The 144,179-nt window shown below is 35.3% G+C and overlaps 8 protein-coding genes and 1 pseudogene across 12 annotated transcripts; 4 read left to right on the top strand and 5 right to left on the bottom strand.

Annotated features, from left to right (window-relative positions):
- The first annotated feature begins 2,569 nt into the window (after positions 1–2,569).
- On the top strand, positions 2,570–4,026 carry LOC140772037 (uncharacterized; annotated as a pseudogene).
- A 7,054-nt stretch (positions 4,027–11,080) lies between these two features.
- Positions 11,081–19,085, bottom strand: LOC140772253 (PHD finger protein EHD3-like). The gene is made up of 6 exons (XM_073114229.1): positions 18,686–19,085; positions 15,227–15,472; positions 14,844–15,149; positions 12,825–12,914; positions 12,491–12,535; positions 11,081–12,400 (listed from the first exon to the last, which is right to left on the bottom strand). Exons 1-6 carry the CDS (start codon positions 18,800–18,802, stop codon positions 11,426–11,428), a joined length of 1,779 nt encoding a protein of 592 aa, XP_072970330.1. The 5' UTR covers positions 18,803–19,085; the 3' UTR covers positions 11,081–11,425.
- Positions 19,086–30,335: 11,250 nt separating this feature from the next.
- On the bottom strand, positions 30,336–32,125 carry LOC140772500 (large ribosomal subunit protein eL38z/eL38y). Its single transcript, XM_073114597.1, has 3 exons — positions 31,992–32,125; positions 31,130–31,313; positions 30,336–30,569 (listed from the first exon to the last, which is right to left on the bottom strand). Exons 1-3 carry the CDS (start codon positions 31,992–31,994, stop codon positions 30,547–30,549), a joined length of 210 nt encoding a protein of 69 aa, XP_072970698.1. The 5' UTR covers positions 31,995–32,125; the 3' UTR covers positions 30,336–30,546.
- A 3,100-nt stretch (positions 32,126–35,225) lies between these two features.
- Positions 35,226–43,624, top strand: LOC140772499 (BTB/POZ domain-containing protein At4g08455). Of its 2 annotated transcripts, XR_012106301.1 has the most exons (3): positions 35,226–35,588; positions 42,651–43,166; positions 43,296–43,624. XR_012106301.1 is itself a non-coding variant. In XM_073114596.1 (2 exons), the coding sequence occupies exons 1-2, from the start codon at positions 35,325–35,327 to the stop codon at positions 43,113–43,115; spliced, it is 729 nt and encodes a 242-aa protein (XP_072970697.1). In that variant the 5' UTR covers positions 35,226–35,324; the 3' UTR covers positions 43,116–43,623. The 2 variants fall into 2 exon arrangements, 1 of the variants encoding a protein (XP_072970697.1); XM_073114596.1 differs by having other exon boundaries at positions 42,651–43,623.
- An 8,749-nt stretch (positions 43,625–52,373) lies between these two features.
- Positions 52,374–62,916, top strand: LOC140772517 (RNA polymerase II transcriptional coactivator KIWI-like). Of its 3 annotated transcripts, none has more exons than XM_073114626.1 (4): positions 52,374–52,725; positions 52,820–52,925; positions 62,344–62,366; positions 62,635–62,916. In XM_073114626.1, the coding sequence occupies exons 1-4, from the start codon at positions 52,582–52,584 to the stop codon at positions 62,692–62,694; spliced, it is 333 nt and encodes a 110-aa protein (XP_072970727.1). In that variant the 5' UTR covers positions 52,374–52,581; the 3' UTR covers positions 62,695–62,916. The 3 variants fall into 3 exon arrangements, with proteins under 3 accessions (XP_072970727.1, XP_072970728.1, XP_072970729.1); XM_073114627.1 differs by having other exon boundaries at positions 62,641–62,916; XM_073114628.1 differs by lacking the exon at positions 62,344–62,366.
- Positions 62,917–65,739: 2,823 nt separating this feature from the next.
- Positions 65,740–70,040, bottom strand: LOC140772364 (protein kinase STUNTED-like). Its single transcript, XM_073114398.1, has 10 exons — positions 69,498–70,040; positions 69,233–69,354; positions 69,035–69,141; positions 67,856–68,950; positions 67,527–67,775; positions 67,280–67,446; positions 67,126–67,205; positions 66,895–67,042; positions 66,539–66,688; positions 65,740–66,179 (listed from the first exon to the last, which is right to left on the bottom strand). The coding sequence occupies exons 1-10, from the start codon at positions 69,831–69,833 to the stop codon at positions 65,913–65,915; spliced, it is 2,721 nt and encodes a 906-aa protein (XP_072970499.1). The 5' UTR covers positions 69,834–70,040; the 3' UTR covers positions 65,740–65,912.
- An 18,074-nt stretch (positions 70,041–88,114) lies between these two features.
- Positions 88,115–100,374, top strand: LOC140772494 (probable magnesium transporter NIPA4). Its single transcript, XM_073114589.1, has 9 exons — positions 88,115–88,601; positions 92,625–92,681; positions 92,788–92,878; positions 92,982–93,142; positions 93,273–93,400; positions 93,502–93,639; positions 98,655–98,747; positions 99,728–99,833; positions 99,901–100,374. Exons 1-9 carry the CDS (start codon positions 88,427–88,429, stop codon positions 100,005–100,007), a joined length of 1,056 nt encoding a protein of 351 aa, XP_072970690.1. The 5' UTR covers positions 88,115–88,426; the 3' UTR covers positions 100,008–100,374.
- Positions 100,375–102,842: 2,468 nt separating this feature from the next.
- Positions 102,843–106,207, bottom strand: LOC140771920 (uncharacterized). Its single transcript, XM_073113753.1, has one exon. It carries the CDS (start codon positions 106,149–106,151, stop codon positions 104,055–104,057), a length of 2,097 nt encoding a protein of 698 aa, XP_072969854.1. The 5' UTR covers positions 106,152–106,207; the 3' UTR covers positions 102,843–104,054.
- Positions 106,208–121,925: 15,718 nt separating this feature from the next.
- On the bottom strand, positions 121,926–128,795 carry LOC140772660 (ras-related protein RABC1). 2 transcript variants are annotated; one of them, XM_073114833.1, is made up of 7 exons: positions 128,658–128,795; positions 128,394–128,552; positions 127,978–128,046; positions 125,736–125,801; positions 123,431–123,552; positions 123,155–123,283; positions 121,926–122,315 (listed from the first exon to the last, which is right to left on the bottom strand). In XM_073114833.1, exons 2-7 carry the CDS (start codon positions 128,530–128,532, stop codon positions 122,208–122,210), a joined length of 633 nt encoding a protein of 210 aa, XP_072970934.1. In that variant the 5' UTR covers positions 128,533–128,552; positions 128,658–128,795; the 3' UTR covers positions 121,926–122,207. The 2 variants fall into 2 exon arrangements, with proteins under 2 accessions (XP_072970934.1, XP_072970933.1); XM_073114832.1 differs by having other exon boundaries at positions 128,649–128,795.
- Positions 128,796–144,179: the final 15,384 nt, after the last annotated feature.

Below are 144,179 nucleotides of genomic sequence, written 5' to 3' on the forward strand. Positions count from 1 at the left end.
ATTTTTTAAAACTAATAGAAAATTCTTTATTCCGTCTTGTGCTTTCAAGTTAAATTTGAACCAAAGTTATTTTGAATTTTTTTTTTAGGATTAAATCTATGATTAAAAAAAATTTCTTTTACAAAATGACCAAAATACCGTTGAGTTGGGTTAGATAGGATTGGATTATATTATGTTAGGTTTTGTTGAGTTGAGTATAGGTTAAATAAGTATAACTTAGCTAAGGGGATTTTTATAATCTTTCTAGTATAGTTAACTTAATCTAAAGGTTTTATTAAGTTTAACTAACTGATCTAATAATAGAATGTTTCATATATTTATTGGCTACCAATCTCCTTGAAGCAATCAGTACTTGTCGGATTATCTTTAAAAAGACCAATCTTTACCATCCCGGATTCGTCACAAACTCGTAGATGTCGCTAAATCATAGAGCTCAATTTATAAATAGTAAAATATAGGGTGTAAATAGTAATTTCATTACAAGGCAGGGTGTCATATACAAAAAAAATTTATATTTATATCAATAAAATTTGTATATTTTTTTCTAGAAGATAAATGTCAATTAAGTAGTTACATAAGAAAGCACCATAAAAAAAAAATCCTCGAAAACCCTAAACCCAAGTCCTAACTTTCTATTTTGGGTATCTAGACTTTGTGCATATAAATTTTCCTTTTAGATAACTATTACATTATTATTTCTAAATTAATTGCTAATAGAACTCATGGGGTTTGGTACCCATAACATATAGATAATTAAAAAATAAGAATCAATACCATGTCTTTTGGTCTTCTTTGGATACATTTTTTGCTACACTTAAAAGAGGGACTCTCTCTATCTCAAAATTCGCACACATAGTCTAAACAAATAGCGGCAAAATAAAATCTCATGTAGATTAACAAACCTTAGATTAAGTTTGTCTATTATTCATCATTCTTAAATAGTTGGCCGGCTTGGATTCTAATCGGCAACCTATACTTTTTATCAGTAAGTGCGATTATTCATCAACAACTTCTAGCTTAATAATTTGTAAGTTATGTACATCTATTTGATATTTGATGTCTATTTTAAACCTCTACTTCCTACTGAATTAGTTCTTATCATGCAATTAGCATGTGATGCATAAAAAAGTCTTTAAATTACATATTTTTTTACTACACCCATATGAATACACCCATGTTTAGAGCCCATGTTTGTCCTTTTCTTATCTTATCGAAAGAAATATTTTGTTTTCTGTTCGTGTAATTGATTTTAGATTTTCCTTTTTCTTCAATAAAAGAAGAGGAATCTTGCATAGTTGTATCTAGTTCGTTCCTCTTTTTTAGACGAAGGTCGCAAGTCTGACCCTCTGACCTTCATCCATTATTCTAAAGATATCTACTAATCTAGTCATCTAATTTGAGCAAAATTGGATTCTTAGAAAACATTTTTCGAAGGCTACACCATTTACGTCAATTCAACAACTAGATCCCCTAAAAAATCTCTCGAAAGTTCTATATAAATTCCTATCTGAAACTGATTGCGAGTCGGATTAAATCTTTCTGAAGGAAGATAGTATCATATTTATGAAATTTCTTAGGATGAGAAGAGTGTTGTTGCAGATGTCTTGGAAGATGATTCTGGGGTGACTAGCTATCCAAGATACTTGGATGCTAGTTTGTTTTCTTTTTTTTCTTCTTTTTTTGAGTGGTCGTATACGTGTACAAATGTTTGTATAAGTAGATGCATATATTTTGTTTCAAAATGAAATTAGAGTTCTTTTGTTGGTTTTGATCTTTAGTATGAATACACCCATATTCATTGTTTAGAAGCATCCAAGTTCGTTAAAAATATAATTTGCACTAATTTAAATGTTTAGTTCTGTATTCATTTTGGACACTCTTAGTTTAGTATCATGTTTATGTTCAGTGGCATTTTAAACTTAAAATTTAAATGCCTTAGTTGTGCTCATTCTAAATCATAAATAGAACCATATACTTTTTTATATATATTTTATCAAAGAGATTCTTCTTCCTAAATTTTGTAGACTTTTCTAAGATCATAACTTAAATCTGATGGATAGAAGTTGGATTGAAGAGGCACGGTTGCTCCTTATTTATAACAGTTTCTTTTTTTTAATCATTTTGTCTGCAATTATGATCTATTCTCTCATATTTTGATTACATTTAATGTGAAAATGTAGGGAAAGTACAACAAATCTTATGTCCATGTATAAAATGCACTAATCATTTTTGGCATAATCAAGAAAAAGTTCTTGATCATTTACTTTCTTACAGATTTTTAAGTGGTTACACAAGTTAGATTTTTCATAGAGAAATTAGTACTTTATTTAGGGATGTTATATTAGAAAGCCATAACGACATCCATAGAATGTTACATAATACATTTAGATTTTCAAATCTAGATAACAAGGAAGAAGACAGAGAGAAAAATCAAGAAGAGTCTAATGCAGAAGTGCACGAATTTTATAAACTAGTAGAAGATGCCCACAAAAGAATTGTATCCGAGATTACAAGACATTTCGCAAACTTTCTTTTATTGTTATCTATTTCACTTGAAGTGCCTCAAGAGATGGAGTAACATTTCATTTACACAATTATTTAAGTTGTTGAAGAAGATATTACCAGAAGGTGAAGTATTGCCTAATACTTTCTATGAGACTAGAAAATTATTTAAAATTCAGGCTTGGGATATGACAAAAGTCATGCATGTCCAAATGATTGTATGTTGTATTACAAAGAGAGTACCAATGCAACACCATGCTAATATTGTGGTATCTCAATATGGAAAGAAGTTGAAATATGTGAAGAAGATAGATATAAATGCCTAATAAAAAGTTCCTACCAAAGTTTTAGACAGCATCGCTTATAAGATTGGCATTAAGAAGGCTACACAAATGGAGTAATGCGATATTCAGTTGATTCCCTAGCATAGAAACATTTGATTTTCAACATCCTGAATTTTCTTCAAACCTCACAAATGTAAGGCTCGGATTAGCAAGTGATGGGTTTAACCCCTTTAGAACAATGAGTATTACTCATACTACATGGCCAATAATTCTTTTTCCATGTAACCTTCGGCCATTGTTGTGCATGGAAAAACCATACTTTATGTTGTCTTTGCTTATTCCTGGCACTAGTGTACCAGAAAATGATATTGATATGAGTCTGTAACTATTGATTGATGAACATAATGACTTGTGGACAAATGACATTTACACTTTTGATGCCTCGAGAAGTCAAAATTTTGTCATGCATGCAGCAATTATATAAACTATTAGTGATTTTCCCAGCGATGCAAATTTATTATGGTGGAGAACTAAAGGAAAATTAGCATGTCCTTGTAGTAGTGATACTCTTTCTCAAATTGAAGCATGGTCGAAAATTTTTCTACATGGGCCATCGTCGATTACTAGAACATAATCATAGATTTCGATGTCAAAAATGTATCATCTAATGGAACTCAAGAAATTAGAGATGCACCTAGTCGATTATCAGGTTTCGAGATATTAGGTCATCTACAAGGCGTCATTAATACCTTTGGGGAGCAAAAAAAAAAACTATTTAGGGGTTTGAAAAGGGCAAGAGAAATAAATGATGTTACCATATAATTGAAAGAAAAGAAGTATATTGTTCTCATTGACTTATTAGGAAAAACTTCTATTACATAACAATTTAGATGTAATACATATTGAGAAGAATATTTGTGAAAGTTTGTTGTCAACGTTATTAAATATTGAAGGAAGATCAAAGGATTATGTGAACGCTCATCTTGATTTACAAGCTTTGGGCATTAGAGAGTCACTTCACCCTAAGCAAGTTGGTGTTAGAACTTGTCTACCCTCTACTTGTTTCACATTATAATCAAAAGAGAAAGACACCTTTTGTAAGTTATTAAAGACAATCAAAGTTCCTAATGGATATGCAGGTAATATTGAAAGATGTGTGCATCTAAAAGACAAAAATATATCAGGGTTCAAAGTATATTATTCCAATGTGATTGGGTTGATGTACAAGAGAACAAGATAGGAGAATTAGAAAAGATGATTTGGGTTTCACTTTAGTGAACTTCAAGTGACTAATTTTCATTGGACAAGAGTTGTCTAATGAGCCATTCATATTAGCCTTGCAAGTAGGACTAAGTCTTTTATGTATAAGATCCCATTGACAAAGATTGATATGTAGTTATACAAACAAAACCAAGAGACTTATTTGATATGTAAGAGGAAGTGTTGGTAGATGATATTAATTTATTTTTGCATGAAAGAAATGCTTGAGAGAATGACTAAAAATTCAGAGGATATTAATTGCATATCTCGTAGACTTAATTTTTTTTATCATTTTCTAATTTAGTCATCATCATTTATTGCATATTATTCCTATAAAATTCATGTTTTTCTATTGTTCTTTTATACTACTAAAATTACCTATTATGTATATTAAAAAAATTTAAAATTTCAATTAACTCAAAAATAATATTGGACTCATTTTAAAGGTCTCAATGAGACCTTTCGTACTATTTTTGTTAAAAACAAATTAGTAAAATTAATTATATATTAAGTTTAATTAACTAAATTATTTAGTAAAGAATACAGATGAAATTAAAATTATTGGATTAAACATGTAAAGGGCAAATTTGGTATTTTAAAAAATCAAAAAGTAAATAGTGCCGGGCTCCAAATTTTTTGTTGGGGCTCCAAATTTAGAGTTAGCTATGGAGCCCCAGATCTCAAATTTAGAGATTTGGAGTCCGGTTGGAGATGCTGGAAGATAAAATATGTTTAACCATAAATTATAATTTCACAAAAGGTTTACATTTATGTTTTATAAATTTAATAATAATAGTTTGGTGCTATTTGTATCGTATATTTAATTTTCTTAAAGAATAAATATTTTTCACTTTTCCATGTCAAATAAAAATAATACTAGCACCCATATTTTAAATCCTTTTTTATCTATCATTAATTTTCCTTTGAAAATAAATACATTTTAGTTGTAGGCTTATGAACTTCAAAGCTTGCAATAACATACTTTTATTTTTTTAAATGAAATTTGTAATATCGAGGACTTTATGGAAAAAGAAATAGTGCAACTTATAAACAGGCTTACAAAGCTGAAAGGGAAATAAAACAATAGATATTTTTCCTTATAATAGGGTTGAGAGCTTGTAGGCCAAATCCGCAATGGCCTTACAAACCCACAACCTTAGTATAAAAAACAATAACATTATCTTATAGTAGGGTTGCGGATCAACGACCTTAGTAAGAGAAACAAAAAATAGTAAACAATATTTGTAAGCTCACTTGTAGACTTACAACTATGCAAGCCCGTCAGTCCAATGACACTTCTAGGCTTAAAGACCTACAAAGACACAATGAGCATGGTCGATAATATGAAGCACACAAACTCGCAATAATAGAGGTGCTTGCAAGCTTACAAGCGCATAAGCCCGCAACTACCAAAGACAAAGTCCTTACAAAAAAAATGACACATTTTTTATATTTTTAAACTTTGCATAATTGATTCATTTAATAATAATATTTTTATTCTAATATCATCAAAATCAAAAGGCATTTTGATCCATTAATTTTTTATATGTCATTTATTTCTCTTTAAAACTAATATATTTTTCATTTTTTCATATTATACTAATTCACAATCATATACTATATTCTTTTTAGCATAGATCTAAGTTATCTAAACCACTAAAAAATGATGCCAGCTGCCCCCATTCAGTACTTAGACTCAAGTCATACAGGGCCAAGTTTTAGGTTAAATTATCTAACATTTAGAATGAGTTAAACAACAGTATTAGAGTGGAACATTCTATTAAATTACTTCTCAGATAACTCTAACAACAATGTACATTTTGCTCATTTCACAAATAGTTATGTCCGATTTGCTAATATTAAAAAATGTGGAGTTCAAATCACATATTCTTCTAAAATTTAGGTATTATATGCAAATTTATTTCGAGAATAAATTAGAATTGTGAATGGCTTCCCATGATTTAAGACACATTTGGCGAGTTTTTTTACCAAACTAGCCTTATTCTAAATAATTTTTACCAATATAGATTTGCCCTCAAATTTATTACCAAAATAGGTTTATTATACCGTAGCCCTGGAAAAAAAAAGTCAAAACTCATAAGCGGTTTTAATATAAAAGTATAGTTTTAACTTAGGCAATTGAAACACTAACTTAAACCGATTTTACAAATAAAAGGCTAAACATTTCAACGTTTTATCATAATATAAAAATGTTGAACTAGTTAGCGATTAAGTGAAAATGTAAAACGCTTATGAGTTTAGCATTTTAGGTATTGCTACAGTGTAGAAATTCCCATTTAGTAATCCATTTTGATAAATAAAAATTAAAATAAGGCCAGTTTGGTCAATCACTCCATATTTGGCTACCATGCATGGGATCTCATCAAGAGGAATCTAGTGGAATAAACGAGTAGCTCGTGCTTGGTTCGACTAAAGCTTAGGCTCAGCTTGATTTGAATTTCAAGCCAAGCCTGAACTAAAGCCGGCTCGCTCAAGCTCGTTTATTCTCCTTCCCAGCCAATACTCACCCGTCACCCTCACCCATCCAACCTCCTCCTCTCCGTCGGCCTCAATTGGCAATATGTTGCCACCTCCTCCTCTCCGTCAACCTCAATCAGCAAACCACCGCTACCTCTTCTTCGTCGACCTCAATCGGCAAACCGCTGCCACCTCCTCCTCTTCAGTGTCAGCTTCCTCATCTTCCTCCTCTCCATCGGCCTCCTCCTCCATCAATCGTCTCCTTCAGCCTCTTTCGGCAACCTCCTCTATCGGCGTTGGACTTGGCGTGAACCTCCTCTTCTTCCTCCTCTTCCATTGACCATCTCCTTTGGCCTCCTCCACTGGTAAGCCGTCACTTCCTCTTCGTCGACTTCCTCCTCTATCGTTCTCCTACTTCTCCTTCGGCAAGCCGCCATCCACGCCGCCACCGCCTCCTCATCCTTTAATCAAGCTAGAGCTTTGCTCGGGCTCAGCTCGGGATTGGTTAGGCTCGGTTGAGTTGAGCTAAGCCGAGCTTAAATAACATAATAGGGCTCGAAATTAATTTCGAGCAAAGCCTGAGCTAGAGCTAGCTCATTCAAGCTGGGCTCGTTTACACCCCTAGAATCAACCATCGATTCTTGAGCAAGCAAATGGCAAGTGTAATAACAACACTGCTAAATATCCATGAATATAATAGTATTATATTAAGTGATCCATCTTGGATCTTGACTTCTAACCTTGATTACCACCAAAAAAAAGGCAATATTTTTATTTTTATTTTGCATACATACTCTTCAAAAAATCTCATATTTGCTTGTATGTCCCACTAAATTTAATATTTACATATATATATATACCCTTTTAAACACATGATTTTTGCATGTATGCACTTCAAAATTTTAATTTTTTGCATGGATATTCCTTGGAGTTAATTGACCATTAAAATTTGAACAATTTAGACATAAATAGTAGACAAACCTTCTTTTAATTTTTGAAAGATTTGTAGATATCAGATCTATTGAATCCATAAATGAATGAGTAAAATGGCTAAAATTTTGAGTCAATGAGACTATACTAATTTGTTAGGTTTTCAGTGTTGGCAATTATGTACGAAATATTCTAAGTGTTTTTATATATGTACATAAGCATTTATACAAGTTTTGAAAATACTTGGATTGAAAATTTTCAAGATCATAGGAGAAAAGTTTCTGCGTTTGTACTGCGTTCGCATCACTTTCGAACATGGCGTTCGAACGTGCACTTAGGAGTTTACATTACAGAGAAAGCATCCAGGCCATTCGAATGCGTGCACAGGCGTTTACATATACAAAAACTGTATTCAGGCCGTTTGAACGCGTGTACAAGCGTTCGCAAATATAAAGAATATTTTTTTGTCATTCAAACGCAGTCAAGGGCCGTTCTAACACACCTTGCATACGTTCACGGCACGTTCACATATATAGAAGAGCGTATTTGCGCATTCGAACTCATCCAGTGAAAATCAAGTCATCGCATTTAAACGCACTTGGGTCTGTTTAAACACACCTGAGAATAAGTCAGCCCGTTCGAACGCGCTCGGTTCCCATTCGAACGCACCTACATAATATGCAAATTTTGAACTTACGTGAGTTCTGATATGATTTGGATTTGGTCTTATCTTGGTTACATATATAAGGATTGTGATGCTCTAACTCTATTGTGGTTGGTGAATGCTTTTGAAATAGAGTTCTTGGGCTACATCATTCTTCTACCAACAAGGTCCGTTTCTTCTATATTACACCAAGCATTTGTCTTAAGGGTCATCTAGACGAAGAATCAATCTTGTGGACTATTGAGATTGGAGATCAATCATGGGAAGCGGTGAATCATGGGTGCTAGCGAGCAAGACTGAGAAAAACAAAGTCGTGGGGATCAACAGGTTGTTTTATAAGTCAGTCTTGTAATTGCTATAATTGTATTGATCCGAGTTTGGATCCTTTTTTTTCGTTTGAGTTTTTCCACGTAAAAAATTTTAGTATTCATCTTTGCTTTAGTTTTTTATATTTATTCCGTATATGTTTAAGCAAATAGGTGATATCAATGCCTAAATTTAGATATATACGGTGTCTAGGTTTTTTCATAATTTATGAAGCTTGGGAAGTTAATCATAGAGTGAGAGAGATGCTAATACTTTGGGAATATATTAGTAAGAAGAAACAAAAAAAAAAAAAACTAGATCAAGAGGAAATACTCCATATTTCAATGTCCAAAATATGTAAGACAGACTTGAAAAAGTTAGCCAAGTAGAATTTACTTGAATATAAGCATGTGTATGGTTATGTATGTACAAGTCGAGTTAACTTTACTTAGTTCTGTAGTTTAATTCTAAGTGGTTGTGACATGCTTGTTTGTTTAATTCGGTGGCAACTCTGGAAGGAGAGGAGCAATCGAATCTTTAAGCAAATGTGATCTTATCATCTCTGGTTTCAAACAATATATAATCTCTATTATAGGTTTTAGCTGAGAGATTTATTATCCTCCTAAATGTAATGCGGTACCAAAAGATAAGCTCTGATACCAATGATAAGGCTACGGAATGATTCCTTCAAGATCTAAATTTATTGTAAGAAGCAGTCCGCGCAACCGAGGGAAAATATTCACCAAATATTCTTTCGTAGTCAAAAAATTACGAAACCAAGTGGAATCGATCCGTAACTTCCTTATCTACATTTTTTGTATTTATGCCCTTCATAGATTCGAACTTCAATAGGGATGAAATTAGATTTAGTGCGAATGATGGTAGTGGTGATGGGCGAAGTAGATGTCAGGGTTATGGATGATAATGGAGATGAGGGTGGATGGTGGATATTGTTAAGGGATAAAGACAAAGGGGAAGAAGTGGTCAAGACCACAAAGAAAAGGGAGGACTCAACCGATGGAGATTAGAAGTTAGGAGAGACCTTGCCAACGGTAGAGATTGTAGGTTAGTGAAGAGGGAGGAGAGAGATTAGGGTAGAGAGAATAAAGAGAAGATAGGAGGCAAGAAATCAATAATCTAATAGCATAATGATTTTGGCTATCATTCACACATTTATAGAGGCTAGCCAACAAGCCAAAATACAATTATTAACCCTAATTCTAAAAGATTCACACCGATCGCGTTCAAACATACAAAAGACATTATCTATATGTGTGAACGCGATACAGGCGTTCGAACGTACCCGACTGCATTCGAACGCGCATTTCACGTTCTCTGTATTTGTGAACCTGATGCAGGTGTTCACAAAGACATTCGAACGCGTCCCCAACCGCGTTCGAATACGACCTACCAAAAATTTATTTTAATAAAAATAAATAACTAATGCAATAAGAAAAGACCCTAACTAAATGTATCAGTATCTTATTCCAGCTTTACTAGACTTTGTCATTTGTAATAATTTTTTAATCTGATGTGATGGAGATACCCATTATTCTCATTAAAATAAAATCAAGAAAAGAAAAATAAAGTCAAACTCCGGACTGCCTGATAGGCATGTGAATTCAAGTCAACTACAATGCCATGATTGCTGTTTTGCTCCACCGGCTTTTTCTCACACTTAATCTTTTTTTTCCTCTTTCTGACACTGCATTAGTTAAGTAAGCTAGTTTATGAAATCTTTCAAGAATATAAATAGAATGAGAAGATTCCCTTCATAAATTTATATTATTGAGAGATGATATGAGAGGTGTCATGAACCCTTTTTTTTTTCAATTTTATTGCAGGGCATGATTCTTGTCTGGTCATAAATGCTCATGTAGAATATTGCTCATAAAACTATTCTCTCAAGAAAAAATTATTGCTCATAAAATTACATTAGTTTATAGTTGTCAAGGAACACTTTCAAACATTACTGTAGTACTAAAACATAGGATAATCACTAAAACTAATCAGAAGAGTTGACTAAAATCAAGAGTTTGACAACTCTTCCACCCCTTCTGAACTTGTGAACACATAGGATTGTCTTGACTGGGGTTCAAATTTTTTCAGTCCCAGGTGTGAATTTCAGCAATGAGGGTTTTGGTTCAATCTAAAATTGTCAAGAGTCAAGACAACATCCCATTAGAAAAATCATCATGGTTGAAGTTGAAGCATTCTGATCTATAATAATATCAGGACCAAAGCATATGTTCAAAGACATTATATATATTGTTGGTTCATTACCTTAGACCAACTAGTTATCTGAGTGAAAAAAACCCTGCAATCTCATAACATATCCAGTATTACTTCATCAGTGAAATCCTGCCTTCCCAACAAAAGAAGCAAGAAAAATGTTAGTTCCTCATCAATTCATGTCATGACTGCAGGCATAATTGTAACCAGGAGATATGCGATCATCAATAGTTGTCAGCAGCAGATACCTGACTATCATCAGTTTTAGGTAATTATATCGAACAGCGTCCCAATTAGGATTTTCACTGAATGAACCAAACGAGAAAAGAAAACCAAAAACTTTGCAACCAGTATTAGGTACAGATGCAGGAATACCATCAATAGAAAAGGATAAAAGTGAATGAGCAGGAAGGATAGTCTTTCTTCCCATAAATGTCAAACAAGTTACACAGAATGGTTTATCAGCATAAGCAACACACGAGTGTACAACACCAACAATACTACAGTTCTGATGTCGGTGGTGGAATGAAATATAAAATAAAAAATTCTTCCATATTGTATTCTGATCTTATCTAGCTGCATTTCCTGCCTTTTGCAACTAATCTTCCCTTACCAGCATTGAAATGCAACAATCTTAATAGTGAGAAAAAGCTAGTTTACAAACAGGAGATGGAAGACCTCAAACATCTCCGCAAAGATGAATAGTAATTTGGACACTACAAAGTGACGATATTGGTAGTGATGATTGTGCTTGCATTGAAGAATAATATCACAAGGTCATAGACATAGCGATGTAATCTACATTCTTTGTTTGCTCACAGCTAATATGCTCTTTGGATTTTAGCTTCTTGGAAATGGCATTAGTCTCATTAGCATCTCTGGCATCCTCCTTCCTGTGTTGTTGTAAGATCCACTCCTCATACTTCCTCATCCCTTCCTTTGCCCTTGCCACATTGCAAGGAACACAGTACCACTGGCCCTTGGGTACAGAAGTGCGAGGTGGTTTCATGCAGTAGCAGTGGTAGGCCTCATCACAACCATCACACAGGACGATTTTGTCATCATCTCTATCAGAGAGACAATCTCGGCAGAGGCAAGATGGGCAGTACCAACATGGTTTATTTTGTTGTGCTGCACTTGCAATCTGGCTACTTTTCAGGCATCTTATGTGGTAGAACTTGTAAGGGCAATGAATGTGACCACATATTAAGAATCTCTTGTCTTCATCTTCACATGTTCTGCATAGCTTGCACAATTGTGGCATAGTAGTTGTTGACAGCTCCAGTGGTTCCTCAGTTTCCATACTAGAAACTGAGCTCTCCCTGTTGTCATTAGCTAATGCAGTCTTGTCGCAACTCTCAATTTCTAGTGTCTCAGAAACTTCAAGCCTACCACAAACTTCACAATTCTGGTGCAAGTTATCTTCTTGATTATGGGTTAAGGCAGCTTCATGTGATTCCATCTTTGTAGCGCTGCAGGCAGCACAGTACCAGCTTTGGGTCGGAATCACTTTGACAGCAGGCTGTATGCATGAGACATGGTACATTGCTTCGCATCCATCACAGATAAGGCTCCCCGCACCATTTGCTTCAGTGCCACACTGCTTGCAAGTGCAAATCTTGTACAAGCACGAGGCCTCTGTTTGATCCGGTTTGATGGGATGGTCAGAATAGCATGAGGTAAACTGTATGGTAGTGTATGACTCCATGGAATTCTTTCGTTTAAGACTAACCAGACAGGTCTCCTGCAAGAGTGTGAATCTATAAAATTTAAGTCTCAAAATTAGGTAAAATAGATTATCTGAAGCAACATAGTTAGAATAAATGTCACTTGCCTCAGGCTTATGTTCATCAGCAACAACTTCAGAAACTCCTCCAACCTGTACAGATTTTCGGATCAGCCAATATCACCAGCATGTTATTACAAGCAGAAATTCATATCAACAGAAAGAAGACCATCAACAATTTTGAGTAAAACTATTAACAGAAATAAAACCATCAACAAATTTTCAGACGGTAAAATTTTCAGAATTCACTAATTCAAAAACTTAAAAGATTTAGATGTCATTAACTATCTCCATTAATCAAAACTCTATTTTCCGTCATCAATAACTCAAAAGAAACAACCTGATGAGTGACATCCAAAATTGGAACTCCATAAACACTTACCTGCTTCTGGAATGAATTCCTTGACAAGTATGCAAGGCCACTTGCTAAATGTACCATATCTTGACCAACATTTTGAAATGTCTCCCATACCTGTAAAGGGTATAAGACTAAGATGTCTATGCTAACGCATATTCATGCATACTGTACAACAAAGTGCAAATAAACAGATTGTCACATAGTGAACATTTAAGATGATTGAGAGCCCTGTGGTCCAACTAAACTAGAAATATCAGAAAAAGATGTGATACAAGAGAAGTGTTTGTTACTGCAACCCCAATGAAACGAAAAAAGAATGATCATTTTCACGAGATCAGAGCTTTGAGCCAGCAATCACCTCAGTCTAGGTTACTTTTGTTAAATGTACAAATCCAAAATATAATAAGGTTCCGATAGTTGTAAGGACATTAAAACTAAATATAGATAAACAACAGAAACACAAGACAAATACAAGCTAGATGGTCATAAGAGCGTAAAAATAGTCTTTTTCTAACATTCCATATATGGAATAAGATTATAATGAAGTCGCATGGGTTTTGCTAGATTAAACAGGATCATGTATTTGCTAGATTAAAAGGGATCATATATTTGCAATTTCCTGGATTCAGTCAGCAGAAAATGGATGTAAAAGATGTTACTTCCAAACCTCTGGATTGACTCACTCATGGAGTTAGATAAAGTTTTTTCTTCAAGGAATTCTCAAACTATCCCCAATTCAACCAGGAATTTGAAATAATGGAAGGTTAAGCTGATCTATAATATTCATTTGCTCATTAGATACTTGCTAGATAATTGTTCTGGTACGTGGTTATCTCATTGAGAGGTAATACTTCACATCTCATTCAGCAAAGAACTCATCTCTACAAAAAGGAGGTTGCAATCCTGAAAATCTCTCTTATTGTCTCATTATTATGAGATTTTTCTGGAAGGCACCACAAGTTGCTCTACATAGACCTAACACTTCAACTGCTCATACAGTGGAAAACAGTGCTACAGCTTTGTGTGCTACCATACTTGTGGCTGGAGGAGTCCGTTCCATTTTAACCCTGTTGAGCATACTTATCCAGTGGACTTGGTCTCACCAGACATGTTTTTGCTTGGTGCATGCTGCCTGGGAAGTCTAGTTTGATGCCTGCATGAGGATCTACATTGTAACTCCATTTTAAATAGCACAATATTTAGTTCTATCAAGATCGATTTGTAACTGCATGCGCCATAAAGCTTTTTCTATCACTCATGGACTTGACCTCCTTGCCCCAAAGGCTAATTTTTCCTGTTCCTTGTCACTCCAAGAGACTAGTGAACTCTTTGATGAAAACAGCCCTGGCGCTTGCATCATCATTGAAGAAAGTATAAGATTTCTAAGGTGTGATCACATACCATCTGCTTCATTCATAAACATTATATTCTATGACAATACATTAACATAAATAGGTTAAATTGTAGAGCTTTTCTATCTTACCTTTGTCTCATGGAGTTTTGTTGATAAAATGAATATTTCATCATCATAATAAAATTGGCCTATGGCCTTGCCCTCTAAAAGAAAATAGAAAAAAAAAATCCACTGGTAGAGGTGCAGAGCTAATAATGATAGTAAATAAGTAAGCATTTGCAACTTATGTACTTTGAAATGAAAATAATAGGGGCATATCTCACAAACATCCTGCTAGCTATAAAGTGAAACAAAAATATGGCCTTTGGGTTGACTACTGGAGATGCCTGCAGCCTGCTCTTGTCATGCAGGCTCCCCACGATTCTTACCAAAGTCATTTCGAATAGATAATAAAGATTAGCTTGCATATGCCATAATAGTCAGGACTAATCATCAGTTGATCAGCACTCTGGCAATCTTAGATTTCCACTATATGGACATGTCAGCAACAAGAATTGAACCACCACAAATGGGACATTCTAGATACATCAGTGTGTATGAGTAGATACTGAATACAACAGTTAGCAAACATTGAAACACAAAGTTATAGAGATTAAAGAAATGAAAAGATGAGGTCAACCTAAAATTACCTGTTGGATATCTTGATCAAATAATTGAGGTGACTGCCCATAATCCCCATTTTCCATCTTTGAGTTTATTAGGCTAAAATCAAAATATTGGTTCATCTGGTTGACTCGAAAGTTTCTGCACAGCAAATGACATAGCAAAGCAAATTTCTCTGAACATAGAATATCACGGAAAATGTTCTTGCACTTTAATGTATTGGCATTTATATCTACTTGACAGCCAGCTCTTGATGCATCTGAGAGAGGAGTTATGGAACTATCTAGCCTTTCAGAATGCATTTTCTCTTCACAGCAGGCCCCATAGTTAACCTGATAAAAGACAAAGATGAGTAAGAATTTAATTATTTGGAGAGAGTTGCACACAAAACAAGATAACTTCCTCATACCTGTGGTTTTTCACTGTCCAGAGGGAGATCTACCTTCTTGGGCTTTATGTTGCATCCAGAAGAACCATATGTCAGCACATCACAAATGCAGCTTTTAATACCACCACCTTCACTTATATCTGGCAACTGCAGGATGTTTTCCAAGACATATCTCCAGTGATTCCAATGACTATTTGTTCTACCATGCCTATATTGCTCATAGGTGTTCTTCTGTAACACTTCATCATGAAGTTCTGCTGTACTCTCCTGGGGAAGAACTGACCACAGGATTATTGAGGAATAAAAGGGCCAAACACAATAATGGTAGGTAATACAATCAACACCAAGTAGAAATACAAACTAACATACCTAAGTACCTAACTACTAGATAAATAGGATTGTCGTGCAAACGGCCACTAGCACACCCACTAACATGCTTCTAATATGTATTTCAAAGGCTACATAAGAAGTTTTCTCCCAAATAATGTTGTGAATGACCTATTTTCCTACTGATATAGCAATAGTCAAAGAGAAATATGATTAAATGCTTAAATGACCTATTTTATCAAATAATTTCTAATTACATTGGGATCTTAGCATTGTAAAAATCAACTCATATGAAGTTAATCTAACATGTTCTTACACTAATTTTGACCCAATTTGAATGAATTTGACATTAATTTTGAATTTTTTTTTCCCTAAAATTTGGGGCAAAATATGGGGGAAATTAGATTTTCCCTTTGATTTCTACATTTTAAATAGTAGTTCTCATAGATCTGACATCAAAATGCTAGACTAATGTAAAAAGACCTCTTGCAAATGATAAATTTAGAAAATTTAGCTAGATCTATTATCTATACAACATAAATTAGTTTTTAAAGTGTAAAACAAAAGAAATACTTAGAAAAATGAAAGAGAATTTTACTTTTTGATGGGATTAGAAGAAAATAAATCTTAAATCCCTCCTATGATTAACAGTGAAGACTGAAACACAATTGATAATTACTTCAATTAATTTCTCTGACTACCTTGCATAACATATTAAGTAATAAAAATTACAAATTAAGAATTTAAGACAGAAAATTTAAAAAAAACAGTTTGGCCTTTCCAACCCGATAAGGCAGGCTAGCAGGTTGAACCGCTAGGCCTGCCTTTTGGCGCTCAGGCAGCCCACCAAGGCAATAGGCTGCCTTGTAGCGGCACCATTGGCCTTGGCGAGGCGACCAGTGCACTATGTCAGTGTGGCCGCTTTTCAAATTATTGCTCATGGTTTTTTCATTTGTCATCCTGAAACAATCAAGTATGTGCTTAGCATACTTCTTCTATGACAAGTATAGCTTTCCTGCTTTATAATCCCTCAAAGTGGAGAGAAAACCCAATCCCAAATCAATGAAAATCTCACTCTAATACAAAAGATAACATTGAAATAGGAAGAACAAGCTAGCCTAGAACAAGATGATCCCCTCACAATATTTAGGCAAAAGATAATGAGATTTGCTAGAGAAGATACCGAATGAAGATATTAATTCAATCCAAAAGCCCCTCCTTGAAATTCATGTGACAGCCCTTCACTGCTGTATCTCCTCTTTCGTAATGTTCTTTATCCCTAGAAAAGGTTAGAAGGTATAAATACCTTTTCCAACTAAGTCCTTAAATCAGAGAAGGTCCGTCAGGGCATTCGAACATCTGTGGCAAATCTCTAGCTCGACTAGTGTAATTTGAATGTCGTTCGCATGTCGGAACGTGAAATGTTTCACTACTTCATGGTTCAGATTGACTTTGTGGACAGCCCCTAAAGAAGATAGCTATTCTTGAAGCAAACAACCCAATATCTTTCCTTGACACTTCCATGGTAGCTTCAGAATAATTTACTAGATATTTACTGCTGCTAGTTCCTTCTTTAGGCAGCAAAGCTTTGTCAGATTTCTTGCCTGAATATCAATATTGTTCAGCTCATCCAAATGACCTATTGGTACTTTCTGCTCTCTATAAAGATAAAGAAAGAACCCTTTGGCACATAAAATTCCACCTATCAACCAACCTAAGAAAAGCTTTTCTTTTATTATGAAGTTGTCTTGTAGAAAATTAGAAAGTTTATGCCTGATATCAGTGTAAGATGAAAAGACTACTTCTACACAGAGAAAGAATGCATTATTGCTAGCAGAATCAAGATAATATTATACTATTTCAAAAATAATGGCTCCAATAAAACACAGCACAGAAGGACCAAGTACAAAGGAACTCTAGAATCTAGATTCCTTTGATAGCCCAGACGTGCTACGACATTCTGCTAATAGGGTTATTCTCTAGCTAAGCATCGCTAATTTCTGTCTATGTGAAACTTGATCTGTCTTTCTACCAATAGTTCGAAATTGAGAACATTGCAAGCATTGGACCTCATAACCTTCAAGAACTCCAAATTTGGACAAGTAGAAACTAGCTGTCAGCCCTTAGAGAGAGTTTTATTTGATCTTAGTCAAATATATAAAAAGCCAAAACAGATTTAATAGAACTTCTGTATTTCAGCATTTGATCACTATTTACTTGAGAAAAGTGATGAACGTTAGCCTGCTTTGGTATTGCATATCACATCCATGTGACTAAAGCTCAACAATCTGTATGAACTAAGGCTAAAGCATGTCCTTAACGTTCAAAGATATTACAAGAGTCAAGAAGTCTGATGTAACTGCTTGGAGGCAAAAGATATCAATGCAGTAACCAACTAACGACGGAACTAAAGCAATTTCATGCAGCTCTAGATCGCCACAATCTATTATGGTTATTCTTGTGAAATTTGAGAACACAATAACCACCGAATGAACCAAACATACTAAACTTCTCACAGTTCCACATCATCATAATTCATCATCCTGGATTCATCATGCACCTTTTGAAAGCTAATATAACTTATGGAAAAGATATTTGTTTCTCTTTCACAAAAGCAAAAAGATGCTAGCAGTTTCATCAGAAGGAATTCTCTAACAATTAACACGACTATGCACCATTATTTATAAAAGAGAAATCATCAGAACCCTAAGAAGAAACACACAGAAAACAAAAACAAAAACAAAAAACCATTCCACCTTACAGTTTGAGCTTCAACCTAGCATGAATTGCCCGATACAGAGCTCAGTGGTTATGATCTCTGGAACATAGTAGCACCCGTAGGACCATTTGGCATGGCCACTTAAACTCTTAGATCATTTACTAAAACTAGTTTACTATTTGCTTACCCCTTCGTTCAGATATCCTGAATCTTCTCATAATCTTGCAACAAAAACGAACCTTGGCAAGTTCAAAAAATTCTGGGATTTCAATAATAACAAATTCCAAGAAATTATAACTAGAGCAAACTCAAAGTGGCCATAGCACTAGTATATACCACTCCATCAGCAATTCTTGCCGAACTTATCAGAGAGTGGGAAAATTTTCTATCTGTCAGCAGAAACAAGTGAAACAAAGAGAATTTTATAGCCTTACCCCTCCATCATCGATGCTCGTCTTGGCGCGCTTCCTCCTCCTATAAGTTATAAGCCTCTCCTGCGAGAAATCTTTCCGCTTTAATGTCCCATTACACTTCCCGTACTCCGGAGACATCTCCCCGAACCCTAGGTTTCCTCTTCTTCACTACCTAGGGTTCCAAGCAAGGCCCTGCCCCCAGATCCGGAGATGAACACCGAAGAAACAGTCAAAAGATAACAAGAAAGAGAAACAAAAATTTGGGTAAACCAAATTAGAGGGCCCGGAGAAGGAAGCAAGTAGAAAGATCGGACCGTGGGACGAGGAAAAGATCAAGAAGGATAATAACAAAAAGGGGTGAGAAAATTAGATCTTTCGAAAGAAGGAAGAAAACCTAGGTTTTGAGGGCCTAGAGAGATGGGAAGAAGGCGAGCGGCTTAATTTAGATTTGAATCGAAGAGGGGAAACTAGCGGGGCATTTTTGGTCAACTTTGCAATTAACACCCTATATTTTATGATTTGGCGGTTCACACCTTTTCTTTTTGGTACTTATAAATTGCCCCCTATATTAAAAATATTTGCAACACAGGCCTAAGTTAGGTTAGTGAATAGTATCATCGTTATTGCTTGAAAGATGAAACTCCTAAATTATCTTTCTCCTCCCTTGTTTATTAGAAGCCTGCTTCTCTCATCCTAAAATTGAAAACTATATTTTAGTTATTTAAATTGAAATAGATTAGGTAAAATAATGTGTCAATTTCTCTTTTGTTGCATCTTTTTAGTGTCAATTCCTCGTGTACCATTTATTTGCTATTTTTATTAATTATTTGTTAATGTATCTTGTTGTGTTGACAAAAGGTTATTTTGCATTTATACCCTTAAATAAATTTGTATTTACTTATTGCCCCTGTAAAGTTGATATTTGTATGAATACTATTATGAACCAGATATGAAATGATCCATCCATTGGATGATCCTGAGATTTTGAGAAGTAATAATCTCGGAAGTCTCAAAATTATTGGCTTTAAAATGAAGTCAATCGGAGATCTAGATTAAAAATTATGATTAAAATAATAGAGCAAGGTCAGATAAGATAGAATAATAATTAACCAACTTTACAACGGGAGTCGGAGGGTGATGGAAGGTCAAAGGTGATGGTGGACGGCTGTAAGATAGGGTGGCTGGTGGTGAAGGAAGGTGGCTAGGGTTTAGAAGGTTGAATGCTTCTACAAAAACAATAAGAAATATTTGGCTAAACTCAGATTCGTTCTCTGATTCTTATCAATACATGTACACTCCTATCTATAGAAGTAAAAATCTCTAGCGTATCAAATCCACATATAAATTATTTAATTTATTTAAAATTTAAAATAATAAAATAAAGCTAAGTAACTAACTTGTTAACCTCTGTGATCAATCGTAACAAATACCCTCACAAGATATGTTATTTGCATACATACTTACCTTGTTATTTTTGAAATTAAGTCTTAGTAATTTAATTGGAAAGACAAAATTATCCTTAACTAAGATAAATTTTATGAAAAATAGAATAAATATATTTTTTAATTTTTATGCTAAATTGTTTAAATTTTAACTATTAATTTACTCCAAAATATATCTATGGAAAAAAAAATTAAGGGCTTGACTTTTTTTTGTTACATTTTCTTTTTACTCTGCTGCGGCTTTTATCTCTTATTCTTTCTCTTTTTATTCTATACAAATCTCTATAATTATTATTTAATTAATAAATAAGATATAATTAAATATATTGATGAGATAATTAGAATTAGTTAAATAACTAAAAACTCTATAATTAATCTTTCAAAAAAAAGAGAATTGCTTAATTTAAATTATGTGGTTTCCTCTAAAACAAAATTAAATATATGTGCAAATAAGTTACTGTAAATTAGCAAGATATTAGTAAGATATTAGTATTATAAATACATCTAAAAGTTTGAATATGATAGTATCTATCTCTCTTCTCATTCTCCTCCTATTTTTACCGTATTTTGTAGTAAATTTATACATTAACTATGAATTTTATAGAAAAACTGTGAATTACATTTATGTAGTTAATCTACGAAATTTGTAGTGAACTAAAGCGCATGCAAAGAGAACCATGCACCTTTGAGATAGATAACCAACACAAAGGAGAAGAGAGGAAATAAGCTTCTCTCGCAGAAATTTATGAATAACACCCTATCCTTTTCGGATATATCGTTGTGTGTACCTAAAATATAAAAGCTTTTTTACAAGGACTAATTAAGAAAATATTTTTTATATAAAATTCTTGTATTACGCTTATTATTATTTTTTTAAGAGAAATGGTAACTTAACGATGTCCCAATTAGACTAATGCAGTTGGGATTTGAACCCAGAAATACTTGTAGTATTTATCCAATGCTAATTTACTCAATTTTTCTTACATTTATATTTTAGTGTCACAAGTATTACAAAACGAAATAATATAAATGGTGAAATTTAACTTTGTCGTTAGCTTAAACTAAAATACTAATGATTTCGCGTAGATTAAAACTACAAGATTGTATTCACTTGTAGAATAGGCCCTTTTCTAGTATTAATTTTCTAAGTTTTAATACCAAAAGAAGATAACTAATACTAGTATAAGTTATTTTAATATTTAATTCAATACTAGTATAAGGAGTAATAATTATAATTAATATGACATAAGAATAATAAACTTATATTAGAAATTTGTAATGTTTTAAACGAAAAGATAAAAATACCCTTAGTATATTTCCCCTCTTTTATGCGGCAAATATAGGTGGCATTTGGATTGACAATAAAAAATTTCTTAAACTAGTTAAAACTAGTATAGTAACTAAATATTAGACTAAGGTAAAATGGGTTTTAAGTAAATTACATAAACCCATTCTATTTTTTTCCTCTTCCTTTTTTTGGTAAAGTAAAGGATGTATTGAAACTTAGACAAGAAGCCCAAAAAGTAATCCAATGCTTTCTGCCTATACCTGGTGCCAAAGGCTTCCTTCCACAAAATTGAAATGAACTCAGGATGGTCTGAGCCACTCCACAAAAATTTAGAAAAGTTTTTTCTAGAATAATTTGCAATAAAGTTCGTAGATAATTTGCTTCCTTGTATACATAGGTGATAGTAATTTGGTTGAAAAGCTTGAAGTAGCTCTTAATGAATTTCATTGCTTTTGAGCATATAAAACAGAGATTGAGAATTAATTTTTTTATATTCAGCATGTGTATGCCTAGCTGCCTAGCCTTTAGCAAGGCTTCTCTCACCGCCCACACTTCTACATACATTATACTATTGTAGTTGATTGCATCTCCTCACAAGCAAAATATATGAGTCAGAGTCCCTAAAAATCCAACCTCCTCTTTCCTTATTGGTTGATGGATCAAAATATCCATCACAATTTAGTTTTATCCAATTATCAGATGGTTGTTTCCATCCAATAAGTTTGGGAGGAGCCGGATTTTGAGGGATGCTTGTTTCTATAGTGTTCTTTAAGTATTTCATGGTAATTATGATTATGTTTCTCCAAGTAATATAAGCAGAATTTGTACATTTGTTAAATTTATAACTATTTCTATGTTTTTAGATTTGCCATAAGGAATTTGCAATAATAGCTAAAACTTTTTTTTTTATCAATAGTATAGTTGTTACCTTCCTTAAGCCACTTCCTTGAATTCAATCATTGTCGAACAAAAATTGAAATCCAAAAACCGACATGTTTAAGTTTCAGATTTGCTTAGGGAAAACATAGATAAGAAAAATATGTTAAAATCGAGTTTATGTCACGATTGCATATGTCACACATAAATGATATTTGCATTCTGTGGCTTAGAAGTATGTCTTTGGTTGGTAGCTAATTTTAAAATAATTTCCAAAGAAAGGAATAAATTCTCAGGGCAATTGGTAATTACCATAATTTGTCCCAATTTATTCTAGGGTAGCGGTTACCCTCGATAGGCTTGGCCGGAAATTTATAAGCCGATTTCACAGAAGCTTGGCTTTTAGGGTTCTCCAGCCAGCACTAGGAATCCTTTTGCGAAACGATGGGAGCATAATTTTCATAATGACAAACCTCAAAATTGGGCCAAACCAAAGATCAAGTCTATCCAAATTCTAAATACCCTTATGTATTAATCTAGCTACTCTTTTGTTGCCAAAGCTTATATTCATGTTAAGATAAGTTGACTTTAAAGAGAGGCATAGAAAAAAAAAACCCAAGGGTCATGCATGATAGTTGTAGTGCTGCCATCACTAATATTTTTAATGTATCTACTTCAACGCTCTTTGCTAGCGTGAATGATGTAATTATACATGGAGGAGGCACTCTTCCTTTTATTCCTTTTAGCCCAAATTTTTAAACTACCACATTTATACTTCATAAGTAGAACCCAAAGTCTATCCTCACTACCCAAAAGTTTAGTAATCTTAGGATTTATAAAAGCAAGACGGGCTCTTCTAAGATCTCTAACACTAAGATCTCCCCTCTCTTTTAGACATGGTAACAATACTCCAATCAATTAAATGCAGGCCTTTTTCCTCACCCTACTCCTAGAGGAATCTTTTAGCACTCTTGGTGATAGAATCAATAGTGTCAAGAATGGTAACAAAGTTACTAATCGTAAATGTGGGCATAACATTAATGGTAGAATTAATAAGAGTGATTATACATGTCCATGAAAGGATTTTTCTTCTCCAAGAGCTAAGCTTACTGTTTACTTTATCAATAATCCCCTAGCAGTCCTTCATGAGAATTTTAAAAGGGGACATCGGACATTTCAACACCTAAGTATCTAAAAGAAAAGTTATTGTGGCTAATATTCAAAAAATCTTTGATGTCCCTATTGATTTGAGGTTCACTTCAGCTAGGGAGGTAAAAATCAGATTTGTCAAGATTAATTTTTTTATTGGTAATTTTCTCGTAAATATTAAAAACATTTTTGATGGCCACACAACTAGTAGAAGTAGCTTTTGTGATGATAAGTAAATCATCAGTATACATAAAATGACAGACACTAATCGAAAAACCCACAAGGGATCCTTTATGCATAGAATCATTCAATAAAATTGACAAAATTTACAAAGTAATAATAAATAAATATGGAGATAAAGGGTTACCTTGTCTAATGCTATAGTGATTAGAAATCCATTTACTATAAGTATCATTAATAAAAAAAAGAGTATCTCCGGATTAATGCAAGCTTTAATCCAATCAATCCATTTAGTAGGAAAATTCATTTTCTTAAGAGTTTGTAAAATGGCATGCCAATCTAGGTGGTCATAAACCTTCTACATATCAAACTTATCTATCATATGTAGTTGAGAAGATTTATCCTAATCGATAGAGTGAATGCTCTTACTGGCAAGAAGGATATTGTCACTTATATTTAAGGGTGAAAACGGTTTGGACACTAATCGGAGAGTGCTCAAACCACATCGGGATCTATATTTTTATTCCAGATATGGATACGGATATGGATATTGGACGGATAGCAAAATGCAAAATCATATCCTAACTAAATAGATACGGATATTTTTTGGATATGTATCGGATATTAAACGGATACGAATACGAATACAAACTAGATAAAAAATTCGAATTATAATCGGATACGAATACAAAATGAATTTATTACTAGTATCTATACATAAAATAAAGGTCACCATGTTTATGCAAAAATATAAGATCACCATGTTCATGCTTAGATATAACAAAAAATGAATAACACTAAAGTTCATCACAAAAGAAGATAACACTACAAAAGAGGATAACATTATAATTCACTACAATATAAGACTACAAATTCTAAAAATATAACAAACTAGCATCTAGTACAAAAACATAAGAGCATTTTGTTCATGCTTATATATAACACTACAATTCACTAGAAAAATAGGATAACGCTATAATTCACTATAACGTAAAATCACTAATTCTAAAAACATAACAAACTAACACTTAGTGCAAAAGCATAATATCACCCTATTCATGCTTAGATTTAACACTATAATTCACTATAAAAAGAGAATAACACTACAATCCACTAGAACATAAGACCATCAATTCTACTACAATTTCACAACATTTCATGACATACATGCTTAGATATAACAAAAAGAGGATAACAAAAATATGATCAACTTGTTCACACAGTAATAATAACCATACTACACCAAGACTAAAAAAATAATCTAAGTATAATAAAAAAGATCAATATTCCAAAGTGACAACCAATTCCACTACAATTTCATAACATTTCATATTTTTCTAATCTTCAATCAAGTCAATCGAGTAGTGATACACTTTAAAGAGGATCTGCAAAAAATAAATGAATGACATTAATTTAATTGTTGAACTAAAAATCAATAAATTGAAACATATCAAGTAATACCATTAATTGTTCATACAATTTCAAATGCAATTCAGATTCAGTTTAAACATAAAAAATTGCATTACCTTTAATCTAGTGAACATGCCATTGATTATATGTCAGAAACTAAAACGTGCCCGAATACGTTAGATTCTTCAACATCCTTAACAATTGATGCTACTTCTCCTAATAAGAAAAAAAATTGTGAAATTAGTATTCAATACTAATTTATAAAATTTAAGGAAATGAAACAACCATTATCTTATCTTGTAGATCTTATTTAATCTTGAGTGCATACTAGAGCTTCCATGGCTTTAGGATCCAACCTACTATGATAAGCATCTACTATTTGACCACCTGTACTAAATGCAGATTCAGAGGTAACTGTGGCAACTAGAATTGCCAACACATCACGAGCAATTCGTCATAATACAGGATACTTTGCACCTTCTGTTTTCCACTAAGATAGTGTATCAAATTTAGTATTATTATGTTACCATAGAAGTGAGTCTTCCTCAATATATAGATCCAAATTGGTCTTAGGAGATTGATGTTGAGATTTTTCAATTAAAAATTGCTCAAATCTTCTATTCCTATCCTCGTCAAACTCATCAAAAACAGCCCCATTACTTTGGAAAACTTCACTCGTGCTTATATTCACATCACAATCAAAAGGACGTGAAAATTTAGATGCATATCCATTATGTAACTTCTTTATGATTTCACGAACTTCCTTAAGTCCCTTAACACCATCGAGAGAATAAATTTGAGAAAAGTAAAATTCCATAATACCATTTTATACCGATGATCTAAAAATGAAGCCACGGTTGATATAAAATTATATTGCTACTAATATTTGTCAAATTTCTCTTGCATTAATGTTGCCATAGAAAGAACAAATTCATCCAAACATCTGCACCATTATCTAATTTGCAATTAAATATCATAGAATTCTTTGAAAAATAAGTTAGCAGTTGGATATAAAGTTCCTGAAAGCAATTCTGTTATTGTATGAAAGATTTTCAAATATTTTCATAACATTCTAGCATTATTCCATTGCTCATTTGTTGCATATGCAGCAAATTTAATTGAATCAGCACATTGAAGCCTCTTAAATGCATTCATATAATATATAGCATCTATAAGCATCAAATAAGTAGAATTTTATCTTGTAGATACATCAATAGAAAGAGCTTTATTTTTAGCTAAATTACATTCCCTTGCTCTCTTTTGAAAATCCTCCCACTGTGAGGGTAAATTTCTGAGAATTAAGATGATATGACGAATATTTTCTACTGTATTCTTTATTTTTTTTAAACCATCTTGCACAACTAAATTAATAATATGCATGGCACACCTGACATGAAAAAATATGCCACTACAAACAAGAGATTATTAATCACTGAGTCGACTAACCACGTCTCTAACACAAACATCATTAGCATAATCACTATCTAAAGTTAAGGAAAATAGCTTCTCATCAATATTCCATTCAATCATATTCTTTAGAAATGCTTGGCACAGATTTAACTATATATGTCTCCCTTCTAAATGTATAAAATTTATAATTCTTTTTTGAATTCTCTAATCATCATCAATGATATGCACTGTAACACACAAATAACCCTTATTCTGTCTAGAAGTCTAGAGATCCGTAGTAGCAATCATACGACATGAAAGTGAACCAAACATATCATATACGTTCCTTTTTTGCTCAACATATAACTCCAATATTTCTTTTCTAATAGTAATACGTGACTTTGTTGGAAAAGCAGGTTGTAGAGATTTTATAAATTCAAGAAAATACTTATATTCTACAATAGAGAAAGGGTATTCATGCATAACTATTGCTCTTAGAAGTTTTCCTCACTTAATTCCTCTTCATATTGGTATGACTCTAAAACTCCATTTTCTCCAACTCTTGCAAGATTAAGTAACAATTGCCCTGTTTCTTTACCATGCTTATTTTTGTAATGGTTCCTCAAGTGTGTCATTCCCATAAAACTTTCCTCATTAAATTGCTTTTGACAAAATCTGTATAGTGCATTACACTTGCTCACTGTTTGCTCATTAATTACTTCTATCACTTCAGCTTTATCAAAGTTATTCCAGATATCTGATGTTAATTTTTTTTCTCTTTGTTCTATCATCTTGAGTAACACTATTATTGGTGTCATCTTAAATGAAGCACTTATAGATGCCATTACAATTTTCACTACTATATTAAAAAATTACAGATGCCACTAAAAAAATTCTCAACTACATTATCTTAGAAATAAATTTCACAAAACATATTCCAACTATTGTAGAAAATCATAATGTAATGTCCAAGTATAGTATAAATACAAATAGAACAGAGATTAGATAATATAATATATATAAAGATGATACAAATAGAACAGAGTTAGATCTAATACTTCACCTAAATTTAATACATGATGCAAATAGAGGACAATAAAATTAAAACTCCTCTGAAAAAATTAGAACTAAGTCCAACCTATGTATAGATCAAATTACAACTAGTCCTAAAAATTAAAAATAGACATCAAAGAAATAATATGTATATATAAGATATAAATGAAAAACAAATAAAAATGCTTGCCTATGATGAGGAAGAGAGATGAGGATGACATTGGATGGTCGGAGTCGTTGGAGTTACCGAAGTTGATAGTCCAAGGAGCACCACTAGTGTCGGTGGAGAGCGCAATTGGTTTTGGAAGGCATTCCTACTGAAGGGATTGGATCTAAATCACCCGACGACGTGTGATGGCCTAGGCGATAGAGATCGAGGCAGAGGTACCCGATGACGATGGTGGTGATCGGAGGGTTCGATTCGCTCCAAGATTAGCCGTGAGATGTTGAAGGAGAACCCCAACTTCGTCAGATTAGCTGCGAGGCGACGCCATGATGGTCGTGGAGTACCCCAACTTCGTCGGAGAAACTGAGGCGGGGCCGCGGGAGTTGATGTTGAGAGTGAGGGAGAGATGGGGATGGGTTTGAGATGTTGAGAGTGCGGCAGCTTGATGTGATGAAGAGATGAGGGTTAAGTTAGTGGGTTGGGTGAGGGTTTTATGTTAATGGGTCGGGTTAGTTTTTAAGGGTAGAATGTTTGTTAGTATTATATAGCATACGGGTAGGGGTGAAAATGGATCTAATACGGATCGGATAGTGCTCAACTCATATCCGGATCCGTATTTTTAGTTCAGATATGGATTCGGATATGGATATTGGACGGATAGCAAAATTTAAAACCATATCCTTACTAAACGGATACGGATAATTTTCGGATAAAGGATCGGATCTTAAACGGATATTGATTGAATTTAAAATAATTATAATATTTTATTTAAATATAATTAACATAAAATTATTAAGAGTTTTACAACAAATAATTATTTTGTATGTCAAATATATAAAATTAGAGAAATTAATCTCTATAAATAATATATAAAGTATTATTAATAATAATATTAATATTTACTGTTTAAATAAGCAAACTAAAAACTATAAATCATTTTAAAAAATATGCGGGTAAACGGATATCCGATATCCGTATCCGAATTTGAATCCGAAAAATAGATCCGACCCGTATCCGAATCTATATCCGAAATTTTTTCAAAAATTCTATCCGTATCCAAATCCGAATCGGATAGAAATTTTTTTATCCGAATCCGATCCGAGTCGGGTCGGATAGCGGGTCGAGTCGGAGTTAATCCGACCCGTTTTCACCCCTACATACGGGTATTCAGATATCCGATATCCAAATCCGTATTCGAACACATATGAGATACCCGCATCTGTATCCGGATCCGGATATTTTAATAAACTGCTATTCGTATTTGAATCCGGACTGAGTAAAATATTTAGACCCGTATCCGATCTGACTCGGGTCGGATCGGATAAAATCCGATCCATTTTCACCCCTATTCTTATCGTATATCTTCAAAAAAGTTACGTCTTCATCTTCAAAAAGAAAAAAGACATTTTAGTTATTTATATGTGTTTTTTAACTTCAATAACAATATATTAAAAATTTCTATAAACATTTTGTTAAAAACTAACACAATAAAAATTATGAAAGATTCCAATGCATGTACTGGTAAGTATGATTTTAAAAGTTTAAAAAAGAAGCATGATTTTTAAGGCATTATTGACAATTATAATATTTTGAAAGTTTTCAGTAGTGTTCTTATTTGCATATAGTAGAAAATAAGGCCAGAGAAGGGCAAGGTAGTCTTTTTGTTAGTATATAATCTTACTCATAAAAAATGTCCGGAAGTTTGCTAGAAAATAGAAAGCTTTTTCTTATATAATTATCAAATTTAAAATTACCATTACATCCTTTCAAAAATGTCACAAAATTGACTCTCTCTCTCTCTTTTTTCTTTTTTCTTTCCGGCAACGAACATATCTCTATATGTTTATTACCACATAAGAAGGCCAAAAGTGCTTTCAAGTATCCAGCGAGATACTCAAAAGTATCACTATACAATAGACTAGTAACGTCATTTGGCTGAGTTTAAACCAAACCTTAGAAAATGACTAAATTCTATTTTAGTTAGCCAACCCTTCTATGTTGGCCTCCCTCCCGGTAATAGTGAGAAAAATATCCAAAAAAGTGTATAGCCATTGACACGAATAGTCCTTTGGATTGGAGGAGTCAGATTCCAATGCTTTCTTAGCTTGAATAAGAGCAGCCTTTACGGCTTTAACAAATTGACTCTTTCAGAATTGTACTCTTTAATAAAACATAAATTGTTAAACACATATTAATAATTAATATACATTTCTTTTTTGAAACTTAGAGCTTAAAATACTTATCAATTATTTTTATTTTGTATGAAAAGACATTATTTTTCCTTACACTATGATATTCGGATAGTTTTTTGAACCATTTAAAATAATTTAAACCATTGTAGGATTAATCTTGCAGTACATCCTGCATACCACAATATGCACGGCCATAAAAAGCCTGGTGAAAAATGATTACTTGGCACTAACATTTTGAGTTACATTTTACAAGAGATGATTACCAAATGTCTGGTGATAGTCACATAAATCAGAACAAACATATGCTAAAGTTCTAGTTCCCATATTCCATCTTTCAAATCTGCAATGGCAATGACACAGACCACCATTTATAGCTGCTTAGGTTCAAAATTACCCACTTTAAATCACCTACCAGTCACCATCTTAAAAGAGCACTGAAAATTACAGTGCTTGCAACTGATCCATTACAAGCAGAAGTAATTGAACTCACTCAACATGACATCCACAAAGAAAAGACACAAACACAGGTTAAGAACATGTCAAATTTCATCGAGAGTTTCAACTAACGCAGAAAATAAATCATGAACAAAATCCTTCCAAAATTCCAAATAGAACTAAGTGACCCATGAGTTAAATATCAAAACATAGTAGGCATACAAAAGCTTGAGTAAATACTTAAGCAACATCTTGGACACCCACTCAAAAAACATCTTATGACACTATTTCCGACTTCACCTTCAAACATCTTGGACGCTCAAACCTGCAAAATGAAATCAACTTAAAGTTACTAATTGTCGATTACTATTTGACAAACAGTCGTGCAGATTCATGATAGTTACAGAACTATTTGCTAGCATTATAGATCAAATTCTAAGTAAATGAGTCATTAAAAGGAACTAGCATATAATGTGTCTTATTAAAATGCAATACAACAGAGGAATATCTCTCTGCATGCCCCTATAAACTGCTTCATTTAAAGCTATTAAATGATGACCAACTCCATTTCTACAATTATAGAAACAAAACCAAATTGTATTGGTCATTTAGGAACCAACTAGAGAGTAAAGATAAAGCATTAGTGGCAGTTAATTAATTAACTAACAACTAATTATTTTAGCTCGGTCATTTGTTAATCAAACTTTTACCTTCAGGTATCAATCAGAAAAATGCAAGTGCAACACTTCAAAAATCATGAAATTAGTAATCCTAAGTCATAACATTTCCATTAGTTTGGAAACATGCACTTCTTTGTTTATTATTTGTATCTATTAAAATTTTGCACCTCAAATCCATCGTAAGAATGGTTATCGAACTACTAACCTGGAGGCAGAGACTGTTTCAACTTATCAGCTTTCTCAGAGTCAAACACACATAGTGTGTACAAGTACTTTGAACATCGGACCTTGAATTTGACAACATCCTTGCTCCTCTTGATCTTCACAGACCGTGCATCTTTCCTTCTCGCCGTGAGAAGGAAATCCTTAATCTCGTGAATCTGCTTAGGCTGCGCATGACATATCACATGGTTAAACTATTTATACACCTAGAGAACTATGCTATTATACTATAAGAAAAGGACCAAAAAGAAATAAACATATGAAATTATTCATTGTTTACTGATCCTCTTGTTCAACACCTTATTCAAGAGAAATTCCCCACAATTATAATGACATGAAACAGTTAACCGGATTATTACAGAACTGGGTCAAAAGGTATTTTCTTCTAACCAAATTAAACGATTCCTCCAATTCAAACGACAAATTTGCAGATATATAAGCATAATATTATTTAACATATTACTTGATTAACCAGCATCTAAACTGGACAAACTAGATATACATCCACGTACCAAGGAAGATATACTAAAGTTTCTAGCAAGATCATTCTAATCCATCTCAATAATAGAAAAGACATAAGAAACCACATAGAATGCACAACCCAGACACAATAAAACTACTTCGTGGCTACATTTTTTCTTTACTATAAAGAGATTGAGATCCGGTCGTAAGATCTTCGTCACAAACGAAACATCAAAACCCCAATATCAAATATACGTCGAAAGAGCGCCTAACTATTCCCATCGATAATTAGATCGGCAAAAAGGGTGCAAGTAAAATCCTACTGCAAGTCAAAGATCGAATCAACTCAACACATTAACATCTAAAACGGAGACGAGAGGTACCATCTTTTCGGGTTTCGGTCGGGAAATTTGATCTGCTTCCGATCACCCGCCCCTCTTCTGGAAGAAACCCCAAGAGGCGACGAGGTGGTGAATTTTATACTCCCAAGAGAAACCCTAGCTTACTTCTGTTTGTGTATTTCCTGAAATACCCCTTAAGTAGTTAAGTGGTTAACCGGTTTCCGGGTGGTGAAAGATAAGGCCCGAATTGATTTTGGAGACCTATTTGAGAAAATTATTATCATTTTAGTTTAATTTCTAAATTATTTACCATTGTTATAGAATAGGATTGGTCATTTAGCTATAGTTGTTGGCACATTGGAGATCTCTCTCCTAATATTTTAAACTTTGTTTGGTTTGAAGCTAAGCTCTAAACTAGATTGGTTGGACATATTTTTTAGTCTTGATTTAGATACCTTAGATCTCCTCTAATATTTTAAACTTTGTTTGGTTCGAAGTTAAGTTCTAAACTAGACTAGTTGGACATATTTCTTAGTCTTAATTTAGATACCTTAAACTAAGTTATTAGTGTTTAGTTCTAAGCTAGACTGAAAGTATATTTATTATCTATGATATGATGTAAAAAGTGAAAAAATTATTGGTTTTAGAGGAAAATTAATTATATATAAATTTGATGAACGAAAATACCATTTTCATATATGATGGTCATTATTATCATAATATAATATTATAATATATATTTGTAGGCTTAAATACATATTTGCTGGCTTATATAATATTTATAATAGTCATTTGTAGCTTAAGTATATATTTAGTAGCTTATATAGTGTTTATAATAGCTATTTGGGGCTTAAAGTGCATATTTGCTAGTTGATATGGTATTTACAATTGTTATTTACGAGCTAAAGTGCATATTTATTATCTTATCCGATGTCTTGCGAGCTTAAATACATATTTGTTAGCTTATATAATATTTATAATAGTTATTTACGGGCTTAAGTGTATATTTACTGACATATATGATGTTTTGTAGATTTAAATATATATTTGCTGGCTTATATTGTGTAGAGAGAAAAGAGAGAAACTCAATTAAATATGATTTGACATACTATTTTAATATAAAAATGTGAATATTTTGGAAGAGAGGAGAAAAGAGGTGAGAGATAACATTGATAAGATATGGTTGTACCTAGGATATGTAAATCATGGTAGAACGCTATGGTTGTACTTGGAATGAAGGGATTTCTTTTGATTTTCTATAGTTTTAAGCTTTCGACTCTAATAGAGCTTTTTGTAACTATAAAGGTTAGTTTATAAAATCTATATTGTTAATATATAAAATTAATAAATACCCAAACTAGATTAAGAAAAAAAAGATAATTTGTTGTTTAGTTACTGAACTGGACTTAGTGTTCTTAAAATATCATATTATGACATTTTGTGAAAATAGTTGACCCGATACAACATATAGCTAACTTGACGAAACTGCTTATTAGAACTCCTTCTAACGGCTATGCATTCTGTTATCATTCCCAATCAGTTCAGAAAACCCCCTGAACTCAGTGTGGACATTTGGTCATTTATATTATTATTAAAGTATTTTTATTGGACTTAAATATTCATATCAAATTTCTTATCAATTTGAACTTAGAAAATATATATGTTGAGGCTTGATGTATCTCAAGTGTATTAAGGTATATGGTCAATCATTATTTTAAATTTGGGTTGTGACAAACTTTCCCAACCAAATTGCCTCTTCGACCGCCTCCATTATTGCCATATATTCTACTTCAGTGGTACACAAAGCAACTATAACATGTTGAATTCAAGTTAATAGCTCTACTTGAGTAAAATAATAACTTATTAAAAACCTATGCCCATCCAAATTAATTGCAAAATTTTGACTCAACATAACCAATAAGCTTAGGGCTTAAATTATTGTCCATATTAAATACCAAACTAACATCTAACATCCCTTGTAGATATCTAAGTATCTATTTTACTATTTGCAAATGCGTTTTGCTTGGATTTAATATAATAGCTAATTAGTGTATTGAAAAGAGACCATTTTTTTTTGTATAATATATATGATAAATTAATAAATATTAATTTTTATATATAATAAATATTACTATGATAATCATATCGTGTTATCATGTCATATTAATGTGTCGTGTTAATATGACTCATGACCCGTTTATTCAAAAAGTTATATGGGTCATGTCATGTTATAATAAATGAGTTGTTTTATGTTTACCAAATATAGCCATTTAATAATCGGATTGTGTTTATATTAGGATGAAGTTGATCCGACCTAAATCCCCTTTAACACGATTTGATGATTCCATGTATATGGATACATGCTTTGGGGGCGTGTTGTTACTTATGATATTTTGGACTTTTCTTTATTTAGATTATTGTGATAATTTTGGCTTGTATAAATATCGGATATTATGTGAAAATTTTGATTAACAAATTATACGAGAATCATATCGATTTCACCCACATGAGAAATACATATTTGGTGAAAGTTATTTTACTCTGTGTATTTACTTATATCTAATCTCACTTTATATAATTTAAAAAAATAATAGACTATAGATATGGCGAAGAAGGTCTAAGTTTCTTCTAACGCTATCACATAACCCACTTAGTTACAGTAGTAACGCAGAAGCTTAACATTTTTTTCTCGTCCCGGATAGAGTGTGATAAGTTTGAAGAAATATATTACCTACAAACCTTATTTTATATATTACATTAGTTACTTATTTCTACGCGGACGGATAGACTCTCTCATTTATTTTTCATGACACATTAACTCCGTTAATTATAAAATATTATATATGTCACGTGATCAATTGTAAAATCTGGACTATTTTATTTTAATTCTAGAGGATAACATAGACTTTATCGACGTTTTCTATTAACACAGTCGGGTAGAAGATGAGGTCTCTTAGTGTAATTATCTCTAAAAGAAATAGGAATAAAAAGAAGTTACTTAATGACACTAAACTCAACCTTTTTTAAAAAGGTCTGGGTTCTTATTATTAAATTGGCACGGTAGGTCCAAAATTTGTCATCCTTTTGGCATATTCCACTCGGACTGGGCTCGGCCGAAAAAGAACGAAGAAAAGAGTAGCATAACTGAGGTTAATTCATAGCGAGCGAGACACAATCGGGGGCAATATATAATATAATATAATATAATATAGTATAATAGTTGCAACCTATTAATAGACAGGGAGGTATGAATAATAATAGTAATATAGTAATCGAGGGAACCCTTGTCTTTGTATTGTAGCCTCCATTCCCTGGCAGGAGTGACAGCGAAGTAGAGAGAGGAGAGAGAGAGAGAGAGAGAGAGAGAGAGAGGAGATGTGGTGCCAGTCGTGCCGGGAAGAGTACGAGGAGGAGGACGCCGGCACGTGCAAGGAGTGCTACGAGGAGGCGAGCGAGACGGAGGAGGAGCTCAAGCGCGAGATTGAAGACCTCAAGGCCAAGATCGCCTTCCTCCGCCTCTCCTCCCCACTCGACCTCCACTCCTATTCATCCTCCACCACTGACCTCCTCCTCCATGCCTCCTCCGCCTCTTCCTCCTGCTCCCCCGCCCCCGCCGTCCCTGCCCACCGTGCGATCCTCGTAAGCTCTCTCTCTCTCTCTCTCTCTCTCTCTACTCGTTTATCTTTTGCTACCGTTGCTTTTTGACGGATCACAAACCTAAAGTTGGGAACTTGGATTGACTCTGGCTAGTTAGATGGACAAAAGAAGAGATTTTGATTTCTGGGTTCACTTCTGGGTGTATGACTTGTTTTCGTCTCCGCTGCTGTTTTTATTTATTTATTTTTATTTCTTTCTATTTTGATGGATTACGTTCTTAAAGACACGAACCTGATTGATTTAGGCGAGAAATAGAAATAGGAGAAAAGGAGCGGTTTTTATTGGTGTATTCTCTTCTTAGCATAGGATTATACATTTCGTAGTGGAAATAGACAATGGGTATATAATCTAAACTTGAATCCAGTAGTAGCATAGGCTAGTCGACAGGGATTAAGAAGCCGACGGGATTAATTGCGTTTGCGAACTTGGAATTTTGGATGATCGATCTACTCAGACGAAGTGAAAGGAAAAAAAGAAGAGATTTTGGTGACTGAGAATCGATTACAGACAGTATTGCTCTACCTGCTCTGAAAGTGGGGCAATAGATAGCTGGGATGGCTATCTTTTATTATTGGATTGTTGCATTATCCTGGAAGGCAGGAAAATTGTCTCAATTTAGTTTAGTTGCTTGCTACAGTGGAATTTAGCTATTAAATTTGCCCATACTTTCATTCTTTTTGAGACAGTAAAAGATACTTTCATTCATTTAAAATATAAACACCATCTACAATGATTCACTTCTTGCTATGAGCAAGCTCATCCTTTTGCTATTATTTGGAAACCTTTATTAGTCCATCCTGTGCAGGAATGCACGCAATCAATTCTTCGGGAGGATACCTAACTTGAACATTTGAAGTATAAACCTGGATCACTTTTAGTGAGAAACTTGTATAGCATATTGAGAGCTCGTCTTTCCCTAAATTTTAGGTTTGTTACTGGGATTCTTTCTTTTTAAAAGTTTTAACAATCATAACAATTTGTTGTCATCTACTGGTGTCTCTATACAGTTTTCAAGATTAGTATCATGTCGTATATCATAAAGGGCATAAAATCGGATTAGCTTGTGTATTGCACACAAATGAATTGTAGAAGAAAGTTATTAGACGCATTTTGTAGATCAATGATATTGTAGAACTTAGTCAGGCAATCATATAACATAAGCATTAAAATTGACTATCAATCATATTACATGTTAGTTTAACTGGGTAGTATGTTGCATAGTGCTTGACAAGGTAGACTGAAAGATAAGCTCAGTTTCCATAAACATGAAGGATGTACTTGGTGCTAGATCTGTCAAAATATGGATTTGCATATTGTGTCTTTAGCTTGTCGATTCTCTTTCTTTTGCATTTACATATTTGCAGCCGTGGATTTATATTGTGTTATATATCATGGAATCATCTCATTGCAGCTAGAGCAATTAATCTTCAACCTTGCTCAAATGAAACAGTTACAAGGTAATTAATAAATCAGTTGATTGTTGCAACATGATATACGACCTGATAGGTCACTAGAAGAGGATTAGTCTATAATATAGATTTTATGGTTATGCGTGCAAATTGCATAATCAATGGGCATAGAGTGGATCTAATTAAAAGAATAATTTGTATGCTTCAAGCCTTCAACTATCTCCTTTACATTTAGTACATCCTTCTATTATTTTTGCTATAAACTTGTTTTTATATTTTCAAAGTTTTTTTCCTTAATTTGGTTGATGAACAATGAATCAAGTACACGTCCACACAACATTAGAATCTGATGGAATATGATCTCATTATTTCAACCTCATTACAGTACTCGTCTTCATTTTTGTTCATCTCTAGCCTTTTAGGAAACAACTGCTATTTGAATTCAACCTCATTACAATTTTCAAATGCTATTTTCTTCCTTATTTTCAACCAGAATCATGTTTTTAAATGACAAACTTAGGTATATCGGAAGTATAGTTGTAGTAGAATTAAGTGGGAGATCAATTAATAGGGAATTTTATAAATCATATCCTATATTTTACTTATTTTGTAATTCATGATTCATTTTTGAGGATTTTATAACTTGACCCCTCATTTTTTTTCTATAATTCTTATTTACCCTAGGTTAATTTAGACGGTACCATCAAAGAAATATTCTATTATAATATACTGAATAATTTATAAAATATCTAAATTATCTGTCTTCTTATTTTCTCTCTCCCTCCCATTTTCCCGATCATCCTCATCGCCTCATTATGCCTAAGTCGGAGATTTTGATCCCTAAAGCATAGTTGATCGAGAAGCTTAGCTCGCTCCATTTTCTCTAGTGAACCCTCGATCGGAGTAAGAAGGTAGAAGAGGAGAGGGAAGAAGAAGAAGAAAAAGAGAAAGTGGAGGAGGAGGGGGAAGACGAGGGAAGGTGGTGGCGACGGCAACAATGTGAGGAGATGGTGGAGGGGTAGAGAGGAGGAGAGAGGACGGTGGGGTTATTCTAGTAATTTAGTTCAACGGTAATTACCTGTCTTGCTTGTTTGGATTCCCCTAGTTCATATCCTTCTTGATCTCCCCGCAGAGGCAGAGACTCTTCATCTTGTGGTCAATAATTCTCGAAATTGTCTATCTCTGGCTCTAGAATCATCATAAGAAAGAGAGAACCTTATTATGGTTCATTCCTTTATTCATTAAAGGAGCGAGAAGGACATCCGAAAGTTCTACAAAGGGTTCTTGAAAGATCATAGAAATCTCAGTTGAAGATGAACCCCAATCCTCTTTCCTATGGGAATTCGAGTCTTTCCAATTTAACTAGCATCATAATTTCTGAATTTTTGCGTGAATCAAGATTGAGATTGAGAAAAGGAAGTTAAGTTTTTCGAATCACTAATTTAGGCCCATTGTTGAAAATATTATATTTATATGGATTTCTATGGATGGGACATCCTACAAATCATTTCTAGACTAAACTAATGGAACTTTAATCAAAACTACTGTAAATAAATAAATAAATAAAAGCTCTAATCAGATAATAGATTAGGATCTTCGTAAAAAAAAAAAATCCTTCCTTCAACAAGAACAAAAAATGGTTTTTTTTTTTGAACAATTTGTCTAGATATGCCAAGAGAGATGTATGGTCTAATGAGGCTATTATGAAACATTTACTCATAGGTGGGGAAGAAGAGATGAGAAATATGCTCAATAGTATTTGATTGAATAGTTGCCTCAGCTTTTTGTTGTTTGAAGAAGCCCCCAATGGCCTAAGCTCCTTGTTGTTTGAAGAAGCCCCTCCCTTTAATTGGTCTTTGTTTATGAAAATAGACAAGAGATAACAAACCAAGTCTTTCCCTAAGATTTACATCACTTAGATGAACCTAGGAAAGTAACGTAAGCAAGAATGAAGAAATAGAATAATGGAATAGAAAAGAAAATACGAAATTAATAAATGAAATGGGATCGGATTTGAAAATAACTTCATGTTGTTAAATGTTAAATAAGAATTATAAAAAAAAGGAAGAAGTCTAATTACAAAACCCTCAAAGACGAAGTGTAAATTATAAAATAGATAAAACATACGGTGTGATATGTAAAATTCCCTAATTAATATCATAGGTATTTTCTTTTCTTTTGTTTCAAGTTTGGGAATTAATCTTTGTTTCCTTGAATTTATTACTTTATTGTTCCTCTTTTAACTTGTTTTAGCTATATTTGGTTAAGTTAATTCAACTATGATGCGTAAATTAGAAGAGGATCATTACCTAGAATCAAGGTTTCAAAAGTCAGTATCGGGATCGGGATCGGCCATCCGGAAAAACGATACATATCGGCCGTATCGGCCGCCTTTATTGGATCGGATTATTTTAATTAAATAAAATTCTAAATATTATTTAAAAATGTTGAGAAATTTTTAAAAATTTAGAAAAAATTATAAGAAAATAAGAAATAATAATTACTCACATATAAAGCCTAAAAACTAAAAAATTAAAAATATTTCTTCCTCTCTTTCCTTTTTTCTATCCCTTTAACTATTAGTCTGAAGTATCAATTCTTTCCTACACTTTCTATTTCTTTCTATCTTTTTCTCTCTCTCTCACCCTCTATTGTTTTAATTTTTCCCTCTCTCCCTCACTCTCTCTTCCTTTTTCCCTCTCTCTCTCTCTCTCCCTTTCTCTCTCCCTCACTCTCTCTCTTTCCCTCTCTTTCCCTCTCTCTCTCTAGCTACTGCTGACCTGTTCCTCTCTCCCTCACTTTCTCTTCCTTTTTCCCTCACTCTCTCTCTTTTTCCCTTTCTCTCTCTCACTCTCTCTCTTTTTCCCTCTCTCTCTTTCCCTCTCTCTCTCTCCTCTCTCTCTAGCTGCTGCAGACGGCTGCAGGTGCGGCTGGTTTCGGCCAGCCGATCCCGATCCCGATCCGTTTTAGCCGATCCAACTCGGAATTGGTAGAAACTGGAAACTATGCCTAGAATGCCCTATTTTACCTCCTGTATGTCATACAAACAGCAGTTGTAATAAGACTAATAAGAATCAAAACCATACTGAGTCTTTGTTCTAGACTAATTAGGTGCTAGAAGGATAAATCTTCTTCATATAGCTCTATTTAGTGCAATTTTTTTCCATTAAATTAAATATTTTCTGCTACTACTTCCTGCCACTTTATCTTTGGTCTTCCCATCATTATTCTGAAAGATACCTCACTTTATAGAAATTACAAATTGTACTAAGGCGTAAACTAATTACCATGAAACCTTTAGATTCTAAGTTTCTTTCCATACTTTGAGCTTGTTGTTCGTTTTGTGTTACATTCATCAATTAAAATGATGTCCTCATGAAATAACATAGACCATGGGATATCATCTTGACTATGCATCATACCTGATACTTAATATTGGACCATGTTCCAATCTAGGTATTATAGGAAAACTGAAGAGCTTCTGCAGTCATTCTATGAATGTATAAATTTATCTGAATTTATGGTTAATCTTGGTATCATTAGCATTGGTGGAACCAATATTTAAATTAGAGGGGAGTAGGGGACCAATTTCTCTATAATGTGGAAATACTTGTGAAAATATTTTCTATTATAGTAATAAGACTTAGAGATTTTTGATTTGTGGCTTCGATGCTTCAATTGCACAAACATTCAAATGTGTTCTATGGCATTTTCAAATGTTATGTTTTAGTAGCTTTCTTTTACATATTTGAGGCCATCTTAGTGTAGAATGAATGTCCTAGGCTCCAAGCTATCTCCAGTTGGATACAAAATCTAAATTTGGAGTGGGATAAAAAGGAGTGCAATGTTATTCTTTCACGTGAAACTCTTTAGTTTGAAATTGCATAACTTGTTCCATTAAAAAGACAAATTTTGACTGCAAAAGATGGAGGATAGGTTAGTCTGTGTATGAGAATGATCCTAGCTACTTTCCATCTTATAACCAGCAATATGCTAGGTTGATTATCGACAATTGAAAAGATGTACATTAATGACAAAATTCTTGCTTTCAAAGATTCTAATTCTTCCCTTTTGGGGGATTTTGTGGATTTTTCAAGCTGTGAGTGAGAAGAATGAAAGAAGAGAAAGTGCAAAGCTTGGTAATCGTTTTGAGGCTTATCTGACTTATTTGAGTTACCACGACACCACACCCTGGGCTATACAGATTGCAATATTATTCTGAAATATATATCATATGATTTTATCATACTCTCTTTCTTCCATTGGCTAGAAATTTACTTTTATTAAGGACTAACTTGCTTAAATATGTTGATGGTAATTAGTTGATGGCTTGATCTTTACTTTCCATTTTACCCACTTCTTCTTCTTCTTCTTTTTTTTTTCACAACTACCTTGTGATGTTAATTTTGATCATTGTTCCATTTTAAAAAGAGCAAAGAAAATATGACTAGAGCCTTGTTGATATAATTTCTTCGTGCATTTAGATAGGTGTACAGATGCAATTTCTTGTTTATAGTTTCTCGCATTTCTTAAGAGACCTATTTAGTTACCGTAGTTGTAAGACTGTTACATTTTCCTACCTTATTTATTCGCAAATTAGGAATAGCCATTGCTTTCAATTGAGTATTGTTTCTTAGTGCATTTAATTAGACATATAGATATAAATCTTGGTTTCTGGATTCTCATGATCTGCTAATGATCTAATGTACTTGCCATCTTTGTGAGACCATATGATTTTCCTACTTTATGCGCTCTTTCTAGCCCAAATCTTCAGAGCTTATTAACCAATATTCTATTGGTATAAATATGATTGGCTTGTTTTCTGCATTATCTAGCTATTTGACAGTTGAGCTCAGTTTCAAGCCACATAGTTTACAGAAAATATACAAGTATAGTTTGTTATTTAGTACTCTAGTTTTACGCAAATGGAGGAGCAGTCTTTACCTCATTAAGCATTACAAACTATTGGCTCTATCAACTTTGTAACCAAAATCAGTACAGTAAAATGAAGTGTAAAATTTTGGGATTTTGTAATGAGCCCTCTTTCTCATGCATGCCTAATTGTTAGGGCCATCTTGTTGTGTACTCGAATGAAATGGTATTTGAATCATTACTTTATCTATTTGTCATCACTAGCAGATTTTGTTGCATTGTGTCTAAATTTTTTTGATGTATTGGTATTCTGGGCTTGAGCCATGTACCTCAACCATCCCATTTTATCTTTAAGAATCAACTAAAAAACTCATTGAATTTAAATACAAGTTTAAGTTAATCAAAATTAGCCTTTACCCTTATCCCTGTTTCTCCTTTATAAGGAGTGTATATGTATTCTCAACACATCCTCTTCATCTATTCCACGCTTAGCAAAATGAGCTTCCAATTGAATCTGGAAAATATACCAGGGACTGCTATTTGTTGGACAATTCCCTAGAGATTGTTTTATAGCTCCAGATTCTTTCAAATAAAAAGGTAATGCTGTAAGTGCTTTTCCTAAGCCTGAAGCATAGATTTTTGGACAGTGGCATATCCCTAGGTGCTTCTTGCTTGTTACTGAACATCAGTTGGATGATTTGTTGGAAATCCAAAGTTTCCATTATCATGTGCTCAAAACTAATCTTGGTCTCCTTTTAATCAGATTAGTAGATCTCCTGTTTTCAAGGCAATGCTTGAGAATGAGATGGAAGAGAGCCGGAGCGGCGTAATCAAGATTTATGATGTCTCTTATGATGTTCTGCGTTCTTTTGTCCACTACCTCTACACTGCAGAAGTGCTTCTGGATGAGCAGGTAGCCTGCGACCTCCTTGTGTTGGCTGAGAAATACCAAGTGAAGCATCTCAAGGCCTTCTGTGAGAAGTTCATGACATCCAAAGTGAACAATGAAAATGCCATTGCCAGTTATGCGTTTGCCCATCGACACAATGCGAAACAACTGCTTGAGGCTGCCCTGTCATTGATCATGGACAACATGGCTGCACTAACTGAAAGGGAGGAGTACAAAGAGCTCGTGGAGAAGGATCCGCGACTTGTAGTTGAGATCTACGAATCCTACCTCACTAGGCAAGTCAATACTGCTGTCAAGGATTTGCGGCTGCAGCCATAGGAAGTGGAAGCAACAATCAGAAATTCATTTGTGCACAAGCAACAGCATAATGTAAGAAACCTGGGTAATATTTTGTTCTGTAACATTCCCGAGATCGTTTGCTTAGCTGAAGTAGATCATTCATATGCATCTGTAGTGCCCTGTAGATGACTGCCTTTGTGTGATTTAACTTCATGGCAGCTTTGTAAACTATGGCTTGCGGGCTATGGTTCTTGTTCAACATGAGATAACCAACCAGAAGTCGTAGACCAAGGGATATGTCTCGCTAGATAGGTGGTGAGATTTGTCAATACAGCAGATCTTATATAATCCTCAGAGTAGATGATGGTAAGGTTTTCTAGCAAAGCGTCTTGTGTGCCTGCTAGTTTTTGCACGGAAACAATCTCTTTAGGAGGCTAAAGGATTTTTTGTATTTAGAAATACATGTGTATTAAGAGATACATATTTCTCTAGATATTATATTTAGAGAAGCAAATGACTTGTTTGATTGATTGTATTTCATAATGCTATATCTACTAAAAATATGTTTGGTTAGTTATATTTCATACTCACCTATTTAGTAATAAGTGTTTAATTAGATGAGGATAGAAGAGATGAGAGACAAGATGAGTTAGGGTTGAGGATGGACATAATAAGAGAGGAGAGAGATGGGTTGTGATTAAACTTGAGATCGAAATAAGAGAACGAAGATGGATTAAGATTGGATTGAGATTAAAATGAGATTAGATACTGCATTCATTAATGCAGCATCTAGAAAAGCTCTGCAACTAAATAGCCCCCAAGTGTTGCACTAGTTAGGAGGTTGTTCTCTAGGATTCCCTTAACAATTTTTACTATTATCAAGACTTTGCCCTAAGTACTCAGGTTTTACTTTTGCATTGGCTGTCAAACCTACTAAGCACAATTTGCTAATCCAAGGTTTAGGACAAACTGTATAGAAGAATATGGTTAGATAATGATGAAGAGGGACAGAATCTTTTTACCTCAAGTTTCTATTTGAGCTTTTACTTTGAGAGGTGATAAATTGTGTCCTAGTTTCAAATTGGAATATACTCATATAATATGAACTCCGACCTATGAGCTTTCGGTTATTCTTAGATTTGGATTCTTTCTACTTTTCTCACAAAAGGGAGCTCTTCAAGAATAAGTATTGAGATACTTGTCCTTTTACCCTTTCTAAGTTTCCGTACGAAGATGCATATCCTTCTAAGTCTGTTTTTCTTTTTAAATAAATACTTTTCTAATATTTTTTAGCTGTTTTATTAAATTGCTTTCTCATACTTATATATAACACACTAGCTCTGTAAGCATTTCTCTTGGAAGGGATCAAAGTAGGGATGAAAACTGTTCAGAGACAGATTAAATAGTGCTCAACCTGAGTCTGAATCTATATTTTAGTTTCGGATATGGATATTTATTTCTTTTTGAAGCCAACGAGCTGTTTTTAGCTATATATTACTGAACTGTCCCCACGTTCAATGCCTCGGTAGAAATAAGGTTACAAAATTCTAGGGGGATGGGTCCTAGCTAGTTACAACTATAATAATCGGAGGACACGCTAGCCCTGGTCGCTGTCTAGTCAGCTACAACATTGCATTCCCTCTTTACATGCATGAACCTAATCTCAAAAATTGCTCACTCAAGCTGAGGCATTCAAGCACCATGTTCCTGATGCGCCAAGGGCTCTACTCTGTCTTATTCAAGCTTTTGATGGCCTTCTGACAGTCTGATTCAAATATGGATATTGGATGGGTAGTAAAATTTAAAACCATATTCTAATTAAATGGATATATATATTTTTCGGATATAGATCAAATATGAAATGGATATGAAGACGAATCATATATAAATTGAATCTTAATTGAATACAAATATAAATCGGATAAGAAATATTATCACGAAGCAACTGCAGAATTAGAAGGAACTAAAATATCCAAAAGCAAACTTAGGACAACTTGAACTAAGGAATAAAAAGAAAAACCTTCAAATTCAAACGTTCTTTTCAAACAGATTTAACAAACCATGAATATCTATTAGGTATGTGAAAATTTGTCCTTAGAAAGGCACATCACATACAATGAAATAATAGCATGGTATTTTACAATGTTTCTAGACTACGCATGTCCATGAAAACATTTCCAATTGATCATGAGAGGGTGTTGCTGCTGACATTCCTGCACCATAAGGAAAAACTAGATCAGCTCCAAGATTAAACTTCCTCCCCAAACCCAAACCCAAACAAATAATTGCAGCTAATAAAAAAAATGTTAATAGATATATTTATATGCAAATGTGTTCAATGATTATTAATAATTACACTAATTACATTTAGATAATAATTATATTAGTGAGTATAAATTATCAAATAATTAGCTGGTCTAAATAAACTAAATTACCTTAACTTTAGGAAATAATCTACATAATTGAAAGAAATGAAGAGGGAAAATCCCTATGTTACAATGTTGGGCTGAGCCTGGCACTGCTGTAGGAAATGAAAAGGGAAACTGAAGAAGAATAAGAAGGAAAGAAGAAGAGAAGAGAGAGAAGGGAGGGAGGGGGAGGGGAAGCCGTCGGCAAGGGAGGGGATCGACCAGTAGCTGACCTCAGTTTGATGAACCTGAGCCCAAAGGGGAGAGAGAGAGAGAGAGAGAGAGAGAGAGAGAGAAGAGAGAGAAGGGAGAGGAGGGAGGATCCTCACCAACACTATTTGATGGTGGAGGTGGTGGTGGGAATTCGATGGGAGAAATTTGAGAGAAAGGAGAGAGAGAGAAGCTACGAGAGAGAGAGAGAAAGAGAAAGAAGAGAAAAATAGAGAGAGGAAAGGCGATGGGGAAAGAGTTGGGTGCGACGGCTAGGGGGCCCACCGTAGCCAACTAGCCCAGCTCGGTTGGTTGGCCTGGCATTTAGGTGCGTGTGGCACCCCCAAAGCCTACCAAAGTAGTTGAGTAGATGTCTTACCTACTGGGCTTGGCTTGGGCACGAAGCTGATCACGACATGGTCGGTCATGTCGTGCCTCAAAATATTTTTTTTAGGATTAGGTTGTTACACGAAAAGCAGAAGGTCATCAGCAAACATGAGGTGCGACAACACTGATGGTGCCCTAGCCGGTCGCACACTGCAAAACCTATTACTGTAGGATTTTTTTGTTCAAAAGTAGGAGGAGAATATTGGACCTTAACATGAATAAATAAGGGAAAGAAAGCACCTTTAATGTAATATATGAGACATTTTGAATGATCCTCCCATTTCGCCTTTCACCATCACATCTAGCGTAAAAGAGAAGATGCATGCACACCAAGTTTGAGAACTTCTCAGCAAAACCATGGATCAAGAGATAGTTCCTAAGACGCCCACACCATCTTGTCGAAAGCCTTTGAGAAGTCAACTATAAGGATTGGCCTTGTTTTTAGAGGAATTCGAGAAAGCCATCATCTTGTGAACCATCATTTGGCTATTGATTATTTGGTGATTAGGATGAATGCATTTTGTTCCTTAGAGTTGAGATTATTGAGAAGCTATTTCATTCTACTTGCAAGAATCTTCGTGATGATTTTGTAGCTAATGTTGCAAAGACTGATGGGGTGATAATCACCGTTTGTGGCAAAGTCAACTTTCTTGGGCAATAGAATGATGTTAGTTCCCCAGTAGAGTCGCTCCACTTTGGATCTATGCTTCTAATAGATTTCCTTCCTGAGATAAATATACTCTAACTCACGTCAAATCCTTTTCTCCTTCACCCTACTATTATTTAATTAGGGGTTTCACTAGATCTTGAGTAGCTTCACTTCGGCCTTGATGATCTGCTCATTCAAGTTTGCATTGCTATTTGCCGAAGGGGAGATGTGCCTAGCCTTGGATAGTGAGGTTCGGAGAGAAAGGGCTATAAGGGTCTTAGAGGTTGGTCCAGCTACATCTACAAAATGAGGAGTTAACTCAAAACAACCAGGTTTTAGAGAGAAAACTTCAAGCTTTAGACTTGAACATTCAACAAATATCGAGTAGTAACAAGGAGTTTTGGTCAGAGGAGATTGTTAGAAAGTGCAAAACCCTGGCGAGTCCGCAATGAAGAAGAGACCACACAAGGAAGGGGTGACCAAAGCATGGCCTAGGCACTCCTTGACGACAGGTCTCTATTCTCCGATTGGACTAGGTATATGCTAGACTAGCATAACCGAGGTCAAGAAGGCCTACTTTATTAAATGAGACAAATTTTTGAGAATGGGCAGTGTAAATGGCTAAGCCCCTAATCTTTTCGATTATGCCTTAAATCAAGGGAGATATCACATAATTCTATAAGATAAATTTTAATTTTAATTCAATTCTCTATCTCTATATATTATCAAATTTAAGTTTAAATCAACCTTAACGCTGGACTAACTATGTAATCCAAGTTATTAAAATTCTACCCAGGAGATAAAATTAATTTTTCTTATACGAATATTTTCAAATTTTATCGTTTCAAGGGCTATAAATTTATTGGAGATTGACAACTTAAAAGATAATATAATTCTTTGAGAAATGATGTAATTCATTATTAAATAATGTAATTCACTTTTGTTCATTATTTTGGTCATTTTTTTCACACATGAACTCTAATCGATATTATTTTAAATGCATTAAAAAATTTATCTATCCTCTACAACTTTATTTTTCATGAGTATCTTCAAATTTTGATATTTTTAATAATTAAAAATTTATTAGAATATGAGAGCTTAAAAATAACGTAATTTGTTCATAACTAATGTAATCCATTATTAAATAATTTGATTCATCTTTATTCACTTTTTTTGGGAATATATTTCTTATATGAACTCTGCTTGATTATTTTTAATACATTAGAAAGCTTAATCTATACTCTAAACCTTTATCTTTCATGATGATCTTATAATTTGACCTTTTTAGCAGCTAAAAATTTGTTAGAAGATGACCACTTAAAAAATAATATAATCTATTGATAAATAATATAATCAATTAATAAATAAAGTAATATGCCATTAGATAATGTAATCCATTTTTTTCACTATTTTAGATGCATTGGAAAGCTTATCTAGTCTTTTATAATTTTATCTCTCATTAGTATCTTCAAATTCGATATTTTCAATGGCTAAAAAATTAACATAATCCATAATTGACAAAAATTTATTTATTTATTTATTTTAAATTTTTTTTTTTGAGAGGTCTGTAGTCATATTGCATCATAATAAACCAAAATTACAAGGTGGAACTCTCTCTACCAAGGAGATCTTTTTTAGAAGAGTAATGGAAGCTAGTTCATGCACAATTAAGTTATTCACACAACTAGTATACATTACAGTAAGATTAGGAATAAGATGTAACCACGTTTGACATTGAAGGATCCAAGGCCATATGGACCGAGGAACTTCATCTTCTTACAATTGGTTGCAAGCCTTTGCTACCACTAACAATCTATGAAGACAATAATCCAAGTGTCAATGACTAGATCGTGAATGAAGATAATAGTTGCAAGGAGAGCACGGGCTTCACTCTCCATAGTCTAGTTTTGTTCACTGGAATTGCAAGTTAATTATGCCAAGAGTGCATACCTTCCTTTGCCATTACTTGAATGCAGCACTCGCGACCAGGGAAGAATTAGTGAGATGGCTGTCCCAACTAGAGTCAGCCTGCCTGATGTGCACTTCTAAGACTGAAGTGTTGAAAACACATACTTTTAGGTTGTCAGTTTGCTCGGGCCACTTGGTTCGCGAGCAATCAAGGGATTAGAATTGATAGAGCGTCGGTTTGCTTAGATAGGTGGATCATGCTCATGGCAAATCACCTACATACGGATAAACTTGCTTACATGTTCACAATGATGTGGGAGTTGTGGAAAGCTAGGAATGACAAGGTCTTTATAAGAGTCGCCGAAAATTCGTGCTTAGGGAGGCCATGCGGCACATTATATCTAACAACTTGAGCGAGGAGGTGCACCTAGACATCGCCCGCTTGCATGACCAATCACTTCCATGAGTAAACAACTTGACTTGTTAGGTTGACGCCTTGTGGAAGAGGGATAGCTCTAGCAGTCCTAAGATTATCCTCTGCAAGTATTCGAACTCGTTATGTATCATCAAAAGCATTTATGTTGATTACTGCCTGAGCCCTCTAGCTAGAGAAGTTCTTGCTCTTCTAGAAGGTCTGAAGTCAATGGAAAGCTTCTTTGAGCAAGAAGATAATTAGATCTTCAGTGATTGCCTAAGTGTCGCCAATGTTGTGAATGGCTATGTGGACAACATAGACTAGTCTATATACCCAATGGTGTTTGAATGTAAAAGGTGGATTTCTATTTACCCTAGGATTAGGGTTAGTTTCATGAGTCGCAACAACAATGAGGCAGCTCATAGGCTTATCAGTCTATCTTCTCAAGTCTATAAAATTAGAGTCTGGATTGATTTACCAGCATATTTACATTGTAGCTTGCTTTCAATGAAATATTAGATGTCTATGGACCATTATCCAAAAAAATTTATATAAATTCCAATTGATATTATTTTTGTTGTGTTGAAAGACTTATTCAATTTTCTATAACTTTATCTCTGACGAGGATCTTCAAATTTGATATTTAGATGGATAAAAGTTTGTTGAAAGATGATTACTTAAAAACATAATGTAATCTGTTGAAGAATAATATAATCCATTGATAACTGATGTAATCCCTTATTAAATAACATAATCAAATTTTTGTTCACCATTTTACTCACATTTTTTTCATATGAACTCTAGCTGGTATTATTTTAGAAATATTAAAAAGTTTATGTAATCCTCTACAATTTTATCTTATTATAAGCATGTTTAAATTCGACCTTGTGGTTAAATTAGCAACTAATTAAATGATTTTTTTAAGCTGTCATATTTCAATAAGTTTTTACCCATTCATGAAAGATGAAGTTGTAGATAATTAAAATAAAATTTTTAACACACCTAAAATAATATTGATAAGAGTTCATTTGAGAATGATATAACAAAAATGCTAAACAGATGTACTTTATTATTATTATTATTATTATTATTATTATTATTATTATTATTATTATTATTATTATTATTATTATTATTATTATTATATGTCCCTTCGTACTTTATTATTATTATTATTATTATTATTATTATTATTATTATTATTATTATTATTATTATTATTATTATTATTATTATAATGTCCCTTCGTTAAGTATGAAAATACTTATAAAGTTATAGATAATTGAAAAATCTTTTTAGTGAATCTAAAATAATATGATTAGAGTTTATATGATAAAAATAAGATCAAAACACTAAATACATGTACATTTTAATGGCTAAAAATCTTACTTTTATTTCGCAAAATGAAATAATGTAAACTTTTTTAATGGCTAAAAATAGCTAAAACTTCAGGGACTTTAATAACAGTCGGTTAGGGATGGCAAAATTTGACCCAACCCGATAACTTTGCTCTTAATCGAGTTTGAGTTTAGTATAATTTGAATTCGGATCGTAAACGGGTCAACCCGCCTAACCCGTTTAATAATCGCGTTGTGTTGGGGTTTATACTACTGGTCCATTTGACCCATTTAAGTATACGAATCGGGCTTGGTCAAGTCAATCCGCCAGCCCACCAACCCATTATATATATAAGGTAACTAAAAACCCTAAGTTCCTAAATCTAACCCACATTATCAAATCTCAATCTATTTAGCCACCTCATCCTTCCAAATGAAGAGAAAAAGCCCTTCTAATCTCTCCAGTCGTAATCAATGACCTTCTAGAGCCTGTCGCGGTGCCTTTGTCCCTGTCTCTGCCAACTACGGTGCCTTTGTCCCCCTCTTCGCCTATTGTGGTGCCTTCGTCTTTGTCTCCGCCTGCCACAGTATCTCTGTCTCTATCTCCGCTTACTGTAGTACCTTCATTTAATCTCCCATTGCCGTCAAATCTCTTTACCATCTGTCATCACTTTCACCGTCGCTACTTGTCGATCCCTTGTTATCTCTGCCGCCATTGCTTCCCGCGATCCTTCATCACCGTCACCGCCACCACCTGCCAAGCCCGAGGTTTTTTCTTAACATATCTATTTAATTATCTATTTAATTATGGTAATCTTGTATCTCAGTTATAGATAGGACTTTCTCTCCCGATCTATGCCATCTTTTAAGTTTGATGCAAATATGACACTCCAAACGTCCAGCTCCGTTAGTAGCCTAGGTTGTGCCTTTTTTCTTTATATAGATATTATCATTTGATGCTATGTTAGCAGCCTATTTCAATTTGTTGGCCTTTTCATTAACTTGACTGCTCGATGTGCTTGTAGCAAATGTTTAATTACTGTAATGTTTTTCTTTTACCATAGTACTATTGTTGTTTTATTATTGCAATGTTTTTCTAATACCATAGTTCTATTATTACTTATTTACTGCAATATTTTTCTTATACTGTAATACTATTATTATCAAATTATTGCATTGTTTTTTCCATACCGTAGTCCTATTAATGTTTTTCCTATGTCATGATATCTTAGTTATTTACATTCTCTTTAATTCTTTTTAACAGGTCATGATATTTGGTAATAAATAGAGGGCTTAATTTTAGTGTTTACTTAATTTAAACTATTTGTAATTTATAATGGCCTGTAAGCTTAAAACTTTATACTAATTATCATGGATGATGTGATCGTTACATTTGAGAGTCGGAACTAAAACTTCTTGTATGGATTTGCTTCAAACTTAATTCTAAATTTTTTTCCATACAATTTGTTATATGCATTTGGGCTTAAGAGTGGAGATTTGTTCTAAACTCCAAACTTTGTTGTATAGATTTTTATTATGGTGAGTTATTAGAATTGTAATTTTGATATTGTATGAGTTTTGAGTTAGAAATAGGTTATTTTATTTGTATAATAAATCAATAACTATTGAATTATTATAGAATTTATTAAGCGGGTTAGACGGATTGTGTTAACGTGTCAGGTTAACACGACCCGTTTATTAAACGAGTTAAACAGTCGTGTTAACCTGACCCGTTTATTAAACAAGTTAAACAAGTCATATTAATATAACCTATTTATTAAACAAGTTATACGGATCGTGTCGTGTTATCCATTTAATATTTGAGTAGTGTTCGTGCCTAGTAAGTACAACCCATTTATTAATTGGGCCTTGTCAGTGTCGGATGAAGTTGGCTCAACCCGAATCCGGCCCAATATGAACTAGTTTAAGGAGACCCGGTTGCCACCGCTACAGCTGGCTAACCTCTCAAGGTACGGTTCTGGCTTCGCATTAGGCGGGAAAACACTCTGTTCGATTCGGAATCGGGAAACGTTCGGAGAGGAGTTCCGAATCCGAGACAGCTAACAATGTGTAGGGAAATGAATCTCTCGAAAGGAGAAACGGGAATCGATTCCCAGTTCGGGACTTGTTTTGAGCTCTAACCTCCAGTAGTATAAATCGAAGAGAAGAAGAGGAGACAAAGGAGAGAGCAATGGTGAAGAAGGGAAGGAAGCGAAGCAACGAACCCGAGCTCTGGAGCGGCGACTCCTCCGACGGCGGTGAATCTCCGCTGCCAAAGAAGGCGGCAAAGTTGAGCCCCAGCATAGGCGCTTCCAAAGAAATCCTGATCTGCGAGGTAAGGCCCCTGATCTCCTTCTTCCTGGGTCGGATTCGAGAGCTTCTCGTCTAAATGCGATTTGATTCCGTCTAATTTCGTGGTTCGGTCGCAGATATCGAGTACTCGGAGGGTGGTGTTAAGGAAATGGAAGGGTGTGACCATGGTGGACATCCGAGAGTTCTACGAGAAGGGCGGAGAGCAGCTTGCGGGAAGGAAAGGTAATTTGTTTCCTTCTTGTTTGATAATTGATGATACCAATCGTGTAGAGCTTTATATTGTAGTAAGAATATGATCCGTCTTGGCATATTGGTTCCCAAATAAACTTAAAATAACAACCTGTTTGGAAACTTCCATTGCTTTGTATTCTACTTCCTCTAAATCCTCTATCTGTAAGCACTTCAATTGATTTCAGTGGATTTGGAAGATTTCAGTGTAAGAAATGAAATCGGATGATTAGATGTCGATTTTGGATTGAATTCAATTTGCCCAAATCTCACAACTAATACTTATTTTTATTGCATTCTTAATGATGTCTAAGACTAAGTTGCCGAATCTGCTGATACAAACTTTTAGTAGGGGGGACCAAATATCACATGTGACTCAACAACAATATTAAATTTCTGGTTCGAATTAGAATCTTATGTGATAAGAAGGGTCATTAATAAGAATATCATGGAATGAGAATCATGAAATGGAGTCATTTGTTAAATGGATCTGAAAGACTTTCAATAAATCCAATAGACAGGATCAGTTGAATCATGTAGATATAATTCTATACATATTTAAATAATATAAAAACTAACTTGAATCGATAGTCATTGCCATTGATACTAGAAGGAAGATGAAGGAGATAATTGAGAAATTCTAAGGGATGGATTTTCACACCTTTCAGTTTCACATGTAATGGAAATAGGAACTGAATCGATATTTTTATTAAAACCTCTCTTAGGGATCACAACCCAATGAGCTTTATCGTCACAAGTCCATTAATTGTGACATGGGCTTCTACACATTTAGAATCATATCAACTTAATTATATTTCTAAAGCCCAAAATAAATTTAAACTTATAGATCACTTAAGTGGGCTTAACATTAATGACAGACCCATATACACTTTATTAAACATATGAGCCCACTAATCAAATTATTAACAATCTTTCACTTAGGCTACATATGTCACTCGATAATGCACATGGTAAAAATAACTGTATTGAGCTCAAAAATACCATTCAACTATAGAAATTTCTTTAAACAAATCTGGTCCATTAATTGAACAAGTATAAAACTAAAGTGGTCTTTGCTACTATATCTGTAAAAAGTCTAAATCAATAATCACAATACTAATGCAATTAATGACATAGATTATTTATGGATGTGTAGCATGGAAATTACATAAAAATGATCTCCGCATGCCTATTTCCAACTGATCCTTTTTATGACCCAAAAGGTTTAATGTCATATTTACAAGCACCATATGTTAAACAACAATAGTAAATTATGATTTTCAGTCATAGTTGTTAAGACGAACATATATATTATTCTTGAACCTTAGTACGTATAATAAACAAAAAATATCTTAATGTTCGATATGTGTCAAATAATCCAAACATAAAAGCAATACAAGCTCTTACTAATTTGGAATATCGTCCAAAAAGAGAACTCTCATACGACTCACATGCTTATGAAACACTTTGGATGGCAAACCTTTCGTGAGTGGGTCAGCTATCATAAAGTTTGTGCTGATATGCTCAATTGACACCTGAAGATTTCCAACCCTTTCTTTCACAGCTTAGAACTTGATGTCAATGTGCTTAGACTTTGACGAGCTATGATTGTTCTTGGAATATAACTCAGCAGCTTTATTATCACAATTGATCATCAAAGGTTTCTCAATACCATCAACAATTTGTAGCCTAGTGATAATCGCAGCCATATTCCATGGTTGGATACTTCATAGCAAGCTATAAATTCTGCTTCCATAGTAGAAGTGGCTATAAGTGTTTGTTTGACACTTTTTCAAGAAATAGCTCCTCCTGCTAGCATAAAAACATAGCATGAAGTTCTTCTGCTATCTAAGCATCTAGTAAAGTCGGAGTCCGAATAACCAACAACCTCCAAATGATCAGATCTATATGTGAGCAAAAAATTCTTTCGTTCTTTGCAAATACCAAATAATCCGTTTTGCTGCTTTCCAGTGATCCAATCCAGGGTTACTCAGATATTTATCCAACATCCCTATTATGTACGCTATATCCGGACGTGTACATACTTGAGCATACATGAGACTCCCTATAACAGAAGCGTAAGGAAATTTCTTCATTCCCTTTATCTCAAGTTCAATTTTAGGGCACTGTTGTAAACTAAATTTATCACCTTTTGTAACTGGTGTATCCCCAGGTGCACGGTTTTGCATGCCATACCTATCTTTTGAATATAGGTCTTTTGTGATAACCCAAGTATACACCTTGAATGATCACGATGGATTTGTATACCCAGCACAAAAGATACATCACCAAGATCCTTCATATCAAAGTGACCGAATAGAAATTTCTTGGTGTCATGCAATAAGGCTTTATCACTGCTTGCCAGTAGTATGTCATCCACATAAAACACTAGGATAATAAACTTTCTCCCACTAAACTTGAGATATATACATTGATCAACAGTGTTCTCCTGAAAACCAAAAGAAATAATCATTTGATCAAATTTCCGGTACCACTGATGAGATGCCTGCTTTAAACCATAAATGGACTTCTTTAGTTTACATACTAGGTGCTTTGAATCCTTAGATTCAAAGTTCTCTGGTTGCACCATGTAAATTGTCTCGTCAATGTCTCCATTGAGAAACGTAGTCTTTACGTCCATTTGATGTAGTTCTAAGTCATAATGAGCCACAAATGCCATGATTATTCTAAAAGAATCTTTCCTTGAAACATGTGAGAAAGTTTCTTTGTAATCAATGCCTTCCTTTTGAGTAAAGTCTTTGGCAACAAGATGTGCTTTATACCTTTCGATATTGCCTTTTGAATCTCGTTTGGTTTTAAAAACCCATTTGCAACCAATCAGTTTCGTACCTTTAGGCAATTCTACAAGGTCCCACATGCCATTGTCTTCCATAGATTTCATCTCATCTTTCATGACTTCGATCCACTTTTCAGAGTTAGCACATAGTTTGGCTTGATTGAAAGATGTAGGATTATCTTCCAATCCTGTAGCAAACTCATGTTCTTGGAGATAGACAACATAATCATAAAAAATTGTTGATCTCCTTTCTCTAGTAGATCTCTTTAAAGGCACTACTATTTGATGTGGTTGAGATGCTTCCACTATCACTGAAGGTGATTCCTCAACTTGAGTGGATGTTTCCTCTCCAACTGGGTTGAAAGTAGCACAATAGTGTCTAAGTTCACTACATCATCCGGATTTGCTATACTGACAGTATCAGGAATGGTTACCCGATCACCTTCTATAGCAATAATAGTGTCTATTAATAGGAAAGTTGATACTTTTCTTAAATACTATATTCCTTATTTTAGTACTCCCACTATCCTCAATAAATTTGGCATTCCTCGTTTCGAAAAAGGACCTGTTTGAGGGGTCATAGAACTTGAAACCTCTCGATATTTCAGAATAACCCACAAAATAGCAGCTAACAGTTCTTGAGTCCAATTTTCTTTCATTCGGCTTATAAGGCTTAGCCTCAGCTGGACGTCCCCAAATATGTAAATGTCTAATACTAGGCCTTTTGCCTGTCCATAACTCATAAGGGGTTTTTGTCACTGCTTTACTAGGTACTCTATTTAGTAAGTAAAGTGCAGTCTTTATTGCCTCACCTCACAATGACTCTGACAAAGAAGAATGACTTATTCTATTTCTTACCATGTCCTTCAAGGTTCGATTTCATCGCTCAGCTACACCATTTTGATTTGGTTTTCCTGGCATGGTATATTGAGGAACGATACCACATTCGGCAAGGTATTGTGTAAAAGGCCCAGGACGTTGTTCTCCTGATCCGTCATATCTGCCATAGTATTCATCACCACGGTCAGATTTCACGGCTTTATCTTCTTGCCTAGTTGATTCTCAACTTCGGCTTTGAAGAGCTTGAACATGTCTAGGGATTGTGACTTCTCATAGATTAGGTACAAGTAACCATAGCGTGAATAATCGTCTATGAATGTAATAAAGTATGCTTGACCATTCCATGAAACTTTAGGAAATGGTCCACATATATTTGTATGTATTAGTTCTAAGACGTCATTGCCAGTGTTTTGAAAAGCGGTAAAGGTGGCCGCCCTTGGCACCTAGCAGCTCGCTTTGGTGCATGGCAGCCCACTAGACGCGGGTCGGGTCGATATACACGGGTCAGATTCTAGCAAACTTTAAAAAATAAAATAACATTGATCTCCTTAGTCTCCTCTCTCACTCTATCTTCTTTTTCTGCCCTAAGCGGCAGCACGAGCGGCGACAAGCGGTAGCGACGGCAAGCGGCAGAAGTAGCACAAGCGGCAACGACGGCAAGCGGCAGCGGCAACGATAGCACGAGCGGCAATGGCAGCAGCGACAAGCGGTAGCATGAGCTCATCTGCATCTGTTGCCCCTTCTCGCTCTTTCGCTATAGCTTTCTTTCCGGCGACGAGATGCTAAGCTATCTCTCGCTCTCTACTTCCCTCTTTTTCAACTTTTTTTCCTATATTTCCAATTTTACCCCTACTATAAATGGATGATAGGCTGTCATTTGAAGTAGTACTGAAGGGTAGTGTGGGGATTTTTTTAATTTTCTAGTTTTTTTAGGATCTCAGTGATTGTTAAATGAGAAAAAAGGATTAGTTATGATTCTATTTTGGCTACTTGTAATCTTTGTATTAATTTTTAGTTATATTAGAATATATTATATATCATGTATAATTATTTTTAATTTTTTATATATTAAAATACTACACCGCTTTGGCACCCGCCTTCCGCCTAGGCGCTAGGTGGTGGGGTGACCGCTCGCAATCTACGGTCGTCTTTCAATACACTAGTCATTGCACTTGTTTGCACCTTTGTTTCGTTTGTCAGTTGTTTTCCCTTTAATACACTCTATGCAAATATCAAAGTCTGACATATCAAGAGATTCAAGAATTCCTTATGACATCAATCTTTCTAGGCGTTGTTTTGATATATGCCCTAAGTGCCTATGCCACAACATAGAAGAATTCTCATTTGTTAATTTTTGCTTTATACCTATGTTACTTGTATGTATAATTTCGTTGTCATTAGAAGTCAAGGTGTTTAACATGTAAAGCTTATCAATCAAAGAACCTGTACCAATCAGAATTGAATTTTGAAAAATATTAAATTTTCCATTTCTAAATGAACAAGTGTAATCGAACTTGTCGAAACATGAAATAGAAACCAAATTTCATCGAAAAGACGGTACAACAAAAGTATTTTCCAAATCCAGAAATACATTAGGTCCTAAATAAAGCCTAAAAACACCTATAGCTTCTACTTCAGCCCTTTCGCCATTTCCTGTAAAGATGTATCTTTCACCATCAGTTGGCTGTCGGCTCTTGAGACAACCCTGCATAGTAACACTTATGTGAATGGTAACACTAGTATCCAACCACTAAGTGTCATTAGGTACAATTGCTAAATTAATTTCTGAACTGACAAAGTTGAGAAGCATACCTTTCTTTACACGCCATTTGACGTACTTGGGGCAATCTTTCTTCATATGGCCCATTTTCTTGCAGAAGAAACAGTTAAATTCTTGATTCTGTTTCTTTTGCTCTTTATGGCCTGAAGTCCCAATTTCTGTATTTTTCTTATTTTTATCTTTATTGTTTGTCCTCTTTCTTTTCTTACTCGAGTCCTCTGAGGTGAATCTCAAATGAGTACTCTCAGATGTCTCATGCTTTAGTATCTCTTCCTCTTGCACACACTGAGCTATAAGCTCATTCAAAGTCCATTTTTCCTTTTGTATGTTATAACTGATTTTGAACTGATTGAATTGTGTAGGAAGAGATATTAAGATTAAGTGCATGAGTATGTTATCAGACATCTCTAACTTTAGTGCCTTAAGTCTTATCACGAGATTGGACATCTCCATAATGTACTCACGGATACTTCTCTTTTTTCGATACCGCATTGAGATAAGCTTAGTCAGAATAGTACTTGTCTCGACCTTTTCATTTGCAGCGAATCGATCTGCTATCTGTTTGAGGAAAGATTTGGCATTTTCCTCTTCAGGAATTGAGCCTCTAATGGATTTCGGAATGGACGGCTTCATGATCATAAGACTCATGCGATTTGATCGCTCCCATTTCTCAAATGCAATTTTCTGCTCAGCAGTACTTTCGCTGTTCAGATCTGTAGGGCGATCATGCCTGAATGCATAGTCAAGATCCATGCAGCCTAATACGATCATAACGTGTTATTTTCGTTTCTTGAAATTTGTACCATTAAGTACAGGGATGTTGTTAACATTTGTAGATAAAATAAAGAAAACTCACAATTGTTAAACAATTAATTCCAAAAAAAAAAAAACCTAGCACATAGTGATCAAACATTGATAATAAATTATGTCAATTAATAACTCTATCTTTGGACAGATTTACTAATTATATGAAAACCTCATAATTGTCACATGTTTATCACCACATCTATATATGCAATTCGGCCAAATATTAATTTTCCTTGGGCCAACTAATATCCGCATGAATTTATATACACACATAACCAATTAATTATTTACAACAGACTAATCTACACAATAGCAGTCACTTTGGCAACATATTGTTTCAACTAATCCATTTTGAATTATTTTTCTAGAATGATTATGAGTTAATCCTTAAAATCCAAAAGAATTATGGACAAAATCTTTAATTTCCATAATTGAAAGAATTAACTTAAATAATTACTGCAAACTAAATTACAGTCTCCGTCGCAGCAAAAGTCGAAACGGACGATCGCAAATAACACGACTGTCGAGCGACTTTTCTCATGGAGAGATCCCGTGATCCATTCCGTGAGAAGAAAAACTTGAAACATGAATTCACTAAAATGGATTCACATGACCCTATTGAATTTGAATCTCGATTAAAAAATTCAGTAAAGTATTCATTGAAACATGAAAGATTTATATAATTTTTTACCAATTGCATACATCCATATAAAACAAAAAACATCTCCTTTCGATGAACAAAGGAACAAATCTAATAAATTGCTTTAGTCTTCCAAAATTTAAAAAAAAAATGATTTTCATATATCCTGTATTATAAACCGTAATTTCCAAAATTTTAGAAGAAGAAAATGATGGCAACCTTAATTCTCAAAAAATTATATCAAACATAATTCAACATTGCTCTGATACCAATTGAAAGACTTTTAATAAATCCAATAAACAGGATCAGTTGAATCATGTAGATATAATTCTAGAGATATTCAAATAATATAAAAACTAACCTGAATCGATAGTCATTGCCATTGATACCAAAAGGAAGAAGGAAGATGAAGGAGATGATTGAGAAATTCTAAGGGATAGGTTTTCACACCTTTTAGTTTCACATGTAATGTGAATAGGAACTGAATCGATATTTTTATTAAAACCTCTCTCAGGGATCACAACCCAATAAATTTTATTGTCACAAGTCCATTAATTGTGACATGGGCTTCTACACATTTAGAACCATATCAACTTAATTATATTTCTAAAGTCCAAAATAAATTTAAACTTATATATCATTTAAGTGGGCTTAACATTAATGGCAGATCCATATACATTTTATTAAACATATGAGCTCACTAATCAAATTATTAATAGGATCATGAGTGATTGACATGCTTAATAAAATCCAGGATGCAATTTATCCAGTCGAATACAGAACCACTGTGTAAGCATAGAAAGTGACATGATTTGTTGGTAGTGCTAATGTATATCTACTTGATTGTTTACTTTATTCTTCCTTTCCTACTCTGTGATTGCAATCTTCAGCCCTTGGTGGTCATTATACAGATTCACAAACAAGAGTATAAGTCAATTATTTCAGTTGCATGAATTAGGGTGTATCATGGTACATGCCACTTGCTGTTGCTTATTCCCAGCCCATTTCCATATAAATCACTATGTACGCCTAGGTTGTTGATACAACTCTGGATTTATTATTAATATTATCATGAATAAGAAAATCCAACTTCTTCCTTCACCATTCTATATCCATTTGTTCTCTTTTACTGTTTTGCACACCCTTTCACAGGAGGTCAAAACCATGGAAGCCATAGCCGATCATGATCTAAGGCCAAAACTAGTTCCACAACTAGTTTCGGCTTGGTATCAGCCGATACTCGATCCGTTATCCTGATCCGAAATTGAGAGAGAGAAAGAGAGAGGAGAGTGAGAGAGAAAGAGCGTCAGAGGTCAACGAAGTCGGATTTGTGTCGAAAGATTTTGCCGGAAGTTGATGGAGGTCGGAACTATGTTGGAGAAGCATTGGCTTGGGGGAGAGAGAAAGAGTGGGAGAGGGAGAGAAAAGAGAGAGGAGGGAATTGGAGAGGGAGAAAGGAGGTAGTCGGTGAGTGGGAGGGAGAGGATGAGAGTTTATTTTAAAAAAAGAAAAGGGAGAGAGTTAAGAGAGATTTAATGGCGAGAGAAAGTTTGATAAAAGAGAGAGTTACTAGAGGAGAGAGTTTGATAAGAAAGAGAGAGTTACTAGTAGACGGTAGAGAGAATTTGATAAGAGAGAATTAGTGGAAGAGAAGGTAAGATTTTTTTTTTATTTGTGTAAGAGAGGGAGAGAGTGAGTTGTCGAAAGAGGGAGAGATAGAGATTGAGAAAATAATATTTATTTTTTAGTTTTTAGACTTTATTTATGAATAATTTATAATTATATCTTATTATTATTTTTTCTAAAAATTTAGAATTTCTCTGTATTTTAAAAATTATTTTAAGGCTTATACGGACGATTAATACTGCCGATACGTATCATTATTCGGACGGCCGATTCCGGTCCCGATTCTAATACTTAGACCTTAGTCAAACTAATTTATTTTTTCTTTTTCTTTTATATTCTCTGTATATCTGTCCCTATTCTTTGTTCTTTTCCCAGGAGGCTATGATCATGTATCACCTTGTCATGTTGCATTCCTTTGATGAGCATTTTACTCTGAAATTTGGAGTAATGTTTCAATTTAGAATAAATTGGAGAAAATTAAGTACAAGAAATAATCTTAAAGAAGAGGATGATGGGCATGGTCATGCATTCTCATACTGTTTTGCTATATTCTCATAGTCCCACCATTCAACCTGATGAGAAAAAAATATGATAAAAGATGACTTGAAAGAAGCCAGGTTGCTGCAATCACTAGATAATAATCACAAAATACTTCCCTGTTGGGCACTCAAATATGTCTGTTTCTATTTTGCCAGCTTCAATTTGTGCTGCACATCAGCCTATAGTTATTGCGAACACTCACTACTTTATATGCTTAGAATTTTCGTTGAAACACTTTATTATCTGCAGCATATAAGTTGTTGGAGCTCAATTTATCAGGTGTTATGTTGTGCAGAAGACTTGGTTTATAGTCTTTGCATACATTTTTTATTATGATACCGAATGTGCACTCACAAATTATAAAAGTTCATTTTTCTTGCAGGTATCTCACTCCCTAAGGATCAGGTGTGTCTCTTTAACATGTTCTCGTTGACATTTTTCATCTTTTGAACACATAATATCATCGTTTGTTGCCCAACCATTATAGATGATTCATTACCTGCATTCTTAGGACACAGTTGTAGGCTTATAACACGAAATAAGGTGCATTTATTTTCTTCTATCATCTCACCTTAGTTGAAGAGAAGTATCATGTTGTAATTTATATTCTTTCTAGTAGCTTGACATAAATGCTTTCTCCTCTTTCAACTTATTTATCTGCTTCTACATGAAGTGGAAGATCCTTTGCGACCACATTGATGAAATCAACCAGGCGTTCAGTGAGAATCCATAGCCATAAATGTATTCTTGTCGAGCTGCAGTGAAGATGATGATCTTTTTGGTAGTTATGGAAGCTGCGAATTCGAGATTTTGTTTCTCTGCTAGCATGAGTGATACTTGAGATCTTGTTTTGTAAGTAACAATGTCAAATAGGATGGTTAACAAAGGGCAAACTAACTGAGAAACTATATTGTAAATAAACGAACTCTTCTGTGCAACTACGCAGCTTGTAGCAAACTTTCATGTCAAAGATAACCGATTCTTTATATCATTCATAGCTTTATCCTTTTTTTTTTCTAATTATTCACTTCCTGAGATCCAAATGAGCTTAGCAGCAGCAGACATGCAAAATTGATATCCAATAAATCATCCTTCTCTGATGGTTTTAAAGCTTGAATTGTTTACCACTTCTAACGAATGCAACATATTTGTTGCCTATAATCTAGTAAAAGGTGTTTGCATCTTATTACTTATCAGATCTTCCTGTTACTAGATCTGCAGAATTTTGTGGTGTTACTCCTGTAGTGATATATGTAGGACAATGACTGATAAATCTACATACATGTGCATTTGCATAGATAAATGGATAACTCCCTGGTGATTATTTTCCACGAAAACATCATGATCAAGCTGTGGCTTTCTCATTGTCAGAAACCAAGACATAATATTAATGTATGCCTGCATTCTCTTTTGAAGTCTAATCAGACAGCCGAGGATCACGGTCCAGCATATAGCTGCCAATACTCAAGATAATGTTTGTCTAGTGGAGGCAAAGTACTTTGAATTTAGTATCTAGATTCATCAATAGAAAGACTAAGTTGTCAAACCTCCAAACAGCCATATGTAACTAAAAATTTGTGCCTTCTAGGTTAGGCCTTTATTAGATGAATATTCCATGAAAAGATTGGCTTGCTGCTAATGAAGCAACTTTTTATGTTTGAATATTGTTCTCTGAAACTTGCAAATCTTTTGAATTCATCTGTATAAGTTACAACATGCAATGTTTTTTCTATATTTCTTTCCCTTTTCATGTAATTTTAGGTCTGAATAATACTTGGAATGTTGCTAGTCGCATTGTTTGGAGTAATAAAAGTGATGAAATTGGTCGTATGCTTTTAGTTGTGATGTAAATGGATGGTGCATAAATTGAGTAGTAAGGTCATATCCACTCTCCTCCTCCAAATTAAACACAAATCACATATCATATTCATATTCATACTGCAACACATAGTGATGCTACTCAATTCTCAATTATATAAAAAATATGAGCTATTTGCACCAAAAGTTCATTGGGTTTTAGTAAATTAAACTCTTAAAATTGAGTGCATTCACATTTTTTATAATAAAATACATATAGTTTACATAAAAAAAAAATACACACAAGAGCTCATATCTACAAATGGAGAAAACATATATAGATAAGAACAGACAAGAGAAAAGAAAAAAAAAAAAGATTAGGGAACTCACATGAATTACAAAAGTATAACCTATCCGATCCTTATTTCCCCATTCCAATAAACAGTTTCAAATATGTGGATATGTGAATATTTGTTCCAAAAAAATTATTAAATTCATATTCTTTCGTCTTCTTTTTTTATCCTTTTTCGAAAGCTTTCTACAATCTTTGTACTTTCGCATTAGCGTTCAGAATTTTCATACTAGCACGTACAGCTATTCTTTATTATTATTTTTTTATAGTAGAGCTATTCTAGTATACATTCAAGCAGGGCATTCCAGTTTTTACCGTACTCAATGGATATCCAGTAGAATTTAGAATTGTGCAGGAATGTAGCAGTTGAGATCCAAAACATTAATGTCAAAGTAATAAGATCGTACGTACCTTTGGATTGATATAGAATCATAAAGCCGTCACTACGATATGTAGTTAATGCAAACTAGACTAAAGAATAAAAATATGCTTATTCTTGTATACGTCTTCCTGTACTAGTATAGCAACTAAATAATTATTTTAATTTATATTAATATACTGATACTTATTCCTCTCCCCACCCACGTCTCTTCAATCTAATATTTTTTATTTATCAATTATTATTTTACACCTAAAACGACATAACTTTAATTAATTATTATTAATTATTTTCTCCTTTCTCTTCCTCTATCAAATTATCATTTCTACTTTATATAAGTGCAATTATTATGTAATATATTAACATACAGCTAGATACTTTTAATCTTATACAGCTATAAGCTTTCTTATGTTAATATAAAAATTTAGAATAGCTATACTAGTATTTATCTTAAAAGGTGGAGCTAATATTGAATTGTGGATTGAATTCTCTTTTCTTGTGCAATTTGCCTCTCTCTCTCTCTCTCTCTCTCTCTCTCTCTCTCTCTCTCTCTCTCTCTCTCTATATATATATATATACCTATCTATCTATATCTATACATAAAATATTAAGTTTCATTGTTTTGTCTTCTTCGATAAGAAATATAACATCCACAATAACCAAGAAAGAAAGAGACACCTCAAGGAAGTCTTTAGATTCAACTTGTTTGGGTCACCCTCACAGATCTACTTCCTTTCTTCCGTGCAAGTTTCTTAGTCCAAAAGTATATATGTAATATATAATACAACTACTACACTCAAAGATAGAGATTTTTCTCTTATATTAATCATTTATTAAAGAATAGATTGCGAACCTTAAATATCACTATCCTTACTTTGTTTTATTGTGCAACTTGGATATCATGCTTAGGGTATGTATGGATGCAGAGATTATTTTGATGTAAAATTAACTAACTAACTAACTAACTAACTAACTAACTAACTAACTATAAATATATAAATGGCAAGGCAATAAGAAAGTCTTTATGATTCTATTCTATTATATCAGATGTCAATGCTTTAGTAGCAATAATAAATGGAAGAAGTGGATCGATTAAAAACAGTGTGAAGATTAGTAAACACAAAATAGCATGCTAAGTATAAATTAATGCTGCTATGATTGAAAGGAATACAAATAGTAATGTAAAATGCACAGAAGAATCAAGCCATAACCAATTGATCATACTGAAAAAAGGAAAGAATTTCCTTCCAAAAAATCTTTTACATAGGAGAAAGGGGCTGGCTTAAACAGGCAAAGAGGATGGTAATTTTGATTTACCCTAGTCTGCCATGCATCTAATCAACCAGATGATAAGATGAAGAACACTTACAAGACACACACCTTATAGAAAAACAACTTAGTCACAACATTTACAACAAATTAATTAGTCAAAGCTTGACGACCGACTCCATCTCTCCTTCGCATAGTCCTCCATGGATGTGCACGCAGATAAAGAATCAATAGTTTGCTCTGTGCTGCTAATTGAGAGTGAATCATCCTCTATGTCAAGCAGCGCGAGGTTAAGATGTGATTGGATGTTTGCATCTGCTGCCATTACTTCACCATCTAAACCATCAAAACCTTCAGAAGCACTAACTTCTAACCTTGCCCACTTAACAACATCTTCATCCCCTTGCAACAGCTTCAAAACCTGCAGTCAAAAGGAAATAAGATATTCATTCAAATATCTTCTATCCATGGAATTCCTCTAGTTGTTTACTGTCTAAAATTAAGTAGTCTGAATAATGGAAACCAATTCATTTATGAAAACAACTATGTGGTTCCTGTGGGGCTTTATTAAGAATGGATAGCAGTATTAGCCCCACCTATATATGGCTCCACCATTTCCTCTGTTTGTGATCATGGATATGATCATCAATAGTTTAAATGGCCTTTCCAAATCCAAGAGAACAACTAAATACTTTCTTAGCTTTGTTCTACCTACCACATGTCATATTTAATTCAGAGGGCAAAATAACATATGATTCATTTGAGAAGATGGGATCTTACAACATCCATTCCCGGACGTGACTGAGAGGCCATCCTTATGCATATCGAAGCAGCCAGGGTCAGCCTTTCCATCTGTTCACTATTATATTCATTGCCCAAGCATGGATCCACCAACCGTTTAATTTCTTGACCTTGCAATATTGGCTTTGCCTGGCAACGAATTAGAAAAAGGAGAATAGCCATAATGATGGATCAGAAGGTCCGACATATCTTCAATAATTCACTTGGTAATAACTGAACTAAGTAGATTCCATCCATCTTGTACATCAATGATGGAAGTTAAACCTTTCAATTGGTTTTAGTTCAAGTCATGATTTGTGCTTAGAGAGTGACATAGACTTTAGAAGATGACTTACCCACATGACCAGGCTCTCCTGTCCCTTAGGACACCCTGTCCTTATGGGCTTTCTTCTTGAAATAAGCTCAAGAAGCACGACACCAAATGCATATACATCAATCTTCTCATTGACTTTCCCATATATAAAATATTCAGGCGCCAAATACCTATAAAAGAGATGTAAATTTAGATGTCATAAGTCTATAACAGTCGCAATGAATTAACTTTACAATTCCATGACGATACAAACCCGAAAGTCCCAGCAATATCAGTGCAATTAACGTGTGATGCTGAAGATGACACCCACTTTGCCAGCCCAAAATCGGACAGCTGAAATATTCCAACCAGAAATTTGTGACACACTGATTAAAAAGCTTATATTAGAACAAAGTGGTAAATCTAACCTGTGGCTCAAAATCCTCAGAGAGGAGGATATTTGAAGACTTAACATCTATATGGATCACAGGTTGAACGGTACCACCAGCATGCAAATAATGAAGACCCTCAGCTACACCAATCGCCACTTTATATCTCTCAGCCCAACTAAGAATGTACCTGTTCTCTTGCTCACCTAATAAAAATAAATAAATAAGATTTGAGAGAAAAAGGGAAAAGTTAGCAAGAATTTGCACTTATATCTCTGATGCCTACCATGAATAATTTCTTCTAAGCTGCCCCTCGGAAGGTAATTATATACCAACATGAGACTGTTGTTCTCAAAGCAAAAACCCAACAGGGAGATGATGTTCTTGTGACACAAGGCGGTTAAAATTTCAATCTCTGATACAAACTCTTTCAGCGCATCACCAGAGGTCTTCAATATTTTCACAGCAAAGATGTTGCCATCTAGAAAGCAGGCCTTGTAAACCCGACTACTTCCACCCTTTCCGATTAACTTCTCTGCATTACAAATTAATTCAAATTAGAATTTCATCCAATACAGCATGAATGTGTGGAATGTCTGGGTAAAGGAAAGTGACCGTCAGAGAAGTCTGATGTAGCAAGACTGAGTTCTTCATAGCTGAACAATCTACAAACTGATGAATACTTCTCTTGAAGACCCTCCAGTTCCTTTCGATCCCTTCCATCTTCATTTGGGAAAGCAAGACATGGAGGCGAATTAGTTTCAGCCAGAATAGCCCCGCTATCTAAATCATAATCAAGTTTGGTGTCTGCATCTGATTTTATGGACTTGCTATCAGGATGGATAGCTGAGTAGCGGCTCGGGAGCCTCATTGCCCACTTAAGCACGGAGACCTTGGGCAAGTCAAAGGAAGCACTCCTTTTGTGGGTTAACATTGTCTTCCTAAGGAGGGTCCGACCAGATCTACCTTCTGGCAACTCCTTAGGAGAAGCGATGGATAAACTTGAGGAAGCCTCTGATCTCTGCACCAGAGCCAGGTTAGGTGGCTCATCTTCCATGGATTCATTTGAGCAAGAGGGATCTGGGACAAGGGTGCATACAGAACAGATCTTTCTGGGAGAAGCATTTGTCACTGATGAAAGATCATCAGTGACACTGCTACGACAACTCACTCCAACATTTGATTCAGTTGAAGGCTTAATATCATTGCCACTCCTAAGATGACTTCTAAACGGCAACAAACAATACAAATCCCCATCCCCATCGGTTGGGAGTTCAGTCAAGTTGTTGCTCTCTTGTCGGTGGACTTCAGAGGTGAAGCTTGCAGATCGACTGGTGGCAGAGCTACTGCAAGTGAAAGAATCAAGAGATTTCAGCTCATTTGAAAGCTTAGCATCGTCTCTCCCTTGATCTTTAATCGGAAACAAGCAGTACAAATCACCATCTTTGCCGCAAGGCAGATCCTTCTGCTGTGTTTCAGAGATGAAGTTTGTAGGTTGACTAGTACAAATGCCACCAGAATTCAACTCATCACCATCTTGCAGATACTCGGAAGATCTCGAATCATTACCCTGTTGACCTTTAACTGGCAACTCACAGTATAGATCATTATCCCAACAACCGGGAAACTTAGCCAAATCCTTAGTCGACCTCCCGCTAGCTCTAGAGATGAAGCTTGACGAAAGGCCACGCCCGCGCACTTTTCTTTTATCTGATACAAGAATCAAAGTTCAGCAATTGAGCATATTAAATTCATAAGACTCAGCGATAACAAATCAGTAAAAAGCCAACGAACCTTTTTCTTCCCTCTGGAAAATAATTTTGCCATTGCTCACTGCAAGCATCGCGCACTCGCAAGGCAGTTTCTTCGCACAATACTTCGCAATAGAGACAGACGAATACCTAATAGAAAGTCTGAAGCATCAGAAAAGACTACGCAACTGGGGCAAGGAAGAAACCAGAAAGACACAATAAGAAGAGCAAATGCACTCACCCGGCACCCCGGTTGTTCTTGGGAGCACCGAGAATTAGCTTGGACGCCTTAAAGGAGCTCACCTCCCCAACCAACGCCTTATGGATGGACGAACCTTTGCAAATCTTAAGCTTCAGATCGATCTGTGAAATGGGTGGTTAGATTTCGATGAAAAACTGCGAGAATCGCTCGAAAGATTGGATTTTGAGAAGCGCGTCGGAAGAAGTCGGTGGGAACAGTTGGAGAAACAGGCAAAAGATTGGAAATTGGGGACGGACTAGCCTACCTGCTTGAGATTGCAGAAGCCCTCATAGACGGCGAGCATGGAGGCGAAGTCCTGTGCCGAGGAGGAGGACGAGGAGGAGGAAGAAGCAGAAGAAGAAGAGAGGACATGGAGAGCGATGACGAGATCACCGGGAACGGCCAATTTAACGAGGGCCCAAGTGAGGAGCTCTCGGCTTTGGGAGTCCATCTTGACGGCGACCACTATAGTTTTCCCTTCTCTCTTCGCCTCCGCTCCTTTTTCTTCTTCTAACTCCTCTTTAGTTTCCATTTCCCCACCTTGGTCTTCTACTCCTCCTGCTTGATTCACGTCCTTGGCGTTCGATTTCCTTATCTTCATGTGGGTCTCTTCGCCTTCTTCCTTCTAAGACTCTGCCCCGAGGCTGCGAAGGTTCTCTTGGGTGCGACGAGCTCTTCCTTTCTCTCTCATGGAGTCGAGCTTGGAAGTGGGAGATTTGCCACCTGGGTCACGGGAATAGATACCCTGGGGTTTGGTAAAAGGAGAGTAATACGTGGTGTACTCTTCTTCCTCTCCCACCACCCTCCTCTTTCCCTTCCTCTCTTCCAGCAGCAACCGTTCTCATTTTGGCAACATCATCCCTCCCCTTTCTTTTTCTCTCTCTCTCTCTCTCCACTTCTTGGCCCAATAATGAAAACCACTCGTTTAAAAATATTTGCAAATCAACTCCTCCTTTCCAAATTATGAGAACCGGTCAATCTCCTCGGTAGTATATGAATAATCGCCAAAGTATTTATTTGGGCAATAATCTATTAAGTTAGTCAATATTTTAGAGATATAGTTCTATCAAAAGTTCTAGATAAAATATCAACGAAGAGGACTTAATAATACATTTATATAGTTTGAAAGATGTATATATCTACTTCTTAAGAAAAAGAAAAGGAAGATGACAAATTGGTGAGTGGGGGACAAAAGAAAAGGGCGGTTGACATATATATGTTTAGGCTCACAGCAAAGTGATGGATGGAATGAGGATGAGAGGAGAGGATTCACAAATATTTCAATGGGGTTTTCCAAGTCAAAAATTGTCTTCTTCTCCTTCTCATGGCTACTTCTAGAAAGAAGGTAAGAGGATGGTCCATCATCAATGGTGGTTCTTGATTGGTATTTGTACTGCATCCAATTGGAAGAGAAAGAAAGAGGTTATTAGTCAACCTCTAATAAGAATGTAAAAGACTTTATTTACATCTCACAAAATATTAGCGCTAATAAATCATATTTTTCATTTTATCTAAATTTTAATAGCTAAAAATACTTTAGCGTAAAAATATACCTTTTGATCTAATTTTAAGTGATATTTTTTTCCTAATTTAATTAAATGTAGAATGTAATAGTAATTATGATATTTAAAAATCCCTATTAGGATATCATAAGCTCACATTGGAGTAAGATGTTTGCAGGAGAGAACAAGTAGACAAAAAATTTAAGCACATATATTATATGTTTGTTAGACTATCACTATCAAATAGGCATGGAGCCTACCAAAAAAATACAATGTGATAGGAACTCTATCTAGAAGTATAGATTGCTCTATTTTATGTCATTATTAAGACAAAAACTTTGGAAGGACAAAATTGGCATATGCTCTTTTGATGATGGATGGATTGGATGCCTCCCAACTTTATTCTCCACCTTTAAATTTTAAAAAAAATTCTCCAACTTTATCTCAAATTGGTAACTGCTCCTATCTTCTTGAAAAAAAAATATATATATATTTTTTATTTTTATATTTTAAAAAATCTTAAATCAGGACCGTTAATTTTTCTATTAAACTTAACTAAATAACGCTAAAAAGACCAATTTTATTATATTTGTTAGACAACGCATAAATAGCTATAATGCCCGGTTAACAAAAAAACTAACCGTTCCATTTTACCCATAAATAAGGGAGGGTGGTAAAATAACTTCTTCTATTTTAACTAAAAAAAAGAGTCTCCGGAGAAATTATTGGCAATTAGAAATAAAAAATTAATTCCATAAAATAAAATTGTATGATATTTTATAAAATTGATAAGAAATATAGCTAAAATGAATAGAAAATTACTGAGTCATCGTGTTCACCTTTTATAGGGTAAATTATTTGAATGAAACCGGATGCTTAAGTTTTTGAATTAAGGTATTAAAGTTACTTTCAAACTACTAAATCTTTAAATCTTGAGGAAAAAAATTAAATCTTTTTATTTGGAGCAGATATAGGTATAACAAAACTTGAAACATAACGTAATATGGATTAAAAAGAATTCCCTAAGTTGTATCTTAATTCAAATTACGCATGGCAAAGAAGTCAACGTTCAAAAGACAACTTTTTCTTCGTCGTGAGTCAAATGTTTTGGGAGTATTAGCATCCTGGCTTCTGGAAACTCGTCGATCAAGATCAGACGGCTGAGATGAAGTGGTGAAGTGGTCCAACCACGAGGTTTCGATATTATAGTTGACTGGTCAACGCGTGCTCTTTGACCCCGTCGTTTTTTCTCATCACATTCACACGTAGTCTTCTTTGGATTCTTGCACTTAAATCCTTTCTGTTTTTAAATTCACATTTTGAGAGTCTCTTTCACAACACGTAATGTTATTTGGATTCTTGCACTTAAATCCTTTCCTTTTCTAAATTCACATTTTGAGAGTCTCTTTCATAACACATCTTTGTTAATTACGTAAGGTTTTTTTATTGCTCGTTTCCGAATTATCTTTTTTTCTTTTCTAATTTTATTGGGCAAATAAGCACAATTATAAATTTACCCTTGGATTTAGCTTAAATTATTTTAAAAATTGTCTCTGCTTTTTTCTACTACCAATTTATCTCATTCCATAAATAAAATCTTTTTGCATAATTTTTCACCAGAAGTTTTGGCTCAAATTTCTTATATATCTAATCTCTCTTACTTGTGAGAACACTCTAATTAAATTTATCTATCAAACCAAGAATACTTGAATTAATTTTGCACTTCTTATTTTATCACATCAAAGACAATTATTACATTATTATTATTATAAACTAGAATTAAATATTAAAATATGTTGCTCTAAATTAGAGGTACAGTTTAAGAATTAAGAATCTATAATAACTATTCAAAAATTTTCCATTAATCTAAAAGCAAATTAGGCAAGTGGATATCCTTATATAAGTTTCGTTTTTATTCATATACTCCTCTAATCTTATATTTGCATAGTATTTCCTCTTGGATCACAAAACCATTGTTTTTGCATGAGTAATGACAACTAAAATATGATTCATTAAATACATAAAATGAAAAAAAAAAACTCTTATACATTTTTCATACATGTATAGAGAGGGCATATTTATCCTTTTATTGTTAAAAATTTATATGTATCCCATATTTGTTAAAATCGAATATGAAGACCATCTATACAAAACTAAGAATTTTAAGTTATCTACGTGTAAATATAAACTTTATTTGTTAATCTACCGCGTTGTTTGTCAATATTACATGTTTAGCTTAAAATATACGGAATAATGGTTGACTATTTTTTTATAAATTATGAGCCGATAGACTAGTTGGATAAAAGGCTAACTTTTGCACTTAAACACTGTGCTCCTGGCGGTGATCGTTTAATTATTATTATTATAAAGAAGAGAGAGAATCAATGTTTCATGCATATGTTCAATATATTCTTATGCTATTATAATCTTAAATTAGGAATTTATAAAAAAAAACATCATAATATCATCTCTAAAATTGTATTACTTATATATATATATATATATATAAAAGTAATTGTAACTTTATATCATATTAATAGATTGGATATATAATTGGGCCAAATAATTTCACAAAAAATTTGAGCTCTGAGATTTATATTTTGTAATGATTCTTCCAACCTTGTTCCAAAAGGCATCTCACTTCCTACATCTATCTATAGCTTGCACCAAAGACTAAAAAAGAAAGAAACATATGAATCCTAAGGACATGGTTCTTTGTGCCCTAGATGCAGATCTCTTTAATTAAAACCCTAATAAATACATAGATGCAGATCTCACAAGCAAAGATATTGGACAGGCTACAAATGAAGTGGGGGCATTAGGAATATTTTTTTAAAATAAATAAATAAGGACTAGTACTTAATTTTTATTTTAATTTTTAAAGTGGTTGTGCAAGTGATGACACCTAAGAATCCTACTTGGAAATCAACACTTTGTTCTTTCTTTGCACATTCCTCGAGGCAGGTAGACCATGTGTTGACTCGCTGGAAGTTTTGTTGGGGTCTTCATTAATTAATAGATTAAAGTTTCTAACCATCTATTAAATATACCCTCTTATGGTCTTATGGTTATGCCTGAAGTTAAGTTATTTCCTTACTAAATGTTTATGTTTTTAAGATGTTTGAGGTATTTCATTCTATATTTATTATGTATTTGAAGGAAAATATATTGTCAAAGAGAAATAATAACTAAGATTTGAGACTTGTAATATTAGATAGGGAGCGATAGAATAGGGAGAAAATGATAATCTGGTTGGAACAAAATAAAAGTCAATGTCAAAGTTCAAGTCAAGTCAAAGGTCAAATTTGATTTATATTAGAAAAATTAAATTTTACTAGATTAACTATATTTGAAAAGCGAAACAAATAGGGAAAAAAAAGCCGAGTAAAATTAGAAAATGTGAAAACATAATAAACACATTATCTTACTTTTTTTTAAATATGAAAATACCTTCAGTTTGTCGAGAAGATAAAAGTCCCAATTCATTCAAACTGAATTAATCTATATTATATCGTTCATTGATGTAAGAAGAATCTATAACTCTTAGTTAGTTCATCATCTAAATATGTAAGTTTTACCTCTTGCTTGCAATGTGCCACATTAACTACTTTATGATTAGATTGCCTCTATGCCTAATACTCATCGTTATAGATTACTCAATCATTATGTTGGTTGGTATCGGATGGTGATGACAAACCCATGCTCTTTGATCAATACCAAATATATAAATAATAATTAGATATATATAGTGGTTCTCCTCACATTTCATATAAAATAGTTTTTGTGAGAAAAATTTAGAACTCCCTATGAAACTTGATCTTCATTGATCTATTTTTAATGGATAAAATCTCTTAACTTCTGATTTCGCTCTGTCAATATGCTACAAATTATAGTCAATATTTGACTAATACTCATATTCAAATAGTTCTTGCCAATTGATAGAAAGTTTTACCTAAAAAACTCAAAGATCCAAGGATGGATCGAAATAATTGGTTAAATTAGATATATTGTAAATATTCGTTGATTCCTTACATAGACCGTGGAGAACCTCTACGAAGGAAACTCCAGTCAGAAAATGAGAAAATCACTATTCTTTTCAATTTTGTGCATATTGTTCGGATATTGTTAAGTACCATCAGATGCCATTTGGTTTTCCTATTATGAAAGATGATTTTTCTGTGTTAGTGTTCAGCCGAACTCTATTTTGTCCAAACATAGTATTGTTCATATGATTATTATTTAGCATCATTCACCTAAAATTGTAGTGATCATGAGTTATTTGAATTTTGCTTTCTTTTACTTTAATATTTAATTATTTTGGATGTAGCAATCTTCTATTAATAGTGTGCCTTGATCATATATAATTATACATAAAAAAAATATTTAGTACTTTGTATTCACAAACTTGTGATTACAATATTTTGTACTAACAAATGCATTTGTTTTTAATTTTGAAGCATAAGATACAAGGAATAAATTTAGAAAGAAAAAGATAATTCTGATATTAATTATTCATCCTGGTATTAAAAATTCCTCTAATAATATTTTAAACAAAATTTGGTAATATTTTTTCATTACATTGGGATTAAACATAGAATTGTACATTAATTTAGACCAAAATTTAGATATTTAATGTTTTTTTTAACATGTAGACCCATTTAAAAGTCTAATGTTTGCTTATATAGTTTCTAAAGTATATCCTCAAAACTTATATGGATGTTTCTCTTTTTCTCTCTTAATGTTAACTAATTTTTACATATTAATTTATTCAATAAATAAAAAGGTGTATGTGCTTTTTTATGCCTATTAAATAGTTTTTATTTTAAAAATATAATTATATTAGACTTCCTAAATTATTGCCTATATTCATAGAGATTCTCTTATTTACTATCATTTTACCCTTATTTAGTGGGAAAAATATATACAAATATTAAGGATAAAATAAATATTTAATATTTTCCGTCCATGTTGAAAGAAGATGAAAAGTATTAATAAGAAACGAAAGCGTCACAAAATAAATAAATAAATAAAAAGATATGTACGAAAATATGATATAATTCAGAGTCACACGTAATTAATTTTATGTAAATTATATATATATATATATATATACTAGAAATATGATATTGAGAAGGGTATACTATCGATTATATTAGAGTTCCTAAATTATTGCCTATGTTACATTTGATACCTCTAGGAGCTTCTCAACTTTAGGCTACAATAAGTGAGTGAGGTTTGAGATTTGTGCTTATTTTGAGATGGACTTTGAGATTTGTGCTTTGACTATTTAATCATAATAACATTCCTTCCAAAGTGAAAGTAAGAAAAAGAAAAAAATAAATAAAAACCAAACAACAATTAGACTTTTAAATTAGCAGTTGATGCCTTGATAATCCCATCATGTACTCTAATTCTAATTGTTCCTCCAATAATTAATCACCCTAATTAGGCGGTCGTCATGTCTTATAAGTCACATATATACTTTATTATAACGCAAGGTGGATGTTTACAGAGAATAAAATATTATTTAGCGAAATAAAATACATCATTAGGGCACTCATATGACCCATTAGTTGCCTTTTAAGTAAGATATTTTTGCATAATTGTTACAGAATTTCTTTTAAGTATAACAATTGCTGTCCGAAAATATTGAAACCCTTTTAAATAATGCCATCTCTTCAATTAAATCTAACTAATTATAGATCAAATAAACTTATATTAGTAAAAGATTCATTTTGACTTCTTAAATTACTCAAAATGGTTTTGATTATAATATTGATATCACTGTACAAGAAAAGAAAATCTTTTTTTTTTAATAAAAAAACTCGAGAAGTAATTTATATTTTGAACTTAAAAGAGTAGGAGTATTTTGGTCATTTATATATTTTTATTTATATTAATAACTATTTGAAAGGAATATTATATAAGTATATCATCAAGAACTAATTGTAATGATAATTTTGAAAGTAACAAATAGTTTCTTGGAGGACTTCAAATTAAAGTAGAATGGATGACATCTCATAAATGTGACCTAATTAATATCCAAAGGGAAATTGGCAAAAAGCTCACAATCTACCTGTTTAATTTAGCTTGAATCCTACCTAAATAATAGTTTCAAGAATAAAAAAACTATTGTCGTTTACAAAAATATTTAATTTAACACCTTAGATTAATTTTAACTTTATCTCAATTTAGCATATAAAAATATATAAAGGAATGATTAATTTTATTCAAAGTGATATTTTTAAAGTTTCTAAATTATCTTCATCAATGTCCACAATGAGTAATAGTTTTACTCTCACAATTGCTTCAAATTTCCTTCCTAATTTATATATTTTAATTCTCAGATTATTCCTATATCAATGAGTATTCAAAAGATTTTTGCTACAATGGTAACAATAGAGTATTTAATGGAATATTTTTTTATTATAAGAATCGAATTTCAAAAATCAAAATTGAGTAGGACATGGAACCCAATAGAATTCTAACTATAAAAATTGAACTCAAGTCGGTCCTAAAAAATTTGAGTAATAATAGAATAAGAAAATTCAACTAAGAGTAGAAAAAGTAAAAGTATGATAAAACAATGTCACAATTTTTTTAATGTGAAAAATCTCTCAGTACGTCAAGAGAAAAATATCTTAGATTTGCCCAAATTAGATAAATATATATCATATCGTATGTAAAAATAATAAGTAACTACAACCCCAAATGAGCCATCGTCTAAGTATTGAAGTTTATGTCTCTTGCTCAAATTTTTTCTCAATTAACTACTCCATTATTAGATTGCCTTTGCTTCAAGTTTACAGTATGTCAATATGGATCGTGTCTCAAACTCTTTGTGTTAGTGGTGATAGCTTATGTAAACTCGGTTTAGCTTCTTCAATGCTTTTGATCAATTTCTGATGTAGAACTAAAAGTTAAACACATGTAAAAACTCTTCTTATAATAGATAAGAATTTAACTTTGTAAAGGAATTAGAAAACTCTCTAAGTTAAACTTGAATTGCGTTGAGTTCTCCAATCAATTTAATGCTTTGCTATGTCGTTGGATTCTTTAAATAATTGTGATAGAACATCCTTAATTCATTCTAGAATAATTAGAATAAAAAAAATTAAGTTTGAAAGTTATTCAGAACTTTCCTTAAGCTGTCAACTTCCGTGCCCTTTTGCTGTGGTGTATATAAGGTAGGAGGAAAGGGGTGACCTACCCCCCTTCCCCCCTCCCTTACCCTCGGACTAGGTCGAGCCCACTTTTAGTTGAGCCTTAGTCGTGACCCATGATAGATAGTTGTAATCTTCTTATTTATTTATTTATTAAATTTATAAATTTGATAGTAACTTTGTCACATGAATCTCTTACACTATTGCCAATGCCACAGCAAACTCAATTTAGATCAGAACGTTTTCATGTCGGGTGTTCTTATATCTATTTTATTATACTAGTGACGGTGTTACTTATTGAGCACTAGACTTATCCATATTTGACATATGTTATAGATTGACTATCATTGTGATGAGAGATTTGCACTAGCTTACCTAATAGGACATTAAGTCTATTTTATTATCTTATAATATAATATATTGTAAGGAGTAATATTATTTTTCTCTTATTGTACCTATCTACTCGCTTTTGTATTATGGATAAAGTTGTCCTAGTTTGCATACCTCTATTTTTCTTTTACTATTTTGAACTTATTTGGTGTTGATCATATATTCTCTAGCCCTCTTAATCTTCTCTTTCAACCCTTCGTCATAGAATATATTAAAAATGACCTCCAAAATCTCTAAGAAAAATTATAAAAGAGATAACTTAGGTTTAGGTAACATCACATATACTTTATGTAAATTGGGTTCGAGCACTTAAGTGAAGTAGATAATCCTACTTTGAATACATTATCAACTTTGAATACATTATCAACTATAAATAAAGTATAATTGAACCATTACACTATATTTATTTAACTTTTAGGTCACTATTAGCAATCTCAGGATGGCAACTTTTTTTTGTACCTTTTATCTTCTTTTTAAAGTCAACGCTACTCAATCAAATTCAATCTAAAACCTATGCATTCTTATTTCTGATCTAAATCCTAATCTTTAAGCTATTCGGTGAAGACCCAAAACCTAGGTCGACTCTCTTTTGACTTCATATTATTTTTTAATAAGAATTTTAATTCCCTCGAATGTGAATCCTTGTCACAATGCCTAAGAATAAGAACAAGATACTAATTTAGTAATTAAAGTTGCTTCCATCTTGCTACACTCCTTTTAAAGAGAGAATTAAAAGCTGAGCCATTCTTGATTGCAATGAACAATGGATGCTTATTATGACAGCAATCAACTTTCCTACAATTAATACTCAAACATCACCACCCTTTTTTAACTGATATATATATATATATATATATATATATGTATATATGTATAGTTGGAGTTGGAGAAGTTTTGCAAAGATGAGTTAATTACATGCTATAGTAACAACTTGGAGTTTGCTAATATGGAAACATAACACTGTAGTATTTACCAAAATTTATATATAACACTCTGTTTTATAATGTACTTATAATTTACACTCTATATTTTATTATTTATAAATCAAGCTTTCTGACTTAATGAATATGTGCAGAAACACCTTGGGTTAGAAATATTTTATTTTTAAAATAATTAAAATGCCCTTAGTATTACTTGGTTGAGAGTATTTTCGTAATTCTTTTAGTATAGTTAACTTAACTCAGAGATTTGATTAAGTTTAACTAATTGATGTAACGACAGGGTGTTGTCTGCACATATTTGCTAAATTATAAGGCTTGATTTATAAATAGTAAAAATATAGGATATAAACTATAATTGCATTAAAAGATAGGGTTATATGCAAATTTCAATAAAAAAAAAGAACTATAATACAATCATCTCTATTGTTAGCATGCTAGACATAAGTGATTGAGGTTCTTTATTTATTAAATTTTGTATAATTCTATCAATGTGCTCACCTTGCCAAAATCCTAGACTATGGCCCAATGGGCTTTGTAATTAAGGGAAGGATGTCCTGCCCATTTGTATAAACAAGAATCCTTGATTAAGGGTGGTCACAGGATCCTGGTAGAATTCTTGTAGGGTCAAGTTTAAGTCTTAACACTTTTGTTTATTAAATGTGTTGGAATATTAAAATAGAATATAATTTGTTTATTAAACAGGTTTGATGAGTCACCCATTTAACCGGCGAGTCTAAATTTTTACCATTTTTCCCTAACAAATGTTAAGATACCATTTGTCTCCCACTCGCGTATTATATTGTATGAAATGTAACTCTAATTAATGAAAATCTATTCTACCTAACTCTTTTTTTTTTCCTTCTTTACTATGTAAAGCTTTCACAATTAGTGGCAATAGTAAATATTATCATTTATTATGATGGAAATGTGTTATCTCAAGATAAAAATAAATAAATAACATACAATGGAGGTAATTGTAAGGTGTTCCAAATTGCTAAGAAAACAAAGTATGAGTAGTCTAAAGCACATATATATTTACTGATGTAAAGTAATCTTTGTAAAAAGATTAGAACGAGAGAATTGCGTGTTTCACTAAGATGAATCAAGTACATAAATAGAAGGAGATTACAACAATCTCTCCTACAATTAAGCTTGTCTATCCAACATATTAGGATAGTGTTGCTATATACAAAGAAAGAAAGTAAATAACAAACAGATTAACCAAATCAATAATAATAGTAATAAAATCTGATTTTGATATTTCTTTTCTAATTTTGACATTTCTTTCTAATAAACACCCTTCTCAAGTTGGAACCAAATATAATTTCAATATTTCTTTCCAACACTCCCCCTTAAGTTGGAGAGTGGATATTTTGTACGCCCAACTTGCGTACCATAGGTATAAATATTTTCTTTCCCAAAGGTTTAGTTAACAAATCTGCTAATTGATTTGCTAAGCCAATATGCTTGGTAATTATTGAACCATCTTGAATCTTGTCTTGAATATAGTGATAGTCCATTTCTATGTGCCTTGTGCGTTCATGAAAGATTGGGTTTGCTGCTATATGCAGAGCGGCCTTGTTGTCACAATATAAGGAAGCAGGTCCATGGTGAATAAGGCCTAAGTCTCCTAATAGGCACCGAAGCCAATGTTAACTCACAGCAAGCTCCTGTCATTGCACGGTATTCCGCTTCGGCTGAAGATAATGATACAGTTTTCTGCTGTTTTGATTTTCATGAAATTAGTGAGGACCCAAGGAACACATAATACCCTATAGTGGACCGTCTAGTGAAAGGACAGCCTCCCCAATCTGAATCACAGTAGGCCCGTAATTTCAAATCATTTTTTGAAGAAAAGAATAGACCTTGACCTGGGGCACCATTTAGATATCGAACAACGTGTAAAGCTGCCTCCATATGATGTCTTCTAGGTTGATGCATGAATTTACTCAAGACATGAACAGAATAAGTGATATCAGGTCTTGAAACTGTCAAATATATCAAGCGGCCCACCAATCTTCTATATCTGCCTAGATCTTTAAGCAATTCATCTTTATCTGACAGTTTTAAGCCTCTTTCCATAGGAGTGTCCACTAGAGCAGCATTTAATAGACCTGCATTTTTTATTATTTCTAATGCATATTTTCTCTGTGATATAAAAATCCCATTCTTAGATGCAAAGATTTCTATTCCTAGAAAATATTTCAACTCGCCAAGGTCTTTAAGATTGAAATTTTTATGCAAATACTTCTTGATGGCAGCAATACTGTTTGGATCATTTTCAGTGATCAAAATGTCGTCGACATAAATTAGGAGAATGGTAAAGGACTTGCCTTTCTTTTTGGTGAAGAGGGAGTAGTCAGCTCGTGATTGTATAAAGCCAACGGAAGTGATGATAGAAGAAAACTTTGAAACCACTAGCGGGATGCTTGCTTCAATCCATAGAGCGATTTGTGTAGGCGATAGACGAGATGTTCCTCCCCCTGTCTTCGAAGCCCTAGTGGTGGAGACATGTAAATTTCTTCAGTCAGGTCACCATGGAGGAATGCATTGTGGACATCAAGCTGATGAAGTGGCCAGCCCTCTGGAAGCAGCTAAGGCAAGAAGACAGTGAACAGAAATAATTTTTGTTGTGGGAGAGAAAGTCTCATGTTAGTCGATGCCCTCCATTTGGGTGAATCCTTGAGCAACCAAGCGCGCCTTATGTCGCTCTATTGTGCCATCAGAGCGACGTTTGATCTTGTAAACCCACCAACATCCTATGGGTATCTTGCCAGCCGGAAGAGAGGTCAGACTCCATGTGCCGTTGGCAGCAAGGGCATCTAACTTAAGCTTCATTGCATCACGCCATTGAGGGTTGGTGATAGCTTCATTGTAAGAGGTCGGCTCTCGCTCTTGACTTATAGATGCAATAAACGATTTGTGTGCAGGTGTATAGCGATGATAAGAAAGGTAATTGGTCAATGGGTACCTTGTCCCTTTGTGCGAATTTGGAGAGGAGGAGGTGACTGGATCAGAGGGAGGATGCGTGACGACAGAGCAGACGTAATCGTTGAACCTCACATGTGGATTAGATTGTCGAGTGGAGCGGCGGAGAGGAATATTGGTTGGTGGTGGTGGATCGAGTGTTTCGGTAGAGGGAATGGTGGTAGTATGGCAAGGTGGTGGTGGCGGGAAGGAAGTAGAGGGGAGAAGGTTCATGGGTGAACAAATTTCAGGTGGTTGTATGTGTGGTGGTGGTGGTGGAGTTGCGGTGGAGGGTGGTGAGGTGGGTGGGTGGGTTAGGTTCAAATGATGGTAATGTGGTTGAGTTGGGTTTAAAAGAATAGTCCTATGGGGTTATGAGACTTGTATCATCTCCCCTTGATGGGCTTGTTGTTTGGATCAAACGAAAGGGTAGAGAATATGTATTATTTGGAGAATAAAGAAAAATATCTTCTTTAAAATGGATATCTCTACTTGTGAAATTTTTTTGTGTTAATAAATCAAAAAGTTTGTAACCTTTTTGACTTATCGGGTATCCAATGAAAATGGAAGGTATAGCTCAGTAGTCAAATTTATGAGACGTATGGATATTTGTGGCATAAGCTAAGCAATTAAAAACTCATAGATGAAAAAAAAATAGGAGGTTTTGAGTAAAGAAGCTCAAATGGTGTCTTGTCGGCTAAAATTGGGGAAGGTAGTCGATTAATGATATGAACAGCAGTAAGACCACATTCTCCCCAAAATTGGGAAAGAAGATTAGCTTAAAATTTTAATGCTCTTGCTACTTGAAGAATGTGACGGTGTTTGCGTTCCACAACCCCATTTTGTTGAGGTGTGTATACGCAAGAATGTTGAAAAATAACACCGTTATCTTGAAAAAAAGAACGAAGAGTGATAAATTCGTCACCATTATCCCTTCGAACAGTTTTGATGCGAGTTTCAAATTCAGTAGAAATATAACTGAAAAAATGTTTTAAAAGCAGTTGTGTTTCATCTTTATGTCGCATCAAATATATCCAAGTTAAACGTGAAAAATCGTTGACAATGGTGAGAAAACAATGAGAACCAGAAAGGGAAGGATGTCGATAGTGACTCCAAATATCACAATGAATAACATCAAATGATTTAATAGAGAAAGTATTACTAACATTAAAAGGTAAACGACTTTGTTTGGCAAGTGGACAAATAGAGCAAGATTTATTAGAATTGGCAGAAAAATTTAAGAAATTTTGGGCAATAAAATTCAAACGGGAAGATGATACATGCCCTAAGCAGTTGTGCCAAAGATCGGTAGGTGAGATGGTGAGATTGCATGTTGGTTGGTTTAAGGACGTGGCTTGTTTAGTGGTAGACTTTCTTACTCCTAATGTCACCAGATAATAGAGTCCGTCAATGCATTTCACCCAAACCAATCATCTTCCTCGTATCCAGATCCTACAAAATGCATCAATAAGGGAAAAATATCATGGAACAATTTAAACCTTTTGTCAATTGCCCTACTGACAATAAATCAACTTTGAATGTAGGAATAGATAATACATCATGCAATTTATAGACAGAATTCAAAGGCATAGATCCTTTAGCAATAGTTTTGGCCTTCTCTCCACTAGGTAATAATACGGGTGACAACGAGCAACCTTTGTCTTTATGCAGTATTTTTGATGATGAGGTGATATGATTTGTTGCACTACTATTGATAATCCAATTTCGACGAGCTAATTGAGACAAACCTGGTTTTGTGACCACATTTGCCTTAGGATTAGGGGTACCTTCTGCTTGATTATTAAGAAGTTTCATAATCTGTTTTAATTGAGCCTCTGTGAATATGGTGTCTGGTCCACCTTCTTCATAGCTCGCCTGGTTGATTGCAGAGTAATTGGGCTGAGCAGAACCTGATCCCGGATTGGACTTGGCCTTTGGGTGGCCAGGAGGGTAACCATGTAATTTATAACACTTTTGGACCCAATGTCCATCGGCATCACAATAGGTGCAGTGGGATCGCACCTTTCCAAAACCGGATCCATTACGTCTGTGATTAGAATCAGGACGATTGCTCCTCTCGTTCTTCCCTGGTGACCTGACTAAAGAAATTTACATGTCTCCATCACTAGGGCTTCAGAGACAGGGGGAGGAACATCTCGTCTGTCACCTACACAAATCTCTCTATGTATTGAAGCAAGCCTCTTGCCAGTGGTTTTCAATCGAGTGTAATAGGTGGAGACAAAGGTAGTTTCTTGCTTATAGAGGGCGATGTCCCGTTGGATCTCAAATATGCGGGCTAGATTGCCCTGAGAGAATCGGGTATCGAGGTCCTCCCAAACTTCTCTGGTAGTGGAATAAAAATTCACACTGTCAGCAATTCCTAGATCACAGGTGTTGACTATCCAAGAATGGATAATGTCATTATATCTTGACCAAATGGCATGACCTTCAAGATCATCTGCTTTTGAAGGAGCTAAGATAGACCCATTGATGAATCCGAGCTTACTTCTTGTATTCAAGGCTCGAATCATGGATCTTTTCCAACTGGAGTAGTTATCTCCATTGAAGGGCTTGGAAACAAGAACTAATCCGGAATGATCAGAAGGATGGATGAAGTAAGGATTGGAGAGGTTAGCAGAGGATTTTTCTTTCCCTACCTTTGATGGATTTGGTAGAACAACACCTTGAGAAGAAGAATGATTATCTTCAGCCATTGAGGGTAATGAAGGTTTCGATGGATTAGAATATGACTGTAATAGAACTTGGTTGCTAGGGTTCTAACTCTGATACTATGTAAAAAGATTAGAATGAGGGAATTGTGTGTTTCACTAAGATGAATCAAGTACATAAATAGGAGGAGATTACAACAATCTCTTCTATAATTAAGCTTGTCTATCCAACATATTAGGATAGTATTGCTATATACAAAGAAAGTAAATAACAAACAGATTAATCAAATCAATAATAATGGTAATAAAATCTGATTTTGATACTTCTTTCCTGATTTTGATATTTCTTTTCAATAAACACCCTTCTCAAATTGGAACCAAATATGATTTCAATATTTCTTTCCAACAATCTTGATAATTTTGATTTTGAAATGAGATATCTCGAACTTAATTAATGTATGCAACTCATTTATTGGTGTTCAAGATAATAAATTTGGAAGTCATGTTTTCTCGATACTTGTTTTTATGTCCTGTCTTACATATATTTGTAAAGACAATTTTTAGGTACCTATAAGGTACCAATGATCATAATTATATTTATCTAATAAACAATATTATTTATAACAATAAATATGTACTGATGATTAACTTGATAATATCAATGATCACAATTATATTTTCCAAATATATAAGCATGTCACAATGATCATAATATTACCAAAATAATAATACCATTCTTTCATGATCTATGTTAAATAAAAAATAATACTTACAACAGTTTCATAAAGTTTGTAGAATACTTCTAATATTTATAATATTTTATAAAGTTCCAATTTAATGTTTCACACCCTACTAATCTTTGTTAGTAATATCATTCGAGCCTATCTAAAGCAATTTTCAGAACAATTTTAAACCTAATTTTTGATATATCTTATCATCCAAAATCAAACAAAGATTTTCGTCGATCTTCTTACTCTAATAGAAATACACCACAATTAATATGCAAATAACAAAAACAATATGTAGCTAGTGTAAGCAATAAAGTATATAATAAATTTCACAAACATCCATACACTCCCTTCATTACAATGGGATGTTCTTCATCAAGATCAAATCTCATAATACGTTGAATATTTACTGTTCTGTGCTATTCTGATATTCCTCCACTATTTTAATTATATCTTTTTATTTAGATGTCTAATTGATGTGAAATTAGAGTCATTATAACCCCATCTCATGAGGCTATCACCACCTAAATTTTTATAATTTTTTAATGTCCAAATTGGTCCAAATATGATACATAACATGTAGAGATATCATAGATGAAAAAAAGAAGATATATAGAGTGGCGAAGGGTCCAACTCTAAGATGATCCAAATAGCATAATTAACATACTATTATTTAAAAGTTACAATTCATAAGAAAATCTATAAACATCCTAAAATTTTCAAGCAAAACTGTAACAACCCATTAAAAAAATTTGCATAGCATGCTCGTGCCAAGCTGGGTTAGCATGCACTAAGGGCCCCTTCGCCACCATCATCCCTCCCCCACCGCCTCTCTCTCTTTTTCTTCTCTCTCTTCTCTCAGGTCTCCTTCTCTCACTCTCCTTTCTATCAAACTCTCTTTCTCTCTCTCTCATTCTTATCGACATCGGCCTGCAGCTGCTGTCGCTACCTTCGCCAATGCCAGTGAACCTTTCTCTCTCTCTTATTCCCCCTCTCTCTCGGGTTAGTTTGAATTGAGTTACCAATGAGAGGCTGGCTGTTAGCTAGCCAACAGCGGCCGATCCCCTCCCCGCCTACCTGTCTCCTCCTTCCCTCCCTTTCTCTTTCTCTTCTCTGCTTCTTCTCTTCTCCTTTTCTTCTTCTTCTTCTTCTTCTTCTTCTTCTTCTTCTTCTTCCTTGATTCTTCTCCCACTAACTGCTATAGTGCTGGGCTTGGTGATAGATAATGATGTATAGAAAGTGACTATATTAGCATTTATATGACTGTTAGGTTATATATTAAATTATTATGAGAAATTATTGAGTGAGCCTTTTAGAATGATGAGATTGATCTTAATAATTATAATGACTTACATATTTCATTTGAGTCTTGAAGTAAAAATATCTAATTGGGAGATAATGATTATAGTATTAATAATTCTATTATAGTTGTGAAATATGATTTTTTTTTATTGAATCGCAAGGTTAAGGATATGAGTTGAGCTAAAATAAGAGAAGATATATTATGAAAGTTGGATAGTTAGTATTTTTGGATGTCTTAGTATTTATATGAATCAATTGATTTCATATGCTTTATTAACAGATTGTAATAGCATGAATAATTCAGGAGTTTGATTATAGTAGCTTTTTGCACAAACATTAATTTGAAAGAAAAATCAAACTTAGCTAGCAAAAGGAAAATATAAGTAAAAGTTAGAGCTTTACAGTATCATTACATCAAGCTTTAATGTATGCACTAAAAATATGCATCAAGTGATGACTATTCTATTACCTTAAACTGCAATATATTTTTGCTTTCGATGAGTGGTTAAGTTAGTAGAAGTTAATGAGTAGATTAAAGAGTGAGAGCTTTGACACCGTAGGACTTTAAGATATGAGGGTTAACAATAGGTTAGAGATTGAGTTGTTTCTTCAATAGTTATCATTGCCCGTGGCTTAGGGACAAACACATAAAGAGAAGATAAAAGAAGAAGAGAAAAGAAAAAGATGAGAAAAAGAGTTTGAAAAATAATTTTGGTACTACAAAAATTTAGCAATTGATTTGCCAATTCAATAGGTTTAGACTCAAAACTATAAATTCATAAAAGAAATTGCAATTAAGATGCAAATCATCCCCATGAAGCCCATTTGAGATAAATGGGTTGGCTTATTCAAGTGACACAGATTAATCATGTCATAAATAAACTATTGTGGGATCATAAATAAATAATTAGGTCATAAACATATTGAGACGACCCATCTCCATTTAATTTAAATATATATTAATTTGGGGGTAGGGAGTAGGGAGTCAATTCGTTCATGACCCGAATTTAATAATTATAAATTTAATTCGGTTCCCACTTGTTCCTTATGTTGGTAGCGAACCGTTGAAAGCATTAATTAATTAATTAATTAATTAATTCTAATTCTCGACGTGACGACAGCCAGTGGAGCACGCCCTCCTGTTCTCGAGAATAACTCGACTTATCCACCCCTTTTATCATATCATATCCGTAGAATAAGTGCGATAATGACTCGTTATCCGATTACTAAATTCTTTTCCCCCGCGTTAATACTCGTCGTCTCCTCTCGACGACTTCTTTCTCCCGAATCTCGATCCGCCAGTACGTAACTAGTAGGAATCCGGGGCTTCCTTGCCGCCGCCAGATCTCCGATCGCTGCCGCGGACGACCGCAGCGCCGACCAGTCGCAGCGTGCGCTGCCGCCTCAGACAGCGTATCTAGGGGCCGATGGGCTGCCGCCATGGCTAAGCCGTTGGATCTGACGGCGAAGGGATCGGATTAGAAGAGGGGTTTTGGATCTCGACTCTTAAGGTCTTGCTTCGGTCTTCTTCCATGGCGCCCGCGGCGGAGGGGTCGGGGGCGAGCTGGGTGTTGTCGTACACCGGCATGTCATCCGATAACATCAAAGGTCTCATCCTCGCGCTCTCGTCTAGCTCTTTTATTGGGGCCAGCTTTATCGTGAAGAAGAAAGGGTTGAAGAAGGCGGGCGCTTCTGGAGTTAGAGCAGGTCGGTGTAATTTCTCTCTTTTCTTTAGTGTTTTTAGGGAAATTTTTGTAAATTTTTACTGATGTAGTGCGTTAAGTTACATCTTGATCAAAATGCAATCTTGTGTTGCAAATTTGGAATCTTAACTTGAAACTAATTGAAGTCACCACACGCAAAGGTATTTGAAACCTTTTCTATCTCTACGCAATTGATTGTACAAACTATTGGAGAGGTTTGGGCAAGTAAAATAAGTGAAAAGGGACTTTATCAAGAAAATGAGGAACATAGTACCCACTTGGAACTGATAAGAGTCACTATCAATGAAGTCCTGAGCAATGATAAACCAAGATCTGAGATTCAGTACTGTGTTGAACACAATGTATATTGAGCTCTTTACCATATTTTCAGGATGAATGTACATTCCGAAATTTAGCATTTTCCCTTATTCTTACTTATCTTTCAAGTTGCAGATTACCACCCTTTAATTTGTCATTAGAAGACAATTATATTTCTGATGATAAAGGACTCAATGAAAGAAGGGTCCCAAGTGCTGGCAACATGTTAATGTATTGGGTACTTTTGAAGATGACGGTTCTTGGTAAATTTGTCATGCTTTGTGCATGTGATGTGCGTAGAAGAGAAGCATCTTTATGGTGCAATTTAAGAGTTACAGCTTGGCCTGGAATTTTTAGGGGGCATTAGGAATTCTGATGCTTAATATATGATTAAGCATCAAGGTTTAATTTCGAGGATGATGATTTGATACTGATTGATGCAAACTTGTTTTGAGATTTGAATTTTCTCCAGAAAATCATCTTCATTACTGCCATATTAGTCTTCTGAAGGTGCTTTAGGCCTAGTCTTAGGTAGATATGATGGATGAGAATTTGTTAAGGCTCAAATTTGATTTAGAAACTTAAAAGCAGTTGCCGTTGACAAGAAACTTATATGTGCATTAATTGAAGGGTGTGCGTTCTCGGAGTGTTTGACTATTGGAATAGGACTGGAAATTTATCCCTAGTTAAATTCTAGTTAATCCCTAATTTTAGGGCTGATTTTATTTGTTTTTGACAAGCACCATTTTTAGGCTAAATTAAATTGGCTAGCCCCACGACTAATTAAAATGACGTGTCTTTGTTCAATTGTTCCTATATCAAAGTCCAAGGAGACAGTCTTTCTGATCAGGAGAAACTTACGGGCAGTTGGAATCGAGAAGTAATTGCATGTTTGCCTATTGCGGTGATGTATAACTCTAATATAATAACATCACTGGATTCAGTTGTCTAATGATTTAAAATAGTTAATTCAGCTTCAAAGTTGGTCTAGAGTTGTTCTATGGAGACTGCATAGTATGATCAGATAAGACAAGGATAGGTAGACTAAAAGTCTAAAACCAAAAGGGATTTGTCTAGGAACAATACAAAATAATTTCTTCATTCCTTACTATTGGAGGGCTAGGTTCTCTGACCTTCTTATTGGTGGACATTTTATAGTGCAGAGAGATGAATGACGGAAAATAGTATATGTGGGATGAATGCAAATAATTTGGATGGATATCTTTGTTATTTAGAAAAGAAAAAGGAAAACAAATCATTTTTTTCTAACAAAATGTGTGCCTAGAGTCTTATGTTGCTGAACAACTATTTAAAAGATCATATCAGCATTGTATCATATCATAATACTTAGACTTAGAAGCATATGTTTATGTGAACTACTTAATTTTGTAGATGCGAGTAGTACCGTTGAGGTCTTTTTTATGTGATTTTCTAGTGTTTTTTCTTTCAAGTTTCAACAATAACATTACGATCTTCACCTGATCACAATAAAAGGTTTGTCATTATACTTTGATCATAGATCGCCATGTTGCTCCATTAACATAGTTGCAGGTATTATGAGTATGATTAGCATCCACGATGCCCTTCCTTCTTCACGTTGCTCTAACAAAGGTTATTTTAAGCTGCAAGCAGCTTTGGAGTCACTGCCCATTCTCATAAACAACTCAAATTAATTGCAAGAGGGATAGAAGAAATTGTTTTGACTTTTGGGTACATTTAGGGAAAGTGAAATGTCGCAATCTTTTGTCAAGAATTACAGTACGGGATAAATAAGACTTAAATAAGTAAATTAATGATTCTCATCCAGATTGATGGATACGAGATATTTTCCCATAGGAGAGATCTCATGCAATTCTTCTGATTTCTGCTGGAGTTTATGGCCAAATTGGAAAAAATAAAGTTTTCCCATCTACTCAACTCAGATTTGAAATTTGAAAATCAAATGCATGTTTCTTTTAATTGAAGCCCTCGTACAAATTCATCTGAAATATATCTTATTATTTACTTGGAGCAGAAGCTTTAAAAAGATATTAGTAATCTTGACAACTATTGATGTGGGCTTCATCTTCAATTTGATCAAAATAAAATTGCTTGAGTCCAATTTTGGTCTAATTGTTGATTTTTAATTCAAATAATCAATTGAATTAGTCAATTGATAGATATGATAGTCTATATGCGGGGGATGTCCGCATTGAGTTATTACCTAAATTGGGTTGGTCAATTTAGGTAAGACTTAATCAATTAGGATCCTATTAGGAAATAAATTTCTATTAGAATCTCAATTGATAGTTATGGTAAGCTTATATGTGGGGGATGTCCACATTGATTTATTACCTAAATTAGGTTAGTCAATTTAGGTAAGATGATCAATTAGAGTTATATTAGGAAATAAGTTTCTATTAGAATCAGTTAGAATCAAAGTTGTTAACCTATTTAAGGGTTATTACATGAGAAACAAGGATAAGTTGGAACAAGATTTATTTGAGATCTCTCACTTTCTCCCCTGTGGTCTTCTTCTTCTTCTCTCTTTCTCTTTCTTTCTTTCCCTTTCTCCTACTTTGTCTTAAGATCCTTATCTAATCTCTTCTACTTCCTCTCTAAATCTCTCTTCTTCTTCAACCTCTACTTTTTTCGTTGGTTGCTGCTGCTGTCTAGATGATTCCAGTAGTGAAAGAGAATCTTTGGGTGCCCGGACGTGAAGAGAACTTGGTTTCAAAGTAAAAGCACTACTATTCTATTTATTAGTAAACCTAAACTCTAAAGTCTTTTTCCTTACACCATATTTTAGGCCTTTCTACTATTAACGTACCTATTTGAGAGTTAAGGAAGTTACTGTCTTATCTGAGTGGTTTTCTCTCCTTCCATCTAGTAGTGATCATTTTAATCAACTTACTTCTTATCAGTTATTGCTTACTATATTTTACTTTACTTACTTGTTTGGGTCTACTGTTCTTCAAAACATTGCATTCATACTAGATTTGCATCAACTATTGAGTCTTATATATTGACCATTTTATGATACATTGCAAACAAATTCTATTTACTTTTATGTAGAAGTTTTAGCTAGAATTGGGGTGAACAGATTTCGCAGATTGGCTTCCCTGTTGGCAGTGTTTTGTCAGAATTGGTCTGTTTGCATGAAACTGTAATGATAACATCAATTGATAGTGTATTTTTATTTAAAAGTACATTTGGTAGTGTTTCAAATTTTAAGGTTCTCTATGTCAAAGCATGCTGACTTTACTGATCCATCTTAGTCAAATCGACACTGTGCCTGAATCGTGGCAGGTTGTCCGAAGCATATGCCCAGTGGTCAACATGTGCCCACACCATGACTTGATCCTTGCATTTGACACAGCTACATACTAAGCTACTTATGCAATTGTGTTAAAATAAGGAAGCAGACTATATCTTGGAAAAGAAAATCTTAAGTACTGAGTACAGCAGTTTCTGTTGTTCTCCAAATGCCTTCATGGTCTGAAGCACAGGAACTTGATGCATTATTTCTTTCATATAAATATCTAGTTGTTAATGGTTCTAAGTTGTCTCTGGTTTGCCTTCTACTCTCCTTCCATTCCTTTCCTTGATTCATACCAAGAGCATTGGTATGTGACTTCTTAAAGTCAGGAATCCTGCAATTATTGATTTCTTAATGTTTTTCTCTTGGCTTGTGAAATTTGGAAATAATTGACATTACTCTTTATAACAGGAGTCGGGGGCTACTCTTATTTGTATGAGCCTCTTTGGTGGGCAGGGATGATTACAAGTCAGTGCTCAACTCTTGTTACTAAACTTTTGACTTTTTTGGTGAGTGTGAGTTAGTATATCTTCCTGGAAAAGTAAAGGCTAATAAGTTTTGTCTAACATAACAGTGATTGTTGGGGAAGTTGCCAATTTTGCTGCTTATGCATTTGCACCAGCTATTTTGGTCACTCCTCTTGGTGCACTTAGCATTATCGTCAGGCATGAACTTGAATTGCTCGTCATATTTTCCTTCATTTTTTTTTTTTGGTCTCCTCATGGTTCACACTCTCATATGTTATTAAGTATTAACTATAAATTGTAGTGCGGCCCTTGCACACATTATTCTTCGGGAGAGGCTACATATATTTGGGATTCTTGGCTGTGTACTCTGTGTTGTGGGATCAACAACTATTGTTCTCCATGCTCCTCAGGAGCGTGAGATTGAGTCTGTGACGGAAGTATGGGATCTTGCTACTGAACCAGGTTTTGGCTGTTATCCTGCCCCTTTATTTTATCACAGAGAACATTTGCCTAGCTTGGCATCATTCCTGTCCTTTTCTTTTGGTCAGATTCTTTTGCAACTTGCTAAGACGAAAATTCGTGCTTCCTGCAGCTTTTCTTTTATATGCAGCAACTGTACTTGCGGCAGTTTTCATACTTATATTTCGTTATATCCCACATTATGGACAGACACATATCATGGTGTACATTGGTGTTTGTTCTCTTGTAGGTTCTCTATCGGTATGTATTTCTCTACGTCCATAATTTATCCTTATTATCTTGTCTTTGTGTTCCTGGGTAAGTTGCAAATTTCACATTTTTGTCACTCCCAATTTTGGCAGGTCATGAGTGTTAAAGCTCTTGGAATAGCTTTGAAGCTGACATTTTCTGGAATGAACCAGCTAATTTATCCACAAACATGGGCTTTCACTATAGTTGTACTTGCATGTATTATTACCCAAATGAACTATCTTAACAAGGTAATTTGATCTTTCATGATTTCATCTCCATCAGAAGATATTTATTGGCCTATTCTCATTTGTGTAAAATATGACTCCGAAAATATACATAGGTGTGTCTTCTTTGATCATTCCTTTCTTTCGTATGCCTGCAACATAGGTGACTATAATATTGGAATGCTTTGACCTTTGGCATGATAAGCATATGCTTATTGAAACTAGATGAACATTGAGACTTAACAAAGCTCATATTCCTCACTGAGAGATTTCTCTTGATTTCTAAAGATGAGATGTGAATTTGTAACTTAAATATTGATCTTGTGGGATGGCCTCTTTTATAAATTGTGGAAATAATAAAGTTGTGAAATAAATTCTAATAGGATCTGTAAGAGAAAAAGATCTTGTAAGAATTGTAAGAAGTTGCATCTTTAAGTATGGAAAGAAGACTGAACTATGGCTGTGATGTGTACATGTTTTGATATAGTTTTAGAAGAAAAGAATATGAGGGTAGATATTCTGTTGATTTATACAGTTACTATTTTAGTTAAGAGGTTTAAAAGCTCAAATTAGTTTTATGTAGGATTTACATGGTGTGATGCATATGCTGATACTTATAACGTAATTTAAAAATACGTTGATACCTTTTCTTATTCCTTTCTTTATCATTAAAGCTCATACGCAAAATGTGCTGGACAAGACACTAATGGTGCGTTTGGTTGTAGGATTAGGTAAGAGAGGATGAGTCATTCCTAAGCTTATCCCAAGGGATAATATATATCTTAGGATTACTAATCCCATATTACAATTTTAATCAATTATTTGATTTATACAATATTATATATGGGATAACTAAACAAAATTATATTATTATCCTCAATAAAGAAAATTAGTAATGCCTTACTATTTTAAATTATTGTTGATTATATCAATCTTAAATTATATTATGTTAATTATCAAAATTAATCATTTAAAACCAAAAGTAATACAAACAATATAATAATATAAAAATGTTTAATCATAAAAAAATAAAAATGTAAAGTTATCTAATATGGCAATACTTTAAATAAATACAAAATATAAATTACTAAAAATAACAAAAATTATAAAAATAAGATTTGAGTAATTAAGATTGTTAGGTTATATTTATATATCTAAATTTATTATTTCTTATATAAGGATAATATAGGAATAAAGCTCTTATCCCTCCACTCGAGATATATCATCTCATCCCCTAACGTGAGATGCTATCCCCTTTTTGGGAGATATGATATTTGGTCCAAACTCTTAATCTTGTCTATAAATTTCATATCAAACATGAGATTGTGTGAGGCCCACTGGATAACCAAGAAACAACAAAAGGATACAACAAGAGTTTTACTCTAAGCCAAGCACATGGAAGAGAAGCTCGAGATACAATTGTATCAACACGAGAAAATGGAAAGCATAGAAGAAAATTATCATAGAAGTAAGGTTGGTGTATTTAAACGCCCCTTTGAAAACCCTAGTAGGCTAATCGAGTCGATGAGGAGGGTGATCCTTTTATATGGCACAAGGAAAACCCTTATATCGTCTCTTCGATGTTTATTGGAATACCCTTGCACACTTTGATATCCGATGAGGAGGGTGATCCTTTTATATAACACAAGGATTATTGGAATACCCTTGCACACTTTGATATCATTGTAATGTACTATAGATAAACTTAGTGTGAGAAATTTTGTTGTTTTGCATAGGGGTGGCAATCGAGTAGTGTTAAGTGGGTTCGAGTCCGATCAGATTCATCTCGACAAGAACACGACCCAATTATTAAATGAGTTGTATTTGGTAGACACGAACACAACTCATTTTATTAAACAGGTAACACGAACAACCCATGTGACCTATTTAATAAATGAGTAGTGTTAACACGACAAAATAACCTATTTAACATAACACGTTAACATATTTAATACAATACTAATAACACTACATGCTAACCTATTTAGCACAATATAATAACATGACACGAAAAATATATTCCCATATAAAAATCAATATTTAATGATTTACCCTACATAAATGGTCCATTATACAAATAAATAGTATCTTTCCAACTCAAAACTTATACAACACAAAAATAACAATTCTAAGCCTTTAACCATAAATTAAATTAAATTCAAACAAAGTCCATACATCAATTCAACCACTAACAAACAGTAAGCATATAAGTCTAAGTACTAATTTTAATTCTAAGTTGTAACTTTCAAATCTAACAATTTCCATAACAATTAAAATATATAATTTCAAGTTTACAGTTCAACCACCAACATCCAACATTAAGTTTATAATCCATTACAAATTATAAATAGCTTAAAATAAAAAAATAATAACATTGAGCGCTCTGTATTATTGTCCAAAATCACGATCCTGTCAAAAAGAACAAAAGAGAATGTAGATAACTAAGATAAAGATGATATAGAGAAAGAGAAAGCTTAAATTCTCATTAATTCTAGAAGCATCCCTTGGCGGATGAGGCCCAACTTTTCCACTAGCTTTTTGGCTATTAATTGTCAAAGAGAAAAAAAAAAGGAATAAATTGAAACCAAAGATATGGAGATATAACACCACCAATCCCAGCATGACCAAATGCATACAGATTGCAGGTGGAAATGAATTTCATAAAGTTGATAAACTCTTAGGCTTTATTTGGAATGATTGTAGCACTTGAATACTACTAGTTATGACTCATTTTTAGCCTAATTTTGGGTAACTTAAACTAGTCTAAGAAAATTGGAGGGAAATTGAGGATATGTCATCTAAATGGACTAAAATACTTTTTGACGTTGGATGTTGATATCGAAATTATTATTAAACTTTTGTTTTTGAAAGGTTTTATTTTTCTTTTTGAGATAAGTCGTAAGGACTTGTAACTTGTAAGTTTGCATGGTTTTGTGCTTACATATTTGTGGGCTTGTAAGCCTGCAAGCAAAAGTATTTTTTTAAAGAGTGCATGGTAGTGGTTGCTTGGTAAGAGGGTTGCGGGCTTACAAGCCAATAAGCGGCCTTGTAAGCTATTTACTAAGCTTTCATTTGTTTTTTCGTTTTTTGAAAGAAGGCCTAACATGGTAAGTGGTTTGCTTAGTAAGGATGTTGCATGCCTACAAGGCCGCTTGCGGACTTATCTTTGTTGTAGTTGTGGGTTTACCTATAAAAGTGGTTGTTGTTTTACTAATAAAGGTGGTTGCATGCTTATCTTTGATGTGATATGAAAGAGTAAAAATGTATCCATTTTGGAAGAAAATTGTAGATATATAAGATGATTTAAAATAGAGTTATTATTATTACATTTGATGTGACATGAAAAAGTGAGAAATTAGTTTTGGAGAGAAATTAAAGATGTTAGTACTAGAATATTATTGTTAAATTTGTAAAAGACTAGTGCAAGTCATTTTAGGGGTAAATTTATAATTTGAGAATAATTGAAACTTAGGCTCATTTTATTTCTTTCTCCTCTCACCTTTTGAACATGGCTAGAGATAAACTACCGTTTGGTTATTAAATATGATTACTGTTCCCTGGCTGGGTTCAAAGGGAAATCCTTTGACCCAAATCAAATGCCACCATACTTAAAATGGCACAAATGGTGCAACAGGAATGAATTCTCATACTACAAAAATATACTGCTGAAGGATTTGTAACTGGGATTCTCCCTTCATATTTGATGCTGCTGACTAACTGAGCTTAGTCTCACTGGCAACAAATAACTAGCACATCATGCTCTACTGTTCTTCAGGAAATTATTCACTATTTTTCTCTTTCACTCTGACATTGCTAGCAAAAGCTTACTGGTTGGTTTCTTGTAACTATTCAATTAAGAATTTCGTTGTCTTACTTCCTAGTACTTGTTCCATCACTTTTTTTTTTCTTTTTTTTTCCATGTATTCTTTTCTACAGGTTCTATTTATGTCTGCATCTTTATGTTCTGAGCCTTGTACATAAGAATGTTGGATAGCTATTTGATACTAAGTCAAGATTTCAAGTACCATTTTCAGCTTTGGAGGTTTCCTAGAGTTTTGTTTCCAATAGATTTGATGTCTTCTAGTTTCCCTGTAAGTTTTTGCCAGATAGTCAAATTAGAAATTGTAAAAAGATTAAAAGATAAAAATGTAGAAATCATTACTCGCTGTTCTTTTTAATCTTTTATACATCAAGGTGATATTTATGTCTACTTCCATACAAAATGTTGCTGATTTTCACATTAGTATTGTTGAGATATGTCTTGAAATTGGATGAAACTAATAGGATAATCACTTATTTCTTGACAGGTTTTAAAAGCTATATCTAGAATTCCTCAAATTTAATGATTTAGAGGGAGAGAGAAGCACCTGATGCCTTGACCCATTTTAGAATCTAATCCATGGATCTCAAATGGAGGCTCAAAGTCAATTTCTTTTGAATGAAGTTGTGTTTTTCTGATAAAAAGAGATGCAAAACATTTACATTCTTAGAGTCTTGGTTTAATTATTGACTACTAGTCAAAATTTATCTGTTTCAGCTGGGACTTATAAAACTCACGATAGAGGACAGAACACTGAAAATACCTGTGCTATCTACTTCTAACATATTGAAGTGCTCCATACAGCTATTAACAGCATGACACATTACTAGTTTTTCCACTTTTGGAAATCCTTGCTAATCTAATTTGTACTATCATAGATTTTGAATGTTTTGAGGAGTCCCCTGAAATCCTATTATCCTAGTAAGGTTGGCCATTTGGAGATATCTCCTGAGGATTGCTTACTTAGCTTACTGAACTAGGTTGCTTTCTAATCAGATGCAATGTTTTGCTTATTAATATAGTCTGTCTAAAGTCTAAACAAACTACTGCTACTGTTTGAAGAAATTGAAATAAATATATATTACTTTCTGGTTTTTGTTTCTTTATCTCTATTGTACCACCTAAATTTTTATTAATTTGATTGAGACTTGACATTAGTAGGCTTGTGTGTTGAATTACTCGAGGATATACCTAAATATGATAATTTTTTGTAACGCAGGCTCTTGACACGTTCAATACGGCAGTTGTATCACCCATATACTATACAATGTTTACATCATTAACCATTTTGGCTAGTGTAATCATGTTCAAGGTAACTTCTTCTGCATAATTTATTAATTTTAATCAGCCCTCATATTTTAATTTTTTATTGTGCATATCTTGCTTAAATGATTGCACTAAATTTCATTGCCATTAATTACTTGCACCCTTTTGCATGACTAGTAGCTTGGGATGCAAGTTAAAGCTCCAGGAAAGCACTCATCGTGATGTCTTTTTTAATACACTCTTGCTAGGTCTTTTTAGAATTACCATTCAATTTGATGGCTTTTTCGTAAATCAAGCAGTTAAAGTTAATCTAATTCTGATGGACATATGGTCTACTACTTGGACCAATGTCCTCTGTCTAAGCCATTTGTTCGCAAAATGGAATCTGAAGAGGAAATTATACTTTCCAAAAAAACAATGGTTGTATAACATCACATGGGCTTGTTCGTATATTGGAGTATTTAAAAAATCCTTTGTTCCCTGTCCCTTTTGAGATTCATGATCAAATGAACACCATCTTCCTTAGCATAGGTGCTAAGTGTTCATAAAGCAACAGTAGAAGTTGAGAAAATGCATATAGCTGAATAATATATATATATGTTATGCAAGTACATAATGAGAAGAGAATGTATGCTTACTTTTTATCCTTGTCTTACCTATTACTATTGAATTGTGCGGAAAACATTTGTCATTCCTTTTGATCAACTTCTCCTTATTGATTGAGCACATTTTCCATAGATCCGTTCCTAATTCTTAGTTAAACTAAGATGCTTGGTACATGTCTCTTTTGTTTCTTACAATGCTTGCTATTTCCTACTAAATGCTTTTTAACCTTGTTTTACTGCATATACTGTTTCTGATATATATATATATATATATATCATCACTGTCATACTGGAATCTCCATAAGTAAAAGGGAAGGGTGGTGCTCTTTTACAGCCACAATCATTGTATACTGATAAGTGTCACAGGCAACTTACTAATTGAAGTAGTTATGAAAGTGTCTAATGAATTTTTAACTAGCAGGACTGGGATAGACAAAATCCTACACAAATTGTCACTGAGATGTGTGGCTTTGTTACAATTCTTTCTGGGACATTCCTTCTTCACAAGACCAAGGACATGTGTGATGGTATGCTCCCATTTTGCTCAAGTTCCTTCAACTATATTATTCTCTGAAATTTTCCGCTGCTTGACAGGGCTTTCCCCATCTCTTTCTGTGCGACTCCCAAAACACGCAGATGAGGATGGCTTCCCTGCTGAAGGCATTCCTCTCAGGTCTCAGGAATCATTCCGGTCACCATAAAAAACGAATTATGGAACTTCTCTCCACTTAGGTGCATCCGAGTTTCTGTTGTGCCATTCATATTATGCAGGAAAACCTACATTCTTTTATTCGGATATAAATTTTAGAGCTTTTTTTTCTTAGGTTCCCAAATTTAAAAACAAAAAGGCTCAACCCTTTGTATGTGAGACGTTAGTAGAGAAGGTATATATAGGGACCACATCAGTCATATACTCAATCGACAGGAGATTCATTTTACCTTGCTGTAGACATGAAAGTTTTGTATATGCTGTTAAGAATTCATTGTATCTCCCCATGTTTTCATATTGTAATGCTGAAAAAGAAGTCACATAAGAGCAGAAATTTGCAAGTCCAATGCTGTTAGATGGTCTCAGGTACTTCAAGTTGAATGATTATGCCATTAAGGGATCAGATTAGATTGGATAGTTTTCTAATGACTCTTAAGGAGTTACTTGGATTCTTAGTCATGAATCAATAGCTTTGAATATACCGAGATTAGAAGGATTTGAGGGAATATCTTCTTTGACAAGATTTTTTTTGAAGCATTTTCATAGTCAGAAGGTATGATGCAACTTAGATCTTGTCTGCATCATCTTGCTCTTGCTGGATAGTGTGATGGGTTTTTACCATGTGAGGGATTGCACAAAGATCATGTGGGATTAGTTTGAAGCATATTTAATGATTGATTAAATTTCCTATTTGAAAAACAGTGTTAAAATTTTGTGGATTACTTCCTAGTCCCTTCATAGCTGCTATGAAGTGGGTTATTATAACTATTGCCTATTTTCATGTAGATCTAATTTATTTTTCATGATACATTCACCCTTAGATGCCTCTTCACATAGATCTAATTATAATTATATGTTCATTTCTTTATTAAAAATTATCACATGATCGTCACGTGATTAAATTTAAGACATCTAAGGATTATTTGACCTTTATTTTAGATAAAAGAAAATGAGAAAAATTAAACGTGACTAAATTTAAAACATCTAAGGATTATTTTACCTTTATTTTAGATTAAGAAAAGAGAGAACTTAAGAATAAGATGATCATTTTAATACTTTTCCTTGATGTATGAGATGTATTAAATTTTTGAGAGGTTTAAAACATTAACAAACTAAAAAAAGAGGTCCATATGAAAATGGGCTATAATTTCAGAGGTCGAGGTGGTATAATTAACCTTATTATGAACCGGATAATTACAATAATAATATAGTAGTAACACTGAAAACAAAGATAGAGCAGGTTAAATATAACTTGGTGCGTGCTCTTTTCAAATAATAATAGATAAGAGGGAAATATATAAAAAGGGCCCATTCAAATATACCCTAAGTTTTGCTCTGGTTACATCTTATCATGTAGATATTTACCATTTGATCCCTGCATTTAACTTAAAATGCATTAGAAATACTATTGAATATATATTTTTGGGTTAAGATAAAACATAATTTGAGAAAGAAATTTTAAAGTCAAATGAAGAGTATTTTAATTTTTTATACTCAAAAGTTACGAAATATTCTCTATTTCATTAACTAAAGTTATGGTAAAATTAGCCAAAAATATTTTTAAGGCATTTAAAGTAAAATACAGTGGTTGAATAATAGCTACCCATATAGGACAAGTGTCAACGTCCGATAATAAATATCCATATAGGACGGTGACAATGATAAGAAAAAAAAAAACACATGGTGATTTTGAAATGATGTCCTAACAAATATGACAGCAAGGTTTCATATCTAAATAATCATGAATTCAAGCTACAAGAACATTTCCAACAATTAGGGGTGCAAACCGGCCGAGCATGAGCGCTTAGGCTCGGCTTGAAATGAATTTAGAGCCTTAGAATTTTGTTTAGTTTCAGTTTAGCTTAACTCAAGTCGAGTCAGATCGAGCTAGACTGAGTCAGATCAAATCAAGTCGAGCCACAATCTATGCTGAAATTGAATAACTCTTCTACCATCTCTCTCTCTCTCTCTTCGATCATTATTCTGCCACCTCTCTCTCCCTCTTCTTCTATAAAACTTCTCTTTCTCTGCTCACATGAGCTCCTCTCCTCCTTGAATTTCTTCTCCTGACTCCTCCATTTCCAAATCCACTCTCTAATGTGCATCAAGGTCGCCATCTTCGTCTCTCCCATCGAATTAGCTCCTTTCCTCCCTACCTAGACAAGCCCCGGCGATTTCGACCCCTATCCCACCCCAAATCGCAAAGAGATGTGGTGGACCATTGCAAGGCGGGCGACACATTCCTTTAAGAGATGGGGTACCAATCAGTGGCTTGAAATGATTTGATGGCTGAGGTCAGTGACCTTCAGGCGACCAATGAGCTAATGGGGGGCGGGGGGGACTTGTCGATCTCAAAGCCAAGGGCGTGGAGAGGCGCATCGACCTCAATCATCTTGGATGACGGGGTGAATGTCGTCATCACCATAGGGGGGAATGAATGAGAGGGAGTGAGATTTGAAAATTAGGGCGAGTCCATCAAGTCGAGCCTGAGCGAGCCTGCTCTAGCTTAGACTCGAGTTGATATTAATTTTGAGTCGATTTCGATGGCTCAAGATTAGCTCATCTCTAAGCGAGACCAGCCAAGCATCTCGTTTATTTTGACAGCCCTACCAACAACATACTGCTGGTAGCCTTTGTGCATTGGAAAAGGCTTCAAAAATTAATCATCAATCAATGTCAAATGTTTAGATAGTTAAAAGGAATCATGTTGTATGAGTACTCCCAGTCTTAAATTTTGAATATATATATGGGTTTAAATTTGACAGCATCTATGGAACACCATAATTTTTTTTTTTTGCTTCTCTCTCGCTAAAAGAGCCAAAAAATAGAAGGAAAAATAGTAAAATCAGTTCTTATTAAGCATTAAATTCACCCAAATGTCCAGCTCAACCAAGCTCACAACATCCAACTACTTATTGCTGTCTCAGTTGAGTAAATCATCTGAATTTCCTGCAGCTGGGATACTTAGCAACCATGATTGATCACGAAATCCTCATTTTTACAAGGTTTTATAGAAGAAGATCCATAAAACATTTAGGACATGAAAACATCATCAAATGCACAATGCTTCTCGTAAAGTACGGCTGAATTATGGAACTGCAATTTTCAAATAAAGCTTTCTTCCAGTTGAACATCAAGAAGCTAAAAGAAGCAGACGAAAGTAATGTTGTGGTAAGGTGAACAATTAGAAAATAGCATCACTCAGAGAGGAAGAGCAAGAAAAGTATATAGATTCAGCAACTTCATTTCAAAAAGAGAGAAATATATCAAACGACAAAATTAGGCTCCAAATATGAAAATTAAGCACTCAAGACAGTTAAGAAACACATTTTCATCATTTATTAACTTAATGACCAGAAAATAGTACAATTTTTCAGTTATAGAATATATGTACCAAGCAGAGCCAACCCCAAATAGTTTCAAGAGAATACTCTCAAGTATACTTTCCCTTGCAAATCAAGCAATAAAGTAGGATTACTGTGATCAAATTCCAAAGTCCAAACAATACTGAAATTTTTTAACTTTGCAAGGTCAAAGTTCTTTTGAAATCTTCTCAACTCTTTGGACAAATGATTTATACTTAAGTAGGGGTAACAGAAAGAATAAGAAACTAAAATAATAGTAGGAAGATCAGTTTATCAGAACATCTCAGCTGCTAAACATTTAGCCATAGAGGTTTTCAGAGAAATTTCGTGTTTATGAGGAATGGCAAATAAATCAGCAGAAATATAAGCAATATTACTGAATATAGAGGAGAGTATACAAGTGAAGGACAACCATTCTTCTACATATTAATGGAGGAAGGAACATATATGTTCCAACTACTAAATACTATGTGACACAGATTAAGTTTTGTACAAAATCTATATCTTTTACCATATATACGATCTTTCCTACCCAAGTACATTATAAAACAGGCATTATAAACTCAAAGCTACTTACATACATATAACTATAAGTGCCTAAATCTGCATATAAACACCACAATATAGTAAAGTTGCTGAATAAGCTACAGCAAGCAGAAGTAATTACCATAAAATTAGCAGCTCTTACCATGCAGGCTTTGTGTCACCTCACCCTTTATGTTGAGCCAGTGACAGTCATCGAAGTTGCACCGTGCCGAACCTTGCAGGGACTCTGCAACATCAGTAGGTTCCAAGAAGAGAGGAGTCCATGTCGGCGTTCCATCCTCATAAGAATTATGTGTAAGGCGTTGAATATTTGATCCATCAATGTTTGCAATGAATATATCCCCATATGGCTGGTAATGGTGTGGATTTGAAATAGGCTCTGCGGACACCCCTGCATAGTCTGATGTAAACACCAAGCTCTTGGAGTTGGGACTGAACCAGGGATGGTTAGTCCTCCCTCCCTCTCCACTGTGTACCACTTTCCTCAATCCAGTCCCATTTGGATGCACCATGTAGATGGCGAAGCTCCCACTGCCCGGATTGTCCCTGTCTGATGCAAAGGCAATCCACTCCCCATCGGGCGACCAATTGCACATTGTATCACTCCATGGCCCATCAGTTAGGCGTTGGAGCCCTGCGGCCTCCCCTTCGACAGCATCCATGATGTAAAGGTTCTTGTGCCCCGACCGCCCTGATCGAAATACCACCCACTTGCCATCGGGAGATGGAGACGGGAAGGCATTGTTCTTGCCCCCGGAGGTCAGCTTCTTGATTGAAGGTTGAGAATTGGCATCATCGTCATGGAGTGTGATTGATATTATGTCAACATTGGTGCTCTCGGTTGCAAAGTCAGGGCCATGGCTAGTGTAAATGACCCCTTCCCTCTTCCAATCCCATGCGGTCGGGAAGGCGTTGCCAGAGAAGATCTCCCGACGGCCATCAGAGCCATCAGAGTTCACTACAAACACCCCTGGTAATCCAACAAAGGCTATTCTTTTACCATCATGGGAGAAGGAAGGGAAAGACCCATCAATCCTGAACAGCGAGAAGGCCTCAGGTGCCAGGCTCTTTATGCTCTCCAACAATAATGGAGGGCTCCCACCATTGCTTCTTCCCCTGCACCGGTGGTAGCCGACCCGGGAGGCATCCGGCGAAAAGAAGGGATTGAAATGATGAGAATTAGGCCTAACTGGCCTAGTAACCTCCACATAGGTTATTCCTCCATCTCCGACCTCAATTAACTCTATATGCCGGAATTGCGAACTTGACCTCCTCGTCGCCACCGCGATAAGTTTCGGAGCTGCAGCGGACACCGCCGGAGTGAAAGCATGGAAACCGGGAGGCGTAATCCGATCAACGGAGACCAGGGAGACACCAATCCCGATACTAATCTTAGCTCGGTAGATGCTCCACCACCCATCCGAGCTCCGGCGATGGAAATAGAGAGTAGACTCATCGGCCCAACAAGGCCAACCACCATGGTCGACCACCAAAGTCCTCCCCGAGCCATCTGCAGTTCGGAACACAAAAATCCCAACTTTGAGCTCCTCCACCTCTCCTGACCACCCCCTGGCCCCGGACGACGCAACGGCCGTCCAATTCCCGGAAGGGGACACCGCGGGGCTGAAATCGGAGACGCCGTAGGGGGTCAATCGCCGAGTTTGTCCGGTAGCAAGATGAGTGGAGTACACGGCAGCCCAGCTCCGCCTCGGAGACGAACTAGGTTCGTGTGTCGAGACATATATGAGGTCATCCCCGGCCAGGGCAGGCTTATCCTTCATGGAAACGCGAGAAAGATGGGAGCTTTGTCGGAGCAACGGAAACTGGAGACGGGCGGGGAGTAGAAAAGAGCCTCCTCCTTTGGCGGGTACGAAGAGGTCGAGGTAGATGTTGGAGGAGCCGTTGCGCTCGCTGACGTAGAGGAGGGCGTCCATGGAGGAAGGGGGAGAGGAGGAGAGGAGGGAGGAGAGGAGGGAGGACGAGAGGGAGGGGAAGAAGCCGTTGTAGTTGACGGAGAAGCCGTCGGTGAGTTGGGTCTCGGCGACGGGTTCTTCTGGGTTTTGCGACGTGGGGAGAAAGAAGAGGTCGAAGAAGTAGCGGCTGCGGCCAAGGGTGGTGAAGGCGATGGAGCTGGCGGTGGATTCGGTGGTGGTGCCGAGTTTGGAGAAGATGGAGAAGGAGAGGAGGAGGAAGGAGAGGAAGTGGGAGAGAGTTTGAGGAGCCATCTTCGTGAGTCTCCGATGGTTTCTGCTGTCACTTGCTACAGAGATACAGATAGATATATCCTTCTCCCACTCTTTATGTTCCGACCAGATAATTTCATTTAAGATATAATTTCTATGATTTATTATTGTTTTTTTTTCTAAGAAAAACTGTATTCATCAACTTCGTTCATTTAATCATCAGCAACAACCGAAGTAGGGCTAGCTCAACCATTCATAATTACTAGGTAAGGGCTACACAAGCAAGATTATGAGCCAGCGAATTATTAGCTTCACTAGTAGACAAGACACTTAGTAACAAAAGCAAGTGTTGTAGATAGACTATGACACTCTCTAATCCAAGACCAAATAATCCATGCATGGTATATCATCGAATGGAGTATAGTTGAAAGCATCCACTATTGTCTTGCAATCATAGAATAAGAGAACATGCCCAATCTGTACATGTTCATGGATGAGGCGGAGGCCAACTAGGAGAGCCTAAGCCTCCCTTTCCAAGGCCGACGCACAAATCGGTAGATAAGATGTCGAGCGAAGGTAATCCGAGGCTCGAGAGTAAAGGTAAACTCCAAGGACTGTGTCCACCCCTTGATGCCAATAGGGGTGTAAACGAGCCTGAGCCGACTCGAAATAACTTTCGAGCCTTATAATTCTGCTTAGGCTTGGCTTAGCTCAACTCGAGCCGAGCTCGAGCTGAGCCTAACCAAGCTCGAGTCGACTCCAAGCAATGCTCGAGCCGAGTCCAAGCAATGCTCGAGCTTGATTAGAGGATGAGGCGATGGTGGCGTGAGCGGTGGCAGCATGGACGGTGGCTTGTTGAAGGAGGAGTAGGAGATGGATGGAAGAGGAGGTGAAAGCATGCCGATGGAGGATGAGGCCAAAGGAGATGGTCGATGGAGGATGAGGCCAAAGGAGATGGTCAATGGAGGAGGAGGAGGAGGAGGAGGAAGCTGACGGAGTGGAGGAAGAAGAGGAGGTCGACGTTGAGCCCAAAATCGATGGAGGAGGAGGTCGCCAAAAGACACCGGAGGAGATGGTTGATGGAGGAAGAGGAGGCCGACAGAAAGGAGGAGGTGGCGTTGTGGTGACGGCTTGTCGATGGAGGCCACCGGAGAGGGAGGAGGTGACAGCATCTTACCGATAGAGGCCAACAGAGTGGAGGAGGTGGCAAGGGCTTGCCGATGGAGGTTGACGGAGAGGAGGCCGAATGGGTGAGGGTGGGTCGATCACGTTGGGTGAGGTTATGGGTGGTGGTTTGGTGGATGAAGGTGAGGGTAAGGTGGGTGAGGGTGAAAGTGATGAGTCAAGCTATCGAGCCAGCTCCAGCTCAAGCTTGGCTTGATATTAATTTCGAGTTGACTTTGACCGAGATGAGTCTGAGCCAAGCCTGAGCCAAGCCTGAGCCGCTCGTCAAGCTTGACAGCCCTAGACGCCAACTAGCATCCACCCAGCAGAGAGAAGAGGACTCAATCGTGTCTAGCTAGTCAATTTTAGGAGTCGTTGGAAGTGAAGGTTCAACGCAAGAAAATGGATCTGATAGGGAGGGAATGTTGCGCTAGATGGATTTGACTAGGAGGTCGAGAGGTGTAGCAAAATTTTAAATAACTTTTCATTTCATTCCTTCCAAAGGTACCACATTATAAAGAAGGTGGAGGGAAGGACTTTGGATCTGCAATTAGAAGATAGAGTTATCAATGAATCAAATATTGGCAAGATATTTGGCCGACGATAACCAAGACCCAAACTAAATCACTTTGGCATATGGGCAGTCAAATAATGCATGGATTATTGCTTCCTCTGAGGGACAACGATGACATAAAAGATCAATGATTAGCCATCTAGTATGCAGTGACAAAGTGATGCTTTAAAGAGCCTCTTTATTAGGTAATGCCTAAGAGAGACAGCGCCAAATGAAAACAAGGATTATGGGTAAGATATCCTTAGTTCTCCAAAGGGCATGTCACATATATTTTAGCACCACTGACGAGATAGAAGTGGACCAAGTACCAGAACCCATAAGCATGTAGAGCGAGCGGGTAGAGAAATGCCTCGTAGGAGCCAGACGCCAGATTAACTAGTTAATAGAAGATGAACATGGTGGCGACAACCAAAGGATGCGCTCGGCCACGTCTCGAGAGAAAATCGTGGAGATGAGGCAACTGTTCCACGTACCCAAGGAGCTGAGCAAGTGGCTAACATGAGAGATACTAGGGAGTAGAGTATAGTGCGAGAGATCCATTCCCTGAAGCCAATTGTCCTGAGTGATAGATATGCCAACTCCTAAACTAATTTCCCATGTAATATATGGTTGAAGCGTTTCTTTGCCTGAATTATCGTTTCGCCCATAAACAGGATTGTTTATGATTGGCTTCCTAGAAAGAGGATTGCGGGAAGTATTAAGTTTTTAGAATATTAGTCAAAAAACCATTAGAAGAGATTAATCACCATGCCAATTTGATGATAAGTGACTTGTTTACTGTTGCAAATGATCTAATGTTGAGATCACTATGATCCTTAGGATGATAGAAAACATTTCACTTGCATAAACATAAAGGCTGATTCTTGCTAGGACCCCACCAAAAAGAGCTCAGTACACTATCTAGTTTCGTAAGTAGGCATTTCAAAAAGGAAACTATCGACCTATAAAAAAGCAGGAATCAATGACAGGATCGACTTTATATGGATGAGGCATCCAACATAACTAAGAAGCTTGGATTTCCACATGGCTAACTTGTCCCTAAGCTGGTAAAAAAATGAAATGGAAGGCTTGTAACTTGGACTGAGGGCAAAGAAGAAGAGAGCTAAGGTATTGATCCATCTACTTCATAGGCTTGACACCGAGAGCTTCCACTATTGCGGCTTTAGAGTGAGTGGGAGTGTGTCAACTGAAATGAATTGATGACTTGTCAAAGTTAAGAGCTTACCCAAAAAAGGAGCAATATTGGTCTAAGATAGTTTTTAGATGCATAGCCTCCTATAGTGAAGATTTGCCCACCAATATAAGATTATCTGCAAGTAACAAGTGGGTAATCACAGGCGCCGAACAAGTAAGTTGCAGGTCAGAGATATTTTTAGATGCTAAATCCTGGTCCAATAATATAGAAAGAAAATTAGCACTTAAAATAAAGAGATAAGGTGAGAGAGGGCACCCTTGACAAAGGTCATGAGATGGGATGAAGAATCCTCCTTTGCTTCCATTTATGTCCACCATCAACGAAGTAGTGGAGATACATTGGTAGATTTGATGTATAAAATTCAACAGGAAGTTATGCAATGCCAAACAATCACAAAGAAAAGACCATTCTATCATGTTGAATGCTCGAGAAAGATTAGCTTTTATCAGAAAGAACCCCGTACAACTTTTAGAGGATTTCATGTAATTAATAATCTTCTGAGCAAGAATATGATTGTCTAATATTTGACGCCAGGAATAAATGCATTTTGAGTATTAGATATAATCTCACTCAAAAGCGGCTTCAGTCTATTGGCTATAATTTTCAAAGTAATCTTGTATGTAGTGTTGCATAAGCTGATGGACTTGTAGTCACCAACACAAATTGAAGCATATTTCTTTGGGACCAAGGCAATAATAATCCTATTTAAATTTTTGTCCATAACACCAAAAGAAAAGAAGCACTTAACTAAATCACAAATATCAGCTTTAAAGATTAGCTAGTTTGCTTGTAGGAAGCGAGCATTAATACATCAACTCCAGGGCGCTTGTCAAGACCAAACTACATAAGTACTTTTGTAATTTCATCATCCAATGGGGGTCAGCTGAGATCAAAAATCTGCTCAGCTTGGACTTTAGTAAACCACTCCCTTATGTTATGCTTGATGGAAGGCCAAGGATAAAAGGAGCCATAGAAGAGATGAAGATCCGCCAAAAGTGTTGTATAAAGGAATCCTAGATTTTTCATGGACAAGAAGTTTGCTCACTGATAGCCAAAGTGAGCATGGAGATTAGGTTACATTGCTTGTAGACCGAAGAGAAAGTGTGAAAGTGATACGAATCGAGCGTCTGCTACTCGATCAGGCTTGGATATAAGAAAACAGTCTGTGTAGTAGAAAAAAATAATCTTAAAATATTCTACCGTAGATAGAAAATTACGAAACTAGTGGTGGTCGATTCATAACTTCCTGATCTATGTTTTTGGACAATTGGGAAGGAGGGTAAGGATGATTATGGAGGAAAGGCTATAGGGTGGTGGATGGAAACTATGATGGCTAGGGTGGGAGGAGAGGAGTAATGGAGTAAGGATGGGTGATGAAGGGCGGTGGCAGGAGAGTGTGCGGGTGGTGTGCATAGGTTAGGGCAGAGGGAGATAGGTGAGGGAGCAGTGGAGATCACAAAGGGACTAAGATAATTTGGGAGAAAATGGCAGCAAGGGGCGGAGAAGAGTAGGGAGGAGGCTGATACCTTGGATGGTCATCGACGAAGACCTAAAAGAACCACTAAGAAATCCTAAGCAACTAGGGCTCACAACAAATGATCCTCTTTCTATTACTTTTTTCAATTATTGTAAGAAATAATAATTCCAAGTTTGCGAGAGAGTGGATAAAAGTATATAAGCTTGTAATGTTGGAGGATAAGGTTCTAGTGTGTTTCTCACTATATAAAATAAAATATGTTGATAAATGATGTTAGATTTTTTTTCTTTTTTGATGTAAAGTCACGTAGATGAAATTCATTAAGGTGCAAGGTTAAAATATTGGCCTAACACGTTCATTCCCAATGCTATAAAAAAATACGATGGGCTCTGGTACCTTCGACTCTCTCAAAATTCTAAGCCCGACCCAATGCGAAACCCTAGCAAATAAGGCTGGCAATTTTGGATTACGACTTGATTGAGATGGATCCGGCAAGTGGAAAAGACGTGATGCTTCAGAATTCGAGCCAGCTATTCCCACTCTAGACTGAGAAAACAAGGGACCTGAGTTTCTTGATGATGTACACCTTAAGAAAGGAAGTGAATCAAGAAATAGGGGGGGGGGGGGGGGGGGGAAGGAAAATAGTAAACCACTGTACAAAGATTGATGTATTGGTAGGTGACTCTTCAAACCCTAACCCTAAATGTTCACCTCGTGTCTTTGAGATGGCAAAAGGGAGACAATCGGGGTGCTTTCAGTGTGATGAATCATTTCACTAGGCAACGGCTTGTCGTAAGTAATAGCATTCTCTGCTACAAGTATAAAATATTCGGGCATCGGGTTGTCAACTACAATTGGACACCTATGATAGAGAGGCAATCCTTTGGCTGGATCACCATGGGTGTTCTTGCGCGCCTATGAAGAGATGAAGAGATGAGAAAGAATGAACACAAGCTCAAGAAATGTACGATTGATGAGAAAGAATGAACACAAGCTCAAGAAATGTACGATTGCTTCTGTCAGAAGGGAAAAGATTTTGGCTCACAACCTGGAATTGGCGATGAGTAATTTGTGGCCTAGAGAGCATGATTGGCAAGCTTAGGCTATCTCGGATCATAAATATTTAGTCGATTTCCCTTTTGTGTAATATATGGAAGAGGTTCTAAGAGAGGGAGATGTGGATTTGGGGGTTGTGGTAGTAGGCTTTACGACATGGAAAAAAGATTTGAAGATGGTCTGCCACAAAAAACCTATTTGGATTTGACTCTTAGGTATTCCCCTTCATTATTGGAATTACATATATTTCATGAAAATAGTAGAATCTTTTAGGACTTTGGTTGTGATTGATGAAAGAACTATAAAGAGAGAAAATCTACAATGGGCTCGTTTAAGAGTGATGGAGAAGGATATTGCAGATATCCCGGTTAAAATGGCTATAATGATAGAAGGATTGATATTTGAAATATAAATGTGAGACAGAAGGAAGAGAAGTAAAAGAAGAAGGGTTTAAGTCTTACACCTGAGTAAGAGAAGGGCTTGGATAGGGTTCCAATCAGGGTAGCAATTATGGATGGGGGAATTGGGAGAAAACATTTTCTAAGGTGGGACCGAAAAATTTCTTTGAATGGAAGACTGAGAAAATGGGAGATACCGTGCTAGATGTTGTAGAAATGCCTCTAAGAAGCTAAAGATTGATAGGAACATACCACCAAGTTTTCTTGAACAAAAAGAAAAGAAAAAGAGGGATGAAAAGGAGGATATTAAAGGCAAAAGAAAAGTGACTGAGGATTGATCAATTAATTCTCCACAACCAGAATCACAAATAGGAGACAACAATGATAATGGGAAACTAATTATCTTGGAGAAAGTGTGGATGGGAAAAAAATTTTTATTGAAAAAGAGACGGCTAAAAATGGTAGATAGGGGAAAAGCTGTGGAAGGAGAAACTAAAGATATTGAAGAGGAAGAAATTCAAAACATAAATATGCAGCCAAATGACTATGAAGATTGGTAGATGACACTATACTCAAATGACAGCATCCTTGATGTGGAGCCCTTGTAGTCTATTAGTTCACTAGTGGTCAAGAAATATACTAGAAGAAAGAGTAATCTAGAGTAGCCAACTAGAAGGAGTATCAGAAATATATTAAAACAAAAAAGGGCAGGAGAAGTCTATACAATAGAAGATAGAGGAGGTGAGCAAATCAAAATCTCTAGAAAAAGTGAGCCGGAAGAGGAAACAATAAGGTAAGGACCCTTTTTAACATTGTTTGTGTTTTGATAAATTTTCTGATGAAGAATTGTTATCCATTGCTTCTACCTTTGGTATTAATTTGGGTAATTCCCAAGAAGAACAAAAGAAAAACTTGAGAATGTTGAAAGCCTTTGAGAGGGAAAGAGCTTTAAAGTATGTGGAGTTTTTGAGTGAAGAGATGGAGAGGAATCAAAACAGTGAACAATGAAAGGCATTTTTTAGAATATCAGAGGGATGAGAATCCCTAAAAAACCAAAGAGAGTAAAAGAAATGATTTTACAAGAAAATCTGAATTTTATCTATATTCAAGAAACTATGCATGAGATGTGTAAGGAAAGGATGTTGATGAACATGGGAAGTGGTAGGATGAACTGTTGCTCTTATCTACCTTCTGAGGGGGCTTCAGGTGGTATCCTCATTGGTATTAATGAGGATAAGTTGTAGACGAATGATTGGAAAAAGGAGATTCATGCTATTTCTGTTACTGTTACAAATAGAGATAATTAGGTTAAATAGACTTTAACTTCTATTTATGGCCCTTAAGATTGGGAGGATAAGCAAGTTCTTTGGTTAGAGCTTAACGACCTTAAATGTTGGAATAGAGACTTCTGGCTGGTGGGGGGTGATTTTAATACCACCAGATTTGAGAGTAACAGAAAAGGAAAAAAAATCTTGTAACAAAGAGAGAAGGGTGGTCAATGGAGTGATAAATGATTTGGAATTGATTGAGCTCAAGTTGTCTAGAAGGAAATATTCTTAGTCTAATATGAGAGAGATACAAATTATGGCTTTGTTTGATAGTATCTTTGCTTCCACATATTGGGAAGGGCTTTATCCATTGTCTGTGGTTAAAGCCCTACCTAGAATCTATTCAGATTATGTTCTTTAATTAGTGGATACTAGTGCTGTAGAGATCAAGTATCAATTTTTTTGCCTAGACCATTATTGGTTTTGCAAGTCTGACTTTGAGACATTTGTTAAGAAATGGTAGTCTCGTGAGACCATGGGTAATTTTGCTATTGAAGTGTGGACTGAAAAAAATAAAAAAGATGAGGCAAAGTATGAGAGGCTGGAGTAAGAACCTCAGGAAGGCTAATCAGGCTTAAAAAAAAGCTTAATTCAAATAATTCATCAGCTAGACTTAATGGAAGAGAACAAAAATTTGGATAAGGAAAAACTTGTAAGAAGAGAGAATGTTGTGCTTCATCTTTATCAGTTGGATAAGGAGAAAGAGTTAAAATGGCAACAGAGGTCAAGACAAATGTGGCTGACTGAAGGGGATTTGAACACTTCATTTTTCCATAAGGTGGCTAATGGGAGAAAAAGAAGAAATAGAATTCACTGTATCCAGATTGATGGCCAGCATACTATGGATCAGGTTAAAATAAGTGATTATATTTCTCAATATTATAAGAATCTCTTTGGTACTGTAAATGATTGGAGATTGACTATGACTGAGGAGATTTGGGAATTCAATAAATTAGGAGATGAGAAAGCTGAGGTTTTAATTGCTCCTTTTAGTGAGGAGGAGATTTACAAGGCTATCTTTGATATGGCTAAAAACAAGGCTTGTGGGCCTAATGGTTTTAGTTTGAAGTTTTATTATTACTTTTGGGATGCTATTAAGCAGAAGGTTGTAAACTTGTTCAATGCATTCTATAATGAGGAATATTTTCTGTACAGATTGAATTATGCTATGATTTACTTGATCCCAAAGAAAACTGGAGCTGATAGAATTGAGGATTTTAGACCAATTAGTTTGTTAAACTGTAGCTACAAGATGATCACCAAAGCCCTTATTAGTAGACTTTATCAGGTCATTGATGAGTTTATCACTGATTATCAAAGTGCCTTTATTAAGGGCAGATATATTTTATATAGTATGGTTAGTCTCATGAAGTAATTTTTGGAATTAAAAATCAGAAGGCTGAAAGAATCATGATAAAGTTGGACTTTGAAAAAGCTTATGATAAGGCGAGATGGATTTTCTAGTTGATGTTCTTAAATGGAGAGATTTCGTTGAAAAATGGATTTATTGGATTATGCAATATATCACTTTGGCTCTTCTGCTATTACTTTAAATGGTAATTTGGGCAAATACTTTAAGTGTAAGAATGGTTTAAGACAAGGGGACCCATTTTTTATCTTATCTTTTTTATTTTGATTGCTGATAGACTAAATAGGATGTTAAATAAAGAAAAAAAAACCAAGGCTTCATCACTGGTTTGGGAGATGATGTATGAAAGGGGGATTATCAATGTATAATATGTTGATGACACATTACTTTTTCCTAAAGCTGAGCACAAAGATGTGATGATCCTAAAGTTCTTACTCTACAGTTTTGAAGCAGTCTCTGGTTTAAAAATTAATTTTGAAAAGAGCTCATTGTTTTATTTGGGTAACAATAGAACCAAAGGTCAGGAGTTAGCTACTTTGTTGAATTGTAAGACTGAAAAGTTACCAATTAAATATTTGAGTCTTCCTTTACATCATAGCAAATTGAGGAAGAATGACTAGATACCTGTGATTGAGAAAGTGGAAAAAAGATTGGCTGGCTGGAAAGGAAATTTTTTGTCTTTCAGGGGTAGAATCACCCTTATAAATTCTGTTTTGAGTGCTATTCCTCTGTATTACCTATCCTTTTTTAGTATGTTTGTATGGGTCAGGAAGTGAATTGACGAGCTCAGGAGAAACTTTTTGTGGCATAGATCAGTTGATACAAAGAAAGGTTATGATTTAGTTAACTAGGATAAGGTGTGTAAGAAGAATACGAGGGATAGGAATAATAAACCCTCAGAATTTGAGTAGTTGTCTATTGTCTAAGTGGTGGTGGAGGCTATTAAACATAAATAACCACTTACAAGCTTCAATTGTGATGCAGAGATATTATAGGAAAATTAAGGTGAATTCCTTCAAGCTGACAAATTCCAATAGAGTTTCTCTTTTTTGGAGATGAGTAATTTAGAATAATACTATTTTCAAGAATGGTATTACGTGAAAGGTTCCAGATAGTAAAATGGTCAAATTCTGGAAGAATATCTGAATAAGAGAGTGCTCTCTTGCTACCAGATTCCTTTAGTTGTTGAACATTATTTGGGATGAAGATGTAACTGTTCATGAGGTGTGGCCTGAGAAGAGCATTTGGAATTTGAAATATCGAAGGATGCTCTCTAATTATTTGATCTGTGAAGAGCAGTAGTTGATCAATTATGTAAAGGATAACTGTGATATAGAGACTAGAGGTAAAGATAAGGTTAAGTGGAGGTTTAAGAATAATGACATATTTACAGTAAGATCTCTCTATAGATTTTTAAACAATGGTGGTTGTATTATAAAGGATATAGCTAAACTTTGGCAATTGAAGATACCTCTTAAAGTTAAAGCCTTTTTTTGGTTAGCATGTAATATAGAGTGCTGGCCGGTGACAATTTAGTGAAACGTAGGTGGACTGGAGGTTCTAATTGTGTTTTTTGTTCTCAGGAGGAGACAGTTAATCATCTTTTTCTGTGTTGTAAGTTTGGGAAACAGCTTTGAAAAAAGATGGAGCGTCATTGGGGTATTAAGATTCATATGACACATATGAAAAATTGGTATCAATTGGATGTTTCATTTAAAAAAGATAAGAAAAAATGGTGGTACATTTGGATTAGTGCCCTTGTTTGGAGCCTTTGGCTGAAAAGAAATAGTAGAATCTTCAATGATAATACTAGAACTCACAAGGCCTTTTCTCACAGAGGAATGACCTTGTTCCTCTGCTGGGTAGGGATACAAGAAGAGGGGGCTAAGAAGAAGGCAAAGCAGCAACTTGAAGAGGCCCAGATCATGTTTTTGGAGGATGACTGATGTAGCTGGAGCTTATTAGGTTGTATTTTCTTGTTCTTAGTGTTGATGGTTAAAGCTTGTTAGTTAGCTTGGTTCTGGTCTTAATTGAAATAGTTGTTGAACATATTTTGTTTTGGTGTAGCTTGTTGAACTGCTATGGTTGTCAGTTTGTTTTCCTTTTTGTTGAACCTTGTTAGTTCATAGGCTAGAACTTGGATATCTTTTATAATTGTGTTGTGGTTAATCTAGGGGAGATTAACTCTAGTTTTTAAGTTTCAATGAAATAGGGGCTGCAACCTAGTTATCAAAAAACTAAAAATAAAAATAAAAAAATAAAATAAAATATTGGCCTAATTCAAGACTAGTCTAAAGTTTACAAAAGCATTCTTTTGATAGCAAATTTCGCTAAATTATGGCCCCTACTTTTTTTTCCATGATATAATACTTTGCGTGGAGGTATAGGTATTTTTCTCAGGCCTAATCTTGTCTTTCCCTTAGTGGCTAAATCAATCAATCTTGAAATTTGTTTAAGTCCTTTAATGGGTGAAATATTGGCCTTGGTAGGTCTAAAGGAGCTCAATAAACTACTCCTTAGGGCTGAGTCTTGGCTCTTTAGTGACTGTCAACTAGTAATCAATTTGGATTAATTCCCACATGTCCAATTCGGGCTGGGTAATCTATCTTGTTGTGATATACTGCAAGTTTCTACTATTAAAGCATCCCTGCATTAAGCTTAGTATACTAGCAAATATAAAATGTTTTATGTTACGAACCGGCTTAATCTGATCCACAATCTAACCAACGGTTCTATACTCGATAAAGCTTTTAACTTCCGAAAGGATCTGCAAACAATCTAACCGACGAGTCCTCTTAAATTTTGAATATGTTGTTTCTCTTGGAGAGAGCTTTTCAACGAATCTAAGATCACATGATTTGAATGGTTAGATCTTGAGATATTGACCAAATAGTGGTCGAAAGTCAAATAAACCCTAGCTTGTTAGTCCTCCAATGGCTTGATAAACGCTAAGTTAATTTCTTAGTGTGAAGGGGAAGAAGTTGTTATAAAAGAGGGTGTTTAGAAGTTGAAAGAGGCCAAACACAGACTTAGGCGGTGGAGAAAGGGAGGTAGGAGAAGGCGCCAATGGCTAAAGATAAGTAGACAGAGAGATAAAGGCCAAAGCCAATTCAATTATCCAAGATAAACTCTAATTAGGGTTTCCTTCATATATTTACAGAGGCTCACCCTAAGGACTTATCAACTGAGTTAAATAACTCTAACAAATCGTAACAAACCCTAACAAAACCCGCACTTTCGCCGCGGTGCGTTCAAACGTGCTCGATCGTATTCGAACGCAGAATTTTCATTCTCTGTCGATGCAAACGTATGTAGGCGTTCAAATGATCGCGTTTGAACGACTCGATTCCGTTCGAATGCACAATTTGCATTATCTATTTTTGCGAATGTGTGCAGGTGTTCACATCCTCATTCGAACACAGTCCTTGCGTTCGAATACACCCTAACAAAAATACTTTTATTGCTTCTAACAAACTCAATTAGATAAATAGGCTCATCACAATAAACCTAATGCCGCACATGGAGCCAATATGGATTGAATCGTATCACTTTATGCTCGTAATCTTGCTTAACATGCTACCCTCTTTAAGTCTTCATGTCTTTGGACTGGCGAGCAGTTGAATTGAATATGTAATCCTCTCTAGTTATATGTCAATGAAATATGAACCTTTTCTCAAAGAAGAAAAAATGTCAAATGATGTTAGACAATGATCAGAGAACTATAGCACAGTCTGCTTGAGATTATGGGTTTAGATCCATCCTATTGATATTGATATTTAGTAAATTCTTCTTGGTATTGTCCTATCTGGTATGAGTTTGTTATGGTTTGTTTCTAAATATAATTAGTCTAGTAGTCCAATATATATATTAAGGGATTCAAGAGTGATGGACATGCAAAAAAGTAATCTTTTAAGAGTAGGAAATATTTGTTTTCTTAAAGAAAAATAAGAAAAATAAATTTATCCCCTTATAATTAGGTTATATTCCAAAGTGCATCATTGAATATTTTTTGTTAACTTCTTTGTTGTTCTAGCTTATGTGAACTGTGAACGCTTTCATCAAAACTAACCATAAAGATAATTTTCTATTAAAAGTATTAAACTTTTAATCACTTTTCCCTTTATTTTAGTTTACTTTTAATTTTTGTAACATTTTAAAATATAAAATTGAGAAAGATTGAAACAAAAGAAGCATAGGACAAAAGAAATTAAAAAAAAAAATTTCTGATTAGTTGATGCAAAACAAAACCACAAGCATATATAAGTTTGAATAATAATAAAATTAAGTAACACAAACAAAAAAATCACGAGAAGACACTCAAAATTTGGCATGACCTAGGAGTGCAAATTATATTTTCTCCCAAAAAAATAAATGAGATTATTATTATTGCTAATGTCTTTTCTTAGAATAAATTTTTATGCAAAATTTCACACACATTCACGTGAGTTTTTGGAAATATCATATAATTGTTCTCTTTTTTAGGGAAGTTCGTTGACAAATATTTATTAGAATATAAAAGTACAATCCAAACCATCAAGTGGAGTAGTCCATTCTTTACAATATCCTTCTCGAAAAACTAGACTCGCAAAGTGATAGGCCATGGTGTTAATAATCCTATCCATGTAGCAAACCTGATACTAAAGTGATTAGAGATCCACCTGCAACAATCTTAAACTATGGGAGAAATAGATCAGTTGAATATTTTTTTGAGCTCCAATAACAATATTCATCAAAGTGAATGAGTCACTAAAGACTCAACAGGTCTTACCACTTTCTAGATTGCTTAGAGTCTCTAAAGCACTTAACCTAGAGAAAAGTGCAAGCGCTTCCTTGTAAAGTGCATTTTAATGGAAATTGAGATAAGTCACGTTGCCTAATAGGAGCTCATTTGGATGAGCAATAATAATGACACGTATCCTACCATCATGACTATCTCACCATGCAACATCAATCCATTCCAAGTAACCCTAGCCCCAATGGAATGTTTCTGTACAAGGTGGAAAAAAAGGAGTTGGGTTCAAAAAAGTTCACCCCAAGGAGGTGCTCAACATACTCTACAATCTGAATAGGAGAATGAGAAGACCCTTTGAAGATTAGGTCGTTTTGCTCCTTCCAAATGCACCAGAGAAGGCTAAAGAAGAAGTTTAGGTTATCTGGCAACAAATTAGTAGCCAAGAATAGAATCCAATGATCCAACCTTTGGATTGGACGCAATAACTTTAGCCTAAGTCTGTAGTAGAACTAGGTAGCTCGGGCAAAGCTATTGTGTCCAATGCTCTCTGGCCTTAGTTAGCAACGAGTGTAGAGGGCCTCGATGACTTGAATCCTATGATGGAGAAGCTCTTTGAAAAGGAGAGCACTAACAAGAGACCTCTAATAAGAAGGCCTTAATTCTAGGCATAAAATAGGCTTGGTCCCCTCGAACAACCTCCCATAACCTCTTAGGCTCAGCGAAAGAGGATAAGCCAAGCCATCTGCCCCTCGTAAGGATGCAGAAAGCCAATTTGGCTGAGAAACTTTCCACTAGGGCAAGCTTCTAGATAAGACGGTCATCTCGGTTGAGGATAGCAAGGCCTACACATGTTGAGAGAGTACGATTTGTACCATAGAGTTGTAGGCAAACCGAAATCTTCCTACTAAAACAATAAGCCCTTTTGTTTCTGCGAGACTCCATCCAAATTTGCTACTCACTCATTGGTGGTTGAAGAAAGCAACAAGTGATGCTTTGGTCATTCAATTAACTCCTTGAAGTAGCTCAAAATTGCAGGCCTCACTCTGAAAAAGATCCTTAATTCGCGCTACAATTAGCTGAAGGTTAGGGGAGTCAAGGTCAGACAAAGGGATCTAAGGGTTATAAAGGATAGAGATTGAAGCTCCATTCTCCACTTCCCGGCAGACATTAGATCTAAGATAATCCTTTAAGCTTCTCATGGAGGATGAGGTCTAAGTTGATCCATGTCTTAGGCATACTAAAAGGAGCTAACGGGAAACTATTTTGCCTTTAAATTTGTGCCTAGTCGCTCAAAGGATTTATAAGCTTTCTCTACGCCAACTTCAAAACTAAGCTCTTGTTAACTAACTCATGTTGGCAAATAGTAGGCCCCCTATTGACTGTGGGTCGACGGAGCAAATTCCAACTTTTGAGATAGATGCGAGGAGTGTTGTGGCTGAAGCCATATCAAAAGTTCCTCGTCAAGACCTTTTTCCTCTTGAGAAGAGCCATCAGAAACAACTTAGGGCCCAGAAGAAGACCGGAATGAAACATTGATTTTATAAGAACTAGCCAGCCAATTGGGAAAGAATTCTTGCCTTCCAACCTACCAGTTTTTCTTAAATTTTGTTCGCAACAAAACTAAAGGCTTCAGCTTTGGACTTCGGTAAAATTAGAAGGTCACCCAAGTTTTTTTTTTTTTGCCCGGGGAGAGGAGATGAACATTGAGAGTAGCTATTATTTCAGAATTTCTAGCAATGTCAGTGTATTTGCTAAAGTGCAAAACCAATTTGTCTAGATTAAGAGTTTGCCCTAAAACCTTGCACTAAAGATCAACAAATTTCATGTTTCCAGAGTAGATCATTTGCAAATAAGAAATGAGTGATTTCTGGAGCCTCTCTAGCAGGTCTTATACCGTGGATGCGCCTGAGCTTAACATCATCCGCCATTTAGATTGATGTTCTATTCAACAGCAAAATAACTGCTGATCAAATGGGTGGTTTTGGGAGACAACTAAAATGATGAATATTTTCAGAAAATCACTTATTTGGGAATTTAGAATCCCACAGAAACTATTTCAAACAAATTAGGATTACTAAAGCAAATGTGATGCAAAGGCTAACAATGAAGGCTATATTATTAAAACAATATTTTGTCCATGCAGAGATACGAGGAAAACAATTTCCAGTTTATCTAAAACCCTCGAGTTTTGTTAGAGAGAATCATATCATTCACCCATTTTCTTATTATTATTATTATTATTTTAACTTTTCGACAGTCATTCAAATGACTGAAAGAGAAATGTATGATAGTTTCTAGGGTTTTCTTCTCTAGATATTTTGTTGTCCTCATCCAATGTCATCACTCTATCTTCACCTACTAATATACACATCCAATCAGATGACTAGAGGCATTTGTGTCAATAAATATATAGACATCTGAAAAGATCACTACACAAAACTAGCACCCAAGAAGCAACCATCAATTCTGAACATTACAAATCACCCTTCTTGCCATTGCAGTCATGCCACCAGATTAGATAGCTTATCATCAACATGTATCTACATATGATCAATAGCATTTAAACAAACAACTTTTACAAGACAAACCATCTTAGTGGAACAGAACACTTCACAATCGTTTTCATGATAATAGACAGTAAGAAAAAGCAAATTGTGTGATTGGATTCAAGAGCCTCTCTTGATAGGGTAGTATACATGAAAGGAATAACAAAATAAAACACTACAAACCACCATGTATGTCATCATCCACATGGCCGCTATCACTTTACCACCACTGGAACCAGATTTTGAATAAGAAAACTGGTCAGCAGCAGCTGCTTGTAGAAGCATCAGTTTCAGGTGGCTTCTGCTTGAAAATATTCTTCTGTACACCTTTTGAGCCCTCAGCTAAAAGGCTTGGTGTGTCCAAGATCTGCGTTAATACAAGTTAAAGGTCATCAGTCCAACTTCCAATAGCAATTCAAATGCTACTGCAAAGCAATTTGATGTGTAAAATCGAGCTCTAACATTACTAAACCTTACCCTTTATATACTAGGCCTTATTTCTGAAAAGAAAATGAAACAACAGCTTAGAAATCAGAAGGGAAGGTCAAAACTTATAAGCCCATTTTCCCCCTTGTATCTTGCTCTTTTGTGTTTACATTTGCATAGTGTGTGTGTGCAAATTTATGAGTATGAATGCTCATGTTTGTTAGTGGTTCAAAAGCTATGTGGTTCTTCAAAACAATCTAAGAGACCCAAGGGCAAGGATAAAATAGATCCAGACAGGAGAAAGACTAATATACCTCAACGAGATTAAAGCTGGAGTGAAGCCAAAAATCAAAATAGAGTTTTGGTCACCAGAAAGAGTTAAAATCTGGCAAAGCTACTAAAGGCACTTATGAAAATGCCTCAATTACAGTATTGCACAGAAGTAAAAGAGACGTTTAAATATCTAAACTCTAAGCAGGAAAGACAATAATCTCAATCCTGATATTTAGATTGTTAGTTCCCATCTATTTCACTAAACAATGGGGTTAACCCTCCCCTTTGGTCGATCAAACCTGCGACCTTAGAAAAGGGTATCCCAACCTAGTCGAGTATTGCGTGCATGCAGACAAGAAGAATTGATTGCAGTAACAACTAAGATGTTATAAATACTGGAGGTGTAATTGGGCTCATTATTATGTCTTATTGCTTAGCAAATATAGAGAACATGAATAATAATAAATTTATAACACAAAAAGGTACGGGTACTTAAACTGGGAGCACCTTTAAGACGAGTTCCTCAAAGCACTGCTCCACATTGACTCTTGTTTTTGCACTACACTCAAGAAACAGACATCCATATTCCCTAGCAAAGTCAACACCCTCCTTCTTTGTAACAGCTCTCTCACTTTCCTGTTAAGTGCAGTCTTATTAAGTCACATATATAGCATATGACAATGACAGAAATTCCAAAGGTTCTGAGATCAATAAAAAGGAGAAATACACCATTACTGAAAAACAAAATCTAAACTAGTGCAGAAAATAATTATGCAGCATTACCTTGTCAACCTTGTTTCCGACCAGCATCTTTATGCAGTCTTGATTAGTTGAGTAAAGGTCAATTTCCTTGGCCCAGACATCAGAAAGATTAGTGAATGTGTCCCTTCGTGTAACATCATAAACTGAGATAATGCAAAACAACAGTTACCAATGAAGTTGAAAAATGAGCTAAAAAATTCGAAGACAGGAATCATGCCACATTGCCAATAAAACAAGGAAAACACTTGTAGTCCTTTTGAATGCTAACAGTGTGTAGGGATATTACCTTACATGCAAGTATGCAACCAACAACATGGCTTATTTAACAACCTCTAAGGCTCTAACTTCTCATTATACTATTACCTCAACTAATACCCACCATCTTCCAATGTATTACATTTTTATCCTAAAACATCCTACTAATTAGTAGCATTTAAAAGGAAAAGGCCCTAAAGCAATACTCATAAAACAATAATCAAGATATATAATGTTGCCTTTTTGACCTTCACAAATTCAACATCCAAATATTACAAAGGCAGGATATCTCACTGATAGGAATGGAGGTCCAAGCGCCCTATTCCAGTTTACTTATCAATGGAAGCAGCACCAGGCAACTAGTGGAGGAGCAATGGATTCGATAGCCTAACAAGCCTTTTCTGAGCCAGGCTTTCGAACGGCCATTCAGTTCACCAACCAGGCATCCGAACGACTTAATGATGCAATTTCCCAAGAGTAAAACTCTCGTAGGCATCCCGATTCATCTAGGCTCATTGGAACAAGTGATGATGATGTTGGCCGAGAGCAAACTTTTCGATGCATTCGAACGGCCTGAACAGCCACTTCATTGGTTAAGTTAATTTTATTTTCGAGTTTGATTAGATTTGGTTTGTTTTGTTTCCTTAAACGATTAGTCCAAATGAGAGACTATTTATAGGCCATTTTACTTGAGTTTGTCAGAAATAAATGATTTTCTTCTGTTCTCTTTTCTCTCAAGTCTAGTCAGGGGCTAGGGATTGTAATTTAATTTTTTAACAATTATTTTGTTGTGGTATTGCTTGATAGAGTTCCGTCTAGTCAAAACTTATCACTCAACTAGTAAAAATTTATTTGACCTTGGCTGAATTACATAGGCCTCCAAACCTATCAACGTGTCCAACTCTTTTGACCACAAAATAGTGAAACGTGAAACTCAGAATTCATAAGAACAAATATCATGAATAAGGGAACATTCTCAAATGTCTTAATACAAATGTACATTAGCTACATATGCTTGAGGAGCAAATAAATAGTCCACATTCAAGAGAAAAATATGTTAGGTTTTGTTTGTACTTATATAATTAACAAATTATATTTTAAAACATAATTTATATTAATGTAATGTGTCTAGATTTTATGTATAAGCATATATATATTTCTAAGAAGTATATAAAGAGGTTTAATCTAATCCTAGAAGTGCTCATCGTTTATAATATTGAGATCACCTTTTGGTGGTCATTGGAGATCACTTCTCTACTTTAGACAAATTGTGCTGAATCGCTTTCATCTCAATGTATCTACATTAGATTTGGAAGAACTACATCTTGAGAGTCGCTGAGATAGAAAGATCAACCTTGAGAGTTACTAAGACTTAGAAACTTATCACATAAAGCAGTGTGTTGTAAAACCTAGCGAGCAAGGTTGGTACAGATTGAGTCATGTGAATCAATGTGCATTTTGTAAGTTTCTTATTAACTACTACAAGTTTTAATGATTAATTTCGATCCGAGTTTGGATTCGTGAATTTTTACTCGATTTAGGATTTTTTCACGCAAAAAATTGTATGTTTGCGATTGTCTTTTCACGCTTTATTTTTCATATGCTATTATCGATAGCATATAATAGATCATATCTCCTAGGGTAATTATTACATTTTTCAATTGGTATTATAGTAAACCTAAGGATTCATGTGAGCTCAATTTTTTCAAAATATAGTAATCAATATTTTCTATTATTGTCATAGAATCAGAACATACGACATACAACCAGAAACTAAGACAATTAAAAGGTAGGGTTAAGACAAAAGTGGTACAATGTGTTCTACCCATCCCAGAAAATTGCATCTCAGAAATTGCTACTTATGTTTAAAATGAAGATGTGATACAGCTCAGAAATTACTTTCTTGAGCTTGAACAACAAAATAATGGCAATGTTAGAAAACCAAGATGCCAAATAGAAAAAATCTAGAACAATAATCTCATAATTTTGAGAAAGTTGTTTGTCAACAAAGAAAGTTTAAATTGTTTGGTTCAAAATAAATGGAAAGAAGAGGCATCCTAGAACTGCATACCCATTATAATCCCTTGCGCTCCTCTATAGTATGAGCTTGTCAAAGTTCTAAACCTCTCCTGTCCAGCTGCACCAAAGACACCTTTGTATTATCACCACTTTGCATCAATTATAACAGAAAAAATTGCAGTGATATGTTTTTCATCAGCCTCCTAGTGTCTGTGTCTACATATACATACATTTTTGCATTTCTGCAGTGCATAATAAGCACACCATTTAAAGAAAGAATCAATAAATACATAAAGCAATGCCAAAGCAAGCAATCTTTTCCAACAGTTAAAGAAAGTGCTTCTCCCTCCAATTCTGGGAGAGTGTTCTATCAAAGCAGTCCAGATCCCAACAATACAAAGGCTCTTGGGAATCCCCACGTTTCCTGTGTGAGCATGAACAGTATCACCTATGCTTTAGCAGCTGAATTACTGCTAGATGTTTAATTAGATCCAAAGTCTGCACTAAAGAGTCTGAACTAAAGATTATGACCAGTGATTCAAAGCCTATATTCTGATTTTTCATCAATCAACACTAACAAGTCTGTTTATTTGACACTGTAAAAATTATAAATAACTGTTAATGTTCATTAGACTATCATAATACACTAATATAGGCCTATAATATGTTAAAGATTCTAGTAACTTAAAAAGTGGTCTTCAATCTGATATTTACTTTCTTATGCAAGAAAGGTCTTCTTGACAGGAAAGGGTGAAAGACTTCAAAGATTTACATGATGACTGGAGTAGGCAATATAAGCAGAAAAGCAATGAACATATAAATTGAACTCATAAGGAGGGGCTCACAACTCAAACCAATTTCATTCAGTTGTTCCCTAAAGGGTTTCCTATCAGGTATTTACAAACCCAAACATAACAGTAATTTACATATGAAAAAATTAAGAATCGGTAACAATGTTGTGAGTAGCACCAATAGTATGCTGACAATCAAGTCATAGAATAGTGCATATGTGGTATGTGGGCGCATATGCGGACACCTATGCGGTCTTGTAGTGCATGGTGTATTAATTATTTTATCACTAGTAAACCAATAAATAGCTAAAAGTAGCTATCAAACATATGTAGAATTATCTTCATCATAACCTAGCAACAAAACATGGGGAGAATAATTTTCTAAATTGGAGATTTTGTTTTCTTATTGATATTGAAGACCTAATGTTTAAATCAAAATTGCATGTTGTCTTTATCATTTTTGTATCAACCACGATAATCATGATTTGGAATTTCATCCACAGTTTCACTCTATAATACCTTCATATAGAGCCTCTAAAAGGCGAAAGTGACCAAGTTGAATAAATTTACCTCTCTTATGAGTTAAGTTTATTTGTTTACTCTTTTGGCCTCATCTTGCCTACTTAAGTCGTTGCCACTCCTTAGAGATTTTCTTGTCGAGAAATAGTTTTCAAATATTCTACATTTCAGAAACTCTTCTTAGTAATATGCCACATATCATATGTGGTTCTGTCAACCTTAAGTCCTAACTTATAAAATGTCACCTTTTAAACATAGGAGTCACAATGTTTTTTTCTTTCATATGGATATCAGCTTACTGACATAGGGTGCTTGATCCAAGTATACAAATAATCATAACTCGTGGTCTAAATTATTAATATATGTATCTATTACTTTTAGGTAGCGGGTATCAACTTTAGTGTGGAAGTCTAACAAATCTCTAAAACTACAAACTATTGCATTCTTATTTCAAGAAGAATTAGCAAATATGCTTTTTCTTGTGATCAAAATAAATAAGCCTTTCTTTCAAATTTTATCATTTTAATAACTATACCACCTAAAAGAATCTTAACTGAAAAGTTGAAAATAACAATCAAAGACTTGAACACTATTAAAATACCTGAACCTTGACATCTAATTCGTGTCTTCCCCATATGGAGTCAATCATAAGGCTACAAGAATAATCAGCCAAGCTTAAAGAACAATCTGTGCAGGTTCTCAACTTGACATTATTTGCCTACGTAAGATGTAGGATTTACATTGCATCTGTAGGAAATTCAGGAGCCTGCTGAAAGACTACAAGATAGTTGGCAATAAGAGAATCTTCCTACTGATTAATGGTTAATGCATCAAATATAATGAATTCAAAGGATGGTACAAAATCCTTACTTTCCGATTTTCTGCTAACACCATTTAAAAGTGATGATTGATAAAAGAAAACCAATAAAACTAAACGAAATCATGTTACAAGTGAGAAGAACTGAATGGAACTGCAAGTATCACCTGTATCCCATATTGCAAGCTTCAGTTTCTTCCCTCCAATATTGACCATCTTTACCTTAAAGTCCACACCTGAACTTAAAATGGAGCGTTAGTACAAGCATCATGAGGCAGATATCATGAAGTGTTGAGATCCAGCGTAATATTTAAATTTAGCCGACCAACATAATATTACATTTAGCTGACGAAGACAATCTTGAATAGTTGCTAACTTTCAAAAAAATGTTAGCGTCACAACGGTACTATACACCAGAAACAAAGATTATGACATCTACGAATAAACATAGATTATTTGTGAATCTCCAAAAAGTTCTTCCTTCCCACTAACAAGCGTGAAAATTTAGCAACTTGATGCATACCAATCTAATAGAACGCATACATAACACTTAAAACGAGCAAAGAAAGATAAAAGACTGCACCAATCGTAGGAGACAAATCCTCGAAGGAGTCGGACGTGAATCTTAACAGGAGGCTACTTTTCCCGACGCCCGAATCCCCGATCATCAGCAACTTGAACAAGTAATCGAACTCCGGTTGGCTCGACGACGACGAGGCCATCGAGGAACCCCACAAAGACCCTGATAAAAACACACAAAACACGAATTCGATTAAAAGAAGAGCCAAATCTAGATCCCGAGTAACGCCGTTCGATTGTTATAAACGCTAGAGACAACCTTTCGCACCTGTGCGTACGAATGGGAGAAGAAGGAATCCGAGATCTAGGGTTTCGATTCGATGAAATTAGGGAATTGGGGGATTGGAAGCAGCAGATCGCGCGAGATGGAGGGGAAGAGCTGCAGGAAGGAATTAATTAACCGAAGGAATATTTGTATATAACACCTCTATTTACAAATTAACCCCTGAGAGTTTGTATTTTTATTAAACAAATCCTCGGTCAATAGTTTTTTTTTATTTTTTAATATTTTATAATGGGAATCATTGACTTCAGTCAACTAAACAAAAGAAAACAAATAAATTTTTGGGAGTGAGATGATTGATGACTTACGAAGACTTGAACTTAATAATTAACACAATGCCATCAGTTTCTTCCCAATTTTTAAAATAAGTAGAAAAACATGGGTCGTTTTCACAATCAACAACCTGCTTATAGTGAAATCGGACTCATCAAACATAACAAAGTCTAACATAAGTTGAGACATATCCTCAAACCCCTTATTTCCAAAGCCCAAAGGTGGTCTTCCTCATCCACTTAGTTCACAGACATATTCCTCTATTTGTCTATATGTTACATTCTAGTATCTATAAAACAATAAATAAGTCTATGACAAAGTTGTACAATACCCTTAATAAGTTGACCAATGTACATCTTCTGGCACCTGCAAAAATTATGCTAGATCCAAAGAGTTCATTTCCAAAATGATATTAAACCTCTCATAGATGTGCAACTTGCGATGCCTTCACCGCATTCTCCAGCTCTGCTTGAATAGGAGACCCCCAACTGAACATTCTAGTTAAATTACAGCCCAAATATAAGGCTCCCTGAATCTTTTCCTTTTCCCTCCTAGCTCTGCTAGGGTTTCCTCTCTCCTAAGAGACTTCCCTACAACAAACCTTCTCTATCACCTTCCCCTCGGCAAGAAATCAGGTAGCCAACCCTTTCTCCCTCCCTTACCTACCCGCATACTCTTAGCGAAGCTGCATGTTCCCTTTCTTCACCTCTCGCAACAGCCATTTCTAGGACAACCCAAAACCCCCCACATTCCTCCACCTATCAGACCAAGATTTCTCCATCTAGTGTTCCCTCTTCTTCTCCCCACCCATGGCAACCGAAGACGACAAGCTTATCCGGAAGTTGCTCTTTGAGGACAAAATGGACGACACCATAACTTTACCGGAAGACTCTATCCTGCCCTCTAGGAGGGCAGATCTATGTCTTAAAGGCAAGCTCATATTTGACAGGACCTTCAACACTATGGGACTCCGGGCTGCATTGATGAAAGCATGGTCCCCTGAAGGGAACCTTGAATTCATAGAAGCAGGCAAGAACACATTCCTCCTTGTGTTTGAATTCCAAATTAACAAGTGGAAGGTCTAGTATAGGGCTCCATGGTCTTTCAGCCATGATCTCTTTGCCCTAAGACAATTCGAGGCAAATGTTCCGGCAGAAGCATGGCTCTTCTCCAACTCTGAATTTTCGGTGCAACTACCTTTCCAAAATGACAACCATGACTCTTGTAGCAAGGTGGGAGATCCGGTGCCCACGGACAGCACAAATGAGGCTAAATGGTCAAAATTCATTCATATAAGGGTGCTTGTTGACATCAACAAGCCTCTAGTAGGAAGCATATCAACCGCTCTCAATAATGGAACCTTAACGGAGGTTAAAATCCAATATAAAAGACTACCTCATTACTGTTCCTCTTGCAGTAGAATAGGGCATGAACTGGAGGGATGTATGCACAAAGGCATGCTAGAGACGAAGATACGGAGCGAGTACCCTGACCACCTACATCCAAAACTCTACAAGCTCCTAAAGCCAAAGTTCCAAGACTTTACTGTCACCCCAAGCCCTTCACTACGAGCCTACTTGAAGTTGGAGGCAAAAAAGTTAGAGAAACTAGTTGGAACCCAAAGAGGAGAATCGTCAAAAACCATGGCAGGTTGGCAGCAAGGAAAGGACAGCTCCGTCTGGGGATGGAATGTCTCATGAGCACCCGACCCAAGGTAATCACAAAAAAGGAATGATCTCCTTGAAGCTGATCTGTAACCAGGTGGAGGAAATCTCTCGCCGCCTGCTCGATACTATGACCAAGTCTACCTGGAGCCTGCAGCTTCCCTCTAAACTTGGAGAGGACAACAGCAAGGCATCTGTTGCTAGTCATGTCTTGTCATTTGTGTCCCATCAGCCATTAAAAATAATTCCAAGTTCTTCCACATCTAGCTAGGAGTCGGTTATGAACCGTACTACTGCTTCTCGATCTCAATCGAATGCAGGAAAGCAGCCCATGCAGGCGAGAAAAAATATTCACTAGATATTCTATTGTATTTGGAATATTATAAAACTAGGCGTGTCGATCCATAACTTCCTGATTTATATTTTTGATATTTATGCCCTTCATAGATTCTAATTGCAACTGGAACAAAAATATGTAAAAGTAAGGGTGATAGTGGAAGTGACGAGTGGTGATGATGATAAGGTGAGAGATGATAATGGCGATGAGGGTGGATGGATTATGGTGTTTAGGGTATAAGGATGAGAGGGGAGAAAGAGTTGAGATCCCAAGAAGGAGGGAGGACTCGATAGAAGAGAGAGCTTAGAGGATCACCGACGTCGAGATGGTGTACGACTAGGGCTTGAAGGGAAAGAAGATTAGGGTAGAGATGAAGGAAAGGGGATAGAACTCAATATTCATTCTTTATAATCTTTTTAATTGCCATCCATACCTTAAGAGGATAACCAAACAAGGTAAAAAAGACAAATAATAACCTTAGAAATAGTGAATTCTTGCCGATCGTGTTCGAATGGGGCTATGCACGTTAGAATGCGCATTTTGTAATTTTTTACTGATGCAACTGTATGTAGGCATTCGTATGCGGACATTTGAACGGAGTTTGTGCGTTCAAATGCACAAGTCACGGTCTCTGTCGATGTGAATGCCTACAGGCGTTTGCAAGGGGTGTTCAAACGCACCCCTCTTGCATTTGAACGCGACATACAAAATTCTTATTTTTCTAAAATAAACAACTAAACACAATAAGAAAGACTCCCATAGGGTATATCCAAGCTCGAGATGATTTGGTGATGTCTAAATCACATCATTCCACCATGTTTCTGCTCACTTTGCCCTCAAATGCGAATTCAAGATATCACTCCATCAAGGTTGTCTCGAGTCTTGGGTCTATCCCATCTAGCTTACCAGCACCTCTATGATTATTCATCCTTCACGTCTGACCCTTCTTTGTGCTAGGACCTTCTCTAGAGTGGGCTCAACTGCCTCTAATTCGGGCTTGGGTAGTTGTGCTGCAACTTGTTCAACTAGACCAACTCGAGCTCTCAAGTTGGATACATGGAAAACCAAGTGAACTCGGGATGACTTGGGTAGGTCCAGCTTATATGTAATCGCCCACATCTTCTCCAAGATCTAAAATGGACCAAAGAAGTAATGTGCCAGCTTTTGGTTCTGAATAGTTCATACCGAGATTTGCTAGTATGGTTGGAGTCGAACATAGACCTAATCGCCAACTTCATAGCTTCTTTTCTGGTGTTTGCGGTCATACACTTGCTTCATTCAGTTATGTGCCATTGCTAGATGAAGCTTGAACCGCTTGAGTACCTCATTCCGTTCCACTAGTACCTCATCTATGTTTGTACTATCAAATGCGCTCAGCTGGTCATATGATCTCAGTGTTAGGGGTACGCGCCAATAGACAGCCTCAAAAGTGGTCATCCTAATAGCGGTGTGATGAGCCGTGTTGTATGAGTACTCCGCCCAAGGTAAATAAGTTAGCCATCTCTTCGGTTGCTCCCCAACGAAGCATCGTAATATTGCTCGAGGTAGCGATTAACGACTTCGAATTGCCCGTCGGTTTGCGGATGATATGCCAAATTCATTTTCAGTTCACTACCTTACTATTTGAAGTACTCTTGCCAAAAGTAACTCATGAAAATCGGGTCACAGTCTAAAACTATTGACCTTGGCATTCCATGCAATTGGGATACTAATACGATTAGAACGTATCAAATCCAACCATCGATTCTTAGATATAGTGGATGATTGGTTAGATAGAGGATGATTATGGAGGATTAAGGATGAATGGTGGAGATGGAATGGCTATGAATAGTAGATGAAATATGATGGAAGGGAATAGGGAAGATATGGAATGATATTTTAAGGAAATATAGGAAAAATTTGAAATAGATGATGATTAAGGTCTAATTTGGATCTAAATATAGCCGTATCTTCTGGGCTGATTTACCGATGATCTGACCATTGGATACTTATCAAATTTTGGACAGAAGATAGATCTCTGAGTCAGCTTTTCAGAATGGGGTCGTGGGATCTGGGGCGATATGTGGATTTCTAAATATCAATTTATATTTTTTATTTTTGCGAACCTGATGTAAGCGTTCATAAGAGTGTTCGAACGTGACCCCTTTAGCGTTCGAACACGACCTACATGAATTTTATTTTAATAAAAAAAAATAACTAATATAATAAGAAAAGACCGAAACTAAATGTATTAGCCCTCCACGCTTCCCCTACCTTACCCTCAAGGTGAAAGTCAGGGAAACACTCCAAAATATCAGTCTCCAACTCCCATGTCGCCTTATCGGATGGCTTGCCAAGCCATTCGACTAGAATCTCCGTCTCTAATCTAATATCATGTCGTCGTCAGTGCCTAGCAAGTACACGAATTGGCTTTACAATCTCTGTCTCCTCTAATGGCTTCGATAGAATTGATCCAATGACCTTATGATCTTCAATCCGCTCCCTCAGAAATGAAACATGGAAGGCAGGATGCACTCTTGACCCCTCAGGCAGCTCCAAACGATATATAACTAGACCAATACATTCTAACACCCGAAACGGACCGAAGTACCAATGTGCTAACTTCTAGTTTCGCATCGGATGCAAGGTCACCTATCGATACAGTTGCACTCTCACAAACACCCAACTGCCGACGTCAAACTCCTGCTCCCTATGGCTGCGATTATAAACTTGCTTCATGCGGTTTTGAGCAATTTTAAGATGGGCACACAACCTTCTCAATGTAGTGTCTCTATCTATCAAAATTAAGTCCACCTCCATCCGATCTACAGATGCCACTAGGTCATAAGCACGTAATGTCAGAGCCATACGTCCATACACCACCTCAAATGGAGTCATGCTAATGCTGCTATGGTAGGCAGTGTTGTAAGACCACTTCACCCACGGTAAGAACTCCAACCATCGTCTCGACGTCTCTCCAACAAAGCACCTCAAGTATTGCTTAATGCCTCGATTGACCACTTCGGTTTGGCCGTTCGTTTGTGGATGGTAGGCCGAACTGAAGTTCAACCGAGTTCCCTACAATCTGAAAAACATAGTCCAAAAGTCGCTCATAAATACACAATCACGATACAAGACAATTATGCGTCTCATGCCATGTAACCGAGCAACATCTCTCACAAAAATTTCAGCCACTGACTTGGCTGAAAATGGATGTAACAATGCTGAAAAGTGCGCATACTTGCTTAACCTGTTAACCACCACAAAGATAATGGAATAACCATGTACCAGCGGAAGACCCTCTATGAAATCCATAGAAATGTCTTCCCAAACACGGTCCGGTATAAGTAAAGGCTGTAGTAATCCTATCGGTTTCAATATGGTTGCCTTAGCCCTTTGACAGACTTCGCAAGCATAGACAAAACTCCTCACATCCCACCTCAATCCTGGCCATGTGTAACTTCGAGATATCCTCCTATAAGTCCTTAAGACACCCTCATGATTAGCCTTTGGAGTTTGGTGGAAGTACTCCAACAATTTCTACCGTAACCCATCATTTGCGGGCACCCGAATGCATCCGCGTCTAGCAGCAAACTGCCTTGGTTCTCCAACTCTAGATGGCGATGGCGCTCCGGATCATCCATCACCTCCTATAACAATCTCAAAACATCTAGATCAGACGTACATGCATACCTCAGCTCATCAAGAAAAGAAAAAGTGGGAGAAAAATAGGCTGCAAGCTCGACGGTGTCAAGTTGGCGTGATAATGCATCCGTCGCTCTATTTTCCGTTCCTTTCTTATATTGAATTTTATAATTATACCCCAATAATTTTGTGACCCAACTCTGCTGTGCTGGAGTATGTATACGTTATTCATAAAGTATGGAAGGCTCCTTTGATTGGTTCAGATAATGAATCACCTACCGATCAAATAAGGCCTCCACTTTGTCACTACATGCAGAATTGTCAACATCTCTCTCTCGTATGTCGATAATTGTTGAGATTTTTTTGATAAAACTTTGCTAAGAAAGGCAATGGGACATCCTCCTTGTATTAGTACAGCTCCTATGCTAACTCTTGACACATCACATTCCATAATGAACTCTTTGGTGAAGTCTGATAACGCTAAAACAGGCGCCGTCATCATTGCTATTTTCAATTTTATAAAGGCTATAGTGGCTTCATTTGTCTATCTAAAAGAGTTCTTCTTCAACAAAGAAGTGAGAGGAGTTACAATCTTGCCATACCTGATAATGAAGCGGCGATAATATCCGGTCAACCCTAAAAATCCTCGCAATCCGGTGGTAGTGGTAGGAATAGGCCAAGCGGTCATACATGCTACCTTTTGAGGATCCGACGCTACACCTTTCGCTGAGATAATGTGGCCTAAATTCTCCACTTGTGGTACTGCCTATAGGCACTTGGACTTCTTGATCTATAGCTGGTTTTGCTTCAACAAATTCAGCATATCTTCCAAATACCGCCAATACTCTAATTCAATCCTACTATACACCAAACTATCGTCAAAGAATTCCAAAATATACCTTCGCAATAGATGCCGAAATATATCATTCATGATGCATTGAAAAGTAGCTAGAGCATTGGTGAGACCTAAAGGCATCACCCGGAACTCGTAATGCCCGTCCGGAGTTCGAAATGTAGATTTGTGCACATCTGCTGGGTGAACTCTAATTTGATGATACCCGGCCCTCAAGTCAAATTTGCTGAATATAGTCGCCCCTACAAGCTCGTCCAGCAATGCCTCTATAATCGGAATGGGATATCGGTCCTTGATGGTAATAGCATTTAGTACTCGATAGTTGACACAAAAATGCTATGTCCCATCTTTCTTTCGCACCAATAGCACGAGCGAGGAGTAAAAGCTAACGACTTGGTTGAATGAGGCCTTGCTCCAACATTTCGACTACCATCTTTGAGATAACTTCTTTTTGCACATGTGGATACCGATATGGCCTCACATTCACCGACGCAGCCTCGAGCACAATCTCTATGCGATGGTCCGCTGTTCTCCTTGGTTGCAACTTCTTTGGTTCCTCAAACAGTCCAGCAAATTTGTCTAATAAATTAGACAACTCAATGGAGTATCTGAACTCATTTAAGGCTCGTCTACTGCTGATCCTAACTGTAGAAGATATGCCAAATCATTCGCACATGGTAGCCCCACCATCGGCTGCATCATAGGAATCGGCGGAGATCGAACGCCATCAAGCCGCACATCTTTATTTCCTTGCTTAAATTTCATTCACATGCTCCGAAAATCAAAAGTGACTGGTCCCAAGCTTTGTAATCACTGAGTGCCAAAGACAATGTCTGCTCCTCGCAGTGCCAACGGATACAAGTCCACAGTGATGTTGTATCCTTGTACTCGTATACCGACCTAGCGACACAAGTTCTCTGCCTTAAGTTTTGTGCCGTCTCCAATAGTAATGTCAAACCCCGGGGTCGGTTCAGCATCTAATCCCAATCTCCTCACTAATCTCTCATCTAGAAAGTTGTGTGTACTCCCAGAATCGATGAGGATGTGCACACAATGCTTTCTAACGAGTCCATCTACCTATAACATCATTGGCACGGAAGTACCCAAATATGCATGCATCGATATTTTAGCTTAGATATCTTCCTCCGTGCCCTCCTCATGGATCTCCTCTGAATACTCTCCATCACCAATAACCTCATCGTCCTCCTCGAGATCGTCGATGAGCATCACACTCTCTTCGCTCTTCACTCCTCTACTTAGGCAAGTGTGAGAGTTTGAACGAGGGGTCTTGTGTCTCCTCTAATATCAGAAGAAGGTCTCAAAGGTGGTCCTAGTCTAGTATTAGCAGCCGCTGTCTTTGAACCTGTAGAATTTCCAATCGGCGTTCTAGGTGTAAACTGCCATCTCGGTTACCCCAACTTGATTTCACTATCATCTTGAGAGCCTTATGCTTTTGCTCCATCCTCACGGGCTTCTCAAAGGCCTCCCCAAGAGTGGTAGGATAAAGAGCACGAGCATCTGCTTGTATCTCATTCCGCAGCCCTGAAATGAATATGCTCATCAATGTCGGTTCCGGCCAAGGTAGCTCACAATGATTACTAACTCTTTTAAATTTAGCTTGATACTCCAGAACGGTCATCTTCTGAACCATCTTGCTTAAAGTGGCAGCAAAATCTTCATATGCCGCTGTCTCAAATCTGCGTGTAATCCTCCTACAAAAGTTAGCATAACCGGTAAATCCTCTACCACAAATAACCGATCGATACCAATGCAATGTCGTTCCTTGGAGGTGAAAGCTTGCCATATGGACTTTTGTATCCTCCGCTATCCCTTGACAATCAAAGTATTGCTCCATTTGAAACACCCAATCTGTTGGATCACTGCCTTGAAATTTTAAAAAGTCCAAGCGTGCGGTTCTTCCCTGAATAGTATTATCGGGTTCACGAAAGATCCTTAGTTCAGGTCTGAACCTTTATGCATGTTGATTTTCGTCTCTAAATCCTCGAGCACATCCATCACCATCTCCGAAGGGATGAACCTCATCCTTAAAGTGCCAATCCTCCTCATTGACAAAGCGCACTAGTGCCACTCGCAACTCGGGTTCTACCACCGCCAGTCTTAGGTTTTATGACGGAGGTGGGGCATGATGTGTAGGCATAGGTAAAAGAGGATCATTGACACTAACATGTCACACCTGGACCTGTAGGGTATCAGTTTGGTGTGGTCTCACTGCTAGTCCTTCTTGAGGCATCGATCTTCGTCGAGGAGATGACAAAGTCGATCGGTTCATGACATATTCCTTTAAAATATTATGATCATTCTATATTGTGTCAACCCTATGCAGTAATGTTTGGAACATGCCCCTAAGTTCATCTACTAAGCCCATATTCACACCCATGGACATCGGTTAACTCCGGTCCTACCATGGTTGCTCCAAAGGAATCGGTCTCATGGTTAGAGTTATCGTGGGTTGAATCTTCTCTTGTCGGTGTACTCTCCATTGGTTTTCTTGTCGACGTTATCTTCCTTGTTTCAACCATTAATGGAGGTATGAGGCTCACCTGGCTCTGATACCAATGATAGGTCTATGGAACGATTCCTTCAAGATCTGAATTTATTGTAAGAAGCAGTCCATGCAATTGAGGAAAAATATTCTTTCGTAGTCAAAAAATTATGAAACTAAGTGGAATCGATCCGTAACTTCCTGATCTACGTGTTTTGTATTTACGCCCTTCATAGATTCAAACTATAACAAGAACGAAATTATGATTTAGTGCGGATGATGGTGGTGGTGACAGGAGTTTTGTTTTGTTTAAATAATTGAAACGTTAGAACTTTGCAAAATAAATTGAGGGAGCACGATCCAAACTTATAGTTAATGTCTTTTTTTTTAATTAAAGTTATGTTTGCTGGCTAATAAGTATAGTGGAGATTGCTTCTTGTTATTCAATTACTCTTTTGTTACTATTCTTCCATCTGTATTTGAACTTGATGATTATAGAGATATTTAATACTTGGAAGCAGCATAACGTGGATATTATCTAATGTCATTTTTGAGTCGGCAATTACGATAATCGTTAATAGGAAAATTATTAATTAGTGACTTTGAATCTCTATTGGTGGATGATTGACGACTAATCTGGATTGTGAGATGAATTAGTAAAATAGTGGTGGGTGAATGAGGAGCGATATTAGGAATTTGATCTTTTTCTTAGGGACTTAGTCATTTGGGAGTTATGCTGTTCAAATGAATTTTCATTGTTGGTGGTGATAGAATTACTTTAAGAAATTTTTGTATGGTTGATGACTTTTGGTGGTAGACATGAACAGCTTAATAAAGAATTAATATGGTAGATTTTTTTTTTTTTAATCTTTTGTGTGGATGAATGAGAGTTTAGAGATGCAAATGATGATATATGAAAGTCTTTATCTTGAGTGAAGTGAAACTCTTTTAGCTAAGTGTTCATTTTATGTTATATTACCGTGAAATCATCATTTTATTGTTAGTGTGTGTGTATGCCCTGTTTTATTAATTTGTTGGTAGTTAGTATGAATTTCTCACTTATAAAAGTCTAGTAAAAGATTCAAATTATTGATGACATGTTGTTAGTAAATTAATATGTTAGTAGACAGATAAATAAAAACAAGCTAGAAAATGAAAATTGAGGTTTATAAATAGTTGGATTACTTGGAGCTTGGAGGGAAATTTACTATCTAGCTTGACTAGGACGAGATGTTTCACAAATAATTTTGGATGGTATTGAGTGACAGCGGTACCTTATGGTGTCTTGTTGGTTTGGTAATGCATGTGTGTATTAGATGATCATAATGAGTATGAAAAATTGATGAATTGATTTAATCATGATATACATATTCATATTTACTTCTTGTTAATCCTTGTTTAGACTACTTGTAACTGTAGAAGTAGAAAGTTGCACGGCTTTATGCTCACCACCGTTCGGTAAAAATATTTTTAGATTTGTAGATGACCCTGAGTTTGTTGAGGAACCGGTGAAGATTCATTTATAATTTTGTTATTTAGTTATTCTTGTAAAGTAAGCTAGATAGTTGGTAGCCCCTGTGTAGGTATTATGATTTATTTTTGGACATGTATTTTGGGCTTGTTGTGGCTTTTGGTGTTATGAGCATATTTTTTATCTGTATTATTTATAGAAATATAAATTTTTATCTTGTATATTGTATTAAAATATTAACCAGTATGTCACTTAGTAACCATGTGGGTTTTATCCATGTGAGAGGCATGTGTTTGGTGGCAGGTGTTACAGATTTTTACTAGGACCATTACTTATCCGATCTGATAACAAAATCAATTGCTTTGGTGGTCGGTTTACCTCACCGGTCTGACCACCCAGTTCGATTTGGTAATTGTGAATTAAATACAATTTGATTTAGGCTTGAATTAAATTGATGCGATTCAGCCCAGATCGGATCACCTCGAAAGATATCGGGCTCAATGGATTTAGTCAATTTATTTTATTTTTTTTATTTGGTTTAGTTAGAGCCTTATTAGGTTAGAATTTTATTAAATTAGCTAAATTCAACACTATACAGTTTCATAAAAATATTTGCAAAATATTCTACAAACGTACGAATAATATCAAACCAGTTGGATAAGATCGCCAAACTCTAGATCTACAACTTTAGTATTTATGGCTTCTCCAGATTTGGAATCTGTGTATGGCAAAACAAATGGTCAATCCGAGAATATAAAGAAGACTGATTTAGTTTAATTTGTCTAGGACTTTTTAATTTAATCTCGATAAATAGGGCCTTATGGTTTGTATCTTAGGCATGTTTGGAATAAAAGATTAATTGACTTTTGCCCTGACATCTCTCTCAACTAGGTCGTCGGCCTCTAGATTTCCCTCCTCCCTTTTCACCAACTAACCAACTAATGCCACCTCTTCAGTCGGCAAGGTCTCATCTAGCTTTTAATTTTTCTCTTCCACCGATCCCCCTAGTCTCGTAGGGTAGGCCTATTTCTCCCATTTGCCTCTCTATCTTAACTCTCTATCTTCCATATGATTTTTATCTTTACCAGTTATCATTGTAGGTCAATCATAGCCTTCAACCATCTATCGCATTCGCATTCGCAAGCTGCCACCACTATAATCTATTGCCGGACCACCTCCATCAACTACTCGACCTCCAATCCATCATCACCACCATATCTCACCTAAGAATTCATGCCTCCACCCACGGATTCAAAATACCGTGCAGACTTGAATCTCAAAGGACTGACCCTCCGACCTAAATTTACCTTTTTGAAGATATCTTCCGATCTATGCATCCAATTTACACAAACTAGATTTCTTGGAAAGTTCTCTCTCAGGGCTACATTGTATGAAAATTTCACGTTGATCTAAAGTTAGCTCTTCCATAATATCTCTCAAAAGTTACATCCTCAAATTTGTCCAGAATCACTATGAATCGGATTAAGCCGGTTCGTAACACAAATAATAAATATAGCTTAATTCAAAAAGATAAACTATTAGAAATATCGAGTATTTAGAAAAGATATGATGGCATCAAAATTTAGAAATAAACTCTACAAAATCAAAGTAAATAATAATCTACTTAAGTAAAATTTTAAGTAAATTTTCAAATATAACAAAGTATAATATAATATAAAAAATATTACTCATATTTTTTTTATATATATATATATATATATTATAATTATTTTGAGTATTATCGAGCCTATTTAATGAAGCTTGTCTTGAAATTAATTTTAACTCTTTTTTTAAAGATCAAGCTAGGCTTAACTCATTTTTTAGCCGCTTAATTATTTTGATAGCCTACTAAAGTGCATACCCTGTTTCTTTTTTGACAAATCATATAGTCACCGCCACTATAGCCTTGAATTTACACAGCGAACTAAGAACGTAGTCCAAGCTTCACCAAATCCCCAAGAAGATGAACTATTCTCTCAATATCACAATGGCCTCGAATAGCTTCCCACTTTTCTTGGCATATCTGCCCTCTCTTTGCAATGGTTCAGCCTTTAGTCTACACTTAGGACAAGTGGCATCAAGGTCATTCGCCAATGGCATTAATAAACATTCAGAGGAAACTTGCCATGAAAAGTTTCCATAAGAATAATCCTTAGAAGTTCACAGGAATTTCCAAAAAAATCTTCCCTCTCCCAACTAGTTTTATCCAACCCTTGAGAAATTCGTAAAACACCTTAGAAGTGGGTTTCTTGTTCGGAGTTGGCCCCAGCCCCAGCTACCCATCATTTGTTGCACCTGCAAAGACAAAGAAGGGCTAAATCTTATCTCTAATAAGACCCCCCACCATCTAAACCATGTCTTTGGTAGCAAAGGTACGAAAAGTAGGATACTTAAAAAGAGGTAAACCAGGGGTCTTCATTTAACCGAATAGAAGAGCCATTCCTAATGTAGTAGCATCTAAGCCTAACTTTGAGGGCCTTGACAATGATATAAATAACCCTCCATGCCCAAAAAGAATTGGGCCTGGCTTTTGTAGCCCAAGGGTCAAGTAAAGCATATAAGTAATTTAAAAATATTTTCCCTACTAAGGTACTCTTAGAAACCCGTAAGTCTTTGATAGACAGTCCCCTCTTGAACTTGCTCCTAAGAGTGGTTTTTTAGTTGATCAACTGGAGGTCTCTCTCTTATCATCACTCTTCTTTAAAAGAAAGCTCCTAAATAACCTATAAATACAGTCTCGGAGCATGAGACCCAAGTAGAGCCTCACAGAACTTGACAGTCTGTGGGTGCACATTCTCAAGTCCAGATTCTAAAAAGCCGCAGCGCTCGTCTTGGTCCTAGTTAGCCATCTTAAGTCTCAGATCTCAATTCAGGAAGAATACGATATGGGAGACTATTCATACTCATTTTGATCCTTGGCTCCAGCTTCCCTCTTGCTAGCTTCACCCTTCTATCCCGACGAGCCTAACTATGAAAGATCTAATTATCGAGAACGAGTGGAATTTGCATCTTGTCAACTCGCCCTTTTCCCCAGAGGAAATAACCCTGATTTACAAAATAAACTCTAACATTATCTTCATAGACATGAAGGACCGTCTCATCTGGAAGCCATTGCCCAAGGGGAATTTTACCTCCAAATCTACTTTTCGTTCTCTTTCTAACAGAAGTTGGTTAAGCTCCTCCTCCTTGTCACGCGCAAAGAGTCTTTGAAAGCTGATATGGAGCAACAAAGCTACCCAATTAAGAGTGAAGATGTTCATTTGGAAATGCTTGGTTGGGGTCCTTTCGGTCAGATAGGCTCTTTATCGCAGAAGAATGGAAATCGACCCTACTTGTCCATTCTGTTTTAGCGAACTAGAATCTTTAGAGCATGTTTTCCTCCGGTGCAACTTTGAAAGGGCGGTGTGGTTTATCAGTAGACTAGGTCTAAGATTAGGTAATGCTCCCTTCGTACTTGAAGATTGGATTACTACTATTATGTCGGTGCTGAAGGATTACAAAGTCACTGCTTACTATTTCAACATTCTCTAGAGCATTTAGAGGTTAAGATACAAGCTTATTTTTTGCGGTGAAAAATCTTGTCCTCGACAAGTTATCACTATAGTTGAATCCTTTCCAATGGAGACGAGGAAGCCTATCACCTTCACCCCCTCTATCCAAAGTAGTGCAGATTTGCTTGACGGGGATATTGTTGGATGGTCGGATGCTGCGTGGAGGGGCTCTAATGAGGGTGGTGTGAGCTTCACCCTTTTGGTTTTCCCCTTGGACATTTACTTGAGGAAAACTTTCTTCCTAGAAGACTGTCATAGTGCTTTGCATGGTGAAGCACAAGCGCTTCACCTGCTAATCAAGGAAGCTATCACGTGTTTAAATGGGAGAACAATCTGACTATTTAGTAACTGTCTCAATTTGGTAAATATGATTAATAAGAGGGATGAATAAACTAGACTAGGTAATTGCCCCTCTTATTAATGACTGTCTTAAGTGGATTAGAGAATCTACCTCTATTAGGATCTGTTACACAAGTAGATGTAACAATTTGGTGGCAAACAACTTAGCTTGTTTTGCTTTAACTAATCGGTTTGTAAGGAGTGGATAGATCCATCTCCAAGTAGAGGACAACCAAAAAGTTGAATTAACAAGGGCCAACCTCCTAGCCAAGGGTAGATGATCTCCTTTCCTTCAAAGATTTGGCTAATTCTATTAACAAGGTCTTTGCAAGAATCTATTAGAATTTGTAATTGGCAAATTGGTGATTAAACAAAGTTAGTCATATTGTATTCTTTAGTTTTACTATATGAAATGTGTCATAATGTCCTATGAAGTTTAGAAGATAAATGGAGTTGGTGCGGCAAAGATTGAAGTTCGTTTAAAGGTTGTTCGAAGCTTATTTGAAGCCTATTTGAAGCTTGCTCGAAGTTTGTTAGAAGCTTGTTTAAACAACTTCAAACGAATCTTGCTCGAGAGTTCTAGAAGATAAAGTTGAGTATTTTGTTTGAACAAACTTCAATTATTTGAAGTCGTTTGAACAAAATTTCAAACAAGATTTTCCCAAGAGCTCTAGAAAAATAATTTAAGTAGTTTATTCGTGCTCAAAATTGTTCAAACAAAACTTTCTTGGGAGCTCTGGAAAAACAATGTTGAGTTGTTTGTTCGAAGTAGTTCAAAGTTGTATAAACAAACTTTAAACAAGATTTGCCCGAGACCTTTACAAGTCATTCAAAGTAGCTTTCAATGGGTTTGCTTGAACCTATTCCAACATGTTGGGAAATGTTGACTTTT

The sequence above is a fragment of the Typha angustifolia genome, chromosome 12, assembly GCF_048772165.1.
Source record: "Typha angustifolia cultivar Huaian chromosome 12, ASM4877216v1, whole genome shotgun sequence".
Lineage (NCBI taxonomy): Eukaryota > Viridiplantae > Streptophyta > Magnoliopsida > Poales > Typhaceae > Typha > Typha angustifolia.

Coding starts and splice junctions, on each gene's coding strand:
- LOC140772253 (XM_073114229.1), bottom strand. CDS start 18,802: ATGTCTCCGGAGTACGGGAAGTGTAATGGGACATTAAAGCGGAAAGAT. Junction 15,473..18,685: donor CGAGCATCGATGATGGAGGG/GTAAGGCTATAA, acceptor GTTCTTCCCCAG/GAGAGTACAGCAGAACTTCA. Junction 12,915..14,843: donor TTGATCAAGATATCCAACAG/GTAATTTTAGGT, acceptor TACCCTTTACAG/GTATGGGAGACATTTCAAAA.
- LOC140772500 (XM_073114597.1), bottom strand. Junction 30,570..31,129: donor GAAACAGTCTCTGCCTCCAG/GTTAGTAGTTCG, acceptor TTCATTTTGCAG/GTTTGAGCGTCCAAGATGTT.
- LOC140772499 (XM_073114596.1), top strand. CDS start 35,325: ATGTGGTGCCAGTCGTGCCGGGAAGAGTACGAGGAGGAGGACGCCGGC. Junction 35,589..42,650: donor CTGCCCACCGTGCGATCCTC/GTAAGCTCTCTC, acceptor CCTTTTAATCAG/ATTAGTAGATCTCCTGTTTT.
- LOC140772517 (XM_073114626.1), top strand. CDS start 52,582: ATGGTGAAGAAGGGAAGGAAGCGAAGCAACGAACCCGAGCTCTGGAGC. Junction 52,726..52,819: donor AAGAAATCCTGATCTGCGAG/GTAAGGCCCCTG, acceptor GTTCGGTCGCAG/ATATCGAGTACTCGGAGGGT. Junction 62,367..62,634: donor TCTCACTCCCTAAGGATCAG/GTGTGTCTCTTT, acceptor TTCTACATGAAG/TGGAAGATCCTTTGCGACCA.
- LOC140772364 (XM_073114398.1), bottom strand. CDS start 69,833: ATGAAGATAAGGAAATCGAACGCCAAGGACGTGAATCAAGCAGGAGGA. Junction 69,355..69,497: donor GCTTCTGCAATCTCAAGCAG/GTAGGCTAGTCC, acceptor CCCATTTCACAG/ATCGATCTGAAGCTTAAGAT. Junction 67,447..67,526: donor CTTAGAAGAAATTATTCATG/GTAGGCATCAGA, acceptor TATTTTTATTAG/GTGAGCAAGAGAACAGGTAC.
- LOC140772494 (XM_073114589.1), top strand. CDS start 88,427: ATGGCGCCCGCGGCGGAGGGGTCGGGGGCGAGCTGGGTGTTGTCGTAC. Junction 93,640..98,654: donor AAATGAACTATCTTAACAAG/GTAATTTGATCT, acceptor TTTGTAACGCAG/GCTCTTGACACGTTCAATAC. Junction 98,748..99,727: donor CTAGTGTAATCATGTTCAAG/GTAACTTCTTCT, acceptor TTTAACTAGCAG/GACTGGGATAGACAAAATCC.
- LOC140771920 (XM_073113753.1), bottom strand. CDS start 106,151: ATGGCTCCTCAAACTCTCTCCCACTTCCTCTCCTTCCTCCTCCTCTCC.
- LOC140772660 (XM_073114833.1), bottom strand. CDS start 128,532: ATGGCCTCGTCGTCGTCGAGCCAACCGGAGTTCGATTACTTGTTCAAG. Junction 123,553..125,735: donor AGCGCAAGGGATTATAATGG/GTATGCAGTTCT, acceptor GCATTATCTCAG/TTTATGATGTTACACGAAGG. Junction 122,316..123,154: donor TTGAGGAACTCGTCTTAAAG/GTGCTCCCAGTT, acceptor GTATTAACGCAG/ATCTTGGACACACCAAGCCT.